The 144,179-nt window shown below is 38.0% G+C and overlaps 5 protein-coding genes across 8 annotated transcripts; 3 read left to right on the top strand and 2 right to left on the bottom strand.

Moving 5' to 3' along the window:
* Nucleotides 1-36,418: 36,418 nt before the first annotated feature.
* fndc5b (fibronectin type III domain containing 5b) lies at nt 36,419-64,901 on the top strand. Of its 2 annotated transcripts, XM_056741816.1 has the most exons (6): nt 36,419-36,665; nt 45,330-45,445; nt 48,185-48,383; nt 53,889-53,978; nt 57,147-57,332; nt 59,228-64,901. In XM_056741816.1, exons 1-5 carry the CDS (start codon nt 36,587-36,589, stop codon nt 57,284-57,286), a joined length of 624 nt encoding a protein of 207 aa, XP_056597794.1. In that variant the 5' UTR covers nt 36,419-36,586; the 3' UTR covers nt 57,287-57,332; nt 59,228-64,901. The 2 variants fall into 2 exon arrangements, with proteins under 2 accessions (XP_056597794.1, XP_056597795.1); XM_056741817.1 differs by lacking the exon at nt 53,889-53,978.
* A 3,245-nt stretch (nt 64,902-68,146) lies between these two features.
* Nucleotides 68,147-80,104, bottom strand: ldlrap1a (low density lipoprotein receptor adaptor protein 1a). 3 transcript variants are annotated; one of them, XM_056742054.1, is made up of 10 exons: nt 79,891-80,104; nt 73,798-73,940; nt 73,145-73,257; nt 72,538-72,652; nt 72,283-72,355; nt 71,810-71,902; nt 70,455-70,561; nt 70,282-70,316; nt 69,300-69,331; nt 68,147-68,789 (listed from the first exon to the last, which is right to left on the bottom strand). In XM_056742054.1, exons 1-10 carry the CDS (start codon nt 79,973-79,975, stop codon nt 68,743-68,745), a joined length of 843 nt encoding a protein of 280 aa, XP_056598032.1. In that variant the 5' UTR covers nt 79,976-80,104; the 3' UTR covers nt 68,147-68,742. The 3 variants fall into 3 exon arrangements, with proteins under 3 accessions (XP_056598032.1, XP_056598030.1, XP_056598031.1); XM_056742052.1 differs by lacking the exon at nt 69,300-69,331; XM_056742053.1 differs by having other exon boundaries at nt 68,648-69,331.
* A 6,412-nt stretch (nt 80,105-86,516) lies between these two features.
* Nucleotides 86,517-97,198, bottom strand: maco1a (macoilin 1a). The gene is made up of 11 exons (XM_056741116.1): nt 96,963-97,198; nt 96,341-96,482; nt 96,102-96,228; nt 95,145-95,268; nt 93,638-93,816; nt 91,539-92,028; nt 91,291-91,449; nt 91,005-91,187; nt 90,805-90,925; nt 88,036-88,210; nt 86,517-87,950 (listed from the first exon to the last, which is right to left on the bottom strand). Exons 1-11 carry the CDS (start codon nt 97,040-97,042, stop codon nt 87,748-87,750), a joined length of 1,983 nt encoding a protein of 660 aa, XP_056597094.1. The 5' UTR covers nt 97,043-97,198; the 3' UTR covers nt 86,517-87,747.
* A 28-nt stretch (nt 97,199-97,226) lies between these two features.
* On the top strand, nt 97,227-102,279 carry srfbp1 (serum response factor binding protein 1). The gene is made up of 3 exons (XM_056741115.1): nt 97,227-97,325; nt 99,579-100,207; nt 100,377-102,279. The coding sequence occupies exons 2-3, from the start codon at nt 99,599-99,601 to the stop codon at nt 101,895-101,897; spliced, it is 2,130 nt and encodes a 709-aa protein (XP_056597093.1). The 5' UTR covers nt 97,227-97,325; nt 99,579-99,598; the 3' UTR covers nt 101,898-102,279.
* Nucleotides 102,280-103,892: 1,613 nt separating this feature from the next.
* On the top strand, nt 103,893-109,253 carry e2f3 (E2F transcription factor 3). The gene is made up of 7 exons (XM_056740762.1): nt 103,893-104,682; nt 105,788-105,890; nt 106,026-106,245; nt 106,459-106,630; nt 106,730-106,840; nt 107,154-107,292; nt 107,380-109,253. Exons 1-7 carry the CDS (start codon nt 104,422-104,424, stop codon nt 107,649-107,651), a joined length of 1,278 nt encoding a protein of 425 aa, XP_056596740.1. The 5' UTR covers nt 103,893-104,421; the 3' UTR covers nt 107,652-109,253.
* The last annotated feature ends 34,926 nt before the right edge of the window (nt 109,254-144,179 follow it).

Below are 144,179 nucleotides of genomic sequence, written 5' to 3'. Positions count from 1 at the left end.
CAGGTGTCATCACATCATTATGTTTAAAAAAAGTATTGCAGTGAAAGTGAAAAAGTAAGAGTAAATTAGGGCTACGAGATACTGTACACTTCAATGACTGTAGAGAACTCACTGCATGTCATACGATTAAACAGTACTTGTTTTATAATATCCTACTTGTGATAGTGATAACATTTTAAGCAGGGAGAGAAAATGGCTGTTGCTGTATTCCACTTGTTCCAGCACGGCATAATCGCCGGTGTTAAAAAAGGTCAAATTAACTCTCACTGTGTATACATAATCCACACTAAATTCCACCTTTTTTAACACTGCCAACTTTGCTGTGAGCCGATGTGTTGCCTTGTGACATGAAATGTTTGTTTACAATGACTTGTTACTCATTAAACAGCTGTGTAACAGCAATACACCACTTAAAATCATATTGTAATAAAAATGTCCAGCGCGTGCCAAAAAGCATATTCCTCCAAGCCTTGCTAACTAAAGGAAATTGAGAGATGAGATAGAGGTAGGCGGTATATTTGCCTGTGTTTTGATTTAGTTAACGTTAGTTGGAAGCAGGGTTAAAATGGCACTCGGCGTTCCTTGCAAGCCTTCGTCTAATTGCCTTTGTGTCACAGCCAGTTTAGCTCAAAAGAATGCCGGCTAGGAGGTGGTCTACACCTCCCAAAGACACAAATTATGCGAATATAACAGAAACACAATATCATAACTACAGATATCACATTAGGATGGGAATAATGATATTAAACCTCTGCATGCCTCCTTCTCTGCCTCTGTTTCTCTTATTACACACTTTCATTCTCACAGCGTACCAAGCGTGCTGTTTAACACTGAATCCGGTACAAGAGATGCTGTGACAATGTTCCTGGTAAAAGTGATCCATTAATATTTCTATTTGTCTTAATATGACAACTTTTCTGAGTCAATTACTTGAATAGCAAACAAAGTAAATACGCTCTCTGTCATATTTAATTTTCACAAGTTCTTGCTTCTTTAAATGGATTTTTACATGCAGAGGCTGATATGATATCCTTAACCACGTTGAATAAACACACACCCCAAAATAACACAGGCTTACAACACTACCATATTTTCTAACTGATAAAATATTTTCAGCATACTGTAAACACGTCGCTGTCTGACAGTGACAGATAGCTATGAGGGCAGTTTCACTTTACGCTGTAGGGTGAGCTCCGCAGAATTATTCATGAGAGGACCAGATTTCCAAGAAGATCCCTGAACTTCACACCTCCATATTTGACCTCTGCTGGAGAGACTATCAGGAGGATCTATTAAACTGTGCTGCGTTTGTTTTATTTGATGACCGATGACATTTGTGCATGTGTTTTGTGTTTCGGCGTCTGTATGACCATCCCTGCTTCGTTTATTTGGATGTTTTGGTGTTTAATTACTCTTAATCTCTTGAAGTAGCCAAACTGAATGGTTTATAGTATCTTGGCCAATGAACACATAAAAATATGTAGATTTTACAGCTAATTTGCAATCTAATCCGTGTAAAATGGTCATGTATCAAATATATGGTGGAAACAAGTTTAAGATCATTAAGGTGGTATTAAATGAGAAAGTGATATTTTCATGTGTGTGGTTTACTTATGGAAATATGAAGAAGAGTTTGTGCAGACGACTGTAAATGAGGTGAATAGGTCTGGACGGAGGAGAATAATTGGGCTCAAACGCAGATAAAGTGAAGATCTACCAACTTGATAAAAGCAAATTAGTCACATTTTCAAACCGATCAGTTGAGATGTTAAGAACATAGCAAAAGGAATTCATAACTTGTTCATGTGGATTACAATACAAAAAGTAAAAAAAAACAATTATTATTAAAAGCAACCCCAACCCTGAACCAGATCGTATTAGAATCTGTGTTGCCAGATTGGGTGGACAATTTCCAGCCCAAAGGGTCACTAAATCCTACCAACACCAAAAAAAAACCTGCCCATATTTTGACTGCCAAAATAATGTGATAGAAATTTAACGCAATGACGATCAACGATGATGATGACCATTTCATCTCCTTAAAACGATGCATGACAAGATGAAAAAATACAATTCATAAAAACCACGAAAACAGATCAAACGGTCCCAAAAAAAAAGCAAATGCATTAAAGAGAGTTAGAAAATATGACTAATATGTCCAAACCAGTCAAAGCCTTTCGAGGAAATAACCAATAAAACCTAAAAAAACACACAAAAAACACTTAACAAAATGACAGTAAAAGGCCGCAAATTTACAAGAAAACAGCGGGGAAATTTCATTTTACAGTAAAACCCGTTATTTTACAGTTTATGCAGAACATTTCAGTTTTTTTTAAACAAGAACAACTTTTTTTTACAGTCTACATACTACAGGAAGCCCACCCAATCTGGCCAGCCCGGATTATGACCCAGAAACCAGGCTAAAGTATTTAATGTAATTATGAGTTATGGAGCATCAAATATTGATTTCCTCAAATAATTTTACTTTGATTTTTACTTTTAAAAATTGAAACATTTTGTTGATAATAGGTAAATAACCAGATGTATCAAATTGCTTCAACTACTGCTAAACCAAACTACGAGTATTACAGCCTTTTACAAATGACTGGTTTCTTTGATAAGAGCAAGGGCAAATCGTTATTTTCATGGTTAAATTTTAATAGCAAAACAAAGTATCTCTGGTGAAGTGTGAAAGAGAATTAGAACAAAACAGTTGTTAGACAGGCAAGTGTTCAAAAGCCTTCCCTGGGGCGCCAGATAGACCAAATTACCAAAACAACACTGCTCAAGCAGTTAAATTTATGTAGATTATATAAATTCATTGAATTTTATATTAATGTAATAAATGTAGTAGAGTAATTAAACATCTAAATCTAAAACCCATTAAAGCTAAAACCCTCTAAAAGTACAAGAACCTTTTACAAACATATTATATATATGCATTTTTAAGTCTAGCTTTCAAACTTTTGCCTGTTTGCAGTTCAAGGAAAAGTACTACACTAAAGGAGACAAGTTTATTTTATCTTCTGGGGGCTTTTTGTGCTTAAATTCAAGACATAAAATGTCACCCAGTTCCAGAGAAACAGAACGTATATTTAACCTGAGCACATAAATGCCTGACGCAGCAGCACTGAAACAAAACACCAAATATTTTCATGTCACTGTGGCACAAAACATGCTTGGAAATGGCGAAAGATTTTATGTAGGATGACCTTCAGATCGACTGCGAGGGTCATTTATCATGATCACAGCACTAGATGTGCAGTAAAGATAAAAGAATAAACTATATAAATAAACAGCAGGCTATCCGCTGAGATCAATTACAGCAATATTATTCTGACATTTCAAATTCCAGTGATATGGAAAAATCTTCGTTAGGATCTGGACTTGAATTGGAATATTATAATATTTGATTCATAATAGTGTATGTGAGTTACTTGTGAACTGATGACTGTAGATTACTCGTTCCTTCACACACTTCAAACACTTTAGCTTCTGTTTCAGGCGGGGTGAGGAAAAAATTTATCATATCAGTACATGTCAGCCAAAACAGCACATTTATTCGCAGACTGAAAATTCACAGATATACTATAGAAGAAATGTAAATAAAACAAAACAAACAAACAAAAAAAAAAAAAAAAAAAGAATAAAATAAAATATTACGTTTATATATGTATATACATATATGTTCAGTAGAAATAAATACAATCTAAATATTTCCTACATATGTGTATGTGTTAATAAATACAAAATGAATATGCACAGTACACAGACATATATTATGTAAACACAAACTTATATTTTGGATGCGATCGATAAACAGTTTGACCTCTCTATTTTTCTTACCAACATTATTCAAAATATCTTCTTTCGCATGAAAGTCAAACAGGTTTGGAGTGACTAAATGTTTTTTAGAATAAATGTTTTTTGGGTGAACTAATATGTCAACGTTATCCTGACACAATGTTTTAGACGTGTGTTTGTTGATCTGAACAGCAAACAAGCATCACATGCATTTTTTTTTAAATCCATTCATTCCCAGATGCCTTTTGGCCTGCTGTCATTGGCCAACATTTTGGGGCATTGTGCAATTTCTGACGGACTGGAACTCTTGGCGGTTTAAAACCGCTCCTGACCTCTGAAAAGCTGTTAGGCTGTTGATTCTGTTACCTCAGTCAACATCCACGGCTCAAGCTGTGCTGTTCAGTCCAACTCCATGCCAACAGTGCCCACTCAAACTCTAAATTGATTTTGCCTGCATGCACTTCATTACGTATCGCTCTGAGGTTTCGGCTGGAACTGTGACCAGTCCACAGAATTTTCTAAGCATTTTCTGCAGAGATAATACAGTTTTAATGGAAGGGGCACAGGATGAGTCCCAGATTTACTATCTGGGCTGTGCCGGCCAATAGTCTGTATTGACAATGGGTTTTATCGGGCTCAGAAAAGCTCATTTGGTTGTTGGGCTGGATGGGATGTGCTGGCTGATAGCAGAATTATTAGGATTATGCATCTGGTTATTTCTCTTTTTTATGGTATTTGTTTGTTTTATACCCTTTGGTCTTTTATGTCTGAATGGTGACCTTGTTTCGGGAGCATGTTGCCCTCGATATGAAAAGCGGAGATGGACTTAAACATTTAAAAGGCTCAAGCTAATCTATTGTATTGATTTCTTTCTAGCAAATGTGATTAAACGGATATCGAGTTTGACGTGGAGGTCATGCAGAAACAGTATGTATGCGCAGATTTATAAACACATTATGTCATTTTTTTTGTTTTCACAAGGGTCACAGAACTCTCTGAGAAAAGCCAGTATAGAAGATTCTTCCATCCAAAACAACTATCAAAAATGATTTCTGCATAAATACTGCTGAAGAGAGTCTAGTCAAAGCCTGAGAGACCTGTATTACGCTGACATTAAGTAAAGGATAATGTACAGGCAGCCGGTTGTTATCAGCTTATTTCGCGACAACAGCCGGCTACTTGTACATTATAATGCTTACACGGCTACTTGCCACATGAGAAAAAAACTGGACATGAAATATGAATATGAAATATTTTATTAGCTCATAATAACCAAATGCAGATTTTCTGGGCAGAAAGCAGTTTACTTATGGTTTTAAGGTAAAAAACGACGTTCAAATGTCACAAACAGGGAATTTGATTTAATCAATTGTAAATATAATGTAATACATGTTATTAAAATACATATTTATATTTAATTAGTCAAAAAACAGTCACCATGCTTTGCAGCATCCGGATAACCGTGTGTTATTAGTTTTGAGAGGTTGTTATCAGGGAATAATGAACCTGCAAATGTAGCGACTGGCCAATCAGAATCAAGCATTCCAACGTCGAGTACAATAATTACCTTTAAGAAATACTTCTTATCTTCTTATATTATGACTGAACGAAGAGTGAAATCTTAATATGCACCCGGTACCTTCATACCAACGTTATTATTATAAAGCTCTTGAATAAATTTTCTCTTTGTTCTACTTGCTGTTACTATTTCTATCCGCATGCTCCATATAAAGAATCACTTGATTACTCTCTTCTAATCGATCCCCAGGCAGCAGAAGTCCATACGTGCCTGCAAACTAATTGCGTATTTGTCTGCCGCTACGGCTGCATATTCTAAAATGCATTTGCAGAAGTATGAGGGGAATGAAAATTGAATTTGCACAAACATAAAGTCTACAGTTATCATATCGTAGTAACAAACATTGCATGAATTGCAGAAAAATTTAAATAGGTCAATGGCAGACACTTTCTCACATGTGTTATAACACACTGTAAAAGAGAATGGGAACAAAGAAAGAGAAAATAGTTTTTTTTTTTAATTTGTTGTAAGGAACATTACATTAGTGTAGAAAACTCGTAACTTAAAGTCAAGGTGCATTAAAGAAGTATGAGAGTGTAAACGAAGATACAGTTATGGGTTATCGAAAAGCACTTTTGTTCTGATCCATGTTGTTAACACAAATGTTGATTCTATTTATTTTTATTTACTTATTTTATTTACTTTAGCATCTGCTATTTCTACCTGTTTTGTGTGACATAGCAAGTTGTCTATGGGTTTGCCATGAGATTGAACAAAATGAAAGAACTTACAATTTTGAGTAAATTTATTTTATTTTATTAATTTCCATATGAAATAATTATGTGTACATTTATTTGAATTATGTTGAGGATTAAAACCTCTTAAAATCTGCCACCCCCAGACCTACAACCGGTGTGTCCAAGTTATTAAGCACATAACTAGACATAAACAGTATGTATATTTCAGTTTTCTTTCCAGTACCATCATCTTTTTACATTTATGTTACATAAAAAATCAAAATAAGGTCTGAACTCATCTTGCCAAACACCATCCCCTTGTGTAAATCATACAAATAATATTCAATTTCATATTTATAAATATATGTGCAGTGAGATATTGATATTGTTACATCCCTACTGTCAAATAAGTAAATGTAGTTCAGTTCACTCCAATGTAATGTATGTGGGAAGTTCACTCTATTAAATTCAGGTCAAATATGCAAAATATGCACCAGAGCTGAAAAAATTAAATAAGCCTTTTGAGCTTTTTCGCCTCTACACTGAATAGAAATGGTATATTCTTTATTATTTGTATCTATTTTTAACTTGGGAGAATAATGACCGGATGTATTTGAGGACAGGTTTTATTTTAATGTTTGTCTTATCAGACAAATGTAAGCCACGTATTCATTACCCACAATAAACAGAGTTTAATATGCGACTGTGATCTGCAATGTTTGTGCGAGTTTTGCAAACCTTCATCACGTCAACTAAACGGCAGTGTTGTGACCGAGACAGCACAGAAGATCTCTACATTTGATGCCTTTATCCCTCAAATTCCCGTCTGCGACCATTAGACAAAATTAGAACATTAGCACCTTTCAAAAAGGTTGGTCCCAAGATAAATTTTAGAGCTAATGAATACCTTAGCATTCTGAAGGTTTTGCAAGTTTATTAAAAGAAATTATTCTTGCTTCTGAATGTGATTACGACACATGGATATTGTGTTCCAGATGGCTCGAGCCGGTCTCCATGGATACAGGGCTCGATGTAACCAGGGGCTGGTGGGTGTTCTTGGCTTCCTGGTGAAGTGGAAAGAGGAGGCCACGGGCTGACGAAAGCAGATTCGCGTGTATGAACATAAGACGGACTGGAGACGCAGTTGAGCAGAAGGCACGCATGCACGTCTGTAAGATTCTATAAAAAACACAGAGCCGTGTGATTGACAGATGAAAAAGTGATTGGTCGAATACTGCAAGCGTGTGACGGAAATGTAACGCCTCTTACCATATTTGGAACATCAGGTTCCAAAGCAATTGCAACCCACCTTAGTTGCGTGTACATTTGGGCGGTATACTGACTTATATTTGTGGGGGTGTAGTTACACGAGGCGTTTCAGGCAGGTCTGGATGAGCATTCGCTTTTAGATAAAATGCCTCTTTTGTTCCGAAACTTTAATTTGTGCAATTTTACGTGTCTCATCAATAAGTGTCCTTCATCATTCGATCACTCTCGTGTCTTTCCAGAACTGCGTGACTTACTTTCTTCTGCAGAAGACAAAAGAAGATATTTTGAGGAAAGCTGGTAAAAATTAATGGACCCCACTAAAGTTGGAACTTCAGGTTCACGTGGACTTTAAAGGAAAAGAGACATTTTTATTCCATGTCTATTAGCTAAGAGCAAAGTTGAACAAAATATTTTTCAACGTAGACACAATTAAATTTTTTCAATTAAATGTTTTTTTTTGGCTTTCATTATAAATACACTACCCTATATAGGGACTTAATTTGCGTAAATTTACCGTCCCTCAATTCCGTCAATACAGATTAATCATTTTCATGACATCCTCCTGTATTTCAGATTCTCATCAGATTCCATCAGGTAAAATAAATGCTACTGGCTATTAAAAAGGGGGAGGGGCAATGTACATGCCCCGCCCACTACACATACATTTGACCAATCAAGTGCTTTCTAGAATGAGAATGTCCACACCTCACTTATGTTTGACTTGATTCATGTAGAATTTGTCGTACCATATTGGAAGAAAAAAAGATGGCCCTTTCAGAATATGTTTTCTGGTTTCTTTCCATCATGGTTCAAAAAACCCTGTGTGCTCAATAAAACCTAATAGCTTTTTTCTAGTGTGGGAACATGCCATTTCAAATTGTATTGAAAGCACTGCTTCTCTACCCTTGTGCGCTTATTTCCCCTCTGCTAAAGAACTGTTATGAAACTGCTCTTGTCTTCACGTTCTGCCGTCTTCTACAGGGGTTACATGAGGACCCCTCTGAGGCCACCATCTGCACATACGAAGATCTTCCTTTTCTTACAAATAGCATCAAAAATAGCTTTTGTCCCTAATGCTCGTCCCCGCCTTGAATAATCGCAAATAATCAGATGTTCCAATATGTTTGTGGCAGCCCGCTGTGTCTTCTGCACCTGCATCTAATAATCGCATTTGCATGAAATTTCTTTGAAAAGCAAGAACTCAATGAACCATTTTTTCATTTTATGCTATTGTCTGTGACGTGTTTTCGCAAACAAATAATCACTCACATTGAATCACACACACGCATTCACCGGAGCATCATTGATGAGACTTTTCTTTGGGCGAGCCAGACCTAATTATAGAGTGGGAAAGTGGATTAGCAGGCAATATTCTCCACACAGTGTAGGAGTGATAAGCAGCACATCTGGGAGATGTTATCCAGCCCTGTCGGCTCGTGAAATGACTCCACGCTGCATATAAAGGCCATCATTGAGCTTGCCATACGGACTTAAGTGCTCTTTATTACAGACCCTTAGACTTGAGTCAAGACCCTTATTGCAACACCAAGGAGACATGGAGAGGTTGCAAGGTTATAGTCCTATTAAATGAAAATTTTGTGTAAATTACAGCAGGTGAATCCAAACCTGTACGACTTTCTGCAGAAAACAAAAGAAGATATTTTGGAGAATGTTGATAAGCAAACATTTCTGCAAATATCTTCTTTTTTTTACAAAACTGGATGACGAGAAGGTTAATAAATGATGATAGAAACAGTCCCTTTAACTTTTGCATTACATGACCAATTGCTCTGTAGCTCAAGAGGTACATTGAACTCGGGGGTCTAAAATATTCAATTTTGAGTTCAGATGGCCTCAAGTGTCCTTTCAGATACAAAGTAAATAAAAAGACTTTTGTGTTTATGATTCTGACCTTGAGATATGTGATCATACATTACACGGAAGTAACCTTGATGAATATAACGGTGAAACGCATAAAAAAGATGAATGTGACCTGCTTCGAACTCAGCGACACGAGGGCAAAGCACGGGCACATAGTATATTTTATTCAAGGTTGGGCGATCACCTTCTCTCTGGCTTTTATTGATGGTTATGAGATAGTAAACCCTGAACTTGACTTCATAATGTTTCAGACTAAGCATGATATTTATGATTATGGAGTTTTATGGAACACCCTCCGCATGAGTCGAAATTGCATTTATATGAGATTACGGACCATTTGGCTTCTCTGCGAGGGGAGATACGTGGTTCTTATTTTCTGAACATGCTTATCTTGAAGAATCGATCTTCGTTGCCTTCAGCAATCGTGCCATTGCTTGTAGGTGATATATCTACAAGTCAACATAGAACAAAACAAGTAAACTAAAGTACTCTGCTTACAGGAAAAAGTGAAAATCTGATAATAAGTTAATGTGACAGTTTTCAAATCTGTGTTGCTTTAGCCTGTAAAGCTGTTTGGTGTTATAGACTTCCATCAATGACAAAAGGGCTTATCTCACATTGACTGCAGAGAAAGATCAGATAGTACTTATCATTTAATGATATTTGTTAAATTAATTAGCAGATCTATGGTAGTGTTATGGATTTTGGACATGGTACCAACTTGTTTTTAGGAAAAACACCATGTCTACACTGGATGCGGCAAAATACAATAGAACATATTAGAAGTTATAATATTTCCGCATAAAAGACAATAGTCTTACTGTATCATCATGTGTACACTATAATTTTACATGTGCGGATGTGGATGCGGTGCGACTCAACAATCCCATTAGAACAAGCCATGTCATGTCACATGTTAAAAAATGTAATCAAAATCAAGGTAAACAAATAAAAAAAATATTTTTTTAATTTTCCGAAACACAATATTACGGTTGTATTGCTTGAAAGTCAACAAGAGCTTGTTTTCTTTGCGGTATTTAAGATGTGAAAAAATACAGAACATCTTTTCCGTTATTTTCACCTGTTTCTCCAGTTTTCATGTTCTGCGAACAAATGCAACTATAAAAACTGATTTGCCAAGTCAATATTACTGAAGAAAACTATAGAAACACAAACATTTCCATCAAATTTCTGCGAAAGAAGATTATTTGACCTAAAAAGTCGACATTAATTTCAAAAATTGTGCGTCTGTGTTTGGCTTCTCTGTTTCTTTCTCCTCAGTGACACACTTAAGTGCTCTCTTATTTTTCATTCTCACATTAACACTGGGATAATTATGTCTATCACTTGACGCAGTAAATAGTTTAATGAGAGGAAACCGTCTCTCTCATGTTCACACTCTGTCCTAGGCTCACTCGCTCTACACAGCTAGCGACGCGACGTGGCCAATCAGAACGTTAGTTGTGTCACCAGCGTGCGGTGTAGATGGCTCTTTCACCCACACTGAGACACAGTCTGCCAGAGACGAGAGATAAAGTCCCCTGACACTCTCTCACGCTCCACTAAAGCGGGTTTCAGCGGGAAATCAATCCCTATCCCTCTCTCCGGGAATTCACTGCCATGTTTATCTTCCCTCCACTTGAATGACTGGGCGCTTATGGGCTCGCCTGAAAAGTCCACAGCGCTCAGCAGGAACGTTCACAGAGCTTGGAACAATGTTTCATGTGCTATTGTAAATTCTATTGTAAGTGATGTGTGATATTTCGACTGGAGTTCCGACAGCTCAGAAAAGGTTAAGCACCGTATGTCACTTTGCATTAATGCGGTGCCAATTGTAATTTTACATTTGAATCGCAAATAAAAAATGAAAGCATCATTTTGGTTCAGAGTTGTATGTGTTTCTTTCATAGTGTGTCAACCAAATTAGCATAGTATGCAAAAATGGTGATTGTGAATGTACTGCTCATGATGTCATTTACCTAGAAAAGACTTGACCAGACATTCTGTGGTGACCTAGATAACAGAGACTCTCAAAAGCACTGTTTCTGAATCTAGTGGGTCTTGCGTTCGGAGAGAGTTGGGGCACTATGGTGTTGGTCAGTATTATACACACACATTTATAAAGTATACTGTATGTATCTAAAAAGACATTACGACTAAGCAAATTTTACAAAATGTGCTTTTTGAAAAGGTGTTCAGATGCATGCTTGTTTTTTTTGTAATTAGTACTTAAGGGGGTGATAAACCTTTTTATGTCTGTGCTGTGGAACTGGATGTGTTGATATGCTGTAAATAAGTTTGGGGTTGAATTAACCTTTAAATAACTTACTCTTCAACCTGTTGAGTATGTAACGTATGTTTACATCGCATTCTAAAACATTTTAGAGACTAAAGAGGCACTGACATCATGCCAGACCGGAGTAAAGCGTTTCAATGCACACTGTGAAGAGTGTTGCAACTCCATGAAGTTCTCAAAAGTATCGGAAAGGGGCCTCAAATTATACTTTGTCTGCAGTTTTAGGTGGTAAAAAACATAAATTTGGTAACACTTACCTTCAAGCATGTATGTATAATGCATTGTACAAGTAGTTTTAAAGCGCTCAACCTGATTTTGAAGTGGTTGATGTCCTCAGGACAACAAATTTATAAATAAAACCTAAACCCACACCAAACCCCAAACCTAACCGTAACTTACTCTTAAAATCAGAGGGAAATGATAAGTGAAAATCAATGGTCTAGAAGCACCTAATTCTGGTTGGAAGATTACATTTAAAATTGACTGTAAACTTATTTCTGAAATCTGATTGGTTGATTTAAATGTTGTCCCAGGGTTAACATGATGTTTTCCTAGGGATATCAACCAATTGGCAAAAACAGGAGAGCCTTTTAAAGGATTGTAATGCACCTTTTAATGCATTGTATTGTCTTATAAATTATTTTTATTACAGTTGATACATTATAACACTTCCTTGTTACACTACACATTTTAAATTGGTTACAATTCTTTACAACTGCATATAATTCATTACAACACACATTATGAATTATTATAATGCATTTTACCCTTTCATAATTCTTTATAATGCATTATACACACATGCTTCAAGGAAAGTGTTACATTAAATTTTTATGAAACAGAGATGAAGGAAAAGAAAACATTGGGATTATATGAAGAGTTTTTTGCAAAGATATAACGTTTTCAAAATATGTAAAAATTAAATAGTTTTTATTGTGTTTCAATGTTTTTGTTTACTATATATATATATATACATATATATATATATATATATATATATATATATAGAGAGAGAGAGAGAGAGAGAGAGAGAGATACTGTATAGAGTTATTATTACTGATATTAATTGGAATGCAAAATTGTATATGTTTATAGGAAAAAATAATGTGATTCATAGTTTCATATTAAATAACTAACACTTAATGCATATAAGTGTGTAACAATGAAGATAAGATTTTTGTATATTATTAAGAGTGTTTTCTATTTGTATTGTCACATCATAGGACACATTTATGGTCCATGTTCAGTTAAATATATTGAGATTTCCCATTCCACAATTGTATGTATTTCTTCTTCAAAAGCGGGATTTACATAAAATATTTGTACTATTTGTCAGCCATCCATATACGGGTAAAAAATGTATGCCTATTATTTATATTATTTTCAGATTATCATTGATAAAAGTACAGCTGTATTCAATCTATATTGGATAAAAATATTTTTGGACTGACACAAAATAAAGGGACACATCATGATAATATTAATTATATACTGTAATATGAAAACACATTTATTTAGACTAAAAGTATTTTTATGCTGGATTTTTGTATTATTAGGCTAGAAAACATACAAAATAATACATCTACACATGTAGCAAAAGTTACATCTGAAAAGTTGCACACAAAGAGAGAGAGAGACTGAGCTTAATAGCTTACTCGTGTATCACCACAGATGGAGTTCAGAGAGTCCTTTTTTTATGACAGGACAGAGAGATATGCCATATACATCATTAGAAGTCTGCAATCTGGACCACACTTCAACACTAGGGGCCCTATCATACACTCGGTGCAATGTAGTGCCAGTGTTTTTTGCTAGTTTCAGCCCGACGTGGTTTTCAATTTCACGTCCTGCGGCACGTCGTTTAAATAGCAAATGCATTTGCGCGCCATTGTGCGCCCATGGGCGTGCTGGTCTGAAAACGAGGTGTGTTCAGGCACATTGTTGGTGTGTTGCTATTTTGAGGCAACTAAAATAGACTGCTAGAACTAAAAACATATTGTGCCATTGACAGACCAGGTTTCAGTTGGTCGATGACGAAATATTTTTTTGTTATTTAAAGAGCGCATTAGAAATACGCGCATATAGGTGGATGCACAGAGTGAATAAACTCTGCTTTTTACACACAGAGGGACACGCAGGAGCACACAAACATGCCAAATTTTACGAAAAAAAGATATAAATGATAAAAATCCAGCTTGTCCAGTAGATGCCCTGCTAGCACGCTTTAACCTCTAGCCACGGGCACGGTATAGGGGGAAAAGTTAGGACAATTCCAAGGGCCCATGACTGACAGGGGCCCCAAAAATAGGTAAAAACTAATATACAATTATTAAACCATCATCATTCAGTATAGATATATATTTATATAATAATAATGATCTGTTTGTTTTTGGCAGTAAAAGTAAAAAATCCCCATTGACCAAAAAGTTAACATCCATATTGACCGACCACCCCCCTGTATCTGCATAATATGGTTTGGTCCTGCCTTAGCGCTCTCATCGACGGTTACTGTCAGTAGATGCGCCAGAACTACAGTGACCACAATGTTGCCTAGTAACGTTAGATGTTCATTTATTTTGATTGAAAAGTTAATATATATTTAAGTTTGTTCGTTTTCTATTTTTAAATCTTTCATTAATAATTATAATAATAATTAGTGATAATAATTAATAACCATTTTGTCAAATTTCACAATAAAAATACATTGAGACTGTAAAAGATGGCCTTCAGCACATTTTTTGTGGTTGCTTTTAATGTTGCATCAAACAGTGAACTGCATTATAGACTTGCATGCATGTACAAATCACCAGCAGTAAATATTGTGCTAGTACTAGTAATGAACTACAAGAAGCAGGACAGTTGCAAGCCTTAAATAAGAGTTATGTTAAGCTTTTGATGGGACAGTTGGGACAGGGGGCCCAATTCGATTTTTTGTCATGGGGCCCAAAATTCCTGGAAGGGCCCCTGCTTCTAGCAAGAGCAGACGCGTTTCCTTTCTGGAGAAGTGTAGAGTCTTCGCTCTTCCGAATTCCGCCTTGTACATAGCGAATAAGCCATGGCGTGAGCACAACTGACTCTTAAAGGGAATGGAAGATGAGAATCTTATTGGTTTACTGCATGTTTTGCCCAAAACAGACCCATGGCTCATTAAGAGAATAGAGAGAACCCTTAGACCATGCGCCAACCCTTTTCCCCGTCCTTAAACTAGCATTAGTTGATTCGGACACCTAAGTTCACATGTGTCTTGCCTTTAGACCATATGCTTAGATTGATAACATAGGGCCCAAGAACATTTAACATCAACTCTCGATCCACACGCTAACACGAGTACATGCGCAATTATTCAGCATGATAAATACTGACATGGAAAAAGTAAACGATCACAATCTCTCTTAAATCACCTTCAGGCAAAATTTCCTCTTGATTCGAAGCAGCAGGTAATGACACAGCAGAGGAATGGACCTGAATGAAACACCTGTTCTAATTAGAGGTCTCTTCTCTCGGGCTCTGCCAGTAGAGACGGTAGTCGTCTGCTCATCAAGATCAGGCCAAGCTGGGAACCTAATGAGCCGTGCACATCTGCCCGCTGTTTCCACAAACACACTCGATGAACTCTGGGATGTGCAGTACATATATGACCTACACCCACCTGCAGGCTGATGTATAGCCAGCGCTGTCAAAATCAAGGTGACCTCACTGGTGGCAAAGTGCCAGAATAACTTCCTTTATGTTAATCGAAACCTTTTTTTATTGAGCTATTAACACCCCGGTGAATGGCTGAATTTGAGGGCAGTACCGAGAAATGATTTATTGAAAGTCACTGCTGTCCTAAGGTGGTCTTTAGGGGCGGGGGGCATTAGAGAGAGAAGAAGGCATCTGTTCCCCATCCCCAGAAACAGGTTCAACTCAGGACAGGATGACGAGGGTGGATGAAGGGGGATTGTGGGTAAATGGATTGTGGCGGCTTGTTGAAGGAGAGGCATTTGTCCTATTTCATATTTTGGGTTTATGAGGATGTGAAGACTGCAGTCAGGATCATTACACTTAATGGAATCTATTTCCAATGAAACGGCACATTGCAATTCTAGAGCCGCATCACATACACGTGTTAGGATGTTGAAAGAAGCTACGAGACAATGAAGAAGAGGATTTTTTCTGATCCGCCTTCCCATGAGTGCATGCAGGGACAGAATGATTCAGAGATGGTGAAATCCAAAATGTAATTATTGGGAAAGAAATGCACAAGCAACTAGTGTCAGAAGCTCAGTTATTAGTCTTTTTTAAAAAGGAAATAAACGTTTTGACATTAGGAATGTCCTATGAATGTCCACAAAATGCTCAAATATCACAATAACAGGCTATATAACATATAAAAACATGATTTTCCTTTAAAAGCTCACAAATCAAAGGTTTAAAAGTACTCACTGGCGTAAGAGTTTGTGTCTTCAAATAAATAAATATTTGAGTTAAAGTATTTGTCATTGGGTGCAGCAAACCAGAACCATTATTTTCCCGGTTTAGTTTGTAATAACGGGACCGAAAGAGAAGTCCTGTTCACATAAGTAGTAAATAAAAAAAAATTGTGTTGAGTAAAAGAACTTAGATATGATATCAACAGAACCAAGATAGGTTTGTAAATGAAGAAATAGTTTGTGTTGATATTGAAGACCAAGATATTCGGTTATACAGTTTACAATACTTGCTAAAATAACATCTATAATATATTTTATGTCCACATGAATGGTTTCAGTTTGAGAATTATGATAGTAAGCATTGATAACAAAAACTAAGTTGTACAGTACTGTAAAATTTGTGCATTTTGTGCACTACATAAAACTACAATTCCCATTCTCTGTTGCACAGAATCATCCTTTATAGGTCTCAAGCTATTGTTTACAAGCCCCGATCTTTACCTATTATGCCATAAACTTTACAATATCTTAAGCCAGTTTTGAAATTTGCCAGAAACCTCAGCGATTTTTCTACGCAATTTACTGGATGACTGAAATAACATCTGGCATCTCGGTGATGGCTAAACTCAAGAAGCAGCGTCTGTGCAGTAATGAGAAGAAACAGGTGCGCTGCTCTCTTGCTTCAGTTGCGGTTCATTTGTTTCCTCTCTGTTGATCTAACAGGTTCAGTTTGTTGTGGTGCTGCAAGGTCAAAGATAAACAACGTCATATGTCTCTCACTGCGGAGTTTATAATGTACTACTATGAAAAAGCGAGAGGAGTTGGCTCAGCCGTAGAAAACCAAATACATGCTCCCGTAAGAGGTTTTTGTGCCCCGGGGAGAATGTGTGGAAATGCCAAGAATAGGTGCCCAAATGAGCATTTAAGAGTAGATGTGTTCTGAAGGGTGAACTCTCCTCTGAGCTATAAAAGAAATTGAAAGAAAAATCGAACACAGCAGAGAACACATACATCTAATACACTTTAACAAAAGTTGTTAAATGAACAGAGTTGAAGGTCATATTGAGTTAAAACTCGTTGTAAAAATCAGACAACTGAATATTAACATGACATTTACGTCATCATTTAACGCATGACATTGTAAGCTGTATGAGTTTTTTCGTGGGACACAGAAGGACACATTCTGTTCTGACCGTGCTGTTCCAAGCGGTTTGAATAAAGGAGGACACCAGCCTTTGAGCTTTCACAAAGACCCAAAAGAACTTTAAAAGTACTCCAAAAGACTCCATGTTATTCCATGTCTTCAGATGCGATAAGACAGTTTGTATTCTGAGAGTCCAGTCTTTGACAGTGAGAAGCAGCAACATCTGATGTGGTTTACAAAAAGTGCAGAAATTATTCATTTGTAAACTAGCCTGAACCTGATTCAGAGTATAACAACACTGAAAATCATTTTGTAATTGCATTAATACGTCTGTGTTTCAAGAAAGAAGTTCACCGCCATAGACCCGAGTTGAAATTTGCCTTTTGCCGAACTCACTCTTTTACACTTTTATACTATATATAAATGAAAATCTTGCCATATATTTTGGAAATTAAAAGTACTTAAAAGGTATTCATTTATGCGGAGGTCTACCGCAAGTTACATTTGGGCCACATAATGTTTACTTATGTTGGTGCTGCTGAAACCGCCAATAAATAGAGATATTTTTGTGAACATTTATGATCTTAATAATCAACTTTACATAATGATACATGTAGTGAAGTAGGCGGGACAAGACCGTGAGTCGTGGCCGGTGAGTGAGTGATAATGAGTGTCAGCTGTACGCGCACCGGTCTCGTATCACGGAGGAGATCGGGAGCATAAGAGGACGAGCGACCGGACCGTCAATGAGAGAAAAGCCAGGCCTGGTCCTCTCTTATTGACGGTTCGGTCGCTCGCCCTCTTATGCTCCCGATCTCCTCCGTGGTACGAGACCGGTGCGCGTACAGCTGACGCTAATTATCACTCACTCACCGGCCACGACTCAAGGTCTTGTCCCGCCTACTTCACTACAATACAATTAAAATAATGTTTTTAAACAATAAGTATTATTATTAATGTTGATTATGGCGATTTAGTACAATTTACGCATATATTAAATTTTAAAATTATTTATTTTATTTCAAATGCATTAATTTATCAATTTATTAATATGTATTTTAATTTCACGTCATAGATGCTTCAGAAAACAGGAGTATAAACAGTCAATTAAACATAGTCGATGAAGTGGACAGTAGACATTTGCCCAGTCCAGAATGTAAAAAATCAAATTTAATATAATTAAAATATATATATATATATATATAAGTTAATATTTACATTTTTTAATATCGCCTTTCCTAGGTTTAAAGATGCTTTACAAAAATATTAGTATAAACTTCAGTGTTGCTCAAAAGTTTACACACCCCTGATTCTTAAAACTAAATGATGTTAACTGAACAATCAATGTCAAAAAGTTGCGTCTTGCGCCGGGTGTATGATAGGGCCCTAAATGTTTCAATCTATTGTAATAGATTTATATGAGTCTCTTGATTGTCCTCAATGTAAAAAGATGAACCTCAACATCACCAGTTACTGCTGGACATTCAAATAAACAGAAATGCTGAAAAAGCAAAGATTCTGGAGGACCTGCTTATTCTGAAGATCAGTGGATGACAGCTATGACAAAACATAAAAACTGTCATTGATTGTGCAGGTAACATCACACAGTATTAAGAATCAGGGGGGTGTAAACCTTTGCAGTCGGCTTTATTTTAATATATTATTATTTTTATGCGTGAACTTTGTTAACATTTCTTTCGTGAAATAACTTGCCCAGGGCAGGACTAAATTAAAAATAAACCTTCATTAAAATATTTTTCCCAAATGTTCAGCTTTTTCCAGATTCTGCAAATTTTGAGCATCACTATTAACAGTCGCACGTATCCAAAACAATCCAGAACAAAAGGGATTGCAGTTGCATATCACAACACACTGTATCACACAGACACAAGTCAAACGAACAAGAAGGTTTAAAAATCAACAGGATGTCCACTGATGGATTATATTTACAGACGCAGCGTGTCTGTTTGCATCTGAATGCATCATCAGTCAGATGACACGCAGCTTTATATGTGGGCTGGGGTAGAGAAGAGCTCCTGGTGATGGAAATTAGAAAACAAAGAGAGACAGCACACGGCTGTAAGGGGAAAATGAAACAGCTTGCTGATAAAAGCATATAAAAAACTGCAGGGGGAGAGAGGTCTACTCCTTCATCCTGTCGAGATTGCAAACGTGCCGCCGTTTCTTCCTAATGAGAACAAGGGGCTGTGGAGCACTAAGCTACGAGACAATGAAGAAGAGGATTTTTTCTGATCCGCCTTCCCATGAGTGCATGCAGGGACAGAATGATTCAGAGATGGTGAAGTATACGGTCCTGCAGTGACTGTTAAACCATTAGAGTTTGTGAAAGTGTAATGGAGGAGAGGAGCATTTGATCCCAGCAGTGCCAGAGGAAATACAGATAACTCTCTCTCTCTATATATCACTTGAGCCTTTACTGTATTTCTCTCTCTGTTGGCACTTCTGATCATGCGTTGACTTATAAAGACTGTTTTAAGCAATCATTGTTCACGAGTCACTTGTTTGTTCTGAGCCAGTCCATAATACTCTTGAGAACATTATTTGTTTTGTGTGATCTGCTCCATATTTGACACCTTTACAAAAGTGACTGCATGATGTTGAGATCCATCCTTGTACACCTCAGGTATGAAATTATTACCAAATGTGCATACATTCACAGATGCTCAAATGGCAATGGATACCAGACATTGGTTAAAAGATCTGTGTAACAAAACCAGCCAATCTGAACTCACGGAAATTCGTAACTATTTTCATGTGAATTTGAACTATTTGAATCGTACAATAATGTACAATTATTAGAAAAACGCAATGCTGAAGCCACTCCCCTAACCCCACCCCTAAACCTTACGTCATGAAAGCAAATCATTCTAAAACTAGCCATCTCGTAAAATAGTTACAATTCCTGTGAGATTGTGTGAACCCGCCCAAAACTAGCTCAACGAGTCCAGCCCAAATACACCTGAATAATAAAAACACAAAAACTTCTTATCTAGAATATGTGAATACATACATATATTCATGGGTAACTTAATCTTACCTTAAGAATGAAAGCTGATGAACAAAATCCATCCACCTTCTACATACAGTTTTATGAAGTTTATCTCTTGAAAAGAAGCCCGGTCGCAGACCTGGCAATCCCAATGACACTCCAGGGCGATGCAAAGTTTCAGCATTAAAAATTGGTTTATATTTGTTATCATTTTATTTTAAAAACATATGTTTATGTCAGAAGCTATAATAATGCTATATGTTAAGATGATAAAATAAAAACAACCGAGAACTCAATTTGAGCCTCTGCTCTGAGAGGCCCTCTCCAACATATCCAGCTGACAATTAAAATAGTAAAAAATTAAATACTTATTATTAAAAACTTAAGAAATACTGCTCTGTCAATGTACGAAAAATGTAAAAAGTATGCATGCGATGAACTCTGATTATTCTCTCAGAATATATGCCCAGTGCCGTGTCTGCTCCAACCTTCTTCCCTACTTCAGTCCACACACACACACGTGCACACACACACTACTAAAACACAGCGAGTTTGTGCATTGCCCACTAACTGAATGAGTAAGTACTGTAGATTGATCAGTGGCAGGTGCCAGTTGACATGAGCTCTGGAAACTGCAGAAGCAATGTCGATAAATAATCGCACGTGGATTTGCAAACTAAACGCTTCTCTGGGCGTATTTCTGGCAGACTGATGGATGTAAAGCAATACTGAAACCCGAGCGAAGCGTGGACACGTCTGTGCCAGCGTGTTTGTGCAGATTGCACCAATAAAACGTCCTCTCGGCTGTGATGTACCAATGCACAAGGTATTGTGTTCGAGACAAAAACAAACACTCAACACAGTGTAGGCTTTTGAATGATAATGTCATCTTTTCCTTTCTGCATTAGGGGGCAGCAAGTGTGTCGTGCACACAAACAGAGACACACACATCAGTGTAAACAAAGCTCTGATGCGTGCTGTCAGTGGCAGTACCGCAGATATTCATCAAGCCCGTTCTCTGCCTCCATCTTTATCTCTCTCTCTCTCTCTCTCTCTCTCTCTTCAGTCACAACTAAGTCTCAGAATCTGTTTTAAAGCAAGACTCGAAATGGTTTCAAAGAATCAGCACCTGCGGGACTGTAATCCTCAAAGATTACAGGGAGTTTAAAATGCACTGTACATGGATTCAATGCAGAAGATTCAATGCACGAAAGCCTCCAACTAAAGGTGAGATATTGAAGAGAGGTACATTTAAAAGAACCTAAAAAACTGCCAAAAACCAAATATTTTTTTTATTAAGAATGTCTCAGATTTGCCAAGAAACTGTTGGTATTATGACACAAAACTATCTCATAAATTATTTTAAATATAAAATAAACAGAGCTACATATAAGAAAAAAGCACATTCAACTATTGAGATGGTCACCTATTTTGGCCATTTTGTATGAATTGGTATAATCTCATTGGTACATTTCAGTACGACATTCTTTGGCACCAGTGACGTTCGGCTTAGGGCGGGGTTAGGGATGGGGCTACTCACCCAGGTTTTGTTCGAATCCTGTAGGCATCTCTTTGTTCAATTGAACACAAAGGTCTTAAGGAGAATGTTAGCAACTAAGATTTCTGGGGCATCATGACAACAATGATTGTATAAAAAAAGCTATTTTGAAGAATGTATAAAAGCAAATAGTTCTAGGTCACCTTTGACACCATTTACATTTTTTCTACTTTGGTAGTCAGTGAGGCCCCAGGAAGTGCAGTTGCTAACATTTTTCTAAATATCTTTCTTTTCATAAAACAAAACATTTATACAGGTTTGGAACAACTTGAGGTTGAGTAATACATTACAGAGATTTAATTTTTGGGTGAACCCAAAAGTTGTCCCATTTCATGTTTAAGTTGTCCCATTTCTATGCATGTTTCTATATTTTGTTTAAACTCTTGCTGTTATATTTATCTAAATTCCCCAAATTGTAGAAAAAACATACAAAAAATAAAATAAAGTAAAAATTCCATTAACTCAATCACATCTCCACAAAAAAGGCCTAAAAAATGTCATTACCGTAACCTTTTATAACTGTCAATCGCATCGCATGTTTTGCTTAAAAAGTATACATGATAAGCAATTAATGAAGTATATTTGAATAGAAAATTATGCACATAAAAAAAATGTTGTGGGAGAGTATGCCTGTATCGGTAGTGAGAACCTGATTCTGAGCAATCACGTTCTCCTCTGGGTGGAGGTCTTAAAAAAGTTGAACATCGATAAATGCCATGTTTACATGAAAACAAATAGAAATATCTTGTGGCTAAAGAAAATGTTCCAGCAGGAACAACAATAAGCTTTTGTATCGTATAACAGGCATCAGGGAATTGTGGATAAAAGGCTGGTCTCAGCAGAGATCTCATTGCTTACATTGCTTTATCCTATACATTTTACATAGGTATTTGCAATCTCCTGAGATCGAACCCACAAGTTAACTCAATTCTCTTACCACTGAGCTACAGGAAAGCTGTACACATCCACACAGATGAGCTGCTGGGCCACACCATGACATTTATAAATATGCATCAGAGCCCACACATCAGCTCTTCTGCTCTCAACAAGGTCCTGCATAGACAAGCATTTACCCCGACTCTCCTGTTGGCTGGCTCGCTGTATCTCTCGTTCTTTCTCTGTCTCATTCATCCCACACAGACAACTGCAAAGCTCCCATTCCTCTCAGGAGGAACGTTTAAATGTTTGTGCAGCGTGTGTTTTTTTGTTTATTTGTGTGTGTGTGTGAGAGAGGTAGAATGAGTGATGGAACGTGTATGGTACATGTTATTAAACCGCGGCTAGTGTAGACTGGTGCGGGCAGAGCTGGACTTAATGTAGTGTGAGAGCACCATTACCTTTGAAGTAATGAGACTGATGAAGCTCATAACAGATCCAAACTATAACGGCAAACATATGCAAATAAACAACATTGCTTTGATGTCCCAGTAAATATTTAAAACGGCATCGAGTGAGCAAACCGGCGACATTAATTGAAGCGCTACAGTCATCCGACTATAAATTTCGTGCCCCCGTTTGTGAAAGTGGTTTACAGTAATGCACTTATAATGGAGGTCTATGGGACAAGGCTTTCCAGAGGGATTTAAAAGCACAAAAGGGTTGTGTTTTTGTAAGTGCATGTATTAATTCTTCTGGATAAAAATGTGTTTTTGAGCTGTAAGTCTGAAGCCACGAGCAGACTTGACTTTGAGCATGCGTAGATCGTTGGGACGGCGGTATAAAAACGGACAGACGCGATTCCTTCATTTTTTACATGTCTGTACCGAAAGGTCATGTGTGACGTTTTGATCTTCTATTGGTCTCACACGTGACGTGAATTCGCAGGTCACAGTTAACCAAACTTGAACTCGTAAAATGCTCAATATTGTTGGACGGGCTTGCATGCATTTCCGGTCTTTCACATTCGCATGCGTATGAATGGAGGTCAATGGAGGGTAAGTCAAGTGTGACCACGGCTTTAGTCATGTTTATGTGTTATATGTTACCGATGCATTAAAGTATTGAATGTGTCTTGCCCAATAGACAAACATTGATAATGTATTTATGTACAATTGGGTGATTGTCACAAAATCTTGGTTTCAAGATGTCAAACATGATTTTCTTAAAAACACTATCAACACATATCATTTCAATTATTAAAAACAGGGTAGATCATGTTTGAATGCATTATTTAACAAACTTTTAATAACAGTTCAACACAATTCTGAACAATTTTAACCAAAAAGACCTTAAAAATGTCATCACCGTAACCTTTTAAAACTGTCAATCCCTTCGCATGTATTGCTTAAGAGTATACATGATAAGCTATAAATGAAGTATATTTGAATAGAAAACATTTTGGGTTAGAATTAAATAAAAATCCTTTATTCAGCAAAAACATAAACAGTGTCTCTTTACCTAATGCCACAAGACTTTCAGCATGCGAAATTTCAATTGAGGCCTCTGCATATATGGGATTGTGCAATATCGCTTTTAATTTACTGGAAAAACAAAGCGGCACGATTATGACTCAAGAAAGGAGAGCACATGGCACACAGAAACAATGACAATATGTTTCCAAACACAGAACAGAAGGGCACATGGCAAACACTGATCATTAGAAAACAACAAAACACCAAAGACTCAGTTTCGGTGTTATGACACCAGACACGAGAGCCAAGGCCAGATTAAGGCGGTCAGGATCCAAACATCATGCTCAACACAGAACTCACGGCTGTCAAGACCCAACAAACTAGAAAAGGGAGAACAGGATCGTGACACTGACACGCCAGAAGATTATAAAAAAGTAAATATGATTTCCCATCAATCACAAATTCAAAGCATCCTAAATATCAGGTTAAATTCACACTGAGAGACTGAGAGTGGGAGCTTGCCAAGGGAATATGATTTTCCCCTCCCCAAATACCATGAATACAAATGAGACTCGATATGGGAGAACGCTGGCAGCATAAGAATGCAATTGACTAATCCCAGGAAGTCTTCAGTGCATCTTCAGGGCATATGAACTAATTAATTCCCATCCACATCCAGTGCTGAAGCAGCCCGCCTGTCTCCACACTGCTGGAGTTGCACATTCATATATCTTCTTTAATACCAACATAGCCAGACGTGTAATACAGAAATTAGATTGGGGTTGTGTGCCGTATAAAACCTTAATAGAGTTCCAGCTCTGTTGTAACAACTTAGAGAGACTGCAAAAGTAACACATATTTTGTTTTTGTTTATTTGAGGAAAACAGGATAGTTATCACGTGTTCTACTGCAGGGAATTTTCACAACCCAGACATGTACCTTGAAGTTTATGTTCAGTGTATATGAAGAGTTTGGTTCCAAAATGAGATAACTGTCACAGTCTCGTCTGTTTCCCCCGCATTTTCCATTGGACTCGATCTCCCACAATCCTTCACGCTCCCTCACCTGTCTTGTGTCTGCAATCCCCGCACCTGTTAGAGATCCCCTCATCACATGGACTTGTATTCAAACTCTGTTCTCTCCTTCTTTGTCGTGTCTTACATGTGATAATAAACGTTTTCGTAAATGTAACCAGCCTGTTACTTCTCCCGGTGTGATTATTACACTATCTTTCTTCTGGAATACCTTCGTCTGTGTTTCCGTGGACGAGAAAAAACATGTTTTTTTATTGTGAATTCCAATTAATATCAATCAAACTGTTTGGATTTAAGCAATGATAACTAACACTATAGAACATAATAAAAACATGGTAACATAATAAAAAAACATGATTTTTGAAAAAGTTTAAAAACGGAGTTATCTCATTTTGGAATCAAAATATTCATATATATAATAGAAATAATATGTGATTATCAAAGGGATAAAACGGCAATCTGTTGGGTTAAAATGGCGCCAAAATGGGATCTCAGACGGTGGCAAGGGGTCCCCAGAAATCTTCAGGGAAAGAAGATAAAGCAAAAAACTGACGGACGCTTTAGATTACGGCCCGCAATGTCTAATGAACATCATTATTGTTTCAAGTCTTTCTGCTTTTGCTGCATGCATAATTGGTTATAATTTTGTCTTTCTAGTCAGAAGATTACGAAATAAAGATGGTTTCAAACCAGGTGTTTCAAACCCAGTGCGACTTGATGTAGCTCATTCGCGTTTCAGAGCATCACGGCACTTTTATAAACCTCTGATATAGATGTTTGTGTAAATGTAACACTTTCTTTATACTCTATCTGTTGTTTGTTAAAATCCCCGGACACAACATTTGCTGCGTTACACAAACCACTGCCCTGGCACCAACAATCATTCTTCATTCAAAGTCACTTTGATCACATCTTTTTCTTATTCTGAACCTCATATACATGCGGCATGCATTTATGCATTGTGCTGCTGTCGCCTGATTGGCTGAAGCAATATTTCATTTTTATTATTGAATTAATGTCACTGTGTGTGCTTCATATCGAGTCTCTGGGAAATTAAATTTACAGTGTTGAATGGACGAGAGCAGAGAGTCAATTCTCTAAATCTCTCTACAGGGATTCTGGGCTTTTTACACAGTTTGAAGTGCACGTGCACACACACACACACACACATTGGCGGCCGAGTTCTGTACACACTGTCCAGTGAACGAGGCCGACTGTCCTTTGCATGCTGGAGCACCCACTCACAATCTGGGTAAATATAATAATAATACAGAACAAACAGAGACTGGACTTCATATGCGGCGTATGCCCATCCTGTGTGACCGGACATCATCGCTGACAAGAGCATCAGTTAAGCCTTTGATATTATATTTATGATGTCGTTTATATGAGGAAATATAAGGAACTTAACGTTTAATGTATTTAGGTGTGCATTATGTGCATGTGTTTTCAGAATTAAAGCAATATTTCATAAATAATGCAAGCAAACTCATTGCAGCGATTTTAAGATAGTTTAAAGGGTTTGTCAGGTCGGCCGAGGGGTGTTTATTGCATTCTGTAATAACTTTAATATGCATAATATATTTTAAAATATGTAAGGTCATGGGGTGCATTTCAAAGTGTATAAAATCAACATTTCTGACTCTGAATTCTAATCGGATGAGCGCTGTTTCAAGTCATCCAATATTGCTTATAAATTCACACCTCTGATCGCATTTTCTATATTAAATTATGATAATATAAATAGTTGGTTTCGCAGATTGTTCATTTGGTGAAGTTCTTGAAAAGGCTTTGGAAAGCATTTGAATAAGTGCAATAGGATGCAGTATAACTAAAGAGATGAAGGGTGATGTCATGTCAAGTCAAAGCAAGAGTCGAGGCTCTTTAACTCCTGTTTACTGTATCAAACAATTTTCAAGATGTGCGCAAAACTAGTTAAAAGTTGATTTTTCATAGCTCAGGATATTTTTTGAGTTCTCAGCTGTTTTTCATTTATCAACTTAATCTCAGATGTTTCTCCTCAAATTAAAATAAAAATGATTAGGTCAATTGCATCAAGAGCATAGAGCTGTGAAACGAATGTAGGTTGTATAGGTAAAATAATCTGCATTAGTGGAAATTTCTAATTTAGTGTGCAATTTTTTGGAGGATCAATTTACAGAAATAATGTCTTCAGAGGTGTACAAAGATGTTACAGAATGAGTTTTATGTTTTGAAGTCTGAGATATCATGTAGAAATGCAACACATCCAACGTGGAATGAAACACAGGTGTGAGGTGTATCTGCTTGTTAGTGTGCTATACTGTGTTGTAATGAGAGCTTATTGAAGAGTTTTGCCCTTCCCTGTGCAAAGTGTGTGCGTGCGCTCGTGTTTTCATGCACATGTGAGATTAAAATCAGAGAGGTTAATTAAACAATCCAGCGTGGTGAAGGCTCAGCGCTGATGGACCAGGCTGTTTCTCCACTTTCTAATCATGGGGATCGCAACCATGACACTTCTCTTTTCTTATAGCTGAGAGGGCCGAAAGAAAGCACTGACGTCAGACAGAAGGCTATCTGTGACCCTGGACAACAGAACCAGATTTATGGGTCAATTTTTTGAAAATGAGATTTTAATCTGAAAACTGAATAAATAAGCTTTCTATTGATGTATGAGTTGATAGAACAGGACAATATCTAAACTCAGGAATCTGAGAGTGCAAGAAAATCTAAATATTGAGAAAATTGCCTTTGAAGTTGTTAATCTGTAGGCCATCCATTTACAAAAAAAAACGTTTTTATATATTTAGGTAGGAAATTAACTAACCCTACGAAATATCTTCATGGAACATGATCTTTACTTAATATCCAAATAATTTTTGGCATAAAAGAAAAATCGATAATTTTGACACATGGAATGTATTTTTGTCTAAAATTGACGGGTTTTGTGATCCAGGGTCACATTTAAGAAATTCCTTCAGATATTTCTCCAACCTTGCAACCTCGCATAATTGAGTCAACCTCCCCTTCAGCTGCCAATGTTAATTCTGCATTCCTCCATCACTTTAATAAATTCACTCCACAACCTGAAGTAGTTCATCTTACTGAGAGTAGGCAGAGATGGAATGAAGAAAAAGAAAGATCACAACCTTCTGGATGTAAACTTAAGTGTCTCTTTTAGCTCAGGTCACTCATAACACAGTGGAAGGACTGGGACGATTGGAAGAGGAGAGAACCAGCGGGTCCTTTTATATTAGCATTGCAATAAAATCCAGAACAAAATGTATATTCATAAATATTTTAACAGGTTTTGTGCTAAAAACAGGTCATATCTTGTGTTTAGTCTTCTGTATTTGACACAAAACAACTAAAGCTATTCTTTATTATAAGGCATAATAATAAAAACTGTCATAAACGGGAAAGTACCCCTACTTAAAGTGATAGTTCACCCAAAAATGAAAATTCTGTCGTGAATTACTCACCTGCATACATTTCTTTGTTCAGATGAACACAATGGAAGATATTTGGAAAAATGTTACTAACTGAAATTTCTGGGACATTATTGACTACCATAGTAGGAAAAATTTCTCCCCGAACTGTTTACTTTTCAAAATTACTTAAAAAAATTCAAGTATAAATTTTTGTGTTTAACGGAACAAAACTAATTTACCCTATATAGTCAATGATGTCAGATGCTGACATTTTATATTGTGTTTATATATTTCTTTAAACACCTTCTGTTTATCATTTATATAGATTAGGAGGAACTTGAGGTTGATTAAATGATGACAGAATTTTTATTTTTTGGTGGAGTATCCCTTTAACAACAGTTTATTCATGAAGATGCTGCCATTGTGTTGCCACATGACGTCAGGCAGGTGGTAAAAGAAAATAATTGTTGTAAGCGTAAGTTGTAAGAATGATGATGGCGTGAATGCACCTGTATTTAATAATGGACACATAACTCAGACAAATATGCGGCCTTGATGTGCTGGTGAAATTTTTTTGTTTCCCACCTCTGAAGTTGAAATTAAAGTTTGATAGACTAGGCTGTTTTTCAAAAACCAACTATATCTATTCTAAGCAACTGGAGGCAGACCATTTTTCTAGATGGTGAACCACTTAAATAACCATTAAATCTATTGTGCTCTTATTGTAAACAAAAATGTAGTTTCACAGATTTTTACGGTTTATATTTCAGATTTTTCATAACTTTTTTAAATATGCTGAAAGAAAATGTCAAATTACGGTCAGAAAACATGAAAAACAAATGTAACTTCACTTCATACAAATTCTCCCCAAATATTGCCGTATTTTTACAGGATTTTCACATTTTTTTAATAATAAAATATGTGTTTATAAAGTACTTTTACAAAGCAGTCTTGCCCAGTCCCGTATGGTGGCAATGTTGAAGTACCATTCAATGCAACAACTCTGTGTGTCTGTATGCCCAATTGTATTGAAGACACCAAAACATTATCTACTTGGTTGAACCACAAGACCACACAGTCCAAAACGTCTCGGCAGAGACTGCTCTTGAAAACCTTCCATCAAGTCTAACAGATGGCTATTTGTGAATATCTGTCAATGGAGAAAGATGCTTTTTGCATCCAGATGATGTGTTATGGCATTTACAAACTGACTTACTGGACCCTGGCTAAATATTTAACACTTTGTGCTTACAGGGAGGGTGAAAGAACATCTGACCTGTCAGGAACTGCTTTGAATACGAAGCTGGACTTTCTGTCTCTTTCTCCATCTTTGAATGTCAGCTCTCAGAGCCGGCTGAAAATCCATTTATTTATATGTCTTTCTACTCAGAGCAGGTATTTTTCTCTTCAGCTCCTCGTTCCTCCTTTTATCTTTTGGCTTCAAGACTCTTTTTAAAGTCATGTTTATCAGATGATTGCAAAGTTTAAAACCTCTTTTATCATAGATTAGATCCAGCAAATTTTATGACTATTTGGGGTTGGTATTTACTATAAACAAACCCAATATTATAAAGCTTGTTACGGAAAAGTGTGCTATTACTAATGTCGAGGTTTTCATTGAAGCTGGGCTCTTTTAAATTGTAGATCATAGAACATCAATGCAGAAGCATAGCAAAGTCCCAACTAACAACAACATGGGTTATTTAGCTATATCTCAAAACTGCCTTTAAGGAAAAGCATTCTTTAAACACCAAAAAAGAAAATCCCATAATCCAAGTCTTCGGAATATTGTTTCAATGGGCGAAGTAAAGAGTGCTCTAGAAAACAGACACTGAATTTCCAGACATGAAGCTTAATTATGAAATATAAGGATTACCAGAACACCATTCAATATTTATGATGCTCTTTGGAGCAGTCAATTAAATGCTGCAAAATGTGTGACTTTCTCTAAAGTGCATGAATCATCTGAAGAACCTCCAAAAGGACCAGAAGAAAGATATATGAGGCCAGAGGGAAAAGATGGGAAATGAAAATGATTCATTTGCATGCAGAGAAAAGCGTCACCTTCGACTATCAATTATTCCTAAACAGAACATTCCACCACTGCCCATTCGTGATTCAGCATGATCGTCGAGCACATATGGCAAATGGCATCTTTAAACTTGTTTAAACCCGACAGTGTTAACAGATATCAACATTTACATTTAACAGACATCAATGTACACTACCCGTCAAAATTTAAGGATCACTTGACATGTTCCTAATGTTCCTCATTAAAAATCTTTTAACATGAAGGTGTATGTTTCAATATTTGAAATTATTTTTTTAAATTAATAGGAAAAAATACAAATCAAGAATAAGTAAACGATCCTAAACTTTTAACCAGCATTATAGGTATAAGTACAGGCATGAAATGTTCAAACTTTTGTATGAATGGACATAATAAAATGAAGCACATTGATAGATTATACTATTTTATAGAGATCTATCATTTGGCGTCACGAACAGTATAGGCCGAACAGTATAATCTATCAGATCTATCATTTGGCGTCACGAACAGGATGTCTGATGTCAGTCTATCATAGACTGATAAGAAGAGATCTATCATCAGCAAAAAAATGTGCATAAACTTCTTGGTTTTGATTCGCAGCGAAATGATGGAAATGGTCGAGATTCACTGGGAAGTAGTTGGTTATTTAATATTTTTAAACAATTGTTAGAAGAAAATGTCACAATATTTGTTTATTTGTTAGAGGTTTTTAAAATATACAGAGCAATTTATTTTTAATGATAAAAAAGATAATTGGTATCTCAGCTTGCAATTCTTTCTTTTTTAATACAAATATGGTTATTAGGTGTTTTTACTCTTTCTGAAAGGACTATATGTACTCTACGTAGCATTTTGTGGCTATTTCATAGATAAAGATGGAAGTCTTTTACATATTGAAGTGGAACTCTATCATGGCTGTGGCTCATCTCGTTAAGATCTCTAATCTTTGGTTCCCCCCATTTCCAGCCCTGCACTTTAAATGTACTTCAAATCACACTGGATAGAATCATCTGCCAGATATTTAAATTATACGTTAGTGAACTTGTTCTGTTAAATTCATGATTAATTCATCCTCAGATAGATGCATATGGATGGTTGGCTGTCCGTGCATGGCATCTGAAGCTGAAACAAACAAAGTAACGCATTCTTAAACAGCACACGTTCACATAAAGTGGTAAGATAACTACTGTATGTAAGCCTCAGACCTGCATGTTTTACTGTGGTAGAGTGAGCAACTAATGACCTCACGTTCTGAGACAGAAAGATCTGGAGATATCCCTTAGGATCAGCCCCACTAAACCTCGACAGAAATTCACCTGCAAACCAATTTATAGACCGCCTCTACAACCGCAGCCCTGTGCCGAGACACTGTGGCCTCGTTTCTCAAATAAGGGAATAATATGAAAACCTACATACCGTGATAAATGAATACCGCAGGATGAGATCCTCTGAGATGGCAGAGGAGAACAAAAAGAGAGATTACTCGGGTTTTACATCACTGATACTAAACCCAATCGATTCTCGTCCATGCCATAACCAATCGAGTGAAAATATGAGGAAAGAAGAATAACATTTAGAAAGTGGACGCTTTTAGTGCACCATATAGAAATTGGTCTGTTCATAAATATTGCAAAAATAGCATATCTATTGTATGATTGCATTTGTTAACATAATAAATGCATTGACTAACATGACTTAACAATGAGCAATAGTTTTTCTCATCCTTAATTAATCTTCGTTGATTTGAGTTTATATCGATACTATTATTCATGCAAGTTCACTGTGCATTAACTAATGTAAACATGTATACAACATTTGCATTGTTCATGTAAAAATGTATTAGTAGATGCTTAATTTAACATGAATAAGATTAATACATGCTGTAGAATAATGCTTGTTCATGTTATTTAAATCATCAACTAATGTCAACAAATACAACCTTATTGTAAGTGTTACCGTTAAGCTCATTTTGGGGGAACTATTTCTTTAAGAAACAGAAAGAGAGTTTTCTGCTGGGCATCCAAGTGTAACGGAAGCCATATGCCCATTACATAAATGTGGCTGTCACCCTTCAAGTCCCCTAAAGGCATTTTACAGCTCTCTCGCATTCATTCTCCATGTCGCTGCTGTTAAAGAAGACTGTGTTAAAAAACATCCAGTATCTACTGCACACAGCACTTTTTACTGATCCTTCCCGACAATAACCTCTATAGCCTGAGGGGACACTCTATTACCAAAGAGCATGTTTCTCTCACAGATACCTGAGCAAGTATTGCACTTTCCCTCAAGCATTATTTGATTTTTTCATTTAAAACTATTTTTACCAAAATGCTAATCGTGTATTGATCTGCTTTTTTCATTTAAAAGCAATTTCCCCCTTGATCTTGTTCTCAATAATCATTACACAGCAGCCATGGGCAGAAGAAACACTGAAGAATGTAACTAGTTTAAAATTAATTGGCACTTCTAGCGATATTGAATTTCTCGGGGTCCACGGTGACCAAAGCCACAAAGTTTTGGACACACGTGAATAAAGCTTGATTTAGCGTCCCACACCAAGTTTTACAAGTCAAGATATAAGTCATAAAAGTCACATTTTAACTGGATATCTGACCATGTCTTCACTCCACTTCTTATTTCAAGCCTTTTTAAAATGACAGATTTTTATATCATAAAATATAAAACTGGTAATTTTACGTAATTTTTAGTGGTGGGCCGTTAACGGCGTTAACGGCGTTAACGCAGTGAGACTCTTATCGCGCGATAAAAAAAATGTCGCCGTTAATCTATTCTCAAAGTTGGGTTGGGAGCTGGGTCTATACTACGCAAGCTATGATGACTTTCACCTTGATATTTAGCGCGGATGTATACCAGCTTAACTACACTGTACGGGGCGAGAACGAGATTTTTTAACTCGCGTGATTCACGTCATTCGCGGAAGCAGAAGCCGCCTCATCATCTCATAACCAGGGCTTCATTCGCGCGATTCGCGCAGCAAGTAGGTCTATTGGCTCTTTGCATTAACATATAAATCACTCGCGCTTGACACGCCATTCGCGTTTGGTCTGAACACAACATAACGTTACTGTGAAATTACCGCATCAAACGTGACGTGCTAACATGGATGCAGCTATGAAGCCGCCGGGTTTGCTTCAGGGAATATTAATTTTTAAGAAGCTTCCCAATAGAAACATCGACAAGACTAAGGTTGTTTGCACCTTGTGCAATGCGGAATTGGTTTAAAAAAAAAACACTTTCTCTCAACAGGTTCTGGTCTAGCTTTAGTTGAAACCAGTAACTTTGTATTGAGATCTAATGTATTATGGCTCCTGTATGACATATCGCTTGTTGCTCCCTCACTCTTTGTAAGTCGCTTTGGATAAAAGCGTCTGCTAAATGACTAAATGTAAATGTACTGTAGGAGCTCTTCCAGTCTCAAGTACCACCTAAACGGAAATCATCCCTTAGCTGATGCGGAAGTAAACACAAGTTCATTTTATTGAACATAATTTAATTTTCATCACCAATTATCATAGTAGAACAGCTTTCTCAAGCAGTTTGTGATGCATTTTGGAAACAGGAGATGAGCCCCTGGTCTAATGCGCCACCTGGCTTGAGAAACCCGTTCTCAAAGACTTACTTTTAGTCATTATTTGGGTAGCACACATATTCTGAATGCCTTCGGCAGAATTCAAATGAGCCATTTTAATCTAGATTAATCTAGATTAATCTTGGAATTAATCTAGATTAATCTAGATTAAAAAAATTAATCTATGCCCACCACTAGTAATTTTACACTGCAAGTATTTTTGAAATACAGTCAAAAATCACAGAAAAGACTGCAAATGTACAAGAAAAACTAATTTTGCAGAAGAAAAACTGTCATTTCACAGTATATTTCTGACATCTCGGTTGATGGAAATCCTACTGTTCACATATTATTTTACAGTAGAGGATGTCTTAAATGGTTGTGGCCAGATAAAGAGTGGAACGTTTGATGGATAGAGCTGGGTTCGTTTGAATTCAAGCTGTAATGGATCTGGAATAGATTAAGCGAATTGGATCAACTTGATACGCTTGTATGAACTTGTCATTAGTCAACGGACGCCCTGGTCAGAGCGTGTTTGCAGGACATTTCTCAGCTCTTGGCTTGGATGTGTTTCGCTTTTGCAAACACTTGTGTTTATGCTAAATCGTTCCATTTAAAATCTGTGGATTCTCAGCATTATGACACAATTTAATCCAAACTATGAATGACTATTTCATCTGCAAAACACAAAAGGAGATATTTTGTGAAATGTCTCAGTGGTTTTGTGTCCATACAATGGGGTCTAATGTTGTTTGGGTATCAACACTCTTCAAAAACTCTTCTGTGTTCTGCAGAGGATAGAAAGTCATACAGGTTTGGTATGACACAAGGATTGAAAAAATGTCATTTCTACTCTCCGTTAAATGCTGGAAGCGTTTTGTGATGTGCCTGCTAAGACATGGAAGATAAAAAAATCAAATATGTCTTTATCTTAAGGAGAAACCACGGATCAATGTCGTAGCCAATTGAGTTATGACGGGTATCCGCACATGCATGCAAATACAGTAGTACATAAACACACGCAAACACTGAAGGAATTATGCTAAACGTCTGATCCTTAAACATAAAAGCCCTCAGCAAAATGTAAAAAAAAGATTGAAGAATGTCCAGAACCCTGTACCTGCATTATCCTTCAGCTGTACCTGACACAGGGACTATGCCTGAGAGAAACATGAACATAAAGTTCCCAAACAGATGGCATCTTGGAACGGTGCAGGGATCTCACCGGCTCCAAGTTTTCTTTTCTCATCACTTCTCATTCGATCATTAAAACTGGAATGTGTTGAACTCGTTCCCTGAAGGTCAGCCAGTTTACAAGGTAAGAACTCTTTAAAGGGCTGAGATTTGACAAGTCACATACATCAGAATAGTGTTACACTTGATCAAAACAAACACATTACAACTGTCAGCAATATGTCAGGTTATCTTGCATTTAGGTGTATTTATATTTGGCTCACTGACAATGTTATTGTGTATTAGAAAATAGTATGCACTGTGATAGATTGTTGTCCTCCTGTGGAAGGACCTTTTAGTATGCAGAGGATATTTCTGTAATCAGCACTTGGCACAAGTACAGTTAAGGCAGAGAGCTGGAAAGACCCCACCAAATTGAGGAAGTGTGGTTCCCTTCAATGAGCCACCTGGCAGTAAAGAGAGAGAGAGAGAGAGAGAGAGAGAGAGCACATCTCTGCAGTAGAGAGTGAATGGGCTGCAGTGGTTGACTATTGAGAGTGATTGAACTGTCCTCTCAGATGATGTCATCACATTTTTGCCTGATTTGTGGTAACTTTTCACACATTACAGACTATATTGAAAACAATACAAATACTTAAGGTGTCATTTACAGCTAGATGCTGTGCTCCAGGTAATGCTTATACAGAAGAAACCGAATAAGCGTGTAGAATGGCTTTGCATGCAAGCGTCATATTACATTCTTCTGCATTGCAAGTTATAATTATGTTCTTTTAAATAGTCGACTGTTTATACCTGTGGATTTAAAATAATTTTCAAGTCAAAGCATAATCTGCTATTTCCATCGCTGTTTAGCAGGACCAATCACAATCAAGGAAAAACTAATCGATTCATTTTGCACAGATTGCTGCGTAGGATTTACGCAGGCTTGACATTCTTTTGAAATAACAGACGTATTATAGACAGGCTTTAAAAAGTACGTTTTATAGATATATCATAAATTGATAAATATGTCTCTACTGTACACACGTTCAACAATTCCCCTTAGATTCTATGCGACCCGTGTTTTGAGCCTCCGAGCGCCCCCTGCAGGACACAGACCGCACGTGTCTTTGGAACCAGTGACATATGCCGCCCAATCGGCTGCGCGCGGTCCTCTCATGTCGACTTTCTGCGGCAAGTACGGAGTTTAGATCCAGTGCTGCTCTCGGCCGATGCGGGAATAACGACGGCACGCGCTCGCGAATGTTAAACACTTATAAGTTTAACGATCATTGCGCGTAAATGGGATTCAACGTCTTGCGTGCAGAATGTGAAGAATCCCTTAAAGGATGTGCGGAATTAAAGGCTCGTCCGCTGCGCCGTTATTCTTGCTTTTGGGTTTTGTCGCCGTGTCCTCGATTAATGCCGGTAAGTTTGAGTGGAATTTATTCGTTCCGTTAGAAATGTGTTTGTTTTAAATGGGTACGCATTGGGCACCGTTGGGCTTTTGCGCACCGAGAAATCAAAGCACTGTTTCGTTTGAATGAGAAGACAATGGCAAGGGTTTTGTCTTTTATGTTCAGATAGTATGCACAGTGAGATCCACGCTGACACATTCATATAAGCAGAGAACAGACAGGTTGCGGGTATCAGATGAATATATGATGCGCTACTACCTGTTCAGCCCTCCATTGGGAAGCAAGAGGCGCTCGTGGCTTTCCACTATTCCTTCATTTCCACTATTCCTAATTGAATCTGTTAACAGAGTTTAATAGAGATTACACTCATATTGTCGCCAGACTATAGGTTGTTTGAGAATGGAATATGATGGATTTAGGGAATTTGCCTAGATATGGACATAACGCATTATAGTGCTGTATTGAGAATGCATCTGCTAAGAATCCGATGAAAATCTATGAAATTCATCTCATTTGCATTCGATTTTCTCCATTCATTTTAATCCTTCAAAGCAAAGTCATTTATTAGCAATATGCTTTATTAGTTATATGTTTTCAAGTGTGGATAAAACCAAAGCATCGCGGTATTTTACCCAATACACACACAATAAAAGCTACAATGGGACCTGCAGGACTTAAGGTATGGGTTCCCTAAGAAAGTCACCTTTGATGTTCATATTGTGCATTACAGGGGGAGGCCAGTCTGCAATTTTACTTCAGTGTCAATGTGAAAATTACACACACGACTACAGAAAACATACAACAAAGCCCTTTTAAAATACAAGTTACTAGTCAATCTATTTCCCATCAATCTGTCAAATTTGGATTCTGGAGACCGTACCTATTTGGATCGTAACAGTGGCGGATGAAGTATAACATTATGTTCTGAATAATTGTAGATATTCACATTAATAGATAGTATATGCTGTTTGGATAACACTAATCCAGCACACTGAACTGATGTCTCTCTGGATTTCTCTTTCATGTGACCTAAAGAGAGAACAAAGCCTCCGTCTATACGTCTTTGTCCTCAGTGAATCAGAGCAGAGGAATATTAATGCAGAGAGCAAGCATCAATTCAGCAATTAAACAACCTGTCTAATAAAGAGACAGCAGTGGAGACGGCTGAAGTGAACATGGCAGAAAATAACCTATCAAATTTGTGTTTTGTTATGACGTCTGTGATGAAAGGCAAATGTGCAGCGAGGAGTTCCACGCTTCGTGCTCTAGACATTTGTTTCATCCGACGGTGCAAGCGCCTCATCAAAGCTACAGGAGGACGTTGTGAATATTGTATGAGTCTGATGTTGTTTAGCGGTGATCTGGGGACAATCACCTTTGTACACCTCATATTAGAGTAAGCTGTTGTTTTAGACACAAGCTGTCGGTCGGGGGATACTTGCACAATGATTTTTGAATCTTGAAAGACATCACCTCATATAAAAATAGATCAGAAATATCTTCAAAACAGCAATAAGGTCGATGCAAACTAGGAATTCTGCTTTAGTGTCCTGGGGCTGGATTCACAAAACAATCTTAAGGAAAATTTTTGCTTAACTGACATATTTTGTATTCCTGAAAAAACTTTTTAAGAAAGTTCTTATATTTTTTCTCTCAAGATTGATTTCACAAAGCATTTGTCATTTTATTCTTGAGAACAAAACGAGGCTGTTGATAAGAAAATATAAAAAAAACGAAGAAAAAAAAAGTCTTACGAACTTGCTTTAATTTATCTTAAGAACGGTTTTTTGAATCCGGCCCCTGATTCTTACACTTTTCTCTAGAAAAACAGCGTCTCGCGTGTCTCCACTAGAGATTCAGCAAAGATCAAATGGCATAGCAAGAACAAGAAACACATACTCATAAAAAAAGGATATATTCAATTCCCAAAATTGCTAAATATGTACATCATCAATAAATAATCAGATATTCCAGTTTACCATGTATATTTTTGCAAACAATTCTGCAAGGAGAAACATCTGAGAAATGTAGAATAATTCCTCAGTTAAGTATAAATGACATCCATTCTGGGTGGTCAAGGTGCAGACACCTCAACTGTTATTGGTGCCGGAGGGGTGACGTTTGCATCACTTTCTTCAGGTTCATGAGAGGCCATGTGTCACTAGATCAGAGACTGGGATTTGAATCTAAATATTGTATTGAGTCCAGAGCTCAGGCTCAGCTGTGAAACATCAGTTTCATATCATCTCTGACATCATTGAATTTTCAGTCAGAAGCTTGTTTTACTCCCATAAGGGACTTTCACAGTTAAAAAAGAATCATGAAACATTAAGTGTAATGTTATCCATCACAAATAGCCGAACACATACATATACCCACTTTATATTATTAGTAGACCGTTTCATCGGACGCAAGCGCGCCTGACCCCCAGTTAACTTCTGGTTTGTGTTTGGCTATCTAATGATATAACTATTTGATTTTTTTCAATTTATTTTAATATTAATCTTGATGTTTACTATTTTATTGTATCATAATTGTTTTAAAAAAAATGTTGTATGTTCATTTTATTAAATAGATTAAATTTAATTTTATTTATATAGCGCTTTTCAAAATGTGTTGTTCCAAAGCATGGTGTTTAAAAAAAGCAAGATCATTGTAGTAAATAATATCTAATAAATGTATTCACCATGTGAGCAAGCCAACCAACAATGCCCTGTGGAGAGGAACCCAAACTCCAATGATAAATAAATGGAGAAAAAAAACACTTTGATTAAAGTATTTGCAGAACGGGTCCTGCAGTTTGGTCGCAGTTAAACAAACCGTATGGTTCATTGACATCTAGCGGTTGAGATTGGTATCGCAGTCTAAATTCAAAATATTGGAGAGACAAGTTTAGCCAGGTGACGGTTCCTCTCGGTTTCTTTTGATTGGTATCAGAAATATCTACAGGCACTCTATTGTTTGTGAATGTGTACCGGAGGTTCAGTTGGGGTCACAAAAGAAACGTTTGTTTATCCATACAGAGCTGTGGTGCCGCTGTGATTCGAACACATCGGGCCAGATTTACAAAACAGGACAAAATTTCTAAAATGCAATTTAAAAAAAGTCCAGATGGGAGGGGAATTTCTGCCGGTGATGTACTAAAAAGGCGCAATTTAAAGGACTCATTAAATGAGCACTTCTTAACAAGTTTTTATGATTTATTAGGTTCTTCATGAAATGTCTGGGAATATTTTGCTTAAAAACACTAATCCTGCTTGTACTGTTCCAGGTTGATAAAGCAATCTGGCTTGGGATCTTATTTTTCATGTTTTCTGGGTTGCTAGATGCACCGGGGACCCGATTATAGAACTTAAATACAGAAAATTTTGACTTTCATGTAAGAGGTCCTTTAAAGAACACAGACGCAATAACTCATGCACATAATGATCAACGCAATCTACCAAGAGCAAGACAAAGTAGCGCAGGGTTTAAGATGTGCTTTTTTGGTGGGGGGGCATGAAATATAGCTGCAAATACCAGTACAATGATCAGCGTTAAAGGAGTTTCCATCTATTCTGAGCTCTTATTGGCTGTTCTTTCTTCATTATTCAGTCAAAGTCATACATTTCAGGAACATTTTTTATTTTATAAAATGTTATTTTTGTCATGTAAAAAAAAAATGTGTTCAAAAGTAATTTCAGACATTTAAGCATAAACATTAAAATCATTTTTTTTAATAATTAGAAACATTTCACTCAAGTGTCCAATAACTTTTGTCCGTTAGTGTAAATCTGGCCCATTGAATCTTGCTTTTTGTTGCCAAGCAGGTATGACTTTGTTCCCATTCGTCTTACAGTTTCTTTCTTAAATAATTAACTGTAACTTCTATTTCTAGAAATCTATAATTTCTATATGTATATTATGTTAAAAGAGCCAAACGATGAAACATATTTTTAACATACATGCAAAGTGATAATGTAATGGTTCAATTTACACATTCACATTGTTAATAATTGTGATTTGAATAACCTTGATCATTAATATTGTGGTAAAACTACATATATGACAATAATAATTCAGCGCCGGTATCTGGTTGACACTCAGTAGCTGGTGGTTTTGCACCCATTTAACTTCCCTACAGTCGACATGAGGGTGATTCATTGGCTAAAGCGAGAAAACACAAACTAAACAATTTAAATGAAGTATTTGACTGCTAGGATTGTTTATTTTATTTAATAGATACTCGTGTACTCTTTTGGCGACGATAATTGTGTTGTGAAAATCTAATATTGTGAGCTCTAATATCAACATACCGCATTATCTGTGGAACTAAACAAAAACATGAACTCACAGAAACTTGGGTAACACTTGCCTTGAAGCATGTATGTATAATGCATTATAAAGCAGTTTTGTAATGTCTTATAAATAATTGTTATTACAGTTAATACATTATAACACTTAACAACTCATTGGTACACTTTACATTTTAAATTCTTTACAACTGCATATAATGCATAACAACACACATTATGAAGAATAATAATGCATTTTACCCTTTAATTACTCTTTATAATACATAATACATACATGCTTCAAGGAAAGCGTTACCCAAATTAGTTTCGAGGTGGCTAAACGTATGATTCGTACAATCTTATTTGTCTGTTTTAGTGCAATTTGCTGTCATCCCAATGATGTTGGGTTTAAGGGTGGGGATAGGGGAGGAGCTTCAGTATTAATACAGTACATCATACGAATGCATACAAATTAGCAACCTCGTAAAATATGTACGAATTCCTGTGAGATCAGGTTAGAACTTCAAGCCGTCCTTTTTTGTGGAACTGAATCACAGCTACGTCCCTGGCCGTACTGCAGGCTCTCGACCAAAATTTACCCCAATAAATATCTCCTCAAGGCTTCCATAGGGACAGTGTTGCCAACCCACATATTTACGAGGACTGCTATGTCTATACAATAAAGATTCATTCAAGCTAGGCTAAAGGATACACCTCACAGCCCGAGCTCACTAAATCACAGCTGCTCATCTAGGTAATAAGTATCACCTGAATGTGCACACTACAGGCATGAGAGAACCAGACTTGAATATTCCTACATCAAATACAATTGAAAACTTTCCAATAGCTGGAATTCCTAAGCTGTGCTCATTGGAAGATTGCAGTTTGAGTTATTACTCTGAAAGTCTATACATTCAAAACACGTTTATCTTCGTGGACAGACTAATACACTTTAGTTTTGGTTGCTGGCTGTAAGCCAGGGAACCACAGAACATTCGCATGAGTCTCAGGAGGGAAGTCATTACCAACCAATGGAATACAGAGCAATTTACAGAGCGGACGGGAGATCTAAAGCCTCACTTGAGGGAATATTAATACAGCGGACAAGTCACGATGTTAAAACATTGTCTGACACTTTAGCTCTTCAACAGTTACAGATACAGTATTTTGAAGACAGCTTGACCTTCCCCATATTGGAGAGCATCATCTACAGAAGGATAAAGTTATGAGAACTGATCTTCGCTATGATCCTGATCTTGATATATAAACATTTTTGGAAAGTATCCTAACAAATGCAAACGATAAACCATACAGTGTCATCATTATACAGTTTTGTGGTGTATGTAGATGGAAGTAGATCATTCTATGGGTAATAAAAACATAACGCATCAACTCTGAAAACTTAGCTATGTATATTATATTGCATTTCTGTCATTAGATCTTCCAAAAAATGATACACTGGAACTTTAATAGTTTTTGTAAATTATTAGTAACCTTGGTGATTTCAGAATTGTGATCCTTAACTCCACCTGACAACTTTGCAAACATTAGTGGGTGTTTTAAACCCATTAATATGTGGTTGCTAGGGTGCCCTGGGTAGTTGCTTGGGAATTGTTAGGTGACCTCTAACCAGCTGGTGTCAAAATCCCTCATTTGATGCACACATTTTTTAAGGCAACCATGTAAATTCCAAATGCATGTTATATTGGCTTATTTAAGTGTAAGTAGGAGTTTTGTTACAGAGTGTTACAAAGACAATTGTCCCAGTGGGAAATACATTGTGTGCTCAGGAACGCCAGCTTTTCTTTAAAATACATTATTTCCCCATCTGCAGGGTGTGAATTATGATAGATGACTTTAAACAGACAGGCATTTCGCTATGTAGTCAACAAACATTACTGGCGATTAGATCTTCTCGGATTTACAGGATGGCATGTTATCAATCCAACAAGTGATGACACACAGTTGAAGTCATCATCACCACATAACATTTTCATCACATGAAGTAAATGCCCAACGGCCATCTGGCAGCTGGCAGTGTTAACTCTAGGCTGTGCCAGGCCGCTTTCTGTGTTTGATGACCATCAAAGACAAAGAGGCTGGTTTAGATAACAATCTAAGAGTTCCCGCACGGTAAATAAAAGTAAAGAGCAGTGGAAATATTGATTTAGGGAAACGTACATGGAACTTCAGGGCATTTCCATCGACCCAAACAGACTGTCAGCATCAGAAAAAGAGATAAAATGTAAACAAACTGTTTTGGGTAAAAATTCTGAATCTGATCATTGTAAAAATGTCTACACTGTGAAAAGACCAGTTAAAAAAATGTTGGAAAGAGCCAAAATATCTTAATTGAACTAATATTTTTTTGGTTGGCCTTTGGATAAAGTTTTGAAAGTTCACCCAAAAGTAAAGATTCTGTCATTATTTTCTCATCCTCATTTCAAACCTGTATGACATGTTTTCTTCCGCCGAACACAAAAGACTGTATTTTTGGAGAATGTTGGTAAGTGAACAGCGCCGGCACCCATTAATTTCTATTGTAGTGACACAAAACTAATGCAAGTGAATGGGTGACGGTTAACAACATTCTTCAAAATATTATGCAGAATTTACTTACTTACTAATTTTTGGGTGAACTATCACTTTAAGTCTGCAAATAAAAAAACATGAAAAAAGAAGGGTTTTATTGGCAATTTGTGTCCATTTGTTTTCACTTTTATGTGTTTGATGGACATCATGTAATCTTTCTGTGTCAACAACCTCAATTTATTATTTAAATTTATTCATTTATTTTATATTCAAACGATATACTTCTACAGACATTTGTAGTTATGATGCTCAAATAATAAAACATGACTGATTAAAACATAAAACTAGTTGAGTAATAATTTTTCAAAGTTAAAGTCAAGTTCTGGCCAACTAAAAAATACTAGAACTATTTACTTAATAATAATTAGTTGAAACAACTTGAATTTTTTTAAAGTGTAGTTAATTTGTTAAAGTTACTTGAAATTCTTTACACTTATACAAAGCATACAGTATACAAAATATGCGTGATTCAGAGTCGACTACCTTTTTTCCAAGCCAATAACATTGTTATTCATTCACCTTCGGATTTACAACTTGGCAGACTGCTTACATTCAAACACTGCAACATTACACACTGCCATCTATTCATCCATTTTCTACCGCTTATCCGGGGCCGGGTCGCGGGGGCAGCAGTCTAAGCAGGGATGCCCAGACTTCCCTCTCCCTAGACACTTCCTCCAGCTCTTCCGGGGGACACCGAGGCGTTCCCAGGCCAGCCGGGAGACATTGTCCCTCCAGCGTGTCCTAGGTCTTCCCCGGGGTCTCCTCCCTGTGGGACATGCCCGGAACACCTTCCCGGGAAGGCGTCCAGGGGGCATCCGGAAAAGATGCCCGAGCCACCTCAGCTGGCCCCTCTCGATGTGGAGGAGCTGCAGATCTACTCTGAGCTCCTCCCGAGTGATCGAGCATCTCACCCTATGTCTAAGGGATTTCCCAGCCACCATGCGGAGAAAGCTCATTTCGGCCGCCTGTATCCGGGATCTTGTCCTTTCGGTCATGACCCACAGCTCATGACCATAGGTGAGAGTAGGAACGTAGATTGACCGGTAAATCGAGAGCTTCACCTTGCGGCTCAGCTCCTTCTTCACCACGATAGACCGGTAGAGCGACCGCATTACTGCAGAAGCTGCACCGATCCGTCTGTCAATCTCCCGTTCCATCCTCACTCGTGAACAAGACCCCCAGATACTTGAACTCCTCCACTTGAGGCAGGAACTCTCCACCTACCTGAAGTGAGCAAGCCAACCTTTTCCGACTGAGAACCATGGCCTCAGATTTTTCATGCATTACACACTGCATGAAATGTATTTTTCATGATCTCATGTTATGTACCCTTTAAGTTGATCTTAGAACCATCACCAATGGAGCTACGATCAACGTAGGCTTATGATGCTTTTGGGAAACGCAGCCCTGCCCCATCTGTGCCATCAAAGTGAACTGCACATTATGTGACATTGTGGGGTTTATAGAGGATGGTTATGCTGCTATTATTGAGACTTACAATTTTCAGATGGTGGATCATAAAACTGGCAAAAATTCCTTCCACTTACATCAAAAGTAGTGAGTCATGCCTCAGTACCAGAAGCTTTGGGGATGTTTTTTGCCTCTAGTTATTGAGTAACCAACCAACCAAAACATCATAGCTACCGTATAGTAACCTGTCAAAACTCCATAATAACTGCACAGCAATGGCGGACGATGAGTTTTGCGTGGCTGAGCGCTGCTCACTTACTATAAACATTGATGTTTTGTGCTTGACTGTGGGTCTTTATATGTCATATAAACATCTGTTTCTTCCCTTTTTTCAGACAGTTTATCCGCTCCGCTTAATGTGACCATCACACCGCTAGAAGGAAACTCTGCGATAGTCACATGGGAAATTCTGGAAGGCGACCCAGTCATTGGGTTTGCAATCACCCAGCAGGTATTGAACCGGTTTATGGTCCATTCAGAGTTCTTACATGTGCAAAACACAAGAAAATCACCTCACAATTCACCTTTAATGTGGCTATAACACGGAGGAATGCTTGCGTGAGCGTTTCGGATGTGTCGATGTATTCAACTTTCTCAGGGAAAGCATGTGATGTTGATATTTTAGGTGGCATGGCTCCAGTTTAGTGTAAATGTTTTATGCAAGTATACATTAGTCTGTGTGTGCGTGTGTACGTGCACTGGTTATTGTTGACCTACATGTTTGTGTGTGTGGGGGGGGGGGCTTATTTGTATATCCCAGTGGGGACCTGAACCCGAATGCACACCAACACAGTTGAGGTCCCCATAGGCAAAAAAGCGTATAAATTGTTCAGAACAATATAGAAGCAATATAAAAATGCAAATAGTTATGCCTATGGACTGTCCCCACGGAGATAATAAACCAGACATGTGTGTGTATCTGAGAAAAGCAGTCGCTGCGGAGACCTCAGTAATAAGTACTGCAGTGACCATCTGCTAGAGTACAAAGCCATTACAACTTGTCACCCAACAAGACAGAGTGTCTGCAGTGTGCATGAGTCTTCTACCTGTTCATCTCCTCACTGAACACTGTACGCCGTCATATTTCTGTATAAATTTACTGTATTGCACTGTGGTTTTTTGTGGTTCTTAAATAAGAGGCACAAAAATGATTCAGACATTTATGAGGTTTGATTTTAAATGTTTTATATAAACTGTTTTAAGCATGAAATTAGGGCTTTCAAATGATTCATCGCAATGCAGAATAAAAGTTTGTGTTAACATAATATATGTCTGTGTTCGGTGCGTATTCATTTTGTATTTATAAAAACATACACACACATGCATACATATTTAGGAAACATTTACATGTATTTATTTATATTTATCAATAATTTAAATTACAAATAAATGTTTATTATTTTTTATATATACATGTTTTTCTTAAATATATGTATGTATGTATATGTGTTTATAGATACAAAATGAATATACACAGATATATATTATGTAAAGACAAACTTTTGTTCTGAATGTGATTTAATCGCAATTAATCATTTGACAGCCCTACATGAAATTAACCAAGCATGAAACAGCACTACTTTGGAACAAATGCATTTTAGCAATTAAACATTTTATCATTAAAATAAGGTAGCATATACCTACATTAGTTAATATACACTAACAAAAAAGTATACATTAGCAGCGTTTATTAATCTTAGTACATGTTAATTTAAAAAATGTTTTATCTGTCAACATTAGATAAATAAAACTAACAAACAATGAACTGTTGATATTAACAGAGATTAATAGATGTTTTAAAAACATTGTTAGTTCATGTTAGATTATTTAACTAATGTTTGCAAATTGGAAGTTTGGCCTTAAATCAACACTATAGAATATAGATAAGCACAATTGTCTGTTACCAGTGTCATAAATAATGTTGCTGTAAAAGCTTCGTAGTGGGCACCGCAATACACATTCATTTGTCTACTAAGCTGATGGAACTTGCGAATGCAGAAATGTCGTTTGGGAACCATATCGCAGTCTTCCACAGGCAGGGGATGTGCAGGGATTTGTGTACCGACCCAAACACAAACTTACAGAGTGTGCTTGTAGCCATTATGAGGCTGCTCAGGTAGCAGCGGGAGTAGAATTCTACCACTGAAATAAGTTTAAAGACATTATTTTCATTTAAAAATCACATAAAGCAGGGTGTCCCAAATGTTGAAAATTTCAGATGAATAATCGGAAACTCCGATATATATCAATTCATATATAATGAATAGAACACAAAAGAGGTTGAGAAAAAGTGTTTTTATAACAATAAATATTAAAACATTGAAAAGTGTGTTTCATGATGCTGTAAGAACCATTTTTGTTTAAATGGTTCCAAAATGAATCTTTAACATCTTAAGTATCTTTCTGTTTAACAAAATTTCTTTGCGGCGAAAAAACTTCAGATTATATAAATGTAAAAAAGAGATGGTTCTTTAAAGCAAACTCAGGGTATAGAGAGATGTATGGCTTAATAGTTTGTAATAGCCTTATACTACTCGCAATTATCGTTAGAAACACATCAAATATTTTTCATTTCTTTAAAAAAACCTAAATGTAATACTTTTTTTACCCAAGTAGGACGCCATGTTCTTTTTCGATACATTTACATTTAGATGATGTCTTAAATAGTCGTAACTGTCTTAAAGACGGTAGTTAATATTTAATGTATGTTTACCTTGAACAGACGCTTAATGATGCATTATTCTTTTAATTCAGGCAGGCTGGCTGGATTGTGTTAATAGGACATACCGCCACCACTTACTGTCCCTGTGTACATATACATCTGATCTTATGTTTGACATTTTATATTATACTTGTATAAATGGAAAACGTGTGTGCTTCGCTGTAGCGTTATGAGAGCCTTTTAAGAGTGTAGTGGATCTTAGTCAGGTTAGACACCATATTTGTTTGTTCACACATGCAGATGAGACATCACGCCATATAGTCGATTTAAAAGATTCCATTGCTTTTTACTTCAGTTTCTTTTGTCAAGGCCTACAATTCCTGGGAACAAAAATGCTCAACAGTGAGACAACAGAGAATTAAATTCATAGACTTTGATGTATGTGACCTGAACTGTAGATTATTATGTATGTACTGTATACTGTATACACCTCATATCCCTCTGTTGTTTTGTTTTTGACGATTACAGAAAAAGGACGTTCGCATGTTAAGATTCATCCAGGAGGTAAACACCACCACACGTTCATGTGCACTGTGGGATCTGGAGGAAGACACAGAGTACATCGTCCATGTGCAGTCTATTAGTATGAGCGGAACCAGCCCACCCAGTGAACCCGTTTTGTTCCGCACTCCCAAAGAAAAAGAAAAACTGGCCTCTAAAAGCCCAGGTAAGCCAGAACTAAGTACTAAACATAACTGTGGTATTTCATGTTTTTGGACACGTACAGTACTAGGGATATACTATGACATTTGAAATGGTACGTAACGGCTAACAGTAATGTACCATTCCATGTTCGACCCCACTCACAAATACTCAACATTTCTACCCAGTAAAACATTAACATCACAGTGTAAAAAAATGGACAAAAAATAAGAAATATCTTAGTTTTATTTGTTTTAAAATGTATTTCAATGCTCATTTTGTTGTATTTTAAATGATTAGTAACCCTGAGCCCCCCTTGGAAGTCAGCTCTATAGGGCCCCCTTGTGGGCCATGCCCCTCATTGAGAACCACCGTTGTAGACGCTACAGCAGAATATCGTGACTCATGAATTGACAGTATTTTGCTGGGACTGTACAGCTTTACTGTTATCTAAGTATCTGATCTGACTCTTTAATATGCCGAAAGGGAGCTAAATTACACCGTTTATACGATTTGCCTGGCTATTACACTATTCTCCATTATTTGATGCTGGCGTCATCACAAGAAAATCTACCCAAATGTTCAGAATTCCAACTGCCGCCTGCTTTCCCCACAGGACAAATAACGATAACAATCGATAGCAAAGCTAATTTGCATAGAAAAGAGGCAGTTTGCACTGAAAAGAATGATAATGGCTTCATTTAAATACGCCTGGTAAAGAGGAGCACAGATACTGCATGCTTAAACTGGATTGCGGGCGATCAGTGAACAAGATGTAGTATTTTTCCTGAAACACAGTGTGTTAATATGGCACAACAGTTTCGTGAATTCACCTCTATATGCCTGACAAAAAATTAACCCATTTCAAAATCGGTTTATTAACAGAGATTAAATACAGATCAAAATCAAACAACCAGTTTAAACATACAAAATGGAGGGAGATTTCATTGAAATGATGACTAACGGTCGGATAACTTCCGTAGCGTCAGTGGAGAAGGAAAAAACTCAGGATGGCAGTTATACAATCGCTCTAAAAACGATACTGTGTCATAACTCAGAGTGTAAAGAGCTCACTTTCCTGCGCTTTCACATTAAATTCACTGTTACTAAGGAGCTTGTGTTATCTAGAACGACCCACAATAAAGTCTGTTTTATGTTTTATAGGCTGTTTTTCATGACCCACTTACTTAGACAAACATCAGCAGGGGAGACCTATGTTTCAGAAACCCTTGCCATTTTGTGAAAGGGCGTCTGTCTTTGGAAATGGACAGAGTTGTTGACATTTGGTGTCAAAGCCTCAATGGTGCAGTTTAGAGTCAGAGCAGACGCCACAATGAGGTTTGACTGAGCTGCAACCTCAAACATCAGAGAAATGTCAAAGCATTCAGTAAATGGTTTCCCTTTTGTCTCGTGCACCTTTGTGAAAAGCAGAGGAACAGAGACATACACCGTGTTTTACATTTAAATGCTCAAGAACATGACAGAAGCACCACAAAACCTAAGCGCTTTTTTTTGCCTTCTGGGTTTAAAATCCTCATCTAGCCAACGTTAAAAGATGAATCGATGCCTCATTATTACTCATGAGGCTGTGTTTTCTGGACCAAAGACTTTTCTCCTAATTATTCATGACATCGCCTTGTGATTGGAGCGCCCGTCTCCCATTCCGGATCCTTCGCCGGTTTTTAACGGCTCTTCTTCTCACACCGTTCACGCCCAATTTAATCGCATTTTAATCGCACGACAGTGAGGTAGAATTTAGCTGAAAGGGGAGGTTTCGTGATGCTTTGAAGAGCACCCCAGGACCATGTGTGACTTAATAGATCAACACTGCCATTGACATCATGGTTTTTATTAAAATTTTATGAACTCTTTCCCTCGGAGGTCGTCCATTTTGTTTGCGTCGAAATAGCAAACATATAAAGGTTGCAACCCAAACCCGTTCTCTTAAGGCTACAGCGAGGTAAACATACAAATGTTTAGATTTATTTTCTTGTTTAAGCATATTTACCATATTTTTTTAAGCATGTGTTTTTATTTTTTATTTTGAATTTGATCGATTGCGATTCTAATTCCTATTCTGCCTATAGATTTCTATTCTTAACGATTCCCAGTTTCGATTCCAAACATTTCGATATCAACCTGTATGGTCATGAACCTGCTTATTGACTTGATTGCAAACAAAATATATAGATATTACACATAGAACCATGTTTTTTCTGATTCATTGCAATTCGCATTACCAAAGCTGAAGTAGATCATGGTTAATGAAACTGTGGTTAATTTGTGGTTCCTGTACTTTTGAATGCAAATACTATAGTTAAACTATGCTTACTGTAGTAAAAATATTGTTAATTTTCGTAAGGGCTTTTATTGATATATTAGCAGATGACGCAACGCTTGTGCTTTTCTGAAAATATGCACACAGGAATTGATCAGAGGAATTCAAATTTTAATCTCAAGTATCTGATTCCTATTCCTTTCGTTTCCGATCTGATTCCTAGCCTTTCGATTCTGAGTCTTGATTTTCGAATCCCAACCCTAGTAGAACAGTCAAATGTTAATAAAGCTTTAAAATTCTATTCATGTACACTCTTAAAATAAAGAACAAAAATAAAAAAACAAACGTTTATGGGTTTCTGCATGTGACATTCAGCAAAAATGGGTTCTGTACAAGGTACTTTTTAATGTACATGCAGAAATCTGCTTAATACCAGCTGAAAGCATTTCCGCATGACTGACTTTTAGCTGATGCAGCGAGTCAGTAAGATAACAGGACATTTACAGAAACTCTGTTTTATCATCAGGCATTAGTGCTCACGTTACACTGTAGTTAATCAACTTTGCACTTCACCAAAGACCAGATCGCTTAATGAACACAGTTAATCTGTCTCTCTCCGCTCTTCTCCTCTTCATTGCTTCAGGGGGGCTTCACGTTGTTTTCTTACTAGACTCGTATACGTGACTTGTATGGATATTGATGGTGTGCTGAAAAATGGCCCAACTTTTCTACTGCGCTCAAAAGAACATTTCGCTTTTACCTGAAGGGTAACGACATATTTTTTATGGAGCAGAGAGGACCTCAAAGAGACGAGCATAACTTCTCACAGTCTTTACATCTGCACCGCTGCTGTTATAAAGGGGGATGTTGAAGAACATCGGTTTTCTACCTTTTTTTTTAAGATATAGCCCAATACAACAACGGTCATTGAACCATTGTGCTTTACAAAAGTTTTTCACATATAAATAGTAAAAACAAAACAAAGACATACAAGAAAAAAAAACGTGCACAAATACAGCACACTCCTGATGGCTTTTTCTAAAAGGTGAGTTTTATTTTAAACAGAGATTCTATGGTGATCAACCTAATGGATAAAGGGAGCCATTCCAGAGTTTAGGGTGGACTTTAGCAAAAGCCCGGTCACCCTTTCTTTAAGCCTTGATCTGGAGACCTTTAACAGTCTTGGAGTTGATGACCTTAAACAACTATCTGCTATGTTAACGGTCACAAGTTCAAATAGGTAAAAAGGATCCAGACTATTTAATAACTTGCTAATTGCAAATGATTTATATATAAGTGACCAATTCCTACATGGACGTCCAGACGTGAACATATACAGTGGGTACGGAAAGTATTCAGACCCCCTTAAATGTTTCACTCTTTGTTATATTGCCATTTGCTAAAATCATTAAAGTTTATTTTAGTTCCTCATTAATGTACACACAGCACCCCATATTGACAGAAAAACACAGAATTGTTGACATTTTTGCAGATTTATTAAAAAAGAAAAACTGAAATACACATGGTCCTAAGTATTCAGACCCTTTTGATTTAATACAGCCATGAGTCTTTTTGGGAAAGATGCAACAAGTTTTTTACACCTGGATTTGGGGATCCTCTGCCATTCCTCCTTGCAGATCCTGTCCATTTCTGTCAGGTTGGATGGTAAATGTTGGTGGAGAGCCATTTTTAGGTCCCTCCAGAGATGCTCAATAGGGTTTAAGTCAGGGCTCTGGCTGGGCCATTCTAGAACAGTCACGGAGTTGTTGTGAAGCTACTCCTTCGTCATGTCCCTACAGCTTAAAAAACACCCCCACAGCATGATGCTGCCGTCACCATGCTTCACTGTTCGGACTGTATTGGACTGGTGATGAGCAGTGCCTGGTTTTCTCCACACATACCACTTAGAATTAAGGCCAAAAAGTTCTATCTTAGTCTCATCAGACCAGTGAATCTTATTTGACACCATCTTGGAGTCCTTCAGGTGTTTTTAGCAAACTCCATGCGCAATTTCATGTGTCTTGCACTGATGAGAGCCTTCCGTCGGGCCACTCTGCCATAAAGCCCTGACTGGTGGAGGGCTGCAGTGATGGTTGACTTTCTACAACTTTCTTCCATCTCCCGAATACATCTCTAGAGCTCAGCCACAGTGATCTTTGGGTTCTTCTTTACCTCTCTCACAAAGGCTCTTCTCCCCCGATAGCTCAGTTTGGCCGAACAGCCAGCTAAAGGAAGGGTTCTGGTTGTCCCAAACGTCTTCCATTTAAGGATTATGGAGGTCTCTGTGCTCTTAGGAACCTTAAGTTCAGCAGAATTTTTCATGCAACGTTGGCCAGTTTGTGCCTTGAACCAATTCTGTCTCTGAGCTCTTCAGACAGTTCCTTTGACCTCATGATTCTCATTTGCTCTGACATGCAAAATGGAGTGATGTGTGTACATTAATGAGGAAAAAAATGAACTTAAATGATTTCAGCAAATGGCTGCAATATAACAAAGAGTGAAAAATGTTAGGGGGTCTGAATACTTTCTGTACCCACTGTAAATGCATGAATTACTCTCTCAAGTTCAGAAGGGGTTAAGAAACTTTCAACTTAAGTCTATAATGAAAGAAGCACTATTAAACAACTGCATTTAGAAAAATAAAACCCAAATTTCTAACAGATGGTTTTACATAAATAGCTAAGCTTCCCAGCACTTGATTTAGGATGCCAGATGAGGCTAACGGTCTTGTTTAGGTGCAGAAAGTTTTTGGATCCAAGCTTTAATATCTGACAAACAAGCAGTTAAAGCAGACAGCCCATTGTCATTTTGCTTTATGGGCACATATGTTTGGTTAATGAGTGCACACACCAGAGCTTAATTACAGCTCGCTATAAATCTGCTGCCCAGAAAGTGACCCCTGAGGTCTCTCCTGATGTGAAGCATCGTACTCAGGAGAGCTCAACCCGGAGGTGCCTCTCTGAGCTTTGGGGTTGGCTGAGCATTGCAGAAGTGATGACTGAATTTAAGAGTCTTGGCTGGAGGCAGCGAGTTATTAATCATGGTATTTGACAACGACGGTCTGATTCAAATCTCAGCCAGAGAAAACAATTTGCTTTAGATTTGGGTTTACATGCACTTGAGACTATTTAACGGTCATGACTAATTAAATGTTGTAACGGTGCCTGTGCTTTTAATAACGGCAGAAGTGTTCCTTTGTTTTTTAATATGTGGGCGCGTGAACTCAGGCTTGTTTGACTGTGATTCAAACAGATGAAGTGACCATGGAGGAGGTTGGCCAGGCCGCCCAGCTGAGGGCTGGAGAGCTCATAATCATTGTGGTCGTTCTCGTCATGTGGGCGGGTAAGAATCTACTGGATGTGCAGAAAAACGATTACCTATTTGTTTTGACACAGGACGTGTTGTTGGATCAATATCTTTTGTTGGTCCTGGAACAATGAAACGCCCTACCTCTTAGCTTAGACCTACCTGCAGTACCACTGGAATCATAGGGAAATGTGGTGAAAACCTTCTTTTAGCCCGTAACCTCATTATTGAAATCTGATTGGTACAAATGTTGTCCCAGGACCAACAAGGAACACCTCCTATACTTTGCAAAAGTCAATGTTGTGACCCATGGTTTGGTCAAAGCCAAACCCAACTCAAATTCTGACTTTTCCATTCAGTTGTTTTTCTTATTTTATCCAACCATGGGTTGAAACATCCAAGCGTTTTGTCAATGCTACGCTTTTAATACCAAAACCAGGCTAATCATTAATGTAGCATATCACTGCTGTCTTTCTGAAACCTTGTGTCTCCATATTTCGTGATTATTATGTTTTTGTCATTAATCATTATTATTAGTCACCCTTTATGTTTGTCACTGGGTTTGCAATATGTAACCAATAACAAGTATTAAAAAGTGCTTGTCAACTTTGACAACACAGTATTTCAAAGGTACTGTGTGTTTTCCACTTCCTGAAAACCTACGAATTTGCACATCCGAGGGACCGAAAGGGCAGCGTATTAGTAATTATATTACTACTTATTTGTCTATTAATACAACTGTATTTATTGTATTCTTTAGAAATACCTTTTTAAACTGTTTGTTCAATGCATTTTTACTGGTTATGTCACTGAAACATCTCCGTCATGGTAAAAAACAACAAACATAATCGAATAATAATCTGTAAACACAAGGGATGTAACAATATCAATATCTCAATGTACGATAATACCTCGGTATAAAGTCCTCTGTATGATATTTATTGCAATATTTAAAATGACGCTCTTTTCTTTATCATCTAATCATAACTGTTGTTAAAAGTATGAGTTATAGTATGAGATGGGTCAAATTACCTAAAAATCTCTTTTATAAAATAAAATAAGTGCACCAGGTTGACCTTGACAAAGGTTATATCCAGTGTTGGGTGAGTTACTCTGAAAAAGTAATTAATTACTAGTTACTCATTACATATTCAATAGTGTAATTAGATTACTGTCCAAAATACTCTGTCCAAAAAGTATTTAGTTACTTTCCATATCTTACATCGACCTTGATTAGTTAAGTGATTCAAGGATAGACATGAAACGGCTTATTTAATTAATTCAAATAAATAATTTTATTAACTGACCAAAGTATTACAAATGTGAACACCGATTTTAAAGTAAGACTTTGAATTTTGATGTCAATTACACTATTGCACACAAATATATTTCACAAAGTATTTAGTTTAAGTACATCAAAAGTAACTGTAATTAAATTACAGAAAACATATGAGTAATCCCTTACTTTACTTTTTCAAGGTAAAAGTAATTAAAATACAGTAACTAATTACTTAGTAACTAGTTACACCCAACACTGGTTACATCTATCATTTTTTTCTAACATTCTTTATGTTAGGCCCGGAAGACCTATCGTTTCATACAGTCATGTGACCACGATAATATTGAGACAATTTTGGTATTGCAATAACACGATACCGATTATATTGTTACATCCCTAGTAAACACATCAGATAACCAACAGGGACAACAACAATAAAGAATAAATTATGCCACCAAATACTTAAACACTAATCTATAATAAATACATAAATAACTAAGGAACAGAACATGGTACAATGCATCCTGGGAACTTTCAAACTCTTGAATTTTTTTTCAAGTTGAGAAAACTTTTTGACAACTTGTGGACAAACCCTTGAGAAACTAAGTCCAGACAACAAAATAATCTTAACTAGGAACATGTTTGACCAACCTGATCTCCACAGGAATTTGTACGTATTTTACAATGCCGCTTATTAGTGAATAATGTAAATCGTACAAAAACGTCTGATTATTAGAAAAAAGCTATACTGAAGTCCCACCCCTAAACCTAACATCACTGGCGTGAAAACAAACCATATTTAAACATACAAATAAGATTGTACGAATTCATACAAATGATTAGCCACCTACTAAAATTGTCACGACTTCCTGTGAGATTGTGTTAGTTTAGACTAATCTTCCTTTGACAAGTTACATCACAATTTTTATACAGCTATAGTGTGTTTTATTTGCACTCACAAGAGAATCATATTAGGTTATTAGACCCATGTTAGGTTGAGATGAAGTCATTACAATTGGGCACAAACCAGAACAATACAATACACCCCAAAGTTTGTGTGTTGCTTAAAAGGAACATGTTAATTGAACCCAGGCCTTTTTAATCTGCTCTGATTTACTTTCAAACCAACAAACATGTGTCGGGAGTTCACAACTGATTGATCTCTCCACAACAACTTATATTATTAAGGAATTAACAGAGTTTATATAATGCTTAAAGTCATGCATTTTTAATACAGTTCCTGGTCTTATTGCGCATGATTCATCAGAGCACATTATTCCAAAGAACAAGACTGTCTTTGTAATCTTTCATCAAAATGAATAACTTGCTTTGCCTCGAAAATTACTTTCCTCCTCAGTTCACTCTGAATGAAACACCCACAATCTAATAAATTCCAATGGATAAAATCAGGCTCCATCAAAAGATTTCTCTCATCAATTATCCTCAGAATTATGCCAGCAGAAAATAACTCATGAATGCTGTTTCATAACACATCACTAGTTTGAGCACATTATGAATTAATTTAAAACATATTAATCAACGTTTTGTAACATTGCAGAATATTCAAATTAACCAGCTAATGATCTGTAATGCAGTGCAGAATGAAAGAGGTTTTGATGTCAAATGTAACTCATGCCAAGAATTACATCTGTAGTACATTATATTTTAGTTTAAGAGGTCATTCTTATCTCCGGCTTATCCACATCAAGCATCAATATGAGAAGACTAGAGAATACGCTATCAAACAGGAGAAGTTATAGTACACCTCACACTCAAGGCCACGGAATAGCTCAATTTTAGTACTGCTAAAATTGGACATCATTTTTGGGGGCACAAACATAGCAATCCATCGTTACGTTTTTTTCCCATCGACAATGACCCATCCATCACTATCACTTTTCACCGTTCTGATCCCTCTGCCACAGGTGTGATAGCTCTCTTCTGCCGTCAGTATGACATCATTAAAGACAACGAGCCCAACAATAACAAGGACAAAGCCAAGAACTCATCAGAATGCAGTACCCCCGAGCACCCCACGGGGGGGCTACTGCGCAGCAAGGTCTAACTCCGCCTACCCCTTTCGGCAATAACAGGCTTTTGCCTCAGGACAGGTACGTGCTTTTTTGTTTGTGTGATTGCTTCAAAGGCCGCATTTACACTACGTGGTGAAAGTCCGAGGAATTCTGATATTCTGTTTCAGGCTTATAAGTGGAAATAACTGTAAAATAAAACGTGCATTTGCGTCCACCATGTGAGCGGACGGATCGGATCTTTCTCGTCAGTGGGTCAATTCACTTCTGTTGCCGCTTCCACTCATGTTTTCCTCCTCGTGTCGAGTTTTCTTTGCCAAGTGCAGAATGAAATGGACTTTGTACTTTGTCACGCATGCTAAAAGATGCACACTGCCTGGCTGTTGTCGCCTTTATTTCTGCTGTCTGATTGGCTGTAAAATTATCGCGATTCGATATGATATCGTGTATCGGCCCTGCCCTAATGTCACACCCTTATTACTTCCTTAGCTGCTTAAGCTTTTCCAGGTCAAAATTCTATTGTTTGAATATATTCTAAATGCAGATATCATAAACGGGTGACTTTTAAAATAATATGTAAGCTTGTCTTCCAAAAATTTGAAAAGTCAACAAATCGGAATTTGGCATAAAGACCTGCAGTGTCAATGCAAGCAAAATGTTCCTTTTTTTTTTAGTATTTTTGCCTTTAATTGTACAGCTTAGTGATTAGAGAGGACAGGAAGTGGTGGGTTCGGGAAAGGACCACGAGACGGGAATCAAACTCGGGTCGCCCGTTGCGCAACCGCGCCGCATGTCGGAGCACTGCCCACTAGACTATCGGCTCTGGCTTCATTGTAATCGTTTCTAATGCTTAGAGCATGGCACTAGCAACATCAAGGTCATGGGTTCGATCCCAGGGGATTGCACATAGTAAAAAACAAATGTATATTACCCAATGTAAGTCACTTTGGATAAAAGCGTCTTATAAATGCATAAATGTAAATGTAATCCATCCCCCTTCACATTATTTACTGTTACAGCACAAACATGGTAGGCTACATGTAGTTTCAGTGCTTGCAAGGCAGCTCATTAACTTATAAACCTCTAAGGTGTGAGTCCAGACATGTCAACGCATTTTGGTAACAAGAAAATGTTGACTTGGAAATTCTGGTTCGCAAACTGGCTTAGGCAGTTTCATTAGGGTGGACAACTCATGTATTTTGAAACAGTCGCTATGGGGCATCTGTGAATTTATATCATTGGTCATGAACACAAGTTAAAGGAACACTCCACTTTTTTGGAAATATGCTCATTTTCCAGCTCCCCAAGAGTTAATAAATTGAGTTTTACCATTTTGGAATGTATTCAGCCAATCTCCGGGTCTGGCGATAGCAGTTTTAGCATAGCTTAGCATAGATCATTGAATCCAATAAAACTAGTAGCATCGTGTTTAAAAATCACCAAAGAGTTTCGATATTTTTCCTATTTAAAACTTGACTCTTCTGTAGATATATCGTGTACTAAGACAGGCTGAGAATTAAAAGTTGCAATGGCCGCAGCACAGGTGGAACTAGGCTAACTTGTGTCAACATCTACAAGTTACCTTGCTTAGGACTAATTTCAGGCGCTGCCTGATAACACTGCGCCTGCTGTGGCCATGTTACGGCAGCAGACTTCCTTGATTATTACGCCGGAATGGGAGTATAGTTCCTAATCAAATCAGCCTAGAAAATCGCAACTTTTCCTTTCCGCCTGTTTTAGTGCCCGATATAAATACAGAAGAGTCAAATTTTAAATAGAAAAAAATATTGAAACTCTTTGGACATTATGAACGCATTGCTACTGGTCTTATTGGATTCAATTATCTGTGTTAAGCTATGCTAAAAGTGCTATCGTGTGGAGTGTTCCTTTAAAAAGTTACTTGTTTGCTGCCTTGTAAGCACCGACATTTCCAAAAAATCTTGTTTGATTAACCTTTTTGTTTTATCTTCCCAAAGTGCTCGGAGACAAAACAAGTGAGCGATCAAATAACAGAGTTTTGAAGCCCACCCTTCATCTTTTGAACAAACTTTGAATATTCCCATCAACCAACATGAACCCTTTGGTGCTTGTCTGTTTGGGACATCGACACAAAACCGAGGACAAATCTTGTACAGGTGGATTCCAGAATCGCACCGCGGCAAGTCTAAGAGGTATGGAGCGAGTTGTTGAGTTTTAATCTCCAACTGAAGCCGAGGACAGCCACCTTAGCTGAAGGACTCAAACCTTGCTAAAAGACCGGAGACACCATGCCACCAGGAACTGTGTAGTCTCAAAGAGATAAGAAGAAAACCTGTCACCCCCGTGTGGCAAATCCTATATAACACAGTATGGTGTTTTGTGAAGAGGAAAAAAGTGTGATATCTGTTCTGAAACGGGATCGGGACTATCATTAAACTTCTGTCACTGACAGGGATAGCATTACCATATTTCACTCCTCTATCGCCCATAACTTCTCTCCCTCTTGTATTTGGTCCCCTCTTTTTTCAGCCGTCTAGTATTGATTTCTTTACATCCCTCTATGCACAACCCTCCATTCACTTTCTGTTTCCAACAGCCAGTCACGGACAGTCAAGACAACCTGATGTGGTTTAACTGGTGCAGTGAAGTCTTTCTTAGCACTCTCGCTCTCAGGGCATTCAGTAAAACATCACACAAGAATCAGATGGGCCGTGTCACTTCGCTCAGAACTGCAAACCCATCGATTGGTGAAGATCTCCATAATATAATAGTGATAGAAAATGTATTTAATCGCTTGTGTGTTTCGAGTAAATCAACAGCTTGCTGTCTTCAATGAGCACATTCTTGTACAGTGATGGATACTTCGGTCTTCATATTGCATCATGGACATTCTTCATCATTATGGCTATTCTATTTACTGCTTTTACATGCTGCTAGGATATAGAGTTGGTTGCTATTATTTGTTTTGGGTTTTACGTCCCTTTTAAACAAAGGCTGAAGTATAGCACCATTTCTATGCGTACGCGTGGGATGGCATACAGTGCGCGTGGCGCACATTTCGTCATCAGAATAGTATGCACGTACTGTACGCGCACCGCCGGAATTTTGTTACCACGCTTGCAAAGTATGCGCAGGCAACGCATGAACATTCCATCTCTTGCAGTAATTAGTTTAACCACCAGGTTGTGAGAGCATCGAATCAAGGTAGTAGAAGAAAATCTGACCCCTGTAGGCACGCAGAGATATTGCAATATGTCGCAATGAGCATTCATCAATACCCGTGTGTACGCGTAAGAGTCGAAAGTAGTATGCTTTGCAAGGTTGTGCATTCGGCTGTGGACACGTATGCCACAGGCATTAAAGTACACTTGAAACTTTATCACCAAGTTCTCTTGTTTCTTAGTCCTTACACCCTTCTGTCAAACACCATTTTTTTTAAGGTCCAATTTCTCAAGGGCAAACCGAAGTCCTCACACGTCAGGGAAAAAACGAATTGTGGGAATGCAGAGCACAGAGGTCTCCAAAGCATAGATTTCCTCGTGTGACCGTCGCTGGTGACGTGGGACCGATTGAAGTTCGGCGCATTAGCCGGTCTGACATCCCAAAAGTTCAACTTTAATGAGGTTATTAACCACGCGCGTTACCCGAAGACGTGTGTTCGACTGTTAAGGTATTTAATCTGAAGAATAAAAGCTGTAATTAATCTTCAAACCAACCTATATGAGAACACAGTGAAGAGCGGAATTGAAATAGAGCCATCTCATTTTTCAAGTCGTCTCCAATTCAAAGCAGTTAATACTCCCATCTGCTTTAAACACAAAGAACTGTTATATGCTTGAGGATTCGAGAGCGCTGCTCAACGGCCGTTTGTATTGAGAATGCTACATTGTTCTGACGGATCGAGACGTTAATCAGCCGTGCCAAAGGCACCCTGACTCGGCACAATTAAACATTCCTCCATCTCTGACCATTACCTCCTCATCTCCATCACCATGGCGACAGCCCAGCGGACTTGTCCCCTCAGTCCGCAGCCATCCACAAGTCATCCGCACCCTCGTTTTTCATTCGAGCCAGTGGAGGAAAGCGTATATTTCTCCTTTAATGACTGCTAATTAACCTTGGCCATGGGGGAGAGCAGGCAGGCTGTCGGGTGAAAAATGGCTGATATCAGTATTCTGTCTGAGGCGCCTAACGTAAAAGAACAGAAAAGACAGGAAGGCTCAAACTGCAGCACTTTAAAAACATGAGAAATGGAGAGAAGTGCACACAGAGGCTATGTTCGGAATGGACCACTACTGCACACTACGCAGTGTACGCACAGTATACTGCCACACAATTTTTTAAGACAGAATACGAAACACTATGCAACAGCATTGTCACATCACCTCAATACAATGGATATTCAATTCAGTTTTATAGTTTTAGCTTTGAAATAAATAGCCCTTTAAATCCAATTTCGTGGGAATAAACAGGTGATGAATTTGAGTGCAAGGCATTGTGGGATGCTGTATTCCATTGAGTATGTTATGCTGTATTGTATACTGCACATTTTTGGGCAAATTAAGTAAGAATCTAGGACGAAAAGAAAATTGTGTAAAGTTAAGTTTGGCGTAGTAATAAAATAAAGCATTTTTAAAACCATAGTATGATAGTACCATTTAAGGCACATTGAAACACGTTTCCCCCACTATTACCATAATGCAATAATAATGGTTATGCAAAATATAATTATTGCAGGTGAAATGTGACCTGGACATGTTTTCACCCATCGGATTTTCCGTGCACGCAGACAATTTGGATACAGCAGCACACGTACAGAAATACCATTAGTATGGTAGTACGCTTTTCTGAACATAGCCATAAAAAAAATCAGCTTACTTGATGCCCCGAAAATGAAAGCCCCTTGTTATACAGCGTCATGCAATCAGTCTCCAAATTTTCCATTTCAAAATGAGTAAATGTATTCCCCTCCCACAATCCAAGCTTATCCTATCCTATTCTTCAGCTCTAAAAAGAACTCTCAGAAGAAAGAGAACAAAACGTCTGGATTTAAACCAGGCAGCTCATTTGCTACTTATTGAAGAACATAATTCTCCTCTTAGTGACACTCGGAAAAGCCTTTTGCGAGAGAGATTTAGAAAATGTGTTATCACATTTTTTGCTCATGTTCTTATGTTATCGGTTAGAGGAGCCGGACAGGTTTCTGATGCTTGTATTATGATGTAAATTACATGAGTAAGACGTACAGCAACACGAATAGCTCAACTTATTTGAGAAACGAACTTGTACTTTTAATAACCAAAGTTATTCAACAACCATGTAGCTATAGCATGGTTTCATGTGTCAAAGAGCTTGATATTTCCTCCCATTGTAGGTAGAAAAACAGAATATTATAACTTTATTATACTGTAATAATATCAGGATTTACTAGTCAACAGATACAAACTAAAAGGTGAAATGTGTCATTTCTGCACCGCCAGTGGCATCAAATGGAAATGCAACGTTTTCAAACAGGGTTTGCGGACACTTTCTGCCGTTGTTCGACTAACAGTGCTGCTGGTTAGAATGCTTAAAAAATTGAGCAGTGTTTTAAAGGTGTCACGGCGCTAACAATAGAGTTAACTAACAATAATTATCACTTGGATAGGAGAAAATATTTTGAAATAAAAAAATCAACAGGTTACCTTTAAAGCTGCAATCCGTAACTCTTGTCTCTATGCTGCAATCTCTGTTAGGTTATTTTACGTACTTATTGTTACATGAGCTGAAGCCAATTTAACGAAACCTGAAATCGTAACTGACAGCTCAATATTAAAGCAAAATTATAAAATTACAGCTTTAAATTGGAGAAAAGGTGAGGAGACACTTTGGATTTTACGTATTTGCTCATTCACTTTTTTTAAGCCAAAAAGTTACGGATTACAGCTTTAAAGTGATCGTTCAACCAAAAGTAAACTTCTGTCATCATTTACTCACCCTGTAAAAAATTTGTTAAACACAAACCATAACTCAACAGGTCTGGAGCACTAGTGACTACTAAAGTTAAGAAAAAACTACACTGTAAAACTTTGTCAGTAACTTCCATTAGATTGAATTATTTCTTAATACTACTTTCTTTTTAGTACTGTTGTAAATTACTTTAATCAAAGTTAAAACAGTTTTGAGATTCAAAATGAGCAAGAAGAGAATGACATGCCCCCAACCCATTGTTGTATATAAACTAGGTAAGGTAATGCTTAAAAATAAATAAAATAAAATAAAAAAATCTACAGTAAGTTACTGGCAAACCTGCTGTGAAATTACAGCAACATTTTAATGTGTACAATAGTAATCAGTGGTGCTGTGAACCACAACTGTTTGGTTTCCCACATTACTCACAAAATATCTTATTTGAGTTCAACGTTCATGCAGCTTTGGAAAAGTACGTTTGGTGATTACATGACAGAATTTTCATTTTGGGTGAATTATCCCTTTAAGTATATTTTTGAAGTATTCTAGATGTGCCTCTAAAAAATGATGGAGTAAAACTGTATAGGCAATATAAAGCGTTACAAGTTAGAGAAGAATGTATTCCAAGTACACATTTTTAAAACTGGGAAACAATGTACTAATGTAATCCCTGTTTAAAAAAAAGAGAAAAATATGCCCCACATGACTGTTTCAAACAGCGCACCATTGAGCGCTGCTGTAAGAGGAACAGATGGTCTTGGAAACAAGTGAACAGTCTGTGTATGCTTATGTTAAGCTTTTGTGAAACAATGTGTATTGGCAGTCCATGTGAAATACATCATGCTCAAATGTCATCCTCTGCTCAACTGGCAGCATATAGATGCATATGATAATAAGGTGACCAGGTTAAGATTATGATACATTAAGAGTGTTTCAAATAAGCATTTCTTGTACATAGTTCGGTGTCGCAGCAATTTAGCATTTCCATTATAGCAGTCTGGTGGTCTACTGAAGGCAAAGCGAAGAGAATCTGCCTTAAAAGAACCCAAACGAGAGACAAGAAGTGCAGTAGACAGGACAGCTGGAGTAAGACTGATGCATATCTAACGTGACAATAACATTTGTTCCATATATTTACTATAGCGCATGGATTTCAAAACAGAAGGAATGTTTTATGTAATCCATTGAGTCTATGTTATCTTTTGTTCTTGAACAATGCTTAAATGAGGGCTAGCATGTTTCTGCTATTCTACACAGAATTATACCGTTTATATGGGCATAAATAGATACATGTCTAATTATGTACAACCAAACAAAATAAAGGACCATGTATTTTCAAACAAGTCTTCTTTCTTGATCTGTTTAATATACAAAGTTGTCATGAAACTCTAGATGGAAAGGTCTAACTCAATGTGACATCATAACCTTGGCACCACATGGCACATCTGATTGGTTTCTATCTGTATCGACAGCCAATGAGCTTCCTGTTTAAAATTTCAATCGTGCTTCCCCAGCTCCAGCTGTATAGATCAAGGTGATCATGTATGCTATACGGGGGTTACACTATTATTTTATATGTGCAGCAGAAGTACTCCTTACATGCTCACAGCAGCGTGTTGTGCATGTATTGGGAGTATAAAGACTCGCTACTTGCTCAGCAGATCTATTACACCAAGTCAATACACATTAATATTGTCACGTACACTATCATGCCAAACCTTCCGAGAGTTGTCATGACAGAAATATATTTATAGAATAAAAATACTTGCATAGCGACTTTGATGATGCTTCTCTATTTCAAATGTAGTATTTTTTTAAGCTATTCTTTATGTTAAGCCATTGTTGAAATGTTATGTATTTGTAGTTTCACAGTTCAGAAAACGGACCTATGATTTATAATTGATGGTACAGTGGCCTCAAGCACTTAATGGACGTATATGCATTAAATGTGAAGTCTCAAAACAGCTGGTCCGCAGGTAATTTAATATGTAGATCATAGAGGTGTACGTGCAGAAATATCACAGGCAGATGTAGTTTAACTACTGAAATCATAAACTATAACCAGCAACCACGGGTCAACCAATAAACTATTGAACCTTGCAAAACTTGTTTTTTTTTACTTAAAAGTTATGTCTGGTGTTTTTCTTAAAATGTCTAATGCAATGACGTCTATACATTATTAAATGAGGATTATGCCTGAAAACGTTTAGGGCCGGTGTGAACACTGCATTTTGTTTCCGAGTACCAATAAAACTACCATGTCAAATTATGGACTCCATCCAAATACTGTTTATTCAATAAGAAGAAATAAGTTGACAAGCTATTATAAAGACATCACCAACCAATGGAATAACAATGCTTGACTGAATGTATATGGTAAATGCTTTATAGGTAATTCAAATCCATTTGCTATGCACCACAGTAACAATAAAGCACTACAAAAAAACGGAATCAAAAATATGTCATATACTGTAAAATAAAGACCTTCTGCCAAAAGTTTTTTGATTAGATATACTGTAAATGCAACCTTAATGTGGAAAAGTGTTACCATGTGACAAAGGTTGAAGAACTGAGTTCCTAAGGTAAAAACATAAAATACAACACACGGCTTGTGCACTTCAACCATCTCTCCTGTGATCAAACCCATCAATCTCTCTCCCCTCGGTGCATTGAGAGTGATAGCAAAATCCCATCAACCAGTCACTGACAATGGCCATGTGAATACAGATGCTCGGGCATCACAGATTTCAACCCATCAGGTTTCATCTGTATTTACTGGCTGGCTTTAAACTGTACGCTTCACATGTTCTGGACTAGAGACCTTGATAAAAATCAATGCCACTTCACCCACTGCTCACCTATAGATCAGAGCCAAAGAGAGAGAAGTGCACTTCACACAATTTGAAGCAACATTATAGAACTGCAAATAATGAATGCAAATCAAATTCGAGAGGGAACATCCTTAGGCAAGAAAATACAGTGTGTGTGTGTGTGTGTGTGTGTGTGTCTTTGTGTGTGTGTGTGTTTGCGTGCATGTGGAGAGAAACAACAGGCGACCCAGCTTTTCTGAAGCTCTATGTCTCCCACACGTTTTCAAACACGTTCTTTGGGTCGAGTCTGCGAGCGTGAATGCGTATGTGTGCGTCAAGGGTTCTCTGGAGGACTTTGCGTCACACGCTACATACCTCACAAACCTGACTTTACACACGTATGAGCACTCAAGCTATAAGAGCTATAATGATTCTCAATGCTATTTCCAGTAATAACAGTTACAGTGCAACAGTTCACCCCTAACACAAACCTGTTAAGATCACTGTATTAATACTTTGTAACAATCTATTCATACTTTAAGTTCACTGAAAAAAAACTGTTTGATCATTTAAGATTTTTACTGTTATTTGTTATAGATTTTTCACATATAATGTAAAAAACAAACTGATATACGGTTAAACAAACTGTCCAATTATAGAGATACTGCAATTTACAAGAAATTTATATGTGAATTAACATGTTATTTAACTTTTTTATTTTCTTTTACTATATATTTCAGAGCTGCTAGAAAATTACTGTTTTTTACAGGACTTTTTTTCAGTGTTGATTTTTCATGTTTCACTATAATTCACAAGTATCGCTTAACAATTACAAGTGGATTTGGGGGTATTTTAACAAGCCTAGATCACCTGTAATATTTAATAACAAACATTATGTTTATAGGAGCAGAAATGTATTTAGTCATTCTGTCCTTCTTTCTAAATTAATTGCTGTTCAATTTTTTTAATAATATGTTTTACATGAAGCAGTCTATTTTTCTAACATTACAGGATTACTTCAGTTAAAGAGATAGTACACCCAAAAATCCAAACATGCATGATTTTTTTCTGCAGAACACAAAAGAAGATATTTTAAAAAACTACAACAATTGCCCTCATTGATTTCTGTTCTCAAAATATCTTCTGTGTTCCAGACTCATAAACATGTTTTATATCAGTGGTTCTCAAACTTCTTCATTGTGAGGCCCCCTCTATACAGTGCATCGCTTTGCGGCCCCCCAAATAAAAGCTTGGATTCAGGACTTTTCCATAGTTCATTTAGGCTATTTAAGTCACTTTTATTATAATCCCAGAAACAACATTACCGGTGTGCATCTTGAGACAAAACAATGGCACGGACATATTTTAAGATATGTCAGGGCAAGATATTTTCAGTTAAGATTCCTCTTAGTCTGTACTAGTTTTTTAGATTAGGTCTGTGAAACCAGGGCCTAATCTTAAACCTAAAATTGAAATCACACCATAAACAAATTCTGTTATACATTGCTGCAAAAAACATACTATTTGTTGGTGGTCTCATTTTTATGTTTGATTGCAAAAAATGTATACATTTAAAATAATGGCACAAAATCTGTGGCTTCTGAATCCATCTTGGGGGCCCCCAGTCCCCCATTTTGAGAACCGGTTCTAAATGACATGGAGTGAAGTTATGTCAGAATTCTTATTTTGGGGTGAAGTACCTCTTAAGGTGACGGTTACCTGTTTGTATAATTAATTTGTTATATTTCACATTACAAAGGAATGTTTCTACAGTTTTGTTCCGGCACCTCGGATGTAACAGCAATGTAATACCAGTGTACACGTCATAAATTTAATTCCCAAAAAATATCACTCATGTTTTCCCCAATCTGTTACCTGTGATTACAGATAGCCATGTATGTTCAACGCAATACATGTGTGATATGGCAAAACAACATCGATGAGCACATCGGGTCACCTATGCACCCCTGTGTTAAGCATTTCTGCTTATTATATACGGAGTGAATTCAAACGCATTCTCAAAAAGCATAAAAACACCATCTTATATGAAGGGCTGAAGAAGAGGTAAACAAAAAAATGAATGAGGAAATGCTGCCCTCTCCTGGTACACATATATACATTTAAGAAATATAACATATATAAAAATATGACATGTGCTCACTTTTTGACGCTTTTATTAAACTTATATATAGAAATATTACATGACATTCTTAGGTGTTGACATCAATCTTATTATTCTGATTACAAAAATACAAATGCAAATACTTGTGTACCTCATAAAGACATCAGCAGTCCTGTCTAGTTAAAGCGGATTTTACTTTTATATTGAGCAATAGTATTGTAATCATCTCAAAGAAAAGAAAAAGTACAGGGTTCGTCTTTAAAAAAGTGCATCTGAATATACAAAAATCTTACATTACATATGATAAACTCATTTGTCAACAATACTGACTCTGGCATCTACATACATTATTCTGTATACAAATTGATTGATAAAAATAAAGCATGTAAACTCAGGTAGCATAGAGTCATTCATCTACTATTGCTTTGGTGTGATAGATGTTGGACCAAAAGATTGGTGACCAGTTTGTAGTCCTCTCCACTCACTCCGCTTTGTTCAACAGCAGACGTCTGTGTGAGGTTTGTGTTTTACTTCCTCCCACAAACCCATCTGTGCTCAAAGAGCTCATCAGGATTCTGTGCATTTCCATTGGTCTTGTCGTAGTCGGCATCAGAGCCCCAATCTTGTGACATCACCCCAATGTCCAGGACCTGGGGGTTAGTACGAGACTCAGCGAGTCTATACAGGAGGAACACAGAAGTACGTAAACTGAAAAACTGAATTTTTAATATCCATTAAGATATGGGGCGATTCCATGCAAATGTCAACCTTACCATGGGAAAATGTATGTTCACCATGATTTCCCATAGGATGAAGAGTCACATTCGTAATTCATAAAAAGTCATGTTTATGGTTATTAGGTGTATTTTTGTAAGATAAGAAGTCATGCAAAATGAATGTTATTATATAAAAAAATCATAAAGTTATGATCATGAATACGTTACAAGTGCTTAAACTAGCTAAAAACTATATTGACAAAACTAAATTGACAAAACGTGCAGGGACTAACACAAATATGATTGTAGAACTACAACTGTTCAAAGTTTCACATAAAAATGCATCACCGCGCTAGACAACACCGGATGGGAAGGAGGTTATATACATGTAGACTTGACGAACACTAAACACAACAAAAGTTTGGGTAAAGTGAGTCTGGGCTGGATTGGTGCAGGACCTGCAAAGGTTTACCTGAAGAGTATTCATAACTATCCAAACTGCAGCTATAGAAACAAAAAGAAAGTATAAAAATCAAAGGCTTTTGGACTTCAGGATGTTTATCTTGAGGGGATGATTTTATGGACCAATCTGTAGAGAATTCATAAGTCCTGCAGAAGTTCTGAGTAGGTTAAGAAATAATTTGCTTAAATATACAATTTCTGTTCTTCGATATTTCAAGACTTGTAAATATCTACATACACTATATCTGCAACTCTAAGATCTTCTGTATAATCCAGGTCTCTTTATGTGCTCACAAAAAAATCATGTAAACGATAATAAAAATGTAACTTTGTAACATTTAACCTGATCTGATAATAACATGGTTTATATTGGGACCTATGCGTACAGTTTGAAAAGAAATATACCGCCTCTGTAAAGCCTGAATTGACAAAAAGCCTGACAAAGAAAACCAAGTCATTTAAAACCGCAAAATATAACCTGTATTACCAGTGTGGCCTTTTGTGCACACACATATCAATCTCTCATTCCTTCCATTATGAGTCTCAGTCGCAGCAGAAAACCGTATAAAATGAATCTGGAAGTGTGCTGAAAACATTTCCCAGCATTCCACTCCGAGCTCCCTTGTGAATTTGATCAAATGAAACTGAAAACGTTCAAACATTCAGGTCAGGTTTGGTTTTAATACAAAAATACCAACTTTGCTTTTCCAGGGTGCTACTGCCAAATCACTGTTTATAAAAGCTTAACCTTGGTTCTGTAGAGAATAACCAAATCAAATAAAACAATCTGTCCCATGAGACCTTTACAAATGTCTTTGCCGTATTGCTTTAATCCTGACCATCCATTTTTTTTAAAGATCCCTTTAAGAGCAGTTTGATGTGTGTGAAGTTATCAGCATGCCTTTTACATCTAAAACATTCGATCTTACTGCCCTTGCCGAAAAATACAGAGTTTGCCAAATGAAAAGAGAAAGGCTTTGGGAGCCTCATACCTTGAAAAAGCCTCTTCCAGAGCACCATCCATCTCCTGGTAAAAGAAACAAAAAGGTTGATTTCAAATACACTGCAAAGGCCAGTAGTTTTCACCTCTCTGCAATTCATATGCTAGTCACAGAAACACATTAAGAAAACATGTACTGTACATCTGGCCTTGAGAAGACCTTACCCATCGTGTGTTGTGGTTATTATTGTTAGCTTCGATGTGGTTGTCAACATTTTCCACAACAGCACTTGTGTAATCATCAATGTCCAACAGGTTCCCAGTAGCTACCGCTAAACGAAACAATGAAGAAATAAGAATTTTGTTACTATTTACTCTTTCCTTGTGGGGTAGCGAGAAGACTAGAAGAATGTTCACGCTGCTCTTTTCCATACAATGAAGGTGAATGGGGACTGCCAAGATTAAAATATCAAAATATAATGTTATAATAAAATAAAAGTATGACTATATTTTTCTAAAGTTTGCTAAAGCCATAGGTAGAATAACACTGACATTTTTAAACTTAAAACTCCTGTCCCTGTTCATTTTCATTGAATATGTTTTAAACAGAAAATTAAAAAGACATTCTCATCATATGGCTTGGGAGTGACACAAATGGGTAATGTTTTACAATAAAAAAAATTACCCTCTTGAGCATATACAGGAACCATGGAGCTAAATTTCTTTCCATACATTTTAAGACCTTATCGCTACTTTAACTTACATTTACTATATACTGATTGTAAGATAGCACAACTAAACCGTCTTAGTTTGTGATAACTCCTTATTATTGCATTATAATTCAGAAGGGTGGGAAGGAAGCACAAGATAATTCATTGAGTGACTAACCCATACATTACCCTCCATACATTGGCACTAAAAATTTACATTTTTCCATTTTGTCAACGATGTTGTTTAACAGACAGGTGTAATTGCCTACGCAATGATTAAATTCAGGCTAACTTTAGCAAATGACCTCTTTGGGCAAATATGAAAAGATGATACGAAATTAAATACCTTCGAAAATGGTGTTTAAGAATTTTTAAAGGCCTTCATTTTCTCAATTTTTACATATTTTAACACTCTGTGAACACCCTGCCTTTAAAGGGACAGTTCATCAAAAATGTATATTCTTTCATCGTTTACACACCCTTGAGTCCAAATCTGTATAAATGCCTTTGTTCTGATGAACACAGAGAAAGATATTTGGAAGAATGCTTATAACCAAACAGGTCTTGGCCACCATTGACTACCATAGTAGAAAACATTGCTTTATACACCTTATTCTGCACAAAAGAAGATATTTTGAAGAATAAAGGAAAGCAAAAACAGTTCTAGGGCACTTTTTCCTATTCTTGTAGTCAATGGGTGCCAAGAACTATTCGTCCAAATATCTCTCTGTGTTTATCAGAACCAAGAAATTTATACAGATTTGGAACAAGTCAGGGTGAATTTTCATTTTTGGGTGAACTTTCCCTTTAAATGAAGACTTATAAGGTAGAAACACAGAGTTTAATCATGTGTACAAATGTGTTTTCTACCTGAATGTGTTTCATTCAGGCCAGTTGATCTCTCCGAGTGAGAGCTGTCGGACATCTCTCCTGTTGAATCCCATTTCACACGGTGTTCCCTCTCTGAACGAACAACACACATGACATTTATATCATAAATCACAACATAATAAAAAAACAGCAAATCATTTTAGTATTTTTAGTTTTACTTGGCAGTCACATCACATAACTGTAGAAGCTTTGTATGTCAAGTACAAGATACACAGGAAATGTTTTGAAAAATGATCAGCTCCCGTTCACCAAACGTGTGTGATCTTTTCTATAACAAGCAAAGACACCCGAAAAATAATCTTACTGTGACAATCAATCAAAAGAGCACAAATGCCTTATTTAGATTTTTTGTTTACAAATATAATTGTCTTAACAATGGCCACAGAAAAAAAATCATTTGTCATTTTATATGACCTTGTTTTGTTTAGGAGCTTTGTTGAGAGGGTCTGTACCTTCTTTTGAAACTTCCCAGAATTCAAAGGCCACTCTGAAGGCCTGAGCTACTGTTAGCGTCACTGCCTTAGCCTACGACAAAAAGAAAACAAGACAAGAATTTTCAAGCTCTGAACCACAGAAGAAGCATAAACAGTATAATCCGAACAGCCGTTTTTCAGAAAAACATCATCTCTTCCCTTCTTCACGCTTTGTTTGTTTTGACTCAATGTGGTGATAAAACATTTACTGTATATAGAAATCGCCACACTCACCACTTTTCTCTTGCTACAGAGGAACGCGTGACACTCCAGCGTCTCATTCTGTTGGTTTTGTGCGATGAAAGCAAACACTTTGTCGTGCGTCTTGTCAGCCGTACAGTATGATATCCTGAGGTAAAGGGTCACAAAACAGACCAGCAGTTTGTTTTGAGTAAAGAAAGATATGTTGATGCTCTGCGGAGAAGATAAGGAACAGACAGGAACTATCTGTGGTGGAACATCACGGTCCTGTTTCTTGTTATCATGATAAAGGACAGACAGCTAATGTTTTATTTAAACAAACAAAGGATTTGGAAAGAAATGTGTGGACAGGTGGGCTCACTGAAGGACATCTCACTGTGAACATGAGAGTTATGACGGGTTACTGCTGGTCTTCTGCAGTACGCTGGATTTCACAGTTTGGTGTGAGAAACATGAAGTGTGTGTATGGTGAAACACTGGTGGGTGGGATACATTTTTTTTCCATAGTGGGAAGTGGAACTGTCTGCTGTTCAGAAGTCTTTCTTCTGACAATATAATGGGACTGTGTGGTACAGAGAGTGAATATTTAATAGGCAGTTGAAGAAGAGAAGTTAATGTGTGTTGAGGTGTGTGGAGTTACCTGTATATGGAAATGTTCTCGATGATCTGATTAGACACACTGTCACACAAGATGATTCCCTGAGGAGACACTTTCAGGGCCACTTTAGGCACTTTCTTCCCTCCAGCTTTGGCCTGCCAATAAACACAACGGACGAGAGAAGATTAGTTTTTTACCTTCTCAGAGAAAGTGGTGCAATAATTCTGATGCTTTGGACATTGCTATGTGGTTGGAAGGATGTTCTGAAAGGGTTTCCCCTTGACACTGTGCGGTTGCTGGGGACGTTCTGAGTTGGATGTAGCCAGTTGCCATGGCTCGGATGCTCTAACTTCTGAGGGTTTCTCTTTGCAGTAGCTAGGATCTGAGTGCATTTTTAATGTTGCTATGCGGTTGCTTGGATGTAATGAGTGGGTTTAGCATGTTTCTATGCAGTAGCTAGTATGTTCAGAGTGGGTTTTAAGCATGCTTTTATGCGGTTGCTAGGTGTTCTGAGTGGATTTAGCATGTTTTTAGGCAGTAGCTAATATGTTGAGAGTGGGTTTTAGCATGTTTTATCTGGTTGTTATGCGTTCTAAGTGGGCTACAGCATGGGTTTCAGAGGGGATTCTAGAATGAACATCAAAACTTCCCAAGACCAAATAAATCTAGGCACACATTTTTAAGGACACACACACCGTAGCAACGATCCTCTTGACAGCAGCTGCTGAGAGCTCCTCGCCTTTGGGCAGGTCCACCAGAGTCATTCCCAGATGCCGGAGGTTAAAGGTCATTCCCTCCAGAAGAGTCTCCCTGGTATCGGTCCAGTTCTCAGGAAGCTCTGCAGTAAAAAAGAAGAAAAACAGAAGAGAGTGAAGAGTTTGTGAAAATATCAAACACATTTACACACGCGGTTTAAACCAAGCCAACTTACACACACAGTAAACAACTTTGGTTTAAAGGACACACAGGAGACTTGCGCTACGCTTCTCTGGAGCGCTTATGAAATATTAAAAGAAAAACATACTGCTTGAGTAAATATTAGCTGAATTCAACCTTTGCTCTAGAGACCCATAAGTCCCACATACACCGGACTGAAAAGATTTCAAAAGCCTCTATAGATCCAGTCAAGGCCGTTGGTGTACTGCATTTGCATCTCTCAGATAGCATGTGCCTCAGCCTTGAGCTGCTTACTGTTGTTTGTGTGGTATGCAGGCAGGGTCCATATCTACATCATGATAAGAGAAACCGATTGAAGCTTTTACATCTTGAACATGCGACTCTCTCACGAAGCATCTTATTTCAGGGCCATTTTCACCAAACCCAAAAATGATATTCTTTATTTTGCAATAGTTTAGTAGTGACATCAACCCTATGCCATCTACCGCCAATATCTTCTTAACCTTTAAATTTGATCAAATTTGGTTTGTGTGTAGTCAGTTATCTGTTTTGGAGTGTCCCAATGTGACTCGTACACTTTATTGTATGGTTAAAATAACAGATTGTAAATGTGATTTAGGGGCCATGTACAGGTAAGTGACATAAGGAAAACGGAGGCTGCTTAATCTGTTTCCTTAAGCTTTCACAAAACATTGAAACGTTTCAACTATCCATTAACTACAGCAGTATTTCCACTTGACCACTTCCAGCATTTTCACAGATGAAAGACATAAATGGAGCAACCACACAAAACTCAAACACTAACTGCTAAGTGAAGGCAGCATGCGGTAGAAAGTCAATTGAGATGCATGACCAGACGTGAATGTCAAGAAATTCACACGCAAGCACAGAACTAATGCTACAAACCTGGGTCAAACTTCCAAGAAAATTTCACATGATTGTCACCTTTGTAACATTTTAAACATGCTAACCTTAAAAATACTCAAGTCACAACATTCGGATTCAGAGTCTTAAAGAAAGAGTTCACCCTAGAATGAAATGTTTGCCATAATTTGTACACATGCTGTCATAGGTGTGCATGTCTTCCTGTCTTTTGGTGAACACATTTGTTCCTGGCTTTGTAATGCAAGTGAATAGAGACCCATGTCCAGGGTATAATATTAATCATTTTTATTCACAAATGTATCGTTTTGTGTCATAAGACATGTATTAACCCTTGACATGTATCCATGGAGTCGTGCATATTACTTTTATGATGGTAATATGCGCTTTTTTGGAACTTCATAAACTGGGTCTCTATATATTGCCATTACCAAGCTAGGAAGAGCCAGGCTATTAGGCCTATTCAATATCAGATCGTGATCCTCTAAAAGAACACAGTCATATACACCTGGGATGGATTGAGGGCGAGTAAAATATATGCTAATGTAAGGGTTTTTCCTGCATAGAGAAATTGGAGGCGGCCGCCTCAGTCAAGTTTCGTGCCGCCTCCGACTCTCGGCCAAATTATATCGACTGTCTTCACAAAAAACACTGCGGTCATTGAACAGACAGTCATTTGTAACTGGGTTTGTTATCAGCACAGTGAGGCGCTGAAGAGTTTAAAAAAAAAAAAAAAGTTTATACTGTGTACATACAGCGAGTTCGCCAGTATGAACACACATTGAGATCAGAACGATTCGCAAACAAATGACTGAATAAATGACAAATGAACAGATTAATTTAAACAGAATGCAAGAGATCAGGGAAATCAATCAAAGCTCAGTGAACCACAAGAGAACGTAGGATGTGAATGAACTGCTCATTTTGTAAGACTGAAAAAGGGCTGAAAAAGTAGTTGAAAGGATAAAAAGCTTGAATTAAAATCATCAACTTTTCTGTTCGGGTGAATACATTTCATGTTTAATATAACTTTTTGGTTGTCATTTTCATCAAATTTTTAGAACTTTAATATAAGTGGTTTGTTAAGTCACTTAAAGGGACGGTAGGCCTACACACGCGTTGCACCACCTCATTTTGAGGCATGAAAACCCCTGTAATGTTATTTTTGGGGTGAACTGTTCCTTTAAAGGAACATGTAAGCAAGATTAGTGATCTTTTTAATGAAGCATTTCATATAGACAATAGCAAAGCTGCATCAGTGGTGAGTCAGAGACCCATAATTTAATACGACTTTCTTTATTAAAGAAAGTAAAAGACCAAAACAGATTAATCAACATATAGTAATTAAAAGAAACTAAAAGTCTAATAAGCAAGTTAATAACTACCCACAGTGATTTAAGGGCACAACCTTTCTTTATAATTTCCCCTTCCCACAGTTCCAGAAATAAAACATATTATTCTAAAAAATAATGACAAAGCCCTAACAACCTCACAGAAGGCCAGGAGCGATTCTCAGATATACAGAAAGGAAGACGGGCATAATAATATATCCCATCATTTCTCAAAACATACTGATTACAGACACACCCGCAGGCTCTTAACCACAGGGGGGAAACGCTACTCTATCTTAACACTGTCCCTTGAGAACCATTTAAGGGTGGGGTGACCCAACCGCTGCCAGACTGGAAGCTTGGCATTGAGTAAAGGCCAGATATGAATATACTGCAAACTGAGATTAGACGATATTTTAAACAATGCTGAGGTCTCCATGAGTTCACGGTCATGGCATATTATTTCAACCTCAGGTTAGTAAAGAGTAAACGCCAACTTGTCTATTTTGTCCAAGTGAAATTTCTGGAAAAATAAATAATGCTTTCCGAAAACAGGAAATCATTTCTGTACAAGAACTTATTGTACAAGTACAAATAACAATAGATATGCATAGGGATGTTAAGTATTTTATTATGAACTACTAGATACACTGAGCAAGAGAGTGAATCTCACAAAAACACTTCCATTTCAATTCCACAAAAAAAGAATCCCATTGATTTTGACAATTAGTTTCCCCCCCTCAATTTCTCATTACCATAATGCGCCCAGTCATTGTTTTGCAAATCCTATTATTCTGAGTGTTGAGTCACAGCAATGATTTGTTTATTTACATTTGCAATAATAAAAAAGGTACAACTAATCCCAACACCGTGCCTCATGTTTTGCGACATGAGAGTTAAATATTTAATGCTTTTACCAAATGGACTGCCTGGAAAAGTCTCAACAGCTGCTGGTGGATGTCTCTCTCTCTCTCTCTCTCTCTCTCTCTCTCTCAGATTGCTTCTCTCTTAAGTATGTGCAGGGCAGGGCACAGACACACCAAAGATCCAGAGGCACAGGCGATAAATCTCACCGCTATAAAACACCATAAAAACTCTGCCGGAAAATCTCTTCATTACAATGCAGCCATGTCCGCAAGCTATGCACTTTCTCTTTTTGGGCACATGACTTTGGAGCAGTCAGAAGGGCATTTCTCGCATTGATGAGCAATAAGCTGACTGAAAAGCGGAAATGGAAACGGAATTGTGAACTGACAATATGAATTGGTTTTAGACAAATACAAAGCAAAATGACACAACGATACTACAAGAATGTTCATCCATAAATGAAAAGTCTGTTGTGTATTTATTTATTTTGTGCTGCATGACTTATTTACACAACAGGCATTTTTAAAGAAGGACATTTTCCATTACGACAGGAGCTGTGAAGCCTCAACATTATAAAATGCAGCACCATAATATAAGAGGTCTGGATTATTGTGTGCCATTTCTATATTAAGAAATAAACATCCTTTGTGCAAGAAAGCGTTCCTTTAGAGAAGCAGCATGTAATACTGAGCAAGGCATAGCCTATACATAAACAAATCTTAGTTTGGGTAGCGCACAAAAAGGGAGAAATGTGCGAGTTGGTCCAAAGCCTATATTACAAGCCAATGTAGTTCAGCAGATCAACTAAAGAATGTTAAACAAATGCGTTTTATTCTCCATCACTCACCCACGGAGAGGAAACCCAACAAACACTGAAAGCTTGCTAATCTTGGAGACTTTTTCCAAACAAAGGTAAAGCCTTTTAACTTTGACTGAACTATGAACTTGACCATAACCTTAAACTGGCCACATTCACATTAAGTTTTTCCTTTGAGTTTTTGAAAGGTTTCACGTTCACGTACAGTGTTATCAAAATGGTCTACATTAACACAGATCCGGGAAAACGGATAGAAACGCTGTAGTGTGCATGCCAGGCCAGTGGATGTCGATGTTGTTGTGTAAAGAAACAGGACGTGCCTTGGCACATGCACAGTTATAAGGCAAAAGTGCTTTTTAATACCGTTGGTCGACGTATGTGTGTTTAAAGTCTGGCGAATGTTAATAGTGTCTCTCTGCTGGTCTTATTGGTGCAGCAAATCCACATTTTGCTGGAGAAACGTTAATACATAATCACAGCTCACAGTACGGGCACGTAATACGCATGCGCATGAAGTCATCTGCTGCGTCCCAATTCGCATACTATCCGTCCTAAATATTAATAGAATATAGAATAAGTACGTCCCAAATCAAAGTATGCTGAAATGAGTACTCTCAAAGTAACCGGATGGTCTACTGTTTCCGGTGAAAATTCTAAGTGCGAATCACCCACAGCTCAGTGCGAGAGGGCAGAGTTTAGTGACACACTGCATTAATCAAATTAAATAAAAGATGATTCGATAAATTAATAAATGTAAGCATACAGTTAACCATACACACAAAATAATAAATTAATTAATACTTAAATGCAAGCAAGAGCTGTATTTTGATGTTCGTGACAGTTAAGGATCACATCGTCGTCTAGGCAACGGCCACTTCCGTTTCATACAAGTACGTCCCAGTGCGTAAGTTTTGCTACGCACTAAAATGTATATACTTTTACATAACAATAAGTACATACTTTAAGGGCATAGTATAAGTAGGAGTTTTTTTCTTAAAGTTCAGTCTTTCAGTTTACATTAAAAAAAAATTGGCTGCGTTGTACTTTAAGCCATTTCCGTCTTAACGAACGGGCAAGACGCATCATCTTTTTTGCGTTTTCAGTTGAAAACCTTCTCCCGGTAAACGGCCCCGTAGATACCCGGTCAAGAAGTTAAGCAGCTTTCAGCCACAGAACAGAAACGTTTTTGTGGAGTCAAGAGAGGGGAAAAAAGCGCACACCACCTCCCTAACCCTACTATTTAAGTCAAAGTCTCCCATAATGCACTTGGCTGCACTACATTCTTCTTGTGATGGACCAGGCTGCCCCACTTAACCTGCTTATTGGGCTTTGCCAATTTCAACTTTGAAGTACCTCTTTTTAAACAAACGGCACTCCGACAGAATTTCTTGGGTACTGCGATCAACAAGTGCCCACTTGTAGACTAGTCCAGGACGGATGCCAAGGAAGAAACAGATTTCTGATGCAGACGGAATAAAAAGGCACATGTTTAATGATTGCTTTTACTCCGCACTTATTTCACAAAAGATGTTTTGGCAATTCAATAATCATTCAATGTGAAACATACAGATCTAGTTGGCATAGGACACACCTGATGTTTTTTAAACCATACTAAGTTAAGCCGGAAACCTTTTTTGGGGGATCATGACGAAAACTGCTCTCTATGTAGGGAGCCAGATAGAATTTCAAGACACAACCAAACACCTTGTAACACGAACATTAACGAGATAAGTTAGTAGTTTTAACAAAGAACCGCATTTGGGGGCATTTCTAAATTTTGCCTTAAAATACACACCTTTATAAATAATCTTTACAAAGACCGATGAAACGTTTCAGTGAATATTATTATCCATCCAAAATAACGTATTTTAACGTAATTACGTATCTCGACAAATGCACATTTTACACTAAACATAATTGATGACAAATTTCAAGTGACAGACAACACACGAGTAAAGCGTCCAGACAAGTCTCAATGTTGATAAAATACTCACTTTGGTGTTTGCTTGAGCTCCGGGACTCCTTGCTAAGACCGGGGCTGCGAATAAACGCCTTTCTGGCTGATTTAAGTACATTCATGGCGATGTTTTTACTCAGAGAAGCGTCTTCGAGCGCTGCTGCTGGACATGAACTTACTATCGTCTTCTCAGTCGAAACTTTGTTGTTGCTGTGACGCCGACATCTGTGGGAATACTTGAGTGACCATGCATTCTGGGCGGGGCATTCATCTGTCAATCAACATAACGTTTGGGACTAGCGTTCAAGCCGCGCTGCGCAGACCAATCAACGTATGATATCAAGTACCGCGAGAGTAATTCGAAAGAACACTACTATCGCGGTATTTTGATATCATACACTGATCGGTCTGCGCAGCTCGGCAAAAACACGAACACAACAGTAATTAACCTTTCTGTGACTGTATAAATGCACATACTAACGAATTATGACCAATGAAATACGTGGTAAAATTGTGCCTGTGACCATAAGACATTATGAGTTATCTTAATGTTGGTCGCCATCCAGTGGCTGTAAGAGAAATGATAGGGCAACCTTTAATGTGCTACCTTGGATTTGTGGGTTTTTTCAAATACACACGATTACACCAGTGATTGACAAACATGAAATATCTTGTTTTCTTGCTCTGTGCACAAGCATTGCTCAGGATAGCGAACACGTACAAACAGAGATGTATAACGTGCATATAAATTACACCTCAATTTGAGTCATTCAAGCACGCATACACAGATGTGTTCATGAAATCTGCATAGGAATGCATTCACAAACAAACCATTTTTTACAAAAAACGTAAAGTTTGTTCTGCAGTAAACGAAAGAAAAATGCCCATTTATCCCATTTATTGTTTAAAGACCAATTTAAACCACACAGACTTTTTTCATTATAAACATAATACAGCATCCACTGATAATATAGAAATTTGAAAACTATAATGTGTCAGTAATTTATGTGACAGGATAAGAAAGTTTGTGGTGACAATGTTTTAGTATAAAGGTTAAGTCATCCTTCTTGGCTAATATATCTTATATATGTAGCCAGCTAATGTGAGACAAATATGAAAGTAAATTTGAGTCGAATTCTGGGCCGTCAGATACCGTTCCCCCTGCTATAACAACAGCCTTATTGGGCTGCATGTTCAAAAAGGCAAAGCTAATAGGCCAGCTGCTCTAATGGTTAGTGAAGTTGATTTGAGGCCTGCCTTCATATTTTTTCTCATTCAACACAGGTCAAGAATACATTTTTCTGCTTTTTTTGAAAAATGTACTGATATACAGCTCTGAGAACCTACTTCTTGTGGTTATGAAAGCCAACAATGTAAATCTGAAACAATAATGAAGTTTCTGTCTCATGGGACAAAGGGGAACAGAATATTATCTAAATCTCACCTTTTAGAAAAGGGTGGGTTTAAGTGTGGGTTTAGAAAGAGGTCCTGTAGAAATTAGTCAAATAAAAAAGGGGCAGGCTATTCCACAATTTGGGAACGGCTATGGCAAAAGCCCGGTCTCTCTTTCTATTCAAACTCGATTTAGGAACCTTTAACAGTTTCTGACTTGAAGACCCTAAACATCTTGCAGAACTGTTAACAGACAAATGTTCAGATAGGAAAGTGACAACCCGTTGAAAACCTTAAAAACAAAGAGTGAAATCCTCAACTCTATTCTAAAATATACAGGCAACCAACACAGACGCCGATACAAACACTCGTTGTCATGCTTGATTAGTACATACAGTATATTTAGGTACAGTCTGCATAAAAATGAAATAATATTCTAAAGATCTAACACAAAGGAAGCATACAGTATATAAAGAAAACAAAATAGGAGCCATAATAGATCCTTGAAGAGCCCCACAGGTAAGACGTGCTTTGGAGGACACACGTCCATTTCAATAAACACAAAAAAAATACATTTTAAAATAAGACTTAAACCAATTCATTGCATGGTTTAATACCTGCACAATGTTCAAGACGAGATAATAGAATATCATGATCATCGGTATACAAGGCTGCACTCAGATCCAACAGCAGAAGTATTACAGAGTTCCCAGACTCAACAGATATAAAATATCATTTGACACTCTTAAAAGAGCAGATTCGGTACTGAAGTGTTTCCTTAAATCAGGTTGAAAAGTTAAAAAAACTTCATTTGATTCTAAAAAATGTAATAATTAGACAGAAACTACATTCTCAAGGATTTTAGGAATAAAAGGCAAATTAGAAATTGGCCTTAAATTCGAGAGAACTGACACATGAAGGTTAGGTTTTTTCAACAGTTTTAACAAAGGTTTATTTGAAAATGGAAAAAATACCTTTTAGCAGAAAGTCTTTGTTCTGAGTCTCCCATCCAGAGAGACAGTAAGAGAATGACCAAAGTTCTGGGTATCCAGACCATGCACCCATACACTGTAACAGATCAACTACGCCCCAAGTCTACCATCCTGTGAGAAAGCATCAATAGACTGCACCAAGTTTGAGCTCAGGAGAGCAAACCTTTACTTCAAGGTACCTTCATCTGCACGTTCCAGATTGTTAAGGACCTTTCTGCACCAGCTTCTGGGCCTCGTCTGCAAGTTTCAGATCAATAGGACCCTATGGTGCATCAGGAGATCAGCATCCCACATCTCTTCCTGTTCAAGGCTGTTAAACAGAATCCATCTCCTTCCCCACTGCAGCAAAGACAGCAAAATGGTAAAATATCATGCATGCATTGAAATATTTGTGAATCACTGACATTGTGTGAACAGTTGAATACCACATAGCTGAAGTTAAAATGCGTATGACACTAAAGAGGTATGGTGTGAATATGTCATAGATTGTCCATGTTGTGATTAATAGAGTGCAAAGTTATGTTCTTTGTTTTAGCCAATGCTGCTGCATGACCAGTTTATTACATGCTGCATCTGGAGTTCCTGAGGAGGTTTATGGCTGGCCTGGCCTGAGAGTAGAGGGGGTTTGGTGATAAGGCGAAATCCAGAGGAGGACTAAGGTCTTCCATCCTGCCCAGTTCTCCGGCAGTTGTCCTAGAAGCTTTATTTGATGGCACTTTGTGCATTTGTTTATGTTAACCCAGCACCAAAATACAGATCCAATATGGCAAATCTTTCTTCATAATGGTCATTAGAGGGAGGCTGGCAATAAAGCTGTGGTCCTGGATTGCATTGAAGCTGTTCACTACACTGTTGTCAGGATCCTTTTTGCCCAACTGCCAGGATTCTACCCCATTTAAACTTATGCATAGATTCACATAAGCATTTATTCATAACCAGTCCTCACCCAAAAGCCCCAGTTGTGTTTTGGTTATTGTGCTGGTGTTATTGAGAGCAGGTCTTTGCTTTGAGCACTGCCTGGTTTTGTTATATTCTCTTTGAAAACAGGGGAGCCTTATCTGACAGCAACATTCCTAGATGTCAAAATACGTTCTCCAGCTTTGATTGAACATTTTTATGATGATAGCCTGAGACTTTGAGAAGAGTGAAAAGGTGGTTTTTAAAGTCAGGAGTGAAAATGTGAGACATTTATAAACTCATGGAAAATTCTCAGCTGTCAGATATCGTCCTACCTGATTAACATGGCAAAATGTAACCTTAATGGGCTTTACTTTAAAAAAAGCCCACCTTATAGGCCAACTGGTGTAGTGGTTAGTGCTTTTGGTTTGTGATAGGAAGGTCATTGGTTTGAGACAAGCCTTCATTTTTCTCATTAAACACAGGGGAACCATATCTGCCAGCAACATTCCTAGTTCTCATAGTATGTTCTCCTGCTTTGATTACATTTTTTGTGATATGAGCCTAAAACTCTGATAACCTCCTTCTTGTGGTTTTGAAAGCCAACAGTGTAAATGTCAGATAAGTATTAACTTTCTATGACATGGAACACGGGGGAACGGTATCTGAAAGCAAGATTCTCAGCCTTCACAAAAAGTTCCCCCTGCTATAGCTGGCAAAATGTATTAATTTATGTAAATTTTGAATTAAGACTGCGATACCAAGCTCAACCACGACAAAGATACATGACACATTCAACAAATTGTTTATTTAATAAAATGAACAAACAAATTTACATTTAGCATTTTATAAGTGACTTGAATCTGATACGGGCTTGAACCGGTAGCCAGTGGAGAGAGATGAAAAGGGGTGTCACATGAGCCCTTTTGGGCTATTGGAAGACGAGGTGTGCTGCTAGGTTCTGGACCAGCTGGAGCGGTTTGATTGCCTTTGCAGGAAGACCAGCAAGGAGAGCATTGCAGTAGTCCAACCTTGAGATTACCAGGTCCTGGACAAGGAGTTGTGCCACATGCTCAGTGAGATAGGGTCTAACCATTCTAATGGTGAATAAGGCATTACGGCCCTGACCATGCTGTCTTTGCAATGTGATCATTGAAGGACAGCTGTTCATCAAATATGACTCACACTGCAGATAAGTCTAGCAGGATCAGGACTGAGGATTTAGATTCGGCCTTGGCCAGCCACAGTCCTTTTGTGACCGATAGCAGTGCAGTCTCAGGGGAGTGGTTTGTTTTGAAGCCAGACTGCGTGTCATTTAGTAGTTTGTTCTGGGGTAGGTAGGACGACACCTGGTTGAAAGCTCCTCTTTCAAGTGTTTTTGCAATAAATGGGAGAAGGGAGACAGGTCTGTAACTGTCGATAGTAGAGGGGTCCAATGTGGGTTTCTTCAGTAGTTATAAATTACAGTACATAAATAATCATAACATAAATTAATAATAACATAAATTAATAAAACTTATATTAAATAAAAAACAAGTAGTTTTAGATACTAGACAATAAACAAACACCGACCGGAATTTACCTGCAGTCCAGGCGCGTCTGTCAAATGAAGCAGTCTATAGTCCCACTACCTCTTTTCAGCATTACGTCATGAAGAGAAGAGTTGTTGTTTAAAGGGGTTTAATATTTTTCATTAAAGATTAATGGAAATTAATTTTTCAAAAACTATGACCTTGTGTCCTACTCCTCTTAAGGATGCAGTATATGAAGGACTCTCAATTTAGAATGAAACGAGACGTCCTTTGTTGGAAATACTGGCAGAAAAGGAAACAGGAAGTACCACGTTGCTATGACAACACGTTTCACTCACACACCTGTCATATTCATTTAAATGATTTCTATGTGATTTAAGAGGTAAAAAGTTGGTTATTTTCTACCCCAAACAAAGCCAAAAGAGTCGAACAAATATACAAATTGTGCCTTACCTGAAAATGTTAAAGTTCAAAAATCATTAATCAGTAGACCTATTTACTACATAAGCCTGCTAAGATAAAAAAAACGTGACACAAACTGTTCAAATTTAAACACTACATATTAGATTGAATGTTCAGCTGTTCCCGTTTATTAAACTAACAGACGTTGGCCGACGCAAAGAATTGTGGGTTATCTCTAGCAATGAAGGATACAGCTCATGTATCCTCGGAATCTCTGTGAAAGAAGGTCGCATTTGAAAGGTGCCTCCGAAGAGTCCTACCTGCTTTTAAGAAACGAGAAAGCCTTGTTTGAGACCTCTGGAGGACACAGCCTTACGAAATGAGGCCATCTGAGAAAAAAATAAACATGGTGACCTCTAGTGGTTGTGTGAAGGTTTTTAAGTTGAAACACAGCACAACATTCCAATCTGAAGGAGATAAATAAATAAAAAGGACAAATGAATGGCCATAAGTGAATCTCAGTGGGGAAGTGGACTAATAACAGTGAATATAGGATTTCTACCAATTACATTTTTAGTTCATGGGCATCATTTCTATATTCTGGGCAGTGTTGGGCAAGTTACTCTCACAAAGTAATTAACTACTAGTTACTAATAGCATATTCAACAGTGTAATTATATTACTTTACAAATTACTCTCTCTGAAGAGTATTGAATTACTTATTACTACATAAAGTAGTATTATTTACTGATCAAAGTATTACAAATGTGAGGATAATACAATAAAGCAGGGATTTTAAAGTTAGATTTTGCGTTTTATTTGATTGGCTTTACAGACTCATACGAACCCTAAAGCTGTTTGACACAAGACGATGGAAAAAAGCAATGCGAGACTAAGCCAAAGGGCCAAATTTAAGCCAGTTGCCCTGGGCCCAAAAATTTAAAGAATCCCTGATTTAAGTGATGCACAAACCTTGTTTCAATTCAATCTTTTGAGTTTGATATCGTGTTCAAGTTAATCTGTCTTCCACAGTGGTTAAAAATGACTTGCGTTATGTCCCAGACTCTATTGACACTATCTCCTGCCACACAGAAGGAAAACCGCAATAAACCTACTTGGTCAATAATGTCTTCACAATGATGAATAACCACCTTTTAGCCGTGGTCAATGATGCTGTGCTGTACTCTACCCTGACACCTTAAATTGATTTATTTTACTAACCAATAACTGTCTATGTCTTGTGTCTATAAAAAAAAAACGTGTTTATTCTCCTTCTTACTTTCCCCAGCTTGTAAGTTGGTTTGGATAAAAGTGTCTGCCAAAGGAATAAATGTAAATGTAAGTAAGTGCTTAAACCAGAGTATGTGAAAGTATAATTTAGTAATGAACTACACCATGACACGTAATTCATAAACCATGCAACTCTTCTGTTAAAAAAACCCAAGCAATGAGAAACAAAAGCGTGTTCTTTACTTTCCACAAAGTTTACCATAAAAACACCAAATGCATTCCACATGGATACTTTCCTAAGGTAGACAAAAGAAACCCCAGCTGTAAAACCAGGATTAAACCAAACAAGCATATTCTGCCTGAATCATAACACAAACCATAAACCAATGTGAAAAACATTGAAATGAAACATTAATGGGATGATTGTAGATGTTATCCTCGCTGAAATGACGTCATCCTCCACGTGTACATCGCATTATCCTCAATGACATTAAGTGCTGCAAAGGGAGCAAAAATTGGTACGACTGACCGAATCGAAAGATTCAGCAGCGTTATACATCACATGGCATAAATCATCATTGAAATGAAAGGCAGAAACAGAGGACCATCAGTGACTAGTTTGCTCCCTGACAAAACATGCAAACAAGAGAGTTGACGTGGCATAGGAGGCGTGTGGGAATAGATTTCAACAAGATATTTCAAGGCACTGTGAAACATAACGACTGGCAAAAAAAAAAAAAAACTGTAAAGTAGACATCATATGCTTTTCAGCTTCTCACAAAATTCTATTTCAATTTTGTCAGGTAACAAAAAAGGACTTTACCAAATATTTATGCAGCATTTTGTCAACGAATAGAATATGAAGATCTGTCCCTTTTAAATACGCGCGAGTCTTGGAAATACAAACATGAACTTAAAAAAACAGCACTGGAGGGAGAGACCAATGCTTTTCAGAAACCCAAACAATATCTTATTCAGTTTCAATGTCTGAAATGGAACACTTTTATCCCCTCAAACACAAGATGATGTACAACACTGAAATGCATTTTCAAACAATGACTCCCACAACATTTTTCCATCACAAATACCTTCTCTTATTTGAATACACTTTCCCTTTTCTTTTTACATTCAACTTAAAGATGGTTTAACACCAAGGAAAATTTGAAAATGCTTCTCTTCAACAAAAAGAGGAGGAGGTACTAATAAAATCGAACCACGACAGCCTAAAGTGCCATTTATAAGAAAAGATTTAAAGAGTTCCAAAAATATTCTTCAATACAAAGAGGGCAGTTCTGGTCAAGGTGACGTCCCTTTCCATCTTACATACTGAATCGACAACAGAGTCATAAAAACAAAGGAGGAGGTAAAACGAACGAAAATGCTCCCCCGTCTCATTTGCATACTGAACGTTTAGACGAATTCTAGAGGAAATGATGTGCATGTGGACATTCACTTCTTCATTGGCTGGTATACCGAGGCATTAGGATCCAAGCTGGAAGGACTAGTGTCCATAAACTTGGATGAGTAGTGTGGAGTGACGGGGGTCATGTTATTAGTCTCGGCTGAGTACGTGATGCTGGGCATGACAGCCATGACCTCCGCGATCTTCTGCTTCAGCTCTTTAATCTCCTGCTCCTTCTGAAGAATCTGACCTGTGTGCAGGTCAAAAAGCAAATATGGTATGTAAGAGATGAGGTTGAAATTTATGAAAGACACTGAAAAGAGGGAGGAACAGACCTTGAGCGATCTCTAGCTGTCTCTTGGCATCACCAAGTGCAGAAAAGAGATCCAGTTTTATTCTGGTCTCAGCGCTCAGACTGTTCTCCAGGTGTTGAGTTTTGTCCTGCATGGCTGACAGTGCAGACATCAGAACTTCTGTGTCCTTCTCGTTTTCCTTATATTTACGCAACTCCTGCACCACACAAAACACAAGGAGGTGAAGACGTTTGTGTAGGTATTGTTTAGTCAAGAATCATTTTCAGTAGACAATCGGGAACAAAGTCGAACTGAAACTTTCTATATTTCTATGTTAATTTCTGTAAGGTGACCAAATACCATTCTGACAAAATAAAGCGTTATGTTTTTATTACCTTAGAATGAGCCATTTCGATCTACATACACCGCGGGTCCCATTGCATGGCATTCACCATGTTGTTTCTACAGTAGCTCTAAATGGACAAACTGCTCTACAGAGGCCCTTTTGTAATTACATTATCTCATTCGGCAAAAAAGCTCAAATGTGATGACATCTTAGTCCTGTGAGACTTGTCATAGTGCTTCGAAAGGGAGAGCGAGTGATTGGGTGAGCCGTTGGTTGCAATTCCCAACCTCACCACTAGATGCCGCTAAATGGCTCCTTTAAATTTTTATTTTGACTTTTAACATTAAAGCCCATCATTATTTGATGTGTTGACATAATTCAACGAAAAAATGCAGAGAGCAGACATCGAGTGACCCCGCCCCCTTTTAAAATAACCAATAGCATTTTGTTTAGAGCATACAGTCAGCCTGGCAAAGCCGCAACAGCGTATGGCCAAAGTGGTGTAAAAGTCTATCAAAAAGAATAGGAAGAACAGAGATACCATCGATGTGTCATTTAAAGCTTGTTTTTTACGTTGTTGAGTGACACTTGCGTTTGTTTTCTCCTATACTCATCCAGACTGTGATGTCACATCTCTTCCAAAGCCTCAACATACAACATACTATATAGACTTGAAACGGGTCATGTATGTTTTCTTTTCTTTTCGGATTTGCACGCATGATCGCACAAAGGATCAGCTTTGTGCGATCATGTCTTTGAACCAGAGGTCAACCATGATCAACCACTAATGTGACACTAACACGGAAGATTTTAATGTTAATGTTTACACCATCTGGATCATCCCCTATCTCCCATCAAGTGCATAATGCGTCATTCACCATGTAGGACATAATAAATGTGCCAAGAAGGGGTTGATTTGAGCTACCTCATAGTGGAGGGGGCGGAACTATTCTAAAGCAGTTTTGATTGGACGAGAACTTAGACAAGAGGCTGAAATGTTGCGTGATGTCATGGAATTTCTAGATTTGTTTTTCTGCACGCTTGCCAGACTGTCGATTTTGAGCGTTTATATCTTCAAAATATATCAGTTTATTGACATCCTCAAGACTAACTTATTTGATTCACTGGGGCTTTAAGAGCAACAACAACGACTTTCATTCAACATTCTTAATTCTCCTTGACTGTGAGGTAAAAAGAAACCGGTAAACGTACTCTACCATGCCCTAAATAAAATAAAATATTATTCCGCAGTCATACTAGACTTGAATTGTGAAAATACAACACAAAGTCATGGACAGCAAGCAGAAAAACTGTTGAAAAAAAGGTACATTTACATTTTCGGACTGTTATTATTAGCATCCGACTGCAAAGGTCACGTTTATGGCGCATTGATTTTGTATTAGTCAAGTGATTACGTAAAATGAATTCACTAAACTCGACCTTAGGACCCTGCAAAATGCATATTTTTTATAAGCTTGTGTGTCAGGTCTAGGGATGGGTATCGTTAAGATTTTATTGGTATCGATAAGCAGTATCAATACTGTTTTCGATACTACGCTCTATAATTTGACGCAAAAACACAAAATAAAACTGCAGTATACAAAAGCTACTGAGCAAACAGAAAATGGCAGATAACATAACGTATGGGTGTTCCTTAGCACACCACTTACAGCACTTAGCATGTGCATAGGAGCACATCATAATGTCATTCAGCATATTTACTTTGCATCACTATGGTTTTTTGGCTGTTAGCCAGTACCTATTTTTTCCTTTCTGGTTTAAGGGCTGCATACATTTAAGTACGATTTTCTAAGCAAGTCATATTTTATACATAATACAGTATGTACTATTTTTTATAATTTTACTGGCACATTTACTTAAATTTCCTAAAGTATGTAAATATACTCCTTATTAGAAACAATGTTAAAACTTGACCACAAACAAAGGACTTTTATTTTGATGGATCGCCGCAAAGTGGTGTTTGACGGAAGCTTCCTCGTTGTGAAACGCGGACGCTAAAAGCTCCACAAGCCCATGCCACTCTTTCACTCATAAACATGCAAAACAAGTGAATTACAAATACATTGCAGAAATCATATGGCCCTAGACATCACACATATGTCGAGCAAACTTTATGCAAAATGATGCCATTCGGACATCATTCGGGGATGGAAAATGGCATGCAGCACCTGCCTCTAATTCATCATTTAACACCCGAATACACATAGATAAAACAATGCAAGTACCGATAACAGAATCTTTTGTCATGAAGTTTATTGATGCTCTGGTATCAAGCCAATTATGTACCGGTCCAATAAATTACCGGTTCTCTGTACCCATCCCTAGTGAGGTCTACCACATACGTATGAAGTCAACAAAACAGAAAGTCTAGTGTGACCACATCATTAGAGAGACTAACAAAGCGCATCACTGCACTGCCGGAAATGATGTAAATAGTAGCTTACTTGCGCCTTGAGCTCCAGCTCTCTGATTAGTTCCTCTTTAAGCTTCATGTCATGTGTGAGCTTCTTGCATTCAGACTCGTGCTCACGGATGCGACTCCTCAGAGAGTCTGTGCACTCTCCCCTGTGAAGAAATGCGAGAGTAAATCTCACCAACACGTGAAGACTGAGCAGCAAAGAGCTCCGTGTCATGCACGTCTTACCTGGAGGCGGCAGCCAGAGCGACGGCACGTGCGGCTGTGGCCTCCTCCATCTTTTTTCTCTTCTTCTCCTCTGCGAGCTGCTTCTCGACCGCGGCACGCGCTTCCTGTTCCGCCTTGAGCCGCTTCTCCAGCTGCACGATCATCTGCTTGTCCTTCTGCTTGGCCTGCACAGCGTTATGGAGCCTAAAGCGTGTACATATGATAAACAGAGTCAGACAAGGTGCGTTGTGCAACATTTTCATTTCGGGGTGAACGGTCCCTTTAACTCAAGGTGTGAGGGCCTCACTTGTTCTGCAGTAATTCGTTCTCCTGACGGAGTTGGCCCAGCTCAGAGCGCATGCTCCTCTCAGAACTGCTCAGAGAGTTGATCTGACTGCGCAGGTCCTGCTCCACCTGTCTGCTCGCCTGCAGATCTGCCTTCAGCTTCTTTATGTCCTGCTCAAGCCTGGGACAGACAGAAAGAAATGCAATAAATCACTCATCAACCAATCAGAGTTCACCCTGAATTAAAGCAAGCTCAGTGAGGAATCTTACCGCACTAACGCGTCGGGCTTACTGAGCTGGTTGTTAGGTATACAGTTCTCCATCACATCTCTGTGAGTTGCAAGATTCTTCCCCGCACACTTCTGTTTCTTTTCGCTCCTATTGGACGAGGACGGAACGCTCCCATTGGTGGAGTTGTGGCTATGGGGGGAATTTTTGTAATGTTTGGAGGGGGTGGAGCCTCCGCCAACCTCCTCTTTAAGGAACAGGTTCTCGGCACTGCCGCCAAGCTCATTGTTGAGTTTCTTAGAGTTTAGGTGGTTCTCCATATACTCAATGTCTTGTAGTTTTGCATCAACAGTTTGGAGAATGTTGTTGTTTATTCCTATGCTGTGCTGGTGCTGTTTTTTGTCTTTCCCTCCATCTTTGCCCTTGTCTTTGTACTCCAGTTCAAGCAAAGAGACGGGCGGCTTCTTGGAACCTCCACTGCCGTTTTGAGCCACCGACACGGTGTCTGCTTCTGATGGGCTTTTTGAGGCGGCTGCCAAATGAATCAGAGACATTTTGAGGTTGTCAACAAATACACAATGAGTACACATGAGTCAGACGGTGTCATTTACATAAAAGGGTATGTGTTTTATGCTTATGTGCATTTCTTACACTATAATTTTGTTTTCTCATTTTTCCCTGACCTGACTTAGTCTTTGGAGAGTGGATCAATGCTGTGCATAGTCAAGAGCACCAGAAAGTATCATCACTAGTTCTTCTGGTTTCTTTAGGAATAAGACGGTCTATAGTATTGAGCTTTACATATGAGAAATACTTTTTTTGGACTGTGAATAAGGGATTGGGTGAAAAATACATCAAAATACGTCAAATCTTAAAGGAACAAGTAAAAGGTGATTGTTCATGATATGTTTAATTGATTATGTGCAATTGATTAAACTCGGGTAACAATTTGACCTTTTTTATGATTTTAAATGGAAGGTAGGTGCATTTTTTTTAATGGGACTGAAAGTACCGGGACAAATACAGGAAATATAGCCTCATAGCAAACATGCTAGTAACATAAGGACCTTGTGATTTCCCAGAAATGTGTTTTTTCTTATATACAAACAACTAAGAAATAATAAAGGTAACAAGAGAAACATTCAATTAAAATTCCTTGTCATAAGCTACAATATAATGAAATATACAGAGAAAAAAAATACTTTGTTTTTCCCATGACCTTCAGAAGACCAAGATGATTAAACTTTTCTTGTGTCTTGTGGAATATTCAGAGATGAGGATGTGTTTGGGTAACAGAACTGAGAAAAAAATCCGGGGACACGACTCCAAAAGTGTAATTAAAATATTATGTTTTACAAAACAACATAGCATAAATGGGAAATGGAATCGCACAAAAATACCAAAAAAAAACAAGGTTTCTGAAGGATTTAAGCATTATATTTCATGGCAAGATACAGTGAGAAAGACAGACATATTTGAATATGTTTGTGGCTTGTAAACATGCGACGGGATTGTCCTGTGTAACGTTAATATGACTTGGAGAAATAGCGATGCGTTTGTCTTGAGTATCTTCACTTCAGAAAACTGTGTGTATGGTTTGTAAACACGCGATGCGGTTCTCTCTCCCGTATGCGGTCGTGACCGGACCAAAAGGGACCAGAGGGGCTTCGCGAATGCCCCTGGGGGAAACCGGTATGCTTATCGAAAACAATGTGTTTGGTGTTCAAAGACGAGACCTTTTTTCTCATTCGCTTTATGTGACCATACTTTACTGTTTTGTCGCTGGAAGCACAGGCTCACAGCACTGGCTGTGTTTTCTGCTGAAATGGGGGCGGAGATATCATGATTTTACTACACTTTGCAAATTCTAGGAAAGAGGTGACAACACCGAAGATAATTCAACAAAGATTTTAATTATTTTGACCCCTATGCCTCTAGATGGCTTATTCTTTTCTCTATGTGCATTTCTCCATTTAGCAGACACTCTTATCCAAAGCAACTTAAAAACGAGAGCGTTTTGTCAATGAGCTAAACATCTTAAATGTGTTTTATAAGTATACGTTTTAATATTAAATCACACAATAATAGTAAACTATGAGTGAACGACTGTTTTGAGTGAATGCCCGGTGCAGTGCTCATACCGTCTTCGCTCTCTCTCTCTTGTCTCTGCAGCATCTGTTGCTCTGGAGGCAGGGCCTGCTGAAGGAGCTGCATGTAGAACTCATTCTCCTTCTGCACCTCCCTCTGTTTGCGCAGACGCATCTTATAGCTAACATAACTCTTGAAGCCGAAACCAAGTGTCACCACCGGATATCCGATGCTGGATCAGCAGGGAAAATATTAAAACACAACTATGAGTTAGTGATGACTCAACATCATACACCTTGAGAGGGTGCCAACACTCCCTTGTGCTGCTATGGAGATGCCAACGATGTGTTTACAAATACAGAGTGACGCTATTACATCAGCGATCTATTGACTACACATTTAAAAGGTGGAAATTCTTAACTGCAGCTCGAGTTGTGTTCGATACTCAAGAACAACATCCTTCCAGTCGAACAAATGCATAAATGAAAAGCAAAGCTTGCATACTATTCTTATCAACATACTATTTGCCTCTGATTTTGAGGGTTAGTAATGATTTGGGTTTTGGGAAGGGTTTATGTTTTTATGTGGGATTGTTTGGATAAAAAAGATTCACAATGCACTGTAAATCACTTTGGATAACTGTAAATTATGGTTTTAAAATTATTAATAACATCCAGAATCAAAGTTCGTATTTATAAAAACATATACGTACATGCATATATTTAAGAAAAATAACATAAAATTCATAAATATTTATACAGTTGTGGAAATAATTATGAGACCATAACAAAGACCACTTTCAGTTTTTCTGATTTTACTATTTATAGGCATGTGTTTCTCTAAAATTATGCTTTTTGTTTCATTCTGTGAAGTACTAACAATATTTCTAATTAAGAAAATATTGTTTCTATTTGCTTTCATTTTCAGAAAATGAAAACTGAAGAAACATGTCAAAATAACAGAATAGATGCGCTGTATTTTTTCACATCTTAAATTCCGCAAAAAAACAAGTTCATATTAATTTTCAAGCATACAACAGTAATATTTCAACATGTATTTAGGAAATGTTCTAAAATAATTTTTCGATGTGATATAAAAATCGAGGTTAAGTCGTTTTTGGGTCTTGTCATGCGTGAGTCTTTCACATTGCTGTTGGATGACTTTTTGTCACACCTGAGGTTTGATTGTGTTGAAATTCAACAGACTGGACTGGAATGACCACAATACATCTAGAAATGCTGATAAAATGAAAATGTGGAATATCCGCGACTGTAGTTTAAAAGATTGGTGCATATGAATAAATTACCTTTATTTCCTAAATATGTATACATGCATGTGTAAATGTTTGTAAATACAAAATAATATAGACAGTTAACAGACATATAAACACAAACTTTAATTTAGGATGCGATTGACAGTTTAACAGCCCTACTGTAAATATACTTAAGTGTTTTCTCAGCTTTAATTTAGTGCAGCTTAAAGAAGGCAGCATGCACACTTCAGTCAATAACCCCAGATTGTAAAATCATGGTGAGATCAGAACTGAAAGCAAAGACGTACCAGTGAGCAGCGAAGGGACGGCAAAGGTCTACATGAAAATGCTTCAGATCCTTGAAACGGATGGCCGCTTCGATGTATACAAAGAGAATCCAGAGGGAGACAGTGGGCAAACACACGCCTCGCTCTTTACAGAGAAAACACAAGAGCAAAAAAACAAAGCAAAACAAATACAGTAAATACAAGTTTGGCCAATGAATAGAAGATCTCCATTTGACCATAAACTAAAAATTACAACATAGCACCACTAATAAAGAGCCAATAAAGAACTGTTAGCCTTCTGTTATCAGTTCTTGTAGCATAAAAAGGAATGCTTAATTCTATAAATTACAGCAACTACAGTTAATCCATGACCTTTATACGAAACATCTGAGAGTTTGTATAAAAGGCCACTGGCTGTTGGCAGATCAATAACTTCACACTTTATAGAGGCTCCGAAGCAAGACTGCAAACAAAAGCCCGTTCACTCCCAGCATCCCTTCCTGTTGAGACATGCTGTGAGATGTATGTCAGCAAAGCAATCCCAGCTCACGGCACAGTCAATCTATAAACCATCACTCAGTGCAAGCAATTCCTCACTCGTTCTTCTTTCCTGAGATAGCTACGATTGTTGAATTAAAACCTACATTAAAGATCTCAGCTGTGTGCAACCTTAAATCTGAGACCAAATGAAATCAACTCAAAGCATTTCTATTATTTTGGATACAGTGATGCATAGCAACACAAAGTTAAGCGGAAGAATCTTGTGTCGTAAATCAACATCGTAAATGTGAAATTCTTTCCATACAATCTTCCAATAACCTCAAAATAAAGCCAGAAAGATAAAATGCAATAAAAGCAAAATAAAAGCCCTTTCTCTCTCCAGTGTAAGGAAATGATCTGTGAAAATGGCATCAGGTGTTTAGATGCTACAGAACGTATGATGTGAATGATGGTCATCGACTTCTGACGTTCACCTACCTGTATGCCACACATACTGCACCCACACGTATGTGCTGGCGGCAAAAAACAGCCATTGTTTAGGGATAAAGAGGAGGCAGATGATGTCTGATGTGAACCCAACACATACAAAGAATACGGAGAACGCCTGTAGAACAAGAAAAAGGAGATCATTCACCACAAGCTACTTCGATTCCATGACACATGTCAGGCTGATATATGAAAGACCAACACACAGCAAGCAGGGGACAAAAACTCACCAATCCCTGATATCTAAAGGAATCGTAAACACTTCTGATGAAAAGCCAGAAAGGCCACAGGTACTCGAACCTAAACTCTAGCACGAAATCCGCCAACAGGACGAGTGCCCAAACGACCAGAAACTTCAGATAAAGGAAGGTACTGCAAGACAAGAAAAAGAGAATGTGAATATGTACAGTCTCTTGATGAAGACCTCAGTCAAGTGCCATGCAGAATAGTCAAACAACTTTGATAACAACAACACACTTCTTAATGTCAAAAATTCCCATCAATGAACATATAATGATTTTTCCTTCATAAGGTTAACCATACGACAACTGATAACGTTAGGTGGCTGAATTGTTACAATCACGTGCTATAAACATATGGCACCTATCTATAGTCATAATGGCTATAAAAGGCAACAATGCAACCTGGACCAAATCGTGACTTGGAAAGCACTGACATGTTATATTTCTTCCATCACATTAACACTATACGCAACGTATGAGAGGTATTGTGCGCTAAGCTAAACACTCAGGCCGGAATGAACAAGGACACAGATCTGATCTGCTGTCAGTTGTGTCTGACACGGTCGGGCTCGGTTAAGAGGCGCCATGATGGTGCCATCGGTGTCCGTACCTGCTGTGAATACCCTCGGTGATTCTGTTCCGTTTCAACGGGCGACGGAGTTTGCTGCAGTCCGCATTGCGCCGCTTCATTCTCCAGCCTTTATATTCCCGTAACTTGAAACACTCGAGGGAAACTACGCGCGCGTGCTAATACTGACGCGCATCGCTACGCGAACGCGGTGATGCCAATGTTTTGCCGCTAATAGAAACAAAGAAATAAATAAAAACACAAAGCGCGAGGCCCTCCCATTTTTATTCTGGACGCCTCTTGACGTACGGACGTCGTGCGTGCCGCGTCACGTTTGCAAACCAAGATGGCGGCGCCCTGGATAGCCGAACGTTTTGATTAAATTTTGAAGTGTGGGGTGTACAGGTAAGTGTCAATATTCACGTAAAGCCTTTGGTGGGAAGATTTGCGTGACGATTATCATGTACATTCAGTTTTATGTCTTGTAATTGATGCGTTTTAAGGTAATCCTCATCTGATTAGTTCAACGTGTGCAGTTACTCTCCGCCATGCTTGAACTGAATGTGAAGAAACAGACGTTGAAATAAAGTTAAACTGTTGTCATGTGTTTGCAAATGGTTTAGTATTTATCAGTTCGTATTGTAGATAGATAGATCATTAACTGTGGTTCTACTAAAGTATCTAGCGTGTTTGTAATAACACCGTAACCACGTGCATTCATTCGTTGTAAATTAAACATTTAATTTACAATTGTTTAACCATATTTATAGTAAAACGGTGTTAATACAAATGGTATTTAGTCCTCCAAAAACGGGGATTACGATATTTTGACTATAATACACCATGGTTAATTCGTAAAAAATAGAGACATGACATTTTTTAAATATGCTCAACTGCTCCAAGTTAAAAGTCATTAGATCTTGCTCGTTATGTTATTATGTCAAATATTTTATTAATTCATTAATACTTCATTAACATGAGTTTTATAATAAGCATAAGTGAACTTGTAAAGGTAAAATATTTTTATATAAATATAGTATAGGGCTGTAAAATCGATTTTTCAATTACAAATAAAAGTTTGTTTATATTATATATGACTATGTGCTTACTTTGTTTTGTTGTATATTTATATGTATAAATGCACACGCATAATGCAAATCTCCTCAGAATCCTTCATTATGCACAATGTAACGCGCTTTATTATTATGATGTACACAGTCCTATAGAAACACCCATCAGTTGAAACCCAACCTGGCCTAAAAAAGGCATTTTATTCTATAAAGTTCCCTTATTGTGACTTTTATCTAAAAATCACATGTACTGCTGAATAGAACTCGATTATTTTTTCTTTATCTATGCCCCTTTACACATCTGGTTGTGAAATAAATTATGGCCAGTGTTGGGGAAGCTACTTTGAAACTGTAGTTAGATAAGCTACAAGCTACTCATCAATAAAAGTAGTTAAGTTACAGCTTAGCTACACATTTGAAAAAGCAGTTAGCTACACTACAAGTTACTATAAAAAAGTAGCTAGCTACATTGAAATATATATCATTGTAAATGAAAAATATTTTAAGAAAACAATGTAATACAATACAGTTATGATTTCAGTGTTGTTTTATTTTGTAAACTACACAGTACGCAAGTTAAAGTTAAACTCAAATTTATCTCAAGTTTGCAAAATGTAGACAATGTGAATTATTAAAACAACAGAAAGAACAAATGTTGGGCCAAATAACTCACCTGCATGTGTTTCCTTAAATTTGTGCTTAAAGTCTTTGATGCAGACTTTTAATTTTTAGTTTTGAAAAGAATACATAAAAACGTGTAACCATTACTGTTTCCATCTTTAAGAGACATGAACTTGGACAAATAAGGCCATGGGCAATTAATCACTGAGGGTCAAGCCAGCCGCCGTTTAGATTTAGATGCGCAGATATTGAGTGGTTTACCGTAAATTCCAGGAATGCTGCTTTTAAAGCTTTATTTAAATGTAGAGGATCCGTGTCTCTTGTCAATAACCTATTTTTAATAAGTAGAAAAAACTGATGGTGGGTTTCAGTTGGGGCCGTCCCGCAATATATGCACACCTCATGGATTGTTTTACTGTAGCGTTTTGGAGAAATACAGTTTTCCACTTTAAAAGGCTATAGAAACATTATACATCTTCCGATTCTGAATCTGAAATTCAGTCGACATGCCTTGCTCCATCCTGGATGGATGTGTGTGTGTCAAGTTAACTTCGGCAAATTAACGTAATCATCAGACACGATCTGAATATTGTGCGTAAGCCGCGAGATGCATCACAGGACACTAGCTGGCAGTAATGCAAACGTTTTCAGTAGTAAGTAAGGTGACGACATGTGCTCGGTGCGCTGCACTACTTATTGCTTTAAAGTTCGTCGCAATGGAATGTAGCGAGTAGCGTTTGGGCACGCTACACCGCTACCTGCTTGTAAAAGTATTTAACTACTGGAAAAGCTACACTGTTTTAAAAGTAACTTAACTACCGTCAAGCTACAGAAAAAATGTAGTTAAGTTAGTAGCGTCGCTACTTGTAGTTAGCTACTCCCCAACACTGATTATGGCTTATCGTTCCTTAGACTACTATCAAAGCTGCTTTTATTAGCATGCTCACATGTGTTGTCTTCGTTTCAGACTCGAGAAAGTCAATCAAGATGCCAGCCGTGCTGAACCTTAACAATGAGGTGGTCAGGCTGAGGGCGGAGGTGAAAAGAGTTAGGGTGCTCATCATCCGCAAGCTCATCCGCCAGATCTCGGTCCTGGAGAAGAAGAAAGGAAGTCAGGAGGACTTGGAGAAGCACCGCAGGCGAGCGGCGAGACTTCTGGAGGAGATCAAAGAGATGAAAGGGATCGTGCCCGACAAAGTCACGAAGAGCGCTCTGCAGATGGAGATCAGTTTCGAGAAGGTGTGCAAGAATAAAGAGGCAACCATTTCAGATCGTGCCATAGCGCGAATTGCCACGCACCCACAGTTCAACAAGAAAATCCAGATCCTTAAAGACGCAATCAAAGCCTTCAAAGATGAAAGAATAAATGAGATGAAATCTGAGAAACAAGTGAAAAAGAAGGCAGACAATTTGAAAGATCAGCCACAAGAGGTCAATGATAATAAAGGTCCTGAGAAATTAGAGGACGAAGAGATGAAACCGAATGAAGAGAAGAAACCGAATGCAGAGATGAAACCAAATGAAGAGAAGAAACTGAATGAAGAGAAGAAACCGAATGAAGAGGAGGAGGATGAAATGATAGATAAACCTCATGAGGTAACTTGTGAAAATGAAAAATTCTCTCATATTTTAGTTACACTTTTCTTGTGTGTTATGTCTAATCTTTTTGCAGCTTGACGGTTGTTAGGAACTGTTTATTTCTGGGCTTTAAAGTATCCTAGATAATAAACTGACTCTACATCACAATCTTTCTTATTTCTTCCAGGACTCCAGCGTCGAAGAGGTTTTGCTCAAGATGAGAAGAGAGTCGAAGAACATTAGGGTGCTGGTCTTGGGTAAACTGACGCGGAAAATGGGTGCTCTGAAGAAGAAAAAAGGTGACGAATCTGCGGTGAAGACGAACCAAGAACTGATAGCAGAACTCATGAAAGACATCCAGGCCTTAAGGAACCTTAAACCAGACCAGCCCACCATGACAGCTCTTCAACAGAACGTCGAACTTGACAAGGTTTTGCAGGACCCTCAGGCAAGCCCGATGGACAGAGTCATTGCACACATCGTCACACATTCCCGGTTCATCAACAAACTTCAAAAAGTGAAAAATTTGATTGAAGAGAAAAAAGCTAAGGCAGCAGAAGCCAAACGGATAGAGATGGACAGACTGAAGAATGATGGAATGACGGGCATGGAGAAGGAGGAAGATGGTGAAGAGGAGGAGGATGATTATAGTGAAGAAGATAAGGATGAGGAGGAGGATGATAGTGAAGAAGATAAGGAGGAGGAGGAGGATGATAGTGAAGAAGATAAGGAGGAGGATAAAGAAAAGGAAGATGATGATGATGATGAAGTAGGAGAGGAAAATCTCACCAGTCTTTCCATCAAAGTCCATAAGCCAGAAGAGACCACAGGCTCTGATGCTGTAAAGTTGCCACCAATCCAAGTAATCACAACACCTGAAAAATCCAAAGCAACCATAGTTAAATCACAGAATGCCAAGGTCACATCGTCAAAATTTTCCCCTAAAAAGTCTTCGACCGTTAGCAACACAGAATCTAAACTACCAATAAATGTCAAAAAAACTGAGAAACAAACTGAAATCCCCATAAAGCCAGAAACGAATGCTCGACAACAAAAGGATAACGAAGAGAGTGATCTATCAGACGACGATGAAGAGAAGGAATACTTTGATGACAGCACAGAGGAGCGTTTCCGTAAGCAGTCGTCTCAGTCGGAAGAGAGCGAGGACGATGACTTCTTCATCAGCAAAGTTAGCAAATTTAAGAAAAGGAAAAGTGGTAAAGCTAAAGTTCAGGCCAAAGAAACCCAAGCAATTGAAAAACCCCAAGAGACCATCCTTGGTAAATATGAGTCTGATTTCTGCTCGACTCTGTCCAAATCCAGCACCTCCTCGCAGAGGGTCAAGCATGGCTCTCGTCAGGATGGTTCAAAACCACCTCGGTTTCAGAAGAAGGGTCATGATGGCAGGATGAAACCATCTCTGTATAAAGACCGGGGTAATGATAGGAGGGCGGCACCTTTCAAACCCAACAAACAAACATTTAATAATGTGGGAAAAAGGCAAGATGGTCCTCCAGGAGCTGGGAGGGGACGGTCACAGTTTGAGCAGTATCAGAACCAGAATAGCAGAGGTCCGGGTGGCAAGATTTCAAATCAACAGCAAGAATTGCTTCATCCTTCATGGGAGGCTAGCAGGAAGAGGAAAGAACAGCAGGCACATATCCCGGTGTTCCAGGGGAAAAAGATCAGATTTGGTGATGATGATTAAGTTGTATCGACTGAAGTCTAAATATCTTGATATTCTAAAGCATTTGCCTGTATTTGCTGTGAATGTCTGTAAAACATGTTGCAAATGTCTTTGTTACTGCACAGTCGCCGATTTTTGTCTTGTACGTGCATTTAATCAAAATGCATTTCCATCTGTAAAATAAGACTGTATAGAAGTGTTTTTCTCTTTTCTAAGATATCTTTCTTTTAGACAATTAAATTTCCAGGATTTATCAAGTGATCGTGTTAAATCATTTTTATGTGGATATGTTTTGACTCCAAAATGTGACCCTGCTTTAATTGACTGTTTTCTCTACATAAAACCATCCTATATAATGTAAATCACATTATGCCGAAATAAATCCTTGATGTCTTTAATATGACTGAGGTTGAGGGCTGAAATTACGGATGAAATCAAACTTTAATGCTTGTTGAGACTTTTGTCTGGATTTCATGTACAGCTGTGGAAAAAGTTAAGAGACCATGTGAACATTGTATTCAGTTTTCTGAATAATCTATAGTTATGTATTTATGCAAGATGATCATGTTTGTTTTGTTCTCTGGACTACTTTCTATTCACATTTATTAAAACTTAAGAGAAAATATGCTCTGTACTTTTCAGACCTCAAATACTGCAAAGAAAACACAAAAATGTACACGCATTTAGCAAACGTTCAAAAATATTTTTTTATGTAATGACCTCATTCTTATCACAGTTTTCATGCGTCTTGTCATGCTGTCAGTCTTTCACCTTGCTGTTGGATGACTTTGTCACTCCTGAGGGTTTGATTTTGTTGAAACAGACACTGGACTGGAATGACCAGAATACAATTAGAAATGCTGATTAAATGAAAATTTGTAATGGTCTCTTAATTTTAATGGCTGTATTTCACACTTTCATTTTTGTAATACTTTTAAAATATTTTGTTTTTGTAGTTTAGAGGCTTGCTCAAGTGTTCATGAGGATTTATTGTACATCTAAATTATATATACAGTCGTTTGCACAAGTTTACATACCCCTTGCAGAATCTGGAAAAAGATGAAATTTTAGGGAAAATAAGAGGAGTTTTGAAAATGAAGGTTATTTTTAATTTAGTCGTGCCCTGAGCAAGTTATTTCACTAAAGAAATGTTAACATAATATTCACACTAAAGAATAATAACAGAATTTCTAAAAATAGCCCAGTGCAAAACTTGATTCTTAATACTGTATGATGTTACCTAAACAAACAATGACAGTTTTATTTTTCAGTCATAGTTGTTTAAGGGTTTCTTGTTTTTCAAGAGTCATTAGACCCTCCATTGATCTTAAGAAAAATGATCCAGGTCCTCCACAATCTTAGCTTTTTCAGCATTTATGGATATTTGACTCATGTCCAGCAGTAACTGTATGATGTTGAGATTGCTCTTTTTACATTGAGGACGATCAAGAGACTCATACAAAACTATTACAATAGATAGAAACATTTTGTGCTGCCTACAAAGTCAACACAATTCATTTAAAGTCAGGTGGGTGTAAACCTCTGAAAATTGTTTTCCGGAAATTCTGTTATTATTCTTTATCGTGAACTTTTAACATTTCTTTATTGAAATAACTTGCTCAGGGCAGGACTAAATTAAAAATAAATCCTCATTTCCAAAAATCCTCTTATTTTTCCAAACGTTTCGGCATTCTGCAAGGGGTGTGTAAAGTTTTGCATACCACTGTATATGCAAGTTGATCTTTATTTGCTAATTGTTTAATGGCTACATTACTTGACAGTTATTAAGTAACTATGCTTGTTTCAATAGATTAACTATTAATATAGTTGATCTTAACCTTTTTGACCTCGAGTCCCCTCCCTCCATTGTCCACACAACAATCTGAGGCCCCACTCATCATTTCCACCCAATTAAATTAGAGCTTGACAGAACTAAAAGTAAGATGTTTTATTTGTAACAATAACCAAAATGAATATTTCTAAATATGTTTCATTGTCATAACTTAAACTGCCTGCTTTGCCCTGTTTGAAAAAAAATGGAGACATTTTTAAGTCCCCTAGTTTAGAAACGCTATATAAGTAGATGCATTGTCGTATCTACCGCCCACTAGAGGATAAACCTCTGTAGTTAAAGTCTTGCCTCGTATAACGTTCTCGTTGGTTCCCAGATGTGCGTACGTCATCGCCGGGGGCGGAATACCAAACTCAGCCGACCAACGATTTGGCGCATGCAAATCTCTTTCAAAAAGTTCCCGGGAAATCTGAGTTTCGCGGGAGGACCTTTCGCGCGTAAACCTCATCCCCTACTTCATTGTCCGCTTCCTGGAGCCATTTTTCGCTCTGCTGAGAGAGAGCTCGTTCTGCTTTTTAATCGCTTACATCGGGCGTTTTATCATCCAGCGATCTCACTCATATTACACAAATGTATTCTCAAAACTGTGCTTTTTAAACATCTGTGACTATTTTAATTCCACTTTGACGGATTTCGTAGAAAACGAACATTAAAGCACAAGTGGGACAAAGGGAACCTGCGCCTCTAAACATCATGAGAAAAGGGGGTTCCTCGGTCCCAGGACAAGTAATGCTGTCGGGCTTGAGGAGTTCTCCCCGTGAGCAAAACGCTGTTTTTGGAGTCGTTTCCGACCGACGGTGTGTTTATTCCAACGCGACTCGACTACAAATAAACACACCGCCGCCGACGAATAATGTTTGTTTGCCAGAGGCTTCTGTTGACAGTTTGTACACAACTCCTCTGCAAGGACCGACTCATGGGACAGGCCTTCGACCCACATTAGGACGACCACCGGTAAAAGTCCGCTTTTATTCTGTCATCTGTCGTTGCGTACATTCTCAATCTGCAAACCTTGAATTGTTAGGCTAGCCCCTTTAGCTTTCCCCGGCTGTCATCATGGCTACCGGTGGAGTTTATTTGTGTATGCTAAATATTTAAAACAAACAGGTTTGTTCTGCTGTTGTTTATAAACTGTAAACTTTAGATGTTTAAAAATATAAAAAGTGCAACATAAGTCTAACGACGCGTGACGACTGTGCACTACAAACACGTAACATTGTGTATTTCCGTAACGTAGTCGCTGCAAATGTTTTTCTATATTACTTAAAACATACTTAAGATTTACTTAGTGACAACTAAACTTAAAATTAAATGTAACATTCTTAGTCAGTGACTTGAAACAATACGAATAAAGTAGCAGTCGATTGTATGTATTGTTGATGCATCACTGAACTTCATATAAATGACGTTTTGCTCATATAAACTTGAGGGTTGCTGTTGAAACTCGCTCTTTACATAATAGGATGATATTGAGAGTTGTAAATAAATTTGAGTTCAGACGATTGAATTGAAGTCTAGGCCCTGGTTTGTTTTTCTTTGCATGGGGGATGGAGTCGTTTCTGAGCTCAGGGACTTTGCTTAGCTGAATGCTAACGCTTGTTTTTTTTTACAATATTTCATTATAATCTATAGTTCTGATAACGTAAATGTATATCCAAGAAAGTTAGTCGATTGCTTTCAGATCATGCCTAAACTAAATGCGCACACTTCCCACGCTACGACAGCTGTGTTTTTGCAGAATGTATTTTGTAAAAAATAGATCCAGAGTCCCTCATTTATCTCTTAAATTTTAAAAGTTTCAGGTGCTTTGTTAGGTTTTAGGAATGGGGACGGCCATTGTGCATCTTTGTTTTCTCTTGCATTTAAAGTGCAAAAGAAGAATTGTAGAATGTAATGTTGTATTTGTCATTTTGGAGGTTTTTAAAGATCGTACTCTTGGTTTTTTTCTTATTGTTACATGCCTCTATCGGTTTAGCCTTTTCATGTTCGAAGTCCAGAGGCGGACCTTTCAATGGATCTGTCAGTTTTTTTTTAATGGTCTTCTGTTTTTCTCACATAGGCTAAAAGGAGGCTTGAACTAGACATTACAGACCATCAATATAGTGAGCCAGCTAAAACTCTTCGAAGTCGCAAAGGACCTCTTAAACTGAAGGTTCCCAAAGGTAATACTCTAAGCGTGTCATTTTGCAGGCATGCGCTATAACAACATACTAATAATGTAAAATGTTTACTTCTTAATAATTCAGTGCCAGAGACTGTCTACTGTTGGAAATTTATGAGTGACTTTTGCATTTTAGCCCCTAAAACTCCACCGGAGAAGACTCGCTACGACACGTCATTGGGCTTCTTGACCAAGAAGTTTTGTCAACTGCTGGCCGAGTCCTCGGATGGTGTGTTGGATCTGAATAAAGCTGCCATTGTGCTCAATGTTCAGAAGAGACGTCTTTATGACATCACCAACGTGCTGGAGGGTGTCCGTCTCATTAAAAAGAAGTCTAAGAACAACATCGAATGGCTGTGGGTTATTTACAATGACATCACAATGATTTATTTTGACTAAATCTTGTAAAATTTCCAGACACTGACTGTTGGGTTTTTTAACCGTACTATAGTAAATATTAATGTATACTAGAGTTCTTACTATTTGTTGTTAAGTTTACTCTATTTAGTTTAGGATGGCATTTAACTGTTGAAATGTTGTTCAGATTTTAATTTTTTTCGCATCTCTAGGGGTTCCAGTCTGCCGTCAGAGGATGGACTGCCGTCTTCACCGATGTCCAGTCACAGTCTGGCCAGAGAGATGCTGGAGCTCACTCAGGAGGAGAGACGTCTGGATGAGCTCATTCAAACCTGCACGCACAATGTCCAGCAGATGACGGAGGAGATCCACAACAAAAAATATCCTTCACATGCAGTTTGTTTAGGTATTTAGTGCGTATCGGGGAAGTTTTGAGGAGGAGCTTGAGGTGTCTGCCGTTTGTCCTTAACTGTTCTCACATATGCCTATGTAACATATCAAGACATCCGAAGAATAAAAATCCTAAAGGATCAAACGGTCATAGCTGTCAAAGCACCTTCAGAGACGAAGCTGGAAGTGCCAGACCCAAAGGAGGTAATGTTTTGACTTTCACTTTGGGCACTTCACCCATGAGAATTTTTTTTTTTTTCTTGTTTGAACACAAACCTGTGGAACACAAGATATGTTTTAAATTATCTCTGTGGTTTCATTGGTGTTAATGGGGGCAAACGTTTGTTGGTTACCAACTTTCATATTGTGTTGTCCATGCTTGTTTACTCCTCGATCTTTATTGAGCTCCTTTGGTTCTAATCAAGATATTTTATTCTATTGGACAAGAGTTAAACTGAACATTCATGACTTTTAATTGGATCTTTATACTTAAACCATCTTTGCAATCATATTTCAGAGTTTACAGGTGCATCTAAGCAGCTCCAAGGGTCCCATTGATGTCTTCCTCTGCACGGATGGTGGAGACTCAGGCAGTCCAATCCACAACGGCCTCGACGTGAATGGAAATCACACAGCGTTTTTCAAAGTCTCTCAAGGCAAGAACTCCCACGTTTGGTATAATTACACTTACAGTACAAATTGAGCTTCATCGTAATTGTATTTCCCATTCTTTGTCCATTTAGAAAGCCCTTCGGGTGGCACGGCCGATGTTGTCAAGATGAACGGCAGTTACAGTTATGGGTCCTCGGCTGGCAGCGCACCCATGTCACCCCTCAGTTCTTCCTTGTCCTCCATCCTCCAGCAGCCGGATGACTCCATTCCCTTCGTGCCACTGTCTCCTGCCCTGCTCTGCGACGAGTACATGTTGGGTTTGGGTGATGAGCAGGGTATAAGTGATCTATTCGACTCCTGTGATTTGGACACGCTGGCATTGGATGACCTGCTCAGGATATGAAGGTTCCTGTTGGTCAAAGATGGTTGCAGGTCCTCAGTTCCTGTGTTGACCTGTAGCTCATGGCTCGCAGGTTTTTGTGCTTTCACCAGTTTAATTGGTTAACAAACCTTTTTTTGTCTCCCAAAGCGATGCTTGGAGGCTGTTTTATGGATGGGTATCTGTACCCAGATAATGTCATTTTTAATGTTATTGTAGTGTGGCCGGTTGCTCTCATTGGTGCTTGTGATGATCAACTATAATTCTTAAAGGGATAGTTCACCTAAAAATACAAGTTTTGTCATTTGTAGACCCTCGTGTCATGTGGGTCTTCTTTCAAACACAAGATATTTTGAGATCTTTCAGTGTGTCCTGTCTGTACAATGGAAGTCAACGGGGGCAAGTGTGGTTTGGTTACCAACATTCTTCATAATGATCATCTTTTGTGTCCTGCAGAAGAAAGTCAGTCATACAGGTTTGGAATAGCATTGTTTAAGTGATGATTTTTCTTTTATGGGGGAACTATCCCTTTAACCCCTGCCAGTAATGCCGAAAGGTTCTTCAGAGTGTTTCTGTATGTCTAGTCAGATTTTTTTATTGAATAATCCTAAAAATAAACCCAAATTTATATGGCTTAAATTTGGGTGCTGTTACATTAAGTTGATGCTTTTAGCCACTACGGTTTATCTCAGGGTACAGATAAAGGAGTGAAAGCTTTATGTGGTCATTTTGATGAATTTAAGAGTACAGAAAGAGGTTTTAGACACTACTTTCCTGAACTGTAGTCTCATCCATGATACCAAATTGCTACAAAAAATAAGTTCTTGCAAAGAAATGAATTTGGCTGATGTTTTCTCATTCATTTGCCACGGTACATATGTCTTGTATGTAATGATTCTGTGTTTGGATACAATGCTAAATTTGGAAGTGACCCTCATCTCTATTCCCTTAAGAATGAATGTATTTCAGTATCTGAGTTGCACTGAAGACTTGAATCTTATGAAGCCATCATGCACATCAGATCAGTGTTGAAGACTTCGATTTTTTTTCCTGATCTGATTTTTGTAGATGGCAAACACTTAATGGTCCCCCTAACCATTTGTGATTGACTTAGTTCAACCTCCTTCCCCAATCCTGAGAAATGTTTGGAAACACGTATCATTTTATCGCATCTGTAGTGTTGTACCTCTTGTACTTTTTAGGAAGTTCGACTGTTTAATGCTTCAAATGTGAAGTAACCTAATGCAGTTTTGCTGTTGTGAAACTAAATTATTGTAAATAATGAATATGTGCTAATGCTTGCTAGTTCTTAGGTCCGTCAGTGGAATGAGGACGTATGTCATGCAGCCATATTGTGTAGAAATAATTTGTAAACGGTTTGCACCAGTATGTAGATAAATGATTTTTTTGTGATTGAAGCATCTTATGTGCCTAATATTTTTGCACAGTACTGTATTCTGAAATGCAATTAGTGTTTAGGGGGGTTTTCTAGTTAGAAAGGCATTTTTGTTTTGTGTGTGTGTGTGTACGTGTGTGCGCGCGTGTTGAGAATTGATATTTTATGCGGAATGTGAACTGCATACAAAGTTTGAAATGTTTTTTTAATAAAGTTATGAATTTCTGCCATTATTGCTCTTTCTGTGTCTGTGTGGTATATTGTGACATTTAGAATCAACTGAAGGATTGTGTGCATTCGTTTGCAAGCTATTTAATCCGCTTCTAAAACACGCATGCATACATTAGACAAAAATAATGTATGCTGAAACTGAAGATTTGAGAAGAGTTTAGAAGTCAAAAGATATGTAGTATACAATGCAAATTAATTCTTGGCCTGAAGGGGATGTAGTTAAAAGGACAAAAGATCTTATCTATACCAAACTTGAAATAAAAGCTCAGGGAATAAAAATTTTTTTACGGATTTTATCTGCTGGATAAGCTATAGGTTACATTTCTCAGTGATGTCTGTTATAATGACTGTCCTCCCTTTACTGGCCATTAGATGGCATGTTCTTCAAGTAAATGACAGAAACACTTCCACAATTGAAAATGTATTGCTCTTTAAGTGTAATGCTATTTAAAGGATAGTCCTCCTCAAAATGAAAATTATCTCATTTACTCACCATCATGTCATTCCAAACCTCTATGACTGTCTTCTGCCAGTGTAAACTAGCCCTTTTAATTGTATTCTCGTAAACCGAATAAGTGTATATTTTCTTTTACCACATGCTTGACCAATGTGCATTGTGTTCCACTACAACATTATTGATGGATCATATTAATAGTCACATGTAATGCTTTAAAAAAAATAAAAGATCTGATATCCATGCATTGTTTGTCCTGAAGCCGATGTGAACGTAAAAGTAAATATTTCATTTCACATTAGGATTGTTTGTTTTTTAACCATAAGCATGAAGAAACAGACTGTCTTTTTCTTCTAAACTCTTTTCTTTTCACATTTAGGCCAGCATGCCTTAGTTCCTGCTATAGACCAGTGGCTGTCTGCTCTTTGTCTGCGCTACACTGAATGGGAAGGCAAACTATGATGTAATTTGTTCTTAGTAGTCTTGATTTCGTCTGCCGTTAGGGGGCACTGTTGAGACACCAAACAGGCCCCAGACACTTAACCCAATTCCCCAGTTTTGCTTGCCAGACACAAGGTTCATGGAAAGTCACAGATTTTTATCAGTGATTCGGATGATAGTATGCATCCAGCAGTTAAAACAAATGGCTGCAGCTGTTCCCATTGGTTATGTGAAAACTGATATTTGTTTGCCTTTCATCACTTTCTCATTCAGCTGCTGCTGTCCACACATGCATTGGGAAATTTTAGCCGTTGTGGCAAAGCACCATTTCACTCAACTGAAATCTATTTTAAATCCCATGTGCTTGTATTTCCTTGAACCTTCTTTTCAAATGTAAATGTTTCTTCTAAAACTTCTTGAGCACTATAATGTATAAAACCAAATGCTTCCCACAATTGCTTTACATGCAGTGAATCTTCAGAACCAAAACTTCTCAAACATACACACACAGCGTATAGATGCCACACGTGCGTTTAAACTCAAACTCATCGTACCTCAGCGTACGATGCTCCTCATTCATAAAAGCAGACGCCGTGTTTTGATGAACACCGATTGGCTGGGGGGTAGACTACACTGCGATTCGCCGCATCCTATGCGACCAATCAGAAGCAGGCTGCTCTCCATCCTCTCTGCTCTTTCTGTTTCAGGAGTGAATCTGATGAATAAACCGGATCTTTTCTGCACACTCTGTCTGTAGCTGCGGTCAGAGGTCTGTCGTACAGTCTAAACGAAAAACACAAGATTATTATTGCATTACAAACATTGCGGATAACAAATGCATCACTGTGGGCTCATAAAACACTAAATACTTCTGTTCTAAAATCAGCTCGAGTCCCGTCATGCAGAAGGTTTTCATGGTGTCTGCGTAGTAAGAAAATCACTCATAAAGTCAAATGGACATATACACAGTATTTATACAGTAGCAGATATGTGGGCAACCGAATGACTGTTATAATGTTAAATTTGACAGAAAGTACTTCTAATATGTAGGACTATTTTTCAAATACCTGGTAGGCCTCTAAATTAAGATATTTGGTTAAATAAGCATTATGTATATCAAGCCAGAGTTATGTTTGTGAATTATAGGGGTTAGCCAGATGGGAACATGGGTCTTTTTTTTTTTAATTTCGTGTGAAATAAACAGATGTCTGATATTTAAACCCAGATGCTAAATTTGAAGCCGGACAGCTGCCCCTTAAGACTATTATCCAACAACCCAAAAAATTAGCCCATACTGACCAACTTTAGCAGGTCTGTCCGAATTTCAAAGACAAAAATGTGTCTGAAAATATTTTTCATTGATATAACATCAATGAAATGTTGAATAAGCTATACGTACATTCTGCACGGAAAAATTCAGGTTCATTTGATTTCAGGATGTAAGACAGAATTCAATGTAATAAGTATGTCTAATTGAGAAGATTATCTTTCAAAGGAAATAAAACCGAATTACTGTACTATTATTATTGCCAGGATTGACATTTTAAGAACCTCTTGTAAAAACATTCAGTTGCCCAGAATATTAAGTTCGTTCATATCCTTCCTAAATTACAAAAATAAGCATTTCTTTCGTATTAAACTATAAAAATTACGACATTGAGTAAGTGTGAACAAATCTGTGATTTTGTGCCTATTTGCTGAGGTGCAGAGTTGTGGGTGTGTAACTGAAATGAAATCATAATAGCACAGTTTTTACAGTGTTATTCAGCTACAAGAAAAACGGTAGTTTGTCTGTTTCCGTGTTAATGAAGAGTAGAAACGATGTCAAAAGCCAGTTCATGAGCTTGACAGGCTTGAGGGATGAAACTACATTTCCCATAATTTCTAGGTGTATAAATAATTGATTACGCACCTGCGCGAATTTCCCTCTCATTTTTGTTTTAGTAGAAGTTCTACTCTTTCGTATTGCTAGAAAACATATACAAAACAAAGTAAAGAGAATATAAACAAAATATCCAGGTGTAAAATAATAATTCACAAGTAAGCACCAGCTCGTTTGAGAGAATTCCTGCACTTTCAGTTATCATGATAGCAGTCATCAACACCTGTAGTAGAATAATCACAGTGGCAGTGAATTACGAAAATATAAAGATGCTGACTCCGATTGCACCTAAAGATAACAATGAATACAGCTGTTTAATCATTAAAAGCAGTTCGAGTACTTTTCTTGGATTTATAACGGGACAGAGCAGCTCAGGTGGAAGACATTGACAAGGCCTTGATCCGAAACCCTCAGGTGACACACAGCTCTGATGCTTTACGTGACTCCGTCTCAATATACAATATTGCCTCAATACACACCAGAAAACCCTAAGAAATAATAAAATAAGATGTAAGTAATGGAAGTGGCTATTTGAGATGAGGTCATGCTATGATCCCCCTTCGTAAGCACCAATTGGTGAGTGCCCTTATGAACAGGCTTGCCACAGATATGCAACGCTGTGCTTGAGACAAGCCAGTTTTTATATTTGGAACAGTAGATGACAATTAATGTGTACACCAAAAAATGTTAATCTTATAAACCCGGATATAATGCAAAATAAAGGTTTAGGTTTAGTAGGGTTAGTTTAATGCATAATGCTTTTGTTGAAGAAAATACCTTTTCAGTAAACTGACTTGATGTGTCGACAGACCAGCTGCTGTCTAAATCCTTGCACCAGAGGGAGATGAACCTGAACGTCTTGTGTAGCGGGTGCACGCGGCATGCCCGCCCCACCTGCGAACCCCTGATACAGTGAGAGGACGGCACAAGCTTTTCTCAGAAGTGGTCCCAGATCTGGTCATTTGCATTCCATTTGCATTCAGTTGCCCCCCAAGCCTGTTAGTAATGTCAAGACGGCAAATGAACTAGTTTTCAGTTTGCGTCTCATTTGCATGGGAACCGCTTAACCGGGGTTGTTCGGCTAGGTGACCTTAATTGCCTTCGTCCTTGCGCAGGGAGAAAGCAGCCTCTGATTGCAATTAATTTCATTAAGGAAAGTATCATTATGACCCAGAGAATACATTTGCATGCTGTCATGATGGGGACAAGCAAGCTGTTCCCAATCAAGTTCGCTTTTGCGCATGTAGATGTTCTGTCATACTTTTCGTAAGGATGAAAAATTAGGCCGGGCTATGATGAGTGTTGCGTTCATCAGTGCGATCAATCTCACTCAGATAAGAAGCAGATGCATTCATTACATTAGTGGGGGAGGCTCATAGTTTTGCGGAGTTAAGCGGTCTGGGTTTCGCCACTGGTTAATCTGATGCTTTAGTTTAGTTGTCACTGTCTCGGGAAATGTCAGAGGGCTGGGTTTAGGGAATAAACATGTTTAAATCGTTTAGCTGTCATTGTCGGGACGTTTTGAGAAAATGTCCTCAAGAGTTACAAAGGTGATAGCTTTGCACTCACTTATACAGATGAGTCCAGAAGTATGAAACGTATGTTGAAAACGCGATATTCTCACCCTTATATCATTACAAATCTGTATGACTTTTTCTTCTGCAGAACATAAAAGAAAACATTTTGAAGAATGCTGGTAATTAAACAACATAAGCCACCATTGACTTCTATTGTATGGGCACTAAACCTCTGCGACATTTCTCAAAATATCTTCTTTTGCGTTCCACAGAAGAAACAGTCGCATACAGGTTTTGAACAACCCGAGTGTGACTAAATGATGACATCATTACATTTTTTTGGGTGAACTTTCGCTTTAACCAAATTTGCGACCAAGTCTTTTGTACAGTTGGTCAGGTGCTCTTTGGAACGTGAGGTTGTTACAATCCAGTTGCATTATAAACAGAAAAGCTCAGAATTTGTTATAACAAGCAAATTTTGGTCCCCAAGAACCAAGAAAGACATTTTGGGGTTAAAACGACACGAGAGCGAGATAAGTAAATAATGACAAACAACTTTTATTTTTGACTGAACTGTTCCTGTGTCATACTTTTGGACCATTCCATCCATTTTTTCTTCTTCTAAAACACCATAAACACGTGCCACCAAATTGATTGAACACACAATTGTGTGTCTACGTGTGTGTGTGAGGGCAACAGAGTATATTTTCCTTCCTCCTCAGGGTAGATTTGTAATTAAGCTTTTGGGTTGAGGCTTTTCTGCTTGGCTGGAGCTCCAAAAGCTTTGGAGTGAGAGAGAGAAACAGAGAAGGAGATAGAGGGAGAGCGAGCAGAATCATAATGACACCGATCCTAGTGGAGTGTGAAATTCACCTCCGAATCCATACGCCGATCACTTCTCTCTCTGAGGCTCCGGTGCCCAACACAGGGGTCTACTGAGCCTTTTAACCCCAACCTCTGGAAGCGAGTTATTCATTCATTCACCGCCATCATGGGTCCTCTGATTGCTCTGACGCCTCTAATAAATGCTCAGGTTGGGTTTTGAGGGCCGCAGTCTCTAGCAATCTGAGAATCTCTTTCCGCAGAGATGGTTCCTTTCCTTCAGGGTGGGAGTTCGCGGAGCGGAACGTGTCGGATCCACGAGGGGGATAGAGAACGGAGGAGATGTGAGGGACATACCTGAAGGGCTTCCATTGATGAGAAACGGCTCCTCAATAACATTGTTTTTGACCACCTCTGAGAATATCGGAACTTCAGGGTGACATGGATGTCGTGGTAGCTTTACAGCACCCATGCTTTGATTTCTTCTGTCGACTTAAAGTAGAGTCCGACGATGTGGTTTTCCACTACATTTGTCCTGTACATTGAAATCGCTGCACCATTTCGATACAGTAATTGAGCCGAAGTGGCAAAATGTCCACGGGATAGAAAATCCTCAGAGATTTATGTGACCGAAAATCAATAGAAGTCTTTTATTCGCACAACAACACTCAGCCTCTTGTTTGGTATCATGAAGCAACGCTCAGTTGTAGGTTTCCATCTCCTTTATTATTTTAGTGATTGTTTCGAAAGCAAGCGTCTGTCTTGCTATTGTTCTTACCCAGGCTTGGGGATCTGAACAAACTTTGACCTTAAGCAATGAACTTTGGCACATAACTCGCACCATTTGTGCTAGAGATGTGAATTACACTTCAAATGGTGCTGCTTTTTGATGTTTTCTAGATGATCAGGCTTATGGTTTTCATCTGGAAGATGATAGGGGTCGGCAATTTCTTCGGGCCAGTAAGCAACCCCCAAATCACTATTGCAACTGTAATAAAACATAACTGTGCTGCAAAACGTAACTCAAAACACATAGCAATACTCTGACAAAACCCATGTTTGGGCCTACACGATAGATCGAAATATAAAATGTTTTGCAAAGACTGAATGATCTTAAAGAAGTCATAAATCCAAATCTTTCAGTGTTTAAGTGCTATAATCGGGTCCCCGGTGCATCTAGCAACCCAGAAAACTCAAAAAATAAGATCCCAGTAAGTTTGTTTTGATGAACCTATCCCTGTAAGCATGTGAGAAATCGAGCCGTTCAGATTTTGCTCCTGTTGTGATGTAAAAGTAGATATTTTGTAGAATGTTGGTAACCAAATAACATTGGATCCCATTGTATCGATGGACCCAAGATCACTGAGAAATTTTTCAAAACGTCTTTTATGTTACTTTCTAAACGATGCCACTGATGAATATTTTTGTTTGTCCGTTTCATTGAGAACATTGACATTTTTGTTTGTAGTGGAAAAGTATTCTAGACTATACATGGTAAAATGGAAATGACTGGTTCTTTGCAGACACAAAAATGGTTCTTCTGTGGCATCACTCAAATTCTCTTTAGAAAATGTACAAATTATACCGATTTCAACTTAATATCACGTTTTCACAATATAAATTGTTTTTTAAGTAAGAACTCCCTTTTTAGGTTGCACCAAGTAAACAACTTCAGATTCATTGATATGTAAACATGATTTAGGTATGTTAAAGTAAAAATCTACATTGCAAGTTACACTCATAGTACACAGGTATAGTTGGTATAGTTGGTCTAATGCAACCATACTCCGTCATCTTTAACGTTAGTACTGCCACATAATGAGTGAACAATCTCAGTGAGGCATATGTATTGCCTGTGAGGTTTGCACATTCTTTCCATGCAGTGAAGCTTTTTGTATTGCTACTTTGGGCTATTTTGGTGCACGTCTATGTGTCTATAGAGGGCAACTGGCTTTCAGCTCTTAAAGCCAGAAAGCAAGCAGATATCTTGAGCACTCATTGATCTTTCAAAGCCTTAGGGAGACTTGTGCGGTAACTTGCTTCGACCACTACCACGCTTTTTAACGCAGGCACGCAGTAAACCTGCTCAAACAACCGGTTCCAGACGTGACAGTTGACCTATGCATGTATTTACTGCTGATTCTCTCGCCGTAACGCTTCATTTCTCTCTTGCGCTTCTCTCCAAATGTTAAGTAACTGTCTACAGTTGGTGTTGTGTCTTATATAAGTTTGTATAGAGGCCAGGTTATTTGTTGTGAAACATGAAGACGGCCCCTTGCCGAGTGTTTCTTGTGTTCAGCCAAGCTTGAATGTCAGGCCCCTTAACTATACCGTGTGCTTTTTTTAAAAAGCATTTCTCAGGATCGACGCAGAGTTGCTTTAGGTTTAGAAGAATAGATTAGAGTCAAAAACTCCCCATCGGGGATGATTCATCATAAATGTATATTAAATAAAATTGATATTTTATTGTATGTTAATTGTATTAAAGTATTGATTCTTTGTGGAGGTCTACAGGAAGTTAAGTTTGGGCCACATAGCGTTTGTTTATGTTGTTCCTACTGAAACTGCTATAGCTTTCTAGAAAGAGAATGAACTGGTTCTTTAAGGTCGCTCTTTCTTAATTTCCTAATGCTTGGCAATAAAAACATGCTTCCATAAATTCCTAACATCTGCTGTTTGTTTACCCTTAAGCGGGTGTGAGCCGAGTTTGTGTTGAGGGGTGAAGACCCATGACTCACATAACCTGACCCTAATAACATGGCAGTGAAGGTGCCTTTTTCATTGTGTGCCTTCCTGAGTCACGCAGGACAATCGCCCAAAGATCCACAAGGTTAATATATTTAAACAAGCAGACTCATTTTTGTTTGTGGAAAAACATTAGATAGAAAAAAGCACAAGATCCTCCCCAAATTCCCCTGTAGGAACATCAGAAAGCTCTCAGTCAGATGGGGGTTATAGAGTTTAGGCAGTTAGTTTAAATGCCAGCCCTGGTTTCCTCCCCTGTGGTTGCCATGAGTTCATGGAGTTGGTATGGAGCCTGGCACGGAGGGTTTTTCCACACGGCTTTAGTGTGCCAGTTCATCTGCCCTTCGGTCATTGTGGTATTTTAGGGTGTTTGTTTTACTAGAACGGTCTAATTTTTAATGTCTTGCACACTGACCGTGTCACGCTTGCCAAGTGCATACACACACACGCACCAGACGTATGCACGCACGCACACACACACACACACACACACACACACTACGTTGTGTTTTAACCAGGTTTCAATATTTTATGCATATAAATGACATGTCTAAGTATCTGAAAAAACAATACCTAATGATCTGCGTTATATTTCACTATGATAATAATATTAATAATATATTGTTTTAATATTTGGGGGGTAAGGTGAGAATCTCAGAGGGGTTGAAAATCTTTGACATATTGGCATGGTTCTTTACCTTACGCTGTGTCATGTGAACGAGGAGTTAGTGAGTGTCTCGCATTATCTCTTGTAAGTGTGAATATGCTGTCGAGCTGTTTTTGCCAGTCAGAATACGTTAATGTCAGCCATATGTTTGACCTCTTTGGCAAAGAAACACAAACCAACTGCCATCTAAACAGAACCAAACTGCTGACTGCTGCTAAAGCCAGAGTGAACTCTCAGAATGCTTCAGTCAGATGAAGCCAGGTTGAAAAAGCTTACAGGAAAGGACGGAAACATCAAAGAAAGCTGCCGGAGTACTGAAGTGTTACAACTCCAGCAAACAGGTGCAGTGTATGGACAGTAAACAGTAAGGAGGTTATAGAAAAACTATGTAGCGACTGATGGTAACATGTGGTAAAATGTGGAAACTGACACTCTGTCATATGTATGAAAGCAGCCTGTGTATTGAATCTTCACTTTTTGAAGTGATCTTTGTGTACTATGTCACACCAGCAAAATATTACAAAACCCGGTTTGTGAACCGAGTGCCTCAGTGCTTCCCACCACATCAGTACTGGCACAGTGCAAGCACACTGAAGATCGGAAGAGTTCTGACTGGCACACGGATAATTTTGCTGAATTACATTTGTGGCGTGTTTGGTTAATTTTCTGTCTGGATTGGGGCTTGATTTGAGTCACTGCGAGGTGTGGGAAATGAAGTGTATTTTTCAGTGCCGTTTGTTTTTAAAGGCAAAACGGGAATATGAAATAAATAAAAAAAAGTAAAGATGGAAATAACAGAAATCTAATTAGGATTGGATCATTTAATTAAATTCTCTCTTCAGTAATGTGACCCAAGGGACTGCTGTAATTTCTCAGTCACATTGTGTTTTACTGTATATTAGGGGTGTGACGAGACACGAGACTGGGTTGATGAGAACGAGACGAGATTTTAAGACCTTTTTCAAAGAAGTCCTCAATGATGAAATGTATAGGGAAAAATGATTTATTCACCTCAACACAAAATGCAAAAAATGTAGGCATTAAAAAATAAACTTGTTCTTTATGAAATAAATTTAACTTCTATTTTAATGAATTATATTAAACCACAACAAAATGTGCACTCACACAAATGCTCCCAAATATATTTTGAGTCCGCAATTTCAATTTAGGGCCAAAATTTCGAGACCAGCACTCAATTGCGTAAAGGAAATTGAGTTCTCTGTCAGATCTTGTACCACGAGATCTCGTTTGCTTTACTTTCCACAGAAAAATATCTAAATCTAGAACCAGTGAGAGTGAGAGAGAATGTATATGTTCTGATCACCTGGGCCCCGTCGCAAGAAACCCCTTAGGGTAAGACCCTTAAAAACAATACTGTTATAATTAGAATTAAGGGTTTTCTTTCCCTGAGGGGTTTCATGCAACTGGGCCCTGACCTCTTTGGCATCTCCACATATATGTGCAGATATATAGAAAGAAACTCGCAGCCTGCAGGCTTTTACATTTGATGCATGCTTTTATTCAAAGCCTTTACAGTGCATTAAAGGTATACACGATTTTTTGTGTGTGTGCTCCATGGGGATTTGAGGCAGTGACCCATTACACATACAATGGAAGTCAATGGGGGCCAGTGTTGTTCGGTTACCAATGTTCCTAAAAATACACTGGCCTTCCAAAAACACTCTCTATTATTTCATTGGACTGCCTTTACGGCACGCATTCGCCATGGCATCGTCTCAAAAACTTTCTCCAATGTCACAACATTTATTCCCGTCCAGAGTTGCATTCACTTGGCCAAGATCTTGTATTGATGATGGGAGAGTTGGACCGCTGCACAAAGTCTTCTCCAGCACATCCCAAAGATTCTCAATGGGGTAAAGGTCTGTACTCTGTGGTGAACAATCCATGTGCGGAAATGCCTCATGCTCCCTGAACCACTCTTTCACAATTTGAGCCCGATGAATCCTGGCATTGTCATCTTTGAATATGTCTTAAACAGGAAGAAAAAGAAAAGAAAAAATCCATTGATAGAATAACCTGGTCGTTCAGTACATTCAGGTAGTCAGCTGACCTCATTCTTTGGGCACATAACACTGTTGAACCTAGACCTGAACAACTGCCGCAACCCCAGATCATAGCAATGCCCAGGTGGTGACTTGTTTTTTTGACGGGCAGTTTATCTATTTTTGTGTTCTGCAGAGGAAAGAAATTAATTCAGGTTTGGACTGAATAAATGATGAGTGAATTTTGAAGCATTGTTTTTATTACCTTACGTAATAAGGACCTTACCTTATGTTGTTTCTACAGTAGCTTTAAATGGACTAACTATTCTACAAAGCCCATTTCGTTAATATGTTATTAGGGTTGCACGATAAATCACAATTCCCATTCAAATCGTGATTAAATCTATGTGGTTATTAGAGATGGACCGATTGCAATTTTCTTTGCCGATTCCGATTTTATTATAAGTGAAACCTGCCGATTCCGAAACCTGCCGATACTATAATTGACAGTATATAAAAAAACATTAACTTTTCTTCAATACACTTTTTTTCATATTTTTTAATACCTGAGGAGGCTTGAAAAACAGGGATAGAAAAGATGCCAGATGCCGATAGGAAGACGGCATTTCCTGGTTATACGTGTGGTACTTCTTCTATGGAGTATTAGAGTTTCTGCGTGAGAGCCCCCTCTGGCTTTCGGATGCAGCTGCATTTAACCATACTTCACTGTCAAGCTGCGTATAAAACATTCCAGCCAACCGCCAAATAGCGTGCGGTTTCTTTTCGATTAATCATGCAGCCCTATACGTTATCTACTTCTGCAAAGACGTGACATCATCTTAGTCCTGTGTCAGCCACCGCAGTGATTAGAAAGAGAGTGATTAGCGGTGGATAGGGTTGTGCATGATTAATCGTGATTACCACTAAATCCTTATGCAGGCATCAGTTATTTTTTTAAAGCATAGTTTATCTGTGAAACACGGCTCTGTGATCAGTAGGAAATGCTCGATCTCAAAGCAGTGTGAGTTTGAGTCGCTTATAACATGCAGTTGAAAAAGCAAAATCCGTCAAACATTATCATTATAAATATACTTTATCATCATAAAAAAACCTGATGAGTCTTGCGGAACAGTGATAAAAAGATGTCCATAGGTATTTCCTAGGAGTATGGGGCTATGGACTTGTTCTGTGGGGCATATTTGGAGATTTTGCATGAGAGCGCCCTCTGGCTTTCAGACGCAGTAGCATTTTACTGTACTTTACTCACAAGCTTTGGTTGCAATTCACAACCTCACCACTAGATGCCGCTAAATTCCATACACTGGACCTTTAGGCGCACTCATTTTAGATGGGCTTCTGCAAAGATAAATTATTTATAAATAAATGTTTTGGCATTGTTTTTGATCTGTTTAATTCATTTGACATGTTTAAGCATTTAACATGTTTTAGCAAATAATAGTTCGATAACAACACAAGAAGGTTCAGTATATTGCTTTGCTCTTATGGTGACCCCTCACAATTGCTTTTTGGTGCAGGAGAACACACAAATGAAAACTGGCCCCTTTCAGCAAGCTCAGGGTGGAGACGAAGAGGGAGGTGTGAGCAAGACGGACAGGGAAGAATTAAGAAGCAAATTCTTAGTGTCATGCGAGGACAGCTCTTATACAATACCACAGAATTAGTGGGAGTTTGTAGGAAGCGTCATATTTTTTTAGTTCACGAGTCGACCAGATTTATCCCCAGATCCCTCGTGTTTGGCCCCTTCTGAATAAAATGAATTGTGCTGTGGTGTTTAATGGGCTTCGAAATATCTCTTTCTCATGCCCTCTGTTTTCACTGGAACTTTCCATTCTGCATTTTTTTGTGGCTTGACCTTCTTATAGCTTGATTCTCGGTGACTGGCATACTGAACGAATTCTGAATCCAAGACGTGTCTCGATGTGCCTAGTCTAAATGGAGCAAAATTAGACAAGTGGCCCACTAACTGTTTTTTTTCCACTGATTTGCAGATGTTTGCCTCTTTTGCATGTGTTTGAGTTGGTACACGTGATCAGGCCTTTCACCGGTGAATGTAAGAGTCCCACCAACTCTAGGCATGTCCTCTGGGAACAACAACAGTTTTTAACAGCTGTTGGTGGTGGGAAGTCTGGCGTGGTCTTCTTGACGGTCGCCATTGAGCATGTGGAAGTCCAGTGCACACGTGTAAAATAAATTTTGTGAAGTTTGTCCTTTCTTAGAACACGACTCTCTTGCTCAACTTTGTACTCGGGTCTCCTAAGGGCCGTCTAGAGCTTTCAGCATGAGATTGTTACTTAGGTCAAGTGTTCTGAAGCAGAGAGTCACTTTCTCTTTCCCACCAGACAAGCAGTAAGACTCACCCTTGACCACAGACAGTGTGAATGAATGGAGAGGACAACAGTCTCTGGCACACCACATTAACAACAAGGCAATGCAGTATTCATGACCGTAATACCCAAAACATGACCGTCTCTGGTGGGATCTGGGTTCGCCTAATGCACATATGTTGTTTGCTCCTCTCTCTCTATCTCTCTCTCTCTCTCTAGGCTCACTCACTTGCTTCGCATCTTTCCTCGCTGCATCACTTTTCTTCTCTCCCCAGAGCCTCTTGTCAGGAACTGGAAAGCTAATAAACATCTGAAGCATGAATAAAAGAAGACAAGACTTAAAGGGCTAAAGATCGGCATGGTAACACTGACAACAACCTCTCGCGGACACTGGATTCGTTGTAGGGATCTCCGCTATTACAGTATACATTTACAATAGAATTGGAGCTGAAGGGATAACTCAACTCAACTCAACTCAACTTTATTTATATAGCGCTTTTTACAATTTTCATTGTTACAAAGCAGCTGTACATGAGACACATTTAATACAAGTATGAATTCTAAAGCAGCAGATAATGTATTAAGAAGAGCCAAGGCCACTACTGGGGATGTATTTCAGTAGCATAAAGGGGATTTTTCACATTTCAGAATACAATATTGTGATATATTCACTGTAAACCCAGATTTGTATTTTACTAAACAGATTAAGTTAATTTTACTTAAATGTGTCTGATTTATAGACATTACTTCTGATTAAGCTTAACTTTTTCATGTCCTTTATTATTGTAATAGTGTTTTAAAGTCCATTCAGTAGTTTCTACTCAAACAAACTGAGTTTGCATTACTTAAACATGTGTCATTTCTTTACATTTCTTATGAATTCTGAGTGAACTGTACTTTTTAATGGCCTATCTTATTGAAATTATGAGTTTGAGCTCAAACAACTCAATATCATCCAGTTTTGCCTGTTACCAATAGCAAAGGATTGACGTCACCAATGCAATCGCCTTTTATGGCATTGATGACTCTGAACTTTTGAGATAGAACATAGACGGAACAGAACAAAGACAAAGAGTTCACCTGTATTGAAATTTTCGACAACTGGCGTTCTAGCAAGCAAGTTGTTTGACCAAAGTTTGAAGAACTTCGATAGTGAACCGAGTTTAGACACAAAACGTTAAATTGGTTGCATACCGGTGCAGTACCGACTTTTAACTGAGGTAACTTGGCTAGCAGTATATCACGAAAGTGAGTACACCCCTCACATTTTTACAAATATTTTATTTATATAAATATATATCTGAATATCAAAGTTTAATTTCTATAGTACTGTAGTAAGTCAAAATACGGGGGGGGACAGTTAACAGGCTAGCAAGGACGCTAACCAGCTAACTCTGTGTGTGTGAACATGTGTTCACTGGCAACGTTAGCTAGCGCCAGTAACGGAAATCCTATGTCGCTCCCAGACAGCTGATTAAAGTTGAGCTGAGCCCGACACCTGAAGCAGCTACATATCGTTAGCTCAGCCACAGACCACGGACCAGTGAACGTCCCGGTAAGTTGGCGCAGATCCTTGTTACCATGTTAAAGCGGATTCTATTGTGTGACACTTATTACGAGTACGAGGAGTCCGGCCGGTCAGTGAAATTGAGCTTTGCGACGTCGTGTCCGCTTTGTGTACGCTTCGAGTCCGCCACGGTGTCCGGGTACGGTACTCAGTCACACAATAGAATGCTTGCCAGGCAATCTTCATGTATTCATGCTTTAATCTGACACCGAACTGATATGTCCGCTCGACTCTAAACTATTTTACTCTGTTGCTTCCAGACAGCTAAAGTTTAGCTGAGACGGTGAAGCAGCTAGCGACAGAACTGCAAACATCATGGTAAGTTGGTGCACACTAGCTCATATTATTAGTTAGCTAATTTGCATTCATTTCTAGATTTTTTTTCTTTTTATGATTTGTCCCACTCTTAGATGTCATGCCTCTTTAAGTTTTTGTTAATAAGATAATGTTAGCTTGTTGGCTATTGTGTCAAAGCCAATTTCAAATAGTAATTTTACAGAAGCTTTTCATTTTTTTACTTTTGCTAGCTGAAGATGGATTTGACATTCGCTCTTCGAAGGAATGGAGTTGTGAAGTACAAGCCTGCCATCACCCAGATATGTCAACGTTGGCCAACTCTCTTTACTGAACAACAGGTAGGCCTATAGATTTGTATCATATGCTGTATTCTACAAAACCCCTCAGAGGGGCTTCGTAGTACTCATCAAAATTGTTTTAAAGAGTAATACATGCAGACTGGGTTGTTGCATAAAAAAAATCACAACATGGTGTCAACTCATTTGAACATGAACATGTTCTTTGTTTCAGGTGTGTCTGGAGTTTAGCAGGCTGATTGGTAAGAGCCAGAGACGAGAGTTCTACGAGGCCCTAGACCATAACAGTCCCAGGCTAATGGAAATCTTCAAGGCAAAGAGCGGCCTCACAGGGCAGGTCTTGGCTGACCTGATGCGACAAACAAAGGTTAGTTGATTTCCAACTCTTGCTTGAAAGAGAGCACATGTGGTGTAAATAAATGTAATGTCTTAATACGTAAATGGCTCTGCTGTGTATTATTGATTATGTGTGTGCACATAGTGTTCAGGGTAACATATGGACACCTTTTTGAGTGTGTGATGCCCTCTCTTCTCCCTCAATCCACCAGGCTTCGGATGTGACAGAAGTCAGATGCCTTGTCCTCAGCGGGCTTCCTATCATTCTTAGCGATTTCTTTTTTTTTTTGTTATTGTTGTTTGAAAAAAAAACTTCTCTGGAGGAGGCATACTGTGTTCACCCCAGATCATTTGTGGATGCTTCTTGCACCTGTCCTGAGTGATTTTCTGTAGCGGTTTGCTGCACTGGGAATTGGGTGGACACTGGATAGGGCAGACATGTGGGCTGTGTACCTATAGAGGGTGCTTGTAGCACTATCTTGTCATGTTGATGTGATCATGCTATGTTCCCTTTTTCAGGACTTTGCTGATGAGGAAGGTTTTTGTACAATTCTGTGACAGTTGGGATCCTCTGCCATGAACAGGAAAAAATCACTCCACACACACAGTCCCTTCTCCACAATGCATCCTTAGTGGGAATCATCTTGGAGGGAAACATTGTGATGGATGTTGAGAGCCTGCCCCAGGCCATGTACATTGTCCTCGGACTTACATATGCACAGCATCTCAACTACCCAAACTACATGAAGAACACTTTAGATTTTTTTCAACTGGTACAAACTAGGTATCTTCAGTTACTGTAACTCGGTTATTAGTACTTTCAACTTAAATGTTCTATTCCATTCCATTATAGGCTCAAGTACATTGAACGTCGTCCATTTCACTTATTCAACTAATGCTTCATTACTTAAAATTTTTAAGGAAACGAGTTAACTTGATTTTTTTAAGTAGATTCTACTTATCCGGGCTTACAGTGTTGCCTTTTACTTCTGCAAATGCAATATTTTGCATATATCTGAAATGTGCTTGTGGTGATAGCCATAAAAAGATTTAATACATCTGCATGATAAAATAACAAAAACAAAGTTGACTTCAAACAGAATATTACACTAAAAAATATGATGTACTTTTTTAAATATTTATATTAATTTCACATTACGTTACAAATACTTTCACTCCAACCCTCCTCTCTTTGTCGAATTAGCGCTTTAACTGATAAAATAGGAAACAAAACTTCATAGAAAAAAAAATCTGAAACAATCCCATCTGTGATTAAACTGCACCGTGGCTGAGCAACTCATTTTTATATAAAAATTATGCCAAGAATAATATTTCATATTAAAAATGTATGTAATAAAAAAATAGATGGCATTTATGTTGAAATACATATTTTCATCACTTAACTATTTGTTGTAAATTTATGTATCTTAATATGCCAAATTAAGATTTTTTCATTATTATTTTGTCAAGAATAATCAAATGCTAACATATATTTTTGTTCAATTTATATTGTTATTATACTTATTATATTACTTTGTTATTAATTTTACAGAATGATATTTATTTGGCAATCAAAGTTTCCAAGTCAGATAGCATTATGGTCACTGTTGTAATAGGCTACTACTGTATGTTAGTGTATTTTTTGTATGCATTTTCACAAAAAAAGCATGACTGCAGATATTATTTCATCAAACTGCAATTTCAGAACTTCCCCAAATTGATCTAATCAGCTAATTTAAACGGATGTATCACAAGCAGTTTCTGACAATCTCATATTAATCTTGAGTACCTGTAGAGGAGTAGTGAGCGGTGACTATGCTGAGTGGTACGAAGACCATGGCCTTTGTTTCACTTGAAAATATCCCCCCCATCACACTGCGCACACACCAGTTTGAAAGGACTTGAGGCAAAAGTTTGATCAAAATTATATAAAAAGACTAAAATCAAATTCATGTTTTTTTTAACAAGTAGTTCACCCATTTTGGGGTGAAAGCGACTTGGCTTTTTGCTGTTGCGATGGCAATATCAGCTGCTTGATAATAAAAAAACATTGACATTGAAATTCAACATGAATTATAATAATACACAATAACAAAAGCCTTGGATTGCTATAATCCATGTCACGCTGTTCCCGAAAAAGCACCAGAGTTTCGCTTCTTCGTATCTATACTCTTTGGTGTGGGCATGCTCTTTCATCTCGCTCTCGTCAGAACACGTGTGTCTGCTTTTCCGGGAGAATTCTCCAATAACGGAGAAAAGTTGTTATGTAAATTTCATGTTTGAAAAAAACTTTTTACGAACGCCCGGGGTGTGAAGCGAGCACAGAAATACTACTTCATGCGTCCAACTCGTTTTTTGACAAGTTGACCATGTCAAGCATGAGAAGCCAGATTGTTTTAACAGTGTTAAGAAGTCCGAAAGCATGAAACACTGTGGCACCACCCCTTTAAGGTAGCTTGAGACAGGGCGACATCGCCACTGTGATGCTCTGCCACTTCATTTAAATGCCACATTTTCATTAAAACTACATGACTATACTTACCATTAACACGTGCGCAGAGCAACAAAACAAGTGTTGTTGGTGCTATTTTGAAGTTTCCTCTTAACTTTTTTCAAGAGCTGTTCGTGTTGTCCATTAGAGACAGCGCAAAGCTGTCCTCACCTCATCACTACCTGTCTTGGCCTTGAATACTTGCTTAAACACTTCTAAATGCCTCAAGGTGTTTCACGCAGATGAGTGTTTATTCAGCCCAACTGATTGACTGCTTCATACATGGCGGCTCACGCACAAAAAGCCACCGGGGGTCTTTATGTGGCTGGCGCGTGGCGCGGGCAGCATTCGAAATTGGGATTTTCTCGTGAAAAGCACCCACACCCTCTCGAAACCCAGCGATTCAGAAAGCGTCCGCGTTTGCTTAATTTTAAATAGAACTCATTACAAGTAGCCAGGCTTGGTTTTGAATAAAAACAGACTCCGCCGGTAATGATGTCAAATTTATCTTTCTGTCTAAATCTTTCTCTCCAGTGGTGAATTCGAATGGTTTCCCTCTTTGTCTTTTGCCCCTCTTGAGTGCCGAAAATAAAGAGGGGGGAAAAATACAGACAGCAACGAATTTTAATTAATTCTAATGAATATGCAAATTGCCTTGAATCCTCTGGATAATGTGGTCTTTTCAGTTGCATGTGATTCAATATTTGTAAAGGGCGCGAGTGTGAAAAGAGCGGGCGCGGGAAAAACACATCTTCCCCTGCAAACATAATCAGCACCTTATCCATCTGCAAGGCCGCACACAAAAGCCACAAAATACTTCCCATTTCTCCATTTAACACGCACGGTTCTGCTCCGTGAGCTCTTGCGTGGCCGTAAGGTTGGATTGCTTTAATGATTTGAATAATTTAACTTCACGCTGGATATCATCTTAATTCCTCCACCTGCTGTAATACACGTATAAGATCGCCTTGATTGGTTGTTTTGCATGTAATGCCTTTTTTTCATTATCAGAATTTCCTGTTCTTTATATCCCTTTTGTTTGCTTTTAACTCATTTCAGCAGGACGTTTGGAGGACTTGAATGTTTATTATTACTTGTGGAGATGAGGGAACTGGATGGCCCCAGTGGTGCTTTCTGCAGCGGCTGAGGGGTGGGGTTCAGTTTTTCTTCAATAAAGGGGGTAATTATTTCAGCTCGGATGATGGGGACTTTCGTTCGATTTTTGCTAGACTGAATAAGAATTAACAAGCAGCTTTTGGGTTGGATTCTGGTGGAATGCTGCGCACAGATTAAGAGACCTCTGATCAAATTCAAGCCTGGTGGCATGTTACATTTTTGGACTTGGTCCTGATGGAATGGAGAAATCGTTTCACCTCTGCAGAAAAATGTTGTTTCAGGAAATGTTGAACGAGCGTGTGCAAGCGTTGGCATGACTCAGTGGTGGCGTCTGGCAGCCCAGATTTGCCCCGTTCTGCAGTAAGGAAGCAGTTGGTAGCCTGAGGAGGCTGAGTTTTCACAAGTAAGGTGTGAACAAACTGCAGAGAAGTGGAACTGTGGGTGCGCGTGTTGCAACTGTTGCCGGAGGTTACGTTAGGTGCAAAGATTGTTATTGAAATACTTTCTCTTCTTAGCTTGCTCGGCTCCGAGATGAAAAATGAACTTGCACTGAAAGATTAGAGAACATTTTGTACGGAGTTATAAAATTGCTTTTTACACATAGATGCACAGATCACTCGAGGTGAGCTTGTTTGCTCTCGTAACACACATGAGTAAAGCACACGCATTCAAGCCGTGACTCTGGAGAGTAGATATTTTTATGACCATTAATCAAAGGCGGGAAATTCTCCCACCTCAGTGACGTCCTGTTGGATCGCCCCGTTCTTAATGAATGCCGCTAATTGATTCAGAACCAATCAACAGATGATTTGCATAACAACAAGAACAACATGATTGATTACTCATAAAGAAGGTCTTGTGTGTTATCCTAATGTCCCATTTGGAGCTTTCCTTCTTTACAAAGAGTTCAGCCAGGCATGCTAGCCAGTCGGCAATTACTGCCGGGGCTTTATGAAGATAGGAAAATGAAGGGCTGAGATAAGCAAATATTGTTTAGCCTAAACAGTGGACAGCTCACAGTCAAGGAATTTTAGAGGTGAGGTGTTAAGAATTTAAACAAAGATATTTTGTATTAATTGTGGCTGTTTTGATTTACAAAATAAAACCTAAATATTATAAAACCTAATTTATATTTACTACAAATAAACGCATTAATTGATAAATTAAAAGGATTACAGTAGTTGGGCCAATGAAACCGAATTGTTTTTTTCCCAAATTCTGATGAATTTTTTCTTAACTTCGTTTTTTTCCGGTTACATTTTTCTGGATTCTGTGTTTTGAAAAAGCAACACTCGTCAAACATCATCATTTTAAATATACTTTATTATCATGAAAATACCTGAAAAGGTTTGAAGGACAGCGATAGAATATCAACATTAGCATTTCCTGAAACTGGCCGTTTCTCAATTACAAAAACCTAAAGAACGGACTTGTGGTCTCGTGGAGACCCGTCTTGCCAGACAGCCTCGAAAGAACACGCAGCAGTGACTTCTGGGACTTCACGTGGGTTCCGTATACGTTCAAGGCTGCATTTGATTAATCCTAGATATCGAGAACAAATCCGAGTACTTTTTATGCGTTCAATGTTCTTGAGTATTGGAACAGACTTTGGCGGTTATTGATAATGTAGAAGTAGAACACAAGGACACAAGACCACTGAAGAACACATATTGAGAAACAGCCTGTTAGGGAATCGTTCTTCTTCTGTCCCATATTTGGATTTTCTGTGGGATAGCGCCGTCTGGCCTACGGATGTTTCGGCACTGAACTGTAATTCATTGAGGTAACTGAGCATAAGAATTGCACGATATATATCGTCCAAGCCCTATTCTAATTAAGCTTTTCGAGTCTGTATCTTATATTTACTGTACGGTTACATGACGTGAATGCACATTCAGTAATCTAAGGTCCTTCAGGGTGAACCTTATTGTATTTTCCCTCTAATTTACAGTATCTTACTGTTCTTTATAATAGTTTATTTGACAATCTTTTGTAATGTACTTCTCTCTCTTGTAATCTAGTGTATTGTTCTTTATCATATTAGTAAGCACAGGGTTAAATGACTACACGGCCCCTCTCAGTCCAGAGAACATCTCATGCTTATGCTCTTGGTGCAGGTTTGACCAATTTCTAATCCCAAACATCAGATCATTTCTGGTGAGGAGTTCTCATCTTCTCAGTCATTTCTCCTCTTATCTGGGATGTTGGATGATTAAAGATGAGACGGCCCCCATCACGGTCCAGATACACAGCATTAGCCATTTATACCCATCAGCTTTCTGTCCTGATCAACACAAGTCTGATTCCTCTTTGCAATTGTTGTATCCTTCTTTTGTGCGAGCTGATAAGAAAAGCATCGTTTCTCTTAAATCATTGATTTCCTGTATTATTGTTAACAAACCACCTCTGTTGTTAAGCGTCTCTGTCTCAGATGTGTGTGTCTTTGGTTTGTAGTTGTCCATAACACGCCCCGAGTGACCCCTGACTGTCGCGTGCATCATCGTGACAGGTTATGATTGGGGATTGCCAGAGAGTAAAAAGCTGTAAGGATACCTTTGCTGGATAAGAGGATTTGTGTGAAGAAAATAATAAAGCACATTTATGGCTGTGGCGTATCGGTGAAAACCATTTGATTTTTCTTCGCTTTAAATTTTATTGGAAATGTAGAGAGATGTTGTTTGGAATGGAGCTGGCTGGAGATAAAAGAGTTTTTAACAAACTGAGGGGATTAACCAGTTATCAGTGCAAGACTTGGATTCTCTTTGGCTTTAGAGAAGATGTAGCCACAGGCGCTGAGACCCTCGCTGGGGATTAGAAGTCGTGGGGGTCTCCTGTTTACTTAACATACAGGATCGGTCATGCTACCCAACCCGCACCAGTGGGAGCCTAAAACCACATTTCTCTCTGACCTGGTCGCAACTTTTCACCTTCCTCACGGTCCTGCAGAGGTCTTTCATTAAAAAGAATCATTGGACGGGTGAGATGTTTAGTTAAGGCCTTCGAAAATAGGATCACTCTTGATCACACCCAGCCTGCATTCCTCTTTGACACATCATCATGAAAATGGTGTTTCCACAGTTTCATTCGCTGCTTTATGGAGCTGAAACAGTCGCATTGTTTATAGAAAGAACTGAATGTGCTTCCCTCAGGCCACATAGCTCCTATAATGTGTGTAATGCTTAGATCTCCTCAATGACCTGAAGTGAGCAATCCTGCTCCGCTGACAGTTTTATCTGTTGTGTGAGAGAGAAGAGAAATAAAAGAAATGGCATTTAATTTAAAGCAATTCTATCCTTGCAGTTTACAGAAGATAATTGCTGTGTGGTGAGCGGCTGGGAGCTGGCGTGGATTAAAATGATGTTATGCTGGTTTATTACATTACATTCATGAAAAGTTGTAATTTTCATTGCAAAACCTATTACCTGCAGATGCCCATCTGTTTTTGTGTCATCAATCACAGCTTTCTATTCAAGCTCCGGATAAGACGGGGTCAGTTATGGCACTGGAAATAGGTAGAGAACATTAGCTGACATGTTATTGGATGTCTCGTGCTGTTGTCTGATTTTCTTGGTTGAACTACTTCGGTTCTTACATACAGTAGGGGCCAAAAGTGATTATTTAGGGAATATTTACATGATCTTTGCTTTTAATGCCCCCATCAGGTTCGATGAGAGGGACAAAAAACTGACGCTAAGCATTTCAAAGATTCTCACTTTCTTCTGCAGAACACAAAGATATTTTGAAGAATCTTTGTAACAGAACAATGGTGTTATTTACCTCTATTGTATGGACATAAAACCAATGCAAGTCAGTTGTTCGTTTACCAACATTTTTCTAAATATCTTCTTTTTTGAACTGCAGAAGAAAGAAAGTCATAAAGGTTTGAAGAGTAAATTCATTTTAATTTTTAACTTAACTATTCCTTTAAGTCGACCTATTTGTTGGACAAAATTATTTGCCAAAAAGGCAAACTAAAGTAGGGCTGCTCAAAATGACAAAATTATAATAAAAAAGAGTCAATATATAGATGAAATTAATAGTAAATCAATAAATTTCAACGTAAAAAAACATGGAATAAAACATGAATGCATAAACTCATAATATATGAATAAATAAAGCGAGACAATCTTTGCAAAATGGAATGCTTGTTTTAAATCAATTATTTTCATAATTGTTGTAAACTGAAATTGAAAATAAATCCTGGCTCACAGGAAATAAAGTATCAAGTTGTTGACTAAAATTGTATTTATTTTGTATATTTGTTGATCCTCTCTTATTGATCCTATCTTAATTTTGTAGTCAGTTTTCATATTTATTAAAAAAATGAATGAACATATTTTGTATCAAATGTCTTTTACCAGCTACATTGACACATCCTATCTGAAGGGATTACTTTACTTAGTAATAATAATTTCAAACTCAGTTTGTGTGTAATTTGAGAACATTATTTACACACATTGTTTGTAATTTGAGAAGGCTTCTCATTTTCACATGTATTTTTATCAAACATTGAGGTTACAGACAGTTGCTTCATCCTTGAAAAGGAAAAAAAATTCACAATTCTGCCTTATAGACCATTTAGGCCTAAGAGGACATATTATTCATGTGAGATAAAGTACAGCCATTACTTCACTTAAAACTTTTATACCGTCAGTCAACATTTATTTATTTTTAAAAGACAGTAATCAAGTGAGTCTATAATTAGCAGCTACCTTGGGCAGGAAGATTCAGTTAGCTGCAGGAATTAATCTCCGCTACAATTAGCTTGATCAAAGCATCTACAGCACACAGATCTCTGAAGAACAAAGTATTCTCAATTTCAAACGCACATATACACAAGGTGTAAAAGAAATCTTCGTCTTGATGCTATAACTTGTTGATGGTCATAGAATAAAGTAATATAGTATTTAATGATGTAGCTCATCTCATGGCAAAAGCATCAGTTGGAGTGTGGAACATGAAACCAGATGCTAATTATTTGGGTGGCTAATTCAATAAAATGAGCAATTCAATTACAGTCATCTATTCTGTTTTCATGAAATTATCAAATTATGGACGCGTAACCACATTATGAATCCACATTGTCTAAAAAATGATTGCAAACGATCTAATATCTTTAGATAAAAAGATAACACGGTTCAAAAGATACAACTATTTAAAAGCTATTTAAGCACAATAAAGTAACATAAATGAACACTGAACAACTCATGTTATCCAACATCAAAGTGATCAAAAAGATATTTTGAAGAAACAGGGTTTTTCCTGGCTCAAAATGAGGCCGAGGTGGTGCCATCCCGATCTTGTACAAACACACATATTGGCCTACCGGACCTTAAAGTGGCTTAACCAAAGTGACTTTGACATATTAAAATTTCTTATAAAATTAGATTAAAATTATTAAATTATATAAAACATTACTTTTATTCCACCAAATAGAAATGCTTTTTAATCAAATAAAGCTTTTTATCATTTTCAACTAACTTTTCAGCCCACTATAGCCAACTTAATTAACCATTCTTATTAAATGACTAAAATGAGCAAAGCTCATTCACATCTTGGATTCTCTGTGGTTCAATGATCTCTTATATTCACTAGTGACTGAAAAGTTCAATAGTTTAAATGAATCTGTTCAAATGAGTCATTTGTGTGCGAGTCGTTCTGAACGCAATGTGCGTTCATACTGGCGAACTCCCTGTGTACATTATACGCTGCTTTAACGATCCATATGCAAAGCTAAAGACATAACAATGGTGTACGTCTGTCATGTTAATTTTAAGAAATTTCAAGAAATTTAACGTACTTTAACGAAACAGCGCCTCTACTGTGGCGTAATGGCGCAACTGCAGTTACAAAAGACTGCAGTCACATCCTACGATGTGTCATGCATTCTGACTTCTTTACATGTTAAACCCCATGTGTTAGGGCCACTTTAAATACGTCACTTTCGCTCTTTCTGTACCACTATATTTGAAATTGGCACAACTGTTTACTTTTCAATTTCTCTAAATAAGCTCCAAATATTAAAGGGGTCATATGACACAGCTAAAACGAATATTACCGTTTGTTTTAGATGTGATGCAATGTGTATACACGATTTAAGGTAAAAAATGCTGTATTTTCCACATACCGTGCATGTTTGTATGTCCTCTTTACCCCGCCTCTCTGAAACGTGCTGATATTGTTTACAAATCTCATCGTTCTGAAAAGCGAGGTGTGCTATGATTGGCCAGTTAACCAGTGCGTAGTGATTGGTCGAATATACTGCAAGCGTATGACGGAAATGTAAAGCCTCTTGCTATAGAACACGATGTTCCAAATATGGTAATTGTACAGACAGGTACGCCTATCATACTTGTGGATACATTTGGGCGGTCTTGGTCAAATCATACCATTAACTGACGTGGATTTGTGGGGGTGTGGTTACACAAGGCGTTTCAGGCAGGTCTGATTGATCATTCGATTTAAGATATAATGCATCTTTTGTTCCGATACTTGCATTTTGCAATTTCGCATGTCTGATACATGCATGAGCAACTTATAACACAACATAGACTCAGAAAAAGACATATTCGCGCCATACGACCCCTTTAAGACGTCATACTCTCACAAATGGTGTTTCGCTTCTGATGACATTTATTTATCTGGTATAAACTGGAATCATTTGGATTATTTTATTGATGGGTGCATGTTTTTTGTGTAATCTCAACATTTTGAGTAACAAATAGGAAAATCATGCCTATGTTTGTGTTCAACTCAAGAAAGGTGGTGGTATACATCTGGAATGGCATGATGGTAAATACTTTAGTAGAGAATACTGTGTAAAGTATTCCTATAATCTTAATGAATAGGACTTCATTATAAAGCCTTAAAATAATCAAATGTTCATGAATCTAGTGGTTCATCTTTGGCAAAAGCATCAGTTGCAGCAAGGAACATAAAACTAGCCACACAAAACTAATTACTTGCTTGGCTTATTCAGTTAAATGACTAGCAATTCAATTACAGTTATCAATTCTGTTTTCATTAAATCATCAAAATGTGGAAGCATAATTGTTATTTGCGTGCTGTTTCCAACCATATCATCTGCGAAATGACTACAAGCCTTTAGATAGAAAAAGGAGAGGGAGAATGGCTGAAGTAAATGTTTTGATCACCTGACCTCTTTGGTATCTCCACAACATACATGTTCAAATATATAGAAACAAACTCACAGCCTGCAGGCTTTTAGTAGCAAATGTCAGCACATAAGGTCACAGTTTGTGTGTGTTCATGCATTTCATTCTCATCTCTAGATACTTTTCGAAAATCAGTACTGGTCCACTAAAATCTCAGATATTGTTTTATCCTCATATACTAACCACAATATCAGGTCATGTTCTTTTTCTCTGAAGCTTAATCCAAAAGCTGTCAGAAGAATATTAATCCATTTGATCAAACACATATTAGCCAGACATGTCCTGTGCTCCTCGCGCCAGCACCACAGAGGATTTAATGGGTGAATGAAAACAATCTATTTAATACCTTGCTTCGTTTAAAAACACACCAGTGCTTTTCATTTCATATTTCACATTTCGCCAGCTGTTTTTTTTTCAGGTCTTGGCAGAATATCTGACTGTGCTAAAGAGGCCAAATCGTGCCTGTGCTTGTTCCTGCGTGTTACAAAAACCTATTATTGCAGGATAACCTTTCTCCATACAAACGGTTGAATCGCTTGCTTTCTTTTGATTGAAGTACTGAGAGAATTTGTTGGCAGCCGTGGCTGACTGAAGATAGATACCTTGTGTACAAGGACACTTTTAGTCTTCAGTAATGCATTTACGTGTTCAGTCATTGCTAATTTGGCTAACGATGAAGAGAAATGTTTCCCAAATTCAGATAATTATGGAGAAAAACTGGCATTAAGAATGAAGAACTGTGTGAAAACAGATGATGTTTCATATTTAGCTAAGGAGATATATGTGGGTTTTTGCTGTCGATATTCATGTTTTTGTTTCTCACATTTTGGCCTTTTGTACATACTGAGATGGTACTTTTGTCAAAGCTTATAATCGTTCTTCAAATTGAAACTGATAACCCGCTTTTTATTGTAGCCAAATTTCTCTTGAAGAGTTCAGCCACTGTGGTTATAATGCCTGTCCCTACCATGTTGGTTTCTTAAAACCTTTCAAACAGCAAGTGTTTGGTATTTGTGTCGGATCAATTTTTCTTGGAAGTCTATGTCCTGAGCGTTTTTGCTCAGTGACATTTAGCTTGGATGGTGATATGACTGACTTTAAGATGAATTATTTGTTTGGCTGTTTCAACCCATGCCATTATCGGTCCGATTAAATTCAGGGACTTTATCTTCTCTTTGTGTTATATCTTAAAATAATCGAGGCTCAAGTCTTGCACAGTAGACCATGTCTCATATGTCTACTTGGTGAAAGACAATCTTTAAAGAGCACAGATAACATACATGGCCTTTTTAGCATTTTTTTTGACATTTTGGAATGTGGGATGTCATTTGCGCCACCCATTAGTATAGCATTAAAGCAACACTATGTAATTTTTCGACCTTAAAATAATGTATCTAAAATCACTTCAGTGGTAGAACAACTCCTAACCGGATGAATACTATTGCAGGTGTTACCTGAGCAGCCTCATAGCGTCTACAACCACACTCTGTACATTGTTTTTTGTCGGTACACACAGCCCCGCCGATCCCCTGCCTGCGGAATAACGACCTGCTTTACGGCATACATCCTATATTTTACTCGTAGCCTGGGTAGAGTTAGCCAACAGCTAACTATAAGAGAAAAACGTTCTAATATGGTCTCAAAACTAGAGGTGCACCGATTGACCGGACAGAAACCGGAATTGGCCGGTTTTCGCATGATCGGCTGTGACCGGTGACTGGCCGGTCAGTCTCACGTCATGCCATTTCGAAGCAGATCGTTTGTAGCCAGCGACGCGGGCAATAACGTCAAATACGCAAGTAAACCTCCGTTCAAGACGGCTGTCTTTTAAAAGTTCTCTAGAGCTGCTTTAACATGAGTTTTTCAGCATCTTTGGCATTTGAATTCATACTGTCCATATTCTGCATGCATGTGTGTTGGTACATATAGAAATCTGTACTTTTTCTTAAAATTGTTCTTAAATTTTTAATCTAATTTTAAATCCTTTAAATTAGAACATTTAATGAGATTCTGCTCTGGCTGTGATTGCTCATGTTGGTGCTTGTTTTCATTCATTTATTTAATCATTTTTGTATATATTGGCATATTCTGAGCAAGCCTACGTTAAACACATTAGACACACTTGAGACCACCTACTCAAATGTACTCTTTGCCCACCAGTCGTCTAGTGAGGTGATGATGGAACAGATAATGTCACACTTTCTCTCTCTCCTTCTGCCTCTTTCTCCTTGTCATGTTTTTCTGCCAACCGTTGCTTAGCACATTTTTTTGCATTCATCCCAGAGGTCTACTTATACTGTGAGTTGAGGTTTCTTGCATCAAAAACAGTTGTTGTTTTTGTTGTTTTATTGCAACTTTCCATTTTCACTTTGTGACCTTAAGGCTCGGTTCACATGGCACTTAATTCTCATTTGTTTGTCAGATCGAATCTTTCGCTATGATTTTCCAAAGTCAGCTTCTGCTTGTGTTCATTTACATCTTTAGATTCAGGTTGATGTCTGGTCCTAGATAGTGCTGCACAGTGTCCCATCCTTCAGTTACAACCACTTGTACAGAGTTTCCGGCAGTCTGTTATGGTCAGATTGCAATTATTAGAAACAATGTTAAAAACAAACTTCAGCTTGTTGTTTCTAAAGCTGGGAGCCAGAAACACCACAACATTTGGCGGACTTGCCTCATGTCCTCATATTCTAAATGTCATCAGTCACATTTTCTATTGTCGTTGACAATAATGTGGTTTGGTTTCTCTTTACTGTGCATGTTTTTTTTAAATAAGCAGGTTATTCTCTCTTTCCTGGTTTCCAATAAAATAAGAAAATTCCTGGTTTCCAGAAAAAGGATTACGAGAATGAGGTCGTGAGTGCAAGCTCTCGATAGTGGGAATAACACATGATTTACACCCTGCCATAAATAACAGCAGTGATGTAAGAGGTACTCCTTACACCTCACATACGCACACCTCCTCTTCGCTCACTAAACACTTTACCTGTTACCTTTGCACAGACTTGGTTTCGGTTGAAAATATCGTCAAGATTGTTGACTGAAAAGGGTGCATATCGTCCAGCAGCGGGGCGCTCTGATTCAGGTTGATGGTTGGAGGGTTTGAATAATTTAACACTTATGGGCATCAGAGAATGAACAGCCACTCGCATTATAGAGCAATGCTTTGCTCCCATCTGCTTCATGGTTGTGCCAAAACTTCTGGATTGAAACACAACGTGTGACCTCTGTAATTCTTCTCCTTAAAAATGCAGCTTTACAGGCGGTTTGATGTGGAAACATCAGACCGGTCTAAGACAATGGTTTGTGTATGCTGACTTTTCAAAGAATCTTAGCTTTCGTTGCCTGATGTCCAACAATCATTGCCGATACAAATGTATAAAAGAATAAAAGATGGTTCATGGAGCCTGTGAGAGAAGTTATTTCTGTTATAGGTTTTTATTGATAAATATATCTTTCTCATAAATTATGACCCTATGGTAGACTTCACAGAAATCTCTATTTAATTTCATTGCTCTTCAAAAGACACAACTAAGACATTGTGATTTTTCTCTCCTACAGATGTCTTGAATCTCAACTTATATGCTTGGATTTCCTACAACATGGCGGGGTGACCCAACATGCTCTGTTGGTTCGATCAAAGCCCTCATTTGGATTTCGAGAATTCATAAAAGAGATATACATCTAAAAACCCAGTTTTCAAACTCCTCTTTTTCCACTGTTTTCTGGTTTGGTCCTTGTTTTTCCGGATGGATCCATCTCTTTGTACCTTATCATGTCACTCATGTGTAAGAGCTGGGCTGAATAATGCCGGTGAGGTCCACAGGCCACAGAAGAACGCCTGTAATTGGTCTGGATGAAGATAATTGAATCCTCTCTTTGGCAGGAATGGAATAGAGTCGCAAACGCTGCTTTCACCTGACCTCTCTGACACTTCAAAGTGTCATTACCTCGCTTTCCGACGGTCTCGCTCCACTCGCACTCCTCTATATTAAAAAGGACTGTGTGATGAGACACTTTTAACGGGTCGTGGTGTCACCTGGTCTTTTGTGTGTGCGCGGGTGCCTGAGCCCTTGTGGAATGTGATGCTGTGGCATTATGGCAGGGGCTGCTGGGTAATGGAGGGTAATGATTCTGAATGGTTTGAAGCGTTGTTGAATGGGTGATTGAGATGAAGGGTCAAGTCACTACAGCACAGGCTCTTGCTGCAGAAGGATCTTTTTGAGACAATTATGTCCTCTGGGAGTGGGGGTCCTAGGCACTCAGAGACTGCATGGCTGGGTGAACTAATGTGCAACCAACATGATTTCATGGGTACAAGTAGCGGTTTCGGAATGTGTGCAATGATAATTGTGCAAAAACATGAAATATTTTAAATAAAAATAATTAAGCCCCACCCCTAAACTTAATGTTACGAAGTGCCTTGAGATTGTTTACAGTGTGTTAAATATGTCTGTGATAGATCCGATGCGCTAAAAACACATCTTTTAAGAAACATGAAGTATAAGGAGCATGATTTTTGTTTTTTCCCATACTGTCGCTAGACATGCTGAGGTTTTCTGCCCTGATAAAAGCAAAACTAAGGTTTCTGATTGTTTTTGGCACTTGGTGGTGTTACGTCTGGATGCTTATTGTTTCACTTCAGTTTTGAGTTGCAGCTTATTGCAAGTTACACTACACAAGCAGTGCCAACAACTTAACTACATATTTAAATATGTGACGAATACTCACCTGTTTTTTGAACCATGTAGCCGTTAAAGGTGCAGTTTCTAACAATTTTGCAGTAAAATATCCAAAAACCACTAGGCTAATGTTATATATTTTGTTCAGCTGAGTACTTACAATATCTCAAATGTTTCCAACTACTTTTTAAATCATGGGAAATTTCCCATTCTATACAGTGACTGTCAATGGCGTCATATCCGTGTTACCCTTTGTTACCACCTTTACTGACGTGAAACCCCATGACAACAGTGTCGTGGACAAATGCAGAAGTAGTGTCTAGCATCTAGCAAGCCACTAACTTCTTTCGAGCCGTCACTTATTTATGGAACACAATTATACGCAACAATTATAAAACTTTACCTCATCCGCTAACATGATTTCTCGTTGCCGTCATCAGCGGTGGAATTGAAGACAACAGATGCCATCATTCTACGCTCCTTCACAGTGTCATCAAGCTACGGCCTTGTTGTTGTTTTGATCGTGTGGTTTTTAAAACCTGCACCTTTAAGTCAATTGAAAAAAATTCTAGCATGCGCACTAGTACACTGTGAAAGAGAGCGAAAGTAGCTTGGGAATTCTAATTCATAGCATCCCATACAGATGGTCTCGGCGGCAACGACATATACAAACATTATGTGGCTCAAACATAACTTCACTAGACCTCTGCAAAGAATCCAAAACTGTTGAGTAGCTTTAATTTGCAATAAATATACAGTTAAATATTCATACTAATATAAATTAAACATAATTTTTTTTTATTATAACCAAACAAAGACCGGAAGTTAACTTCGGGCCAGACTCGTGCGTCCAATGAACCTCGAGATCATCGATATCTTATCGTTTGTGATAAACTGGTAAAAGTTCTCCTCACAACAGGAATTAGTCTTCTCACGATAGTAATGATAAAGCCCAGTTGATGACATATTTCTGTGAAAGACCCGTGTGCAAAGCAAAAGAAGTTTTAAATACAAGAAAATATTGTGATATAGTTTAAAGGTCATATCACACATCCCTAATGCTATGTTTATCGATTTTTTTGCCTTTATAGCTTTTATTATAAGACAGTGGAAAGATCATGGGAAATCAGATGAGGTGAGAAACACAAAATAAACAGAATTTGTGACCGATAGCGGTATTTGTTTATTTATTTTGGATTCTCATGGCCTCTGTCATTTTGTAGTCAATCTCATGACAGCCTATAGTGACAGCCCTAGTCAACATGTAGTTTAATAGTATGTTTTTAAATAATCTTATTGCATATAATAGCAAACGCTGCATTACCTTTACAGCATGCTTTCCTTCCTGCTTCGAGCATCTCGTAGTGGCGGCAAGAGCTGAAGAAATAGATTTTCTGTTTTCTCAGTTGTGTCTCATCCAATGAACTGATCGGTTAATTAGTCATTTCCTGTCAGGGGTGGATGAACAAATGGTGCTTCCTCTCGAAACCCGTATTTCTTCACACAACGTTTGTACTGCTGTTTGTTTTGTCAAATGTGTCGATTTTTTATACTCTAGTGCAAGCGAATATGTTCTGTTCTAATTATGTGTTAATTTAACCTTCCTCTCTTCCTTTAGTTCTGTTAATATCGGCTCAGCTATCAGTTATAGTTCATATCCGGTCCAAAGTACATATGAAGGTTAATTGGGGTCTTTTTCTTTGTGTTGCAGTTAAAAATAGATTATATTGGCGAGACACCTTGAGACACACTAATGAATGATTTGTTTGCCTTGTTTTAATTACCACAGTGATTACTTCAGGGGGCTGCGCGATGCTTGATGCTCAACATCCTTTGCTACAGAGAAATGTCATTCATGATTAGACTTCCAGCACAACAACAGATCTTAGATAGAAGCAAACAGAAGTGATGTGGGCCTGGAGGGCATCTGTGATTTTCTCTTATTAGAGCTCAGAAGAGTGGTAGTATTCATCAAATTGCTTTCTTTTATTTGGAGGCAACAGTGGGTGACAGACAGCAGTCAATTTATGGCAACTTGGGTACATTGGTTCAGATTATAGGTCTGAGTTCTTTCACGCAAGACAAAAGTAAAGCAAAACATACAGTGATCATTTATTGCAATTATTATCACAATTAAACACTTCAGGATGTTGGCTTATGAAATTTAACCATGCTTTTAAAAAAAATAAACGGTTTTACTGTAGGATTTGCGGTGATGCGTATACAACACATTTATAAAGTTATGAGTCTATGATGCCTGGAAAGTCGCTAAATGTCGCTAAGGTCGCTTGATGACGCCACGTGCCAATTTTCGTTTCTATGATGTCGTCACATCATATTTTCATTTTGACTAGTGTAAGCACTTCAGATATGTTTTCTTTCTCTCCTGTCCAAACAGTGGTAAGCCAATAAAGAGCGTTTAAACAAACCAGTTTCTTCTTGGTAACGGCCTGCTGCAGTTCCTCTGATGGACAACTTTTGAGGCGATTTTCTTAATATTTAAATTTTTCAGATTCCAGATTTTCAAATAGTTGTATCTTGACCAAGTATTGTCCTATCCTAACAAATCGTCCATCATTTATTCAGCTCTATTCAGTATAAATCTCAATTTCCCAAAATTGACCCTAATGACTGGTTTTGTATTCCAGGGTAACATTTGTTTAAATTTAAAAGTATACCTTCTGTACACCGCATGGGAGCGGCACAATCTGAAAAAGGACAGTGGAAACAACTAAAAACAAGCAATTAGAAACTAAAAAAAAAAACATGGACAGTGGAAACATAAAAACATTTGCCACCTCTCACATTGCCATACTGTGGGGACATATTTTCTGTGTTCTATAGTTTCTTGTCGTATCACGTCACTCACTGGTGTAAGCAGGAGAAAACAGTTAGCGTTCTTTATATGTGAGCAGCTCTTTCATGCATCTGGTGCGGTTTGGTTTGGTCTGAACTAGGGCTGGGTAAAAAAATAGATCGTTTTTTACAGTTAGTTAACCTAGTAGTCTCGTGTGTGATGACGCAGGAGCACGTTTACTTCAGGTTGACGTTCAAGCATGCATACACAAAATGACCGACGCAGGTAAAACCACGCTCAGCAAGCCGTCCCAACTAAAGTCTGACGTCTGGAACCATTTCGGATTAAAAACAACAAAGGACAAAGATCTGGATAAAACCAAAGTGGTTTGCAAGATCTGCCAAGTTGAGTTCAGTTATTATACTACAAACCTCAGAAACCACTTGACAAGGTATCACACTATGCTAACGTTAGCTTCCGACAACAAGCAGTCCGGGGCAAAACCAAAGAAACTGAAGGAATCACTTACATTACCAGTCGATTCTCCGTGGGCCATAAAGTTAACAGAGGCTATCGCAACTTTTGTTTGCAAAGATTTACGCCCGTACTCGGTAGTGGAAAACGAAGGCTTCAAGTGGCTCATTCAGGTCCTCGAACCACACTATGTTATGGTGCAACGTAAACATCTGACATCCTAACGAAAGTGCAGTCAGCAGAGAGTCTGCATAACGTGTGATACCTGGACATCACTGTCAATGCATTCGTACTTGACAGTGACTTCTCACTACATCAACAACGAGTGGTGTCTCATGTGCTACAGACCACCAAGTTTGCACTTAAAACCTGTTGTTTAAGGTGAAGAGAAAAAATAAAGTACATTTGTATTTTGTAACACAGTTGAGCCATTTTCATTATTTAAGAGCAGATTGAATCGAATTGTGATATATCGATTCAGAACCTTATGAATCGAAATCGAATCAAGGTAATTGGCCGCGATACCCAACTCTAGCTAAACTAAGGGTGTGTTCACATATGCCATGTTTGGTTCGATTAAAACGAACTCTGATGCGATTGCTCTTTTAGTGCGGTTTATTTGTGTAAGTGTGAAAACTAAGTGAACCAGGACTTTTTTATTTTTTGGTCTGCATCAAAATAACCAGAAGAATCAAACTGCAAGTATGAACACACCATGCCTAGAGATGATCCTGTGCTGAGACGGCAGCGCCTCACTCTCGCACGGCAGTACAAGAGACGCAGGATGAGTACATCCACCCAAAAAGTAGCTAGATTTG

Source organism: Triplophysa dalaica, chromosome 25 (genome assembly GCF_015846415.1).
Source record: "Triplophysa dalaica isolate WHDGS20190420 chromosome 25, ASM1584641v1, whole genome shotgun sequence".
In the NCBI taxonomy this organism is placed as follows: Eukaryota; Metazoa; Chordata; class Actinopteri; order Cypriniformes; family Nemacheilidae; genus Triplophysa; species Triplophysa dalaica.
The sequence above is the reverse complement of the archived record's forward strand: the minus strand, read 5'-3'. Positions and strand labels throughout refer to the sequence as shown.

Coding starts and splice junctions, on each gene's coding strand:
- fndc5b (XM_056741816.1), top strand. CDS start 36,587: ATGTGCGGAATTAAAGGCTCGTCCGCTGCGCCGTTATTCTTGCTTTTG. Junction 45,446..48,184: donor GGTTTGCAATCACCCAGCAG/GTATTGAACCGG, acceptor TGACGATTACAG/AAAAAGGACGTTCGCATGTT. Junction 48,384..53,888: donor ACTGGCCTCTAAAAGCCCAG/GTAAGCCAGAAC, acceptor TGATTCAAACAG/ATGAAGTGACCATGGAGGAG.
- ldlrap1a (XM_056742052.1), bottom strand. CDS start 79,975: ATGAATGTACTTAAATCAGCCAGAAAGGCGTTTATTCGCAGCCCCGGT. Junction 72,653..73,144: donor GAGAACATTTCCATATACAG/GTAACTCCACAC, acceptor CCTTTACCTCAG/GATATCATACTGTACGGCTG. Junction 70,317..70,454: donor ATAACCACAACACACGATGG/GTAAGGTCTTCT, acceptor TTCTTTTACCAG/GAGATGGATGGTGCTCTGGA.
- maco1a (XM_056741116.1), bottom strand. CDS start 97,042: ATGAAGCGGCGCAATGCGGACTGCAGCAAACTCCGTCGCCCGTTGAAA. Junction 96,229..96,340: donor CCTTTAGATATCAGGGATTG/GTGAGTTTTTGT, acceptor CTTGTTCTACAG/GCGTTCTCCGTATTCTTTGT. Junction 87,951..88,035: donor ACAGCTAGAGATCGCTCAAG/GTCTGTTCCTCC, acceptor ACCTGCACACAG/GTCAGATTCTTCAGAAGGAG.
- srfbp1 (XM_056741115.1), top strand. CDS start 99,599: ATGCCAGCCGTGCTGAACCTTAACAATGAGGTGGTCAGGCTGAGGGCG. Junction 100,208..100,376: donor TGATAGATAAACCTCATGAG/GTAACTTGTGAA, acceptor TATTTCTTCCAG/GACTCCAGCGTCGAAGAGGT.
- e2f3 (XM_056740762.1), top strand. CDS start 104,422: ATGAGAAAAGGGGGTTCCTCGGTCCCAGGACAAGTAATGCTGTCGGGC. Junction 105,891..106,025: donor TAAACTGAAGGTTCCCAAAG/GTAATACTCTAA, acceptor TTTGCATTTTAG/CCCCTAAAACTCCACCGGAG. Junction 106,841..107,153: donor AAGTGCCAGACCCAAAGGAG/GTAATGTTTTGA, acceptor ATCATATTTCAG/AGTTTACAGGTGCATCTAAG.